The 144,179-nt window shown below is 42.3% G+C and overlaps 2 protein-coding genes and 1 long non-coding RNA gene across 5 annotated transcripts in view; 1 reads left to right on the plus strand and 2 right to left on the minus strand.

Moving 5' to 3' along the window:
• Window positions 1-10,244: 10,244 nt before the first annotated feature.
• Window positions 10,245-89,127, minus strand: LOC139747634 (uncharacterized). 2 transcript variants are annotated; one of them, XM_071660132.1, is made up of 18 exons: window positions 88,988-89,127; window positions 87,719-87,806; window positions 85,651-85,779; window positions 84,402-84,520; window positions 82,114-82,278; window positions 78,239-78,421; window positions 53,600-53,786; window positions 52,650-52,771; window positions 49,409-49,530; window positions 46,338-46,481; window positions 44,540-44,615; window positions 41,915-42,035; window positions 33,872-33,991; window positions 29,197-29,353; window positions 28,056-28,246; window positions 24,215-25,495; window positions 15,228-15,371; window positions 10,245-11,224 (listed from the first exon to the last, which is right to left on the minus strand). In XM_071660132.1, the coding sequence occupies exons 1-18, from the start codon at window positions 89,011-89,013 to the stop codon at window positions 11,147-11,149; spliced, it is 3,453 nt and encodes a 1,150-aa protein (XP_071516233.1). In that variant the 5' UTR covers window positions 89,014-89,127; the 3' UTR covers window positions 10,245-11,146. The 2 variants fall into 2 exon arrangements, with proteins under 2 accessions (XP_071516233.1, XP_071516232.1); XM_071660131.1 differs by having other exon boundaries at window positions 53,600-53,789.
• A 25,652-nt stretch (window positions 89,128-114,779) lies between these two features.
• The window catches only part of LOC139747673 (uncharacterized), a 330,027-nt gene continuing 300,627 nt past the window's right edge, over window positions 114,780-144,179 (minus strand). Inside the window, exon 3 of one of the 2 annotated variants that reach the window (XM_071660249.1) lies at window positions 114,780-116,257. In XM_071660249.1, the coding sequence (XP_071516350.1) occupies window positions 115,209-116,257 (1,049 nt within the window). In that variant the 3' untranslated portion in view covers window positions 114,780-115,208. The remainder of the gene's footprint in view (window positions 116,258-144,179) is intronic. The other variant, XR_011712439.1, reaches the window with a different exon arrangement.
• LOC139747674 (uncharacterized) overlaps window positions 141,003-144,179 on the plus strand; it is a 107,106-nt gene continuing 103,929 nt past the window's right edge. The window contains exon 1 of the long non-coding RNA XR_011712442.1: window positions 141,003-141,136. This is a non-coding gene — a long non-coding RNA (uncharacterized lncRNA). The remainder of the gene's footprint in view (window positions 141,137-144,179) is intronic.

Consider the following 144,179-nt stretch of genomic DNA (forward strand, 5'->3'; position numbering starts at 1 on the left):
CCTACACGTACACATGCCTTACATCCTCGATAAAAACTTTTCACTGCTTCTAACAACTTGCCTCCCACACCATATATTCTTAATACCTTCCACAGAGCATCTCTATCAACTCTATCATATGCCTTCTCCAGATCCATAAATGCTACATACAAATCCATTTGCTTTTCTAAGTATTTCTCACATACATTCTATATATATATATATATTACAGAGGTATAAGTTTGTTGAGTATTCCTGGTAAATTATATGGGAGGGTATTGATTGAGAGGGTGAAGGCATGTACAGAGCATCAGATTGGGGAAGAGCAGTGTGGTTTCAGAAGTGGTAGAGGATGTGGGGATCAGGTGTTTGCTTTGAAGAATGTATGTGAGAAATACTTAGAAAAGCAAATGGATTTGTATGTAGCATTTATGGATCTGGAGAAGGCATATGATAGAGTTGATAGAGATGCTCTGTGGAAGGTATTAAGAATATATGGTGTGGGAGGAAAGTTGTTAGAAGCAGTGAAAAGTTTTTATCAAGGATGTAAGGCATGTGTACGTGTAGGAAGAGAGGAAAGTGATTGGTTCTCAGTGAATGTAGGCTTGCGGCAGGGATGTGTGATGTCTCCATGGTTGTTTAATTTGTTTATGGATGGGGTTGTTAGGGAGGTAAATGCAAGAGTTTTGGAAAGAGGGGCAAGTATGAAGTCTGTTGGGGATGAGAGAGCTTGGGAAGTGAGTCAGTTGTTGTTCGCTGACGACACAGCGCTGGTGGCTGATTCATGTGTGAAACTGCAGAAGCTGGTGACTGAGTTTGGTAAAGTGTGTGGAAGAAGAAAGTTAAGAGTAAATGTGAATAAGAGCAAGGTTATTAGGTACAGTAGGGTTGAGGGTCAAGTCAATTGGGAGGTGAGTTTGAATGGAGAAAAACTGGAGGAAGTGAAGTGTTTTAGATATCTGGGAGTGGATCTGGCAGCGGATGGAACCATGGAAGCGGAAGTGGATCATAGGGTGGGGGAGGGGGCAAAAATTCTGGGGGCCTTGAAGAATGTGTGGAAGTCGAGAACATTATCTCGGAAAGCAAAAATGGGTATGTTTGAAGGAATAGTGGTTCCAACAATGTTGTATGGTTGCGAGGCGTGGGCTATGGATAGAGTTGTGCGCAGGAGGATGGATGTGCTGGAAATGAGATGTTTGAGGACACTGTGTGGTGTGAGGTGGTTTGATCGAGTGAGTAATGTAAGGGTAAGAGAGATGTGTGGAAATAAAAAGAGCGTGGTTGAGAGAGCAGAAGAGGGTGTTTTGAAGTGGTTTGGGCACATGGAGAGAATGAGTGAGGAAAGATTGACCAAGAGGATATATGTGTCGGAGGTGGAGGGAACAAGGAGAAGAGGGAGACCAAATTGGAGGTGGAAAGATGGAGTGAAAAAGATTTTGTGTGATCGGGGCCTGAACATGCAGGAGGGTGAAAGGAGGGCAAGGAACAGAGTGAATTGGAGCGATGTGGTATACCGGGGCTGACGTGCTGTCAGTGGATTGAATCAAGGCATGTGAAGCGTCTGGGGTAAACCATGGAAAGCGGTGTAGGTATGTATATTTACGTGTGTGGACGTATGTGTATGCATGTGTATATACATGTGTATGGGGGGGGTTGGGCCATTTCTTTCGTCTGTTTCCTTGCGCTACCTTGCAAACGCGGGAGACAGCGACAAAGTATAAAAAAAAAAAAAAAAAAATAAATATATATATATATATATATATATATATATATATATATATATATATATATATATATGGATCTGGAGAAGGCATATGATAGAGTTGATAGAGATGCTCTGTGGAAGGTATTAAGAATATACGGTGTGGGAGGAAAGTTGTTAGAAGCAGTGAAAAGTTTTTATCGAGGATGTAAGGCATGTGTACGTGTAGGAAGAGAGGAAAGTGATTGGTTCTCAGTGAATGTAGGTTTGCGGCAGGGGTGTGTGATGTCTCCATGGTTGTTTAATTTGTTTATGGATGGGGTTGTTAGGGAGGTAAATGCAAGAGTTTTGGAAAGAGGGGCAAGTATGAAGTCTGTTGGGGATGAGAGAGCTTGGGAAGTGAGTCAGTTGTTGTTCGCTGATGATACAGCGCTGGTGGCTGATTCATGTGAGAAACTGCAGAAGCTGGTGACTGAGTTTGGTAAAGTTTGTGGAAGAAGAAAGTTAAGAGTAAATGTGAATAAGAGCAAGGTTATTAGGTACAGTAGGGTTGAGGGTCAAGTCAATTGGGAGGTGAGTTTGAATGGAGAAAAACTGGAGGAAGTGAAGTGTTTTAGATATCTGGGAGTGGATCTGGCAGCGGATGGAACCATGGAAGCGGAAGTGGATCATAGGGTGGGGGAGGGGGCGAAAATTCTGGGGGCCTTGAAGAATGTGTGGAAGTCGAGAACATTATCTCGGAAAGCAAAAATGGGTATGTTTGAAGGAATAGTGGTTCCAACAATGTTGTATGGTTGCGAGAGCAGAAGAGGGTGTTTTGAAGTGGTTTGGGCACATGGAGAGAATGAGTGAGGAAAGATTGACCAAGAGGATATATGTGTCGGAGGTGGAGGGAACGAGGAGAAGAGGGAGACCAAATTGGAGGTGGAAAGATGGAGTGAAAAAGATTTTGTGTGATCGGGGCCTGAACATGCAGGAGGGTGAAAGGAGGGCAAGGAATAGAGTGAATTGGAGCGATGTGGTATACCGGGGTTGACGTGCTGTCAGTGGATTGAATCAAGGCATGTGAAGCGTCTGGGGTAAACCATGGAAAGCTGTGTAGGTATGTATATTTGCGTGTGTGGACGTTTGTATATACATGTGTATGGGGGGGAGGGGTTGGGCCATTTCTTTCGTCTGTTTCCTTGCGCTACCTCGCAAACGCGGGAGACAGCGACAAAGTATAAAAAAAAAAAAAAAAAAAATATATATATATATATATATATATATATATATATATATATATATATATATATATATAGATAGATAGATATATATAGATAGATATCTGGGAGTGGATCTGGCAGCGGATGGAACCATGGAAGCGGAAGTGAATCATAGGGTGGGGAAGGGGGCGAAAATCCTGGGAGCCTTGAAGAATGTGTGGAAGTCTAGAACATTATCTCCGAAAGCAAAAATGGCTATGTTTGAAGGAATAGTGGTTCCAACAATGTTGTATGGTTGCGAGGCGTGGGCTATGTAAGTATGGAAGTGCAGAAAGGATTATAGGACAGCACAGTCCTCCTGACCTTGACCTATGTAGCCAAAACATGGATACGTAATGAGTCACAAAGCACAAGAATCTAGGATGCAGAAATGATGTTTGAGAGGAGCATATGGTCTGACTAGATGAGAGTGAAGAAAGAAGTGAGAGGGTTTATGAGAGCTGTATGGCAGGGAATGCAAAAGAAATGAATTTCCAAGTGGACGTAATACTTTGAGGTGGTTTGGGTATGGAAAGAATGCAAGATGGGAATTTATAAGGTGTATGATAATACAATTAAGGTGTAAGGAAGAATATTGGAGAGAATGAAATGGTGGAAAAATACATGGAATGGTGTAAGCGAGGGGGTATGTAAGGATGTGGATGAGTGGAGACTTTCTTTTTGTGGCCACCCCCTTGATGGGAGTTCCAGGAGGGAACAGGCATTATTGATATTGATAGACAGATAGCTGTCACAGTAAATACTAACCCCAAAATGGGAGAGTTCCCTATACCCCTTACACTGGTGGTCTGAATGTTTTTCCATAAATTTTAAAAATGAATGCTGAAAACTTAAAAAAACATTATAACATCATTAGAGATAAGAGACAAGGTAAATTACCTGGAACGGAGTGTAACATACATCTAAACCAGGAAACCCCTAGTACATGACAGAATGTGCATGAAATCTAATGCCACAGTATGGCCAAAAGAGTATAATTTTGTTGGCAGTTTATTCTATAATGCAGGAAACAATGTTTTCAGGTCTAAAATTTTTACTCTTTTCAAAAATGTATATTGTTTGCATCATACAGTAATGAACCCATGCACACAGGTGGCAGGGAACCACTGACAGTAGTGTGTGTGTGTGCACTACTGCTTGGGTATCACATGGATTAGTGTTGGTGGTGCAGTGAGCCTACACTAAAGTGGCTGTCAAGAACTACCTTTACCAAGTTTGTTTTGAATTAGCACCATGGTTTTAGAGAAGATGCTAATGTGATGAAGAAAAAATTATCTTGTTTTCACAGCACAGGCAATGTAACTTTTTCCACAGATATGAATACATTTTTTAAGGTTTACTTATTTCCACATTAGCATCACGAACAGAGGATTGGTTGACAAATGCATACACAAACAGGAGCTGTCTCAGCTTTTCCTGGTATTTGTTCTCCCAGAAGCAGACCTCTGATAATTTCACATTTGGTCAGTGTGAGGGCATTTTCTTTCATATCTGTACTGTAAAGGTTTACTGTAATTGCACATTATGCTGATAGCCTAACCATACTGACCACTGTGGCTTGCTGGTTCAAAATAGGTTAATGTATTTGAAGTATTAATATATACAGAATACAGGCGTGTACAGAGCATCAGATTGGGGAAGAGCAGTGTGGTTTCAGAAGTGGTAGAGGATGTGTGGATCAGGTGTTTGCTTTGAAGAATGTATGGGAGAAATACTTAGAAAAACAAATGGATTTGCATGTAGCATTTATGGATCTGGAGAAGGCATATGATAGAGTTGACAGAGATGCTCTGTGGAAGGTTTTAAGAATATATGGTGTGGGAGGCAAGTTGTTAGAAGCAGTGAAAAGTTTTTATTGAGGATGTAAGGCATGTGTACGTGTAGGAAGAGAGGAAAGTGATTGGTTCTCAGTGAATGTAGGTTTGCGGCAGGGGTGTATGATGTCTCCATGGTTGTTTAATTTGTTTATGGATGGGGTTGTTAGGGAGGTGAATGCAAGAGTTTTGGAAAGAGGGGCAAGTATGCAGTCTGTTGTGGATGGGAGAGCTTGGGAAGTGAGTCAGTTGTTGTTCGCTGATGATACAGCACTGGTGGCTGATTCATGTAAGAAACTGCAGAAGCTGGTGACTGAGTTTGGTAAAGTGTGTGAAAGAATAAAGTTAAGAGTAAATATGAATAAGAGCAAGGTTATTAGGTACAGTAGGGTTGAGGGTCAAATCAATTGGGAGGTAAGTTTGAATGGAGAAAAACTGGAGGAAGTAAAGTGTTTTAGATATCTGGGAGTGGATCTGGCAGCGGATGGAACCATGGAAGCGGAAGTGAATCATAGGGTGGGGGAGGGGGCGAAAATTCTGGGAGTCTTGAAGAATGTTTGGAAGTCGCGAACATTATCTCGGAAAGCAAAACTGGGTATGTTTGAAGGAATAGTGGTTCCAACAATGTTGTATGGTTGCGAGGCATGGGCTATGGATAGAGTTGTGCGCAGGTGGGTGGATGTGCTGGAAATGAGATGTTTGAGGACAATATGTGGTGTGAGGTGGTTTGATCGAGTAAGTAATGTAAGGGTGAGAGAGATGTATTTATTTATTTATTTATTTTGCTTTGTCGCTGTCTCCCACGTTTGTGAGGTAGCGCAAGGAAACAGACGAAAGAAATGGCCCAACCCACCCCCATACACATGTATATACATACACATCCACACATGCAAATATACATACCTATACATCTTAATGTACACATATATATACACACACAGACACATACATATTTACCCATGCACACAATTCACACTGTCTGCCTTTATTCATTCCCATCGCCACCTCGCCACACATGGAATACCATCCCCCTCCTCCCTCATGTGTGCGAGGTAGCGCTAGGAAAAGACAACAAAGGCCCCATTCGTTCACACTCAGTCTTTAGCTGTCATGCAATAATGCCCGAAACCACAGCTCCCTATCCACATCCAGGCCCCACACAACTTTCCATGGTTTACCCCAGACGCTTCACATGCCCTGATTCAATCCACTGACAGCACATCAACCCCGGTATACCACATCGATCCTATTCACTCTATTCCTTGCCCGCCTTTCACCCTCCTGCATGTTCAGGCCCCGATCACTCAAAATCTTTTTCACTCCATCTTTCCACCTCCAATTTGGTCTCTTACTTCTCCTTGTTCCCTCCACCTCCGACAATCTTGGTCAATCTTTCCTCACTCATTCTCTCCATGTGCCCAAACCATTTCAAAACACCCTCTTCTGCTCTCTCAACCACGCTCTTTTTATTTCCACACATCTCTCTTACCCTTACATTACTTACTCGATCAAACCACCTCACACCACACATTGTCCTCAAACATCTCACTTCCAGCACATCCACCTTCCTGCGCACAACTCTATTCATAGCCCACGCCTCGCAACCATACATTGTTGGAACTACTATTCCTTCAAACATACCCATTTTTGCTTTCCGAGATAATGTTCTTGACTTCCACACATTCTTCAAGACTCCCAGGATTTTCGCCCCCTCCCCCACCCTATGATTCACTTCCGCTTCCATGGTTCCATCCGCTGCCAAATCCACTCCCAGATATCTAAAACACTTTACTTCCTCCAGTTTTTCTCCATTCAAACTTACCTCCCAATTGACTTGACCCTCAACCCTACTGTACCTAATAACCTTGCTCTTATTCACATTTACTCTTAACTTTCTTTCACACACTTTGCCAAACTCAGTCACCAGCTTCTGCAGTTTCTCACATGAATCAGCCACCAGCGCTGTATCATCAGCGAACAACAACTGACTCACTTCCCAAGCTCTCTCATCCATAACAGACTTCATACTTGCCCCTCTTCCCAAAACTCTTGCATTCACCTCCCTAACAACACCATCCATAAGCAAATTAAACAACCATGGAGACATCACACACCCCTGCCGCAAACCTACATTCACTGAGAACCAATCACTTTCCTCTCTTCCTACACATACACATGCCTTACATCCTCGATAAAAACTTTTCACTGCTTCTAACAACTTGTCTCCCACACCATATGTTCTTAATACCTTCCACAGAGCATCTCTATCAATTCTATCATATGCCTTCTCCAGATCCATAAATGCTACATACAAATCCATTTGCTTTTCTAAGTATTTCTCACATACATTCTGCAAAGCAAACACCTGATCCACACATCCTCTACCACTTCTGAAACCACACTGCTCTTCCCCAGAGAGACTGAGTACAGAATGGAAAAAGGTGAGAACAATGGAAGTAAGGGGAGTTGGGGAGGCATGGGATGTATTTAGGGAATCAGTGATGGAGTGCGCAAAAGATGCTTGTGGCATGAGAAGCGTGGGAGGTGGGTTGATTAGAAAGGGTAGTGAGTGGTGGGATGAAGAAGTAAGATTATTAGTGAAAGAGAAGAGAGAGGCATTTGGACGATTTTTGCAGGGAAAAAATGCAATTGAGTGGGAGATGTATAAAAGAAAGAGACAGGAGGTCAAGAGAAAGGTGCAAGAGGTGAAAGAGAGGGCAAATGAGAGTTGGGGTGAGAGAGTATCATTAAATTTTAGGGAGAATAAAAAGATGTTCTGGAAGGAGGTAAATAAAGTGTCTAAGACAAGGGAGCAAATGGGAACTTCAGTGAAGGGCGCTAATGGGGAGGTGATAACAAGTAGTGATGTGAAAAGGAGATGGAGTGAGTATTTTGAAGGTTTGTTGAATGTGTTTGACGATAGAGTGGCAGATATAGGGTGTTTTGGTCGAGGTGGTGTGCAAAGTGAGAGGGTTAGGGAAAATGATTTGGTAAACAGAGAAGAGGTAGTAAAAGCTTTGCGGAAGATGAAAGCCGGCAAGGCAGCAGGTGTGGATGGTATTGCAGTGGAATCTATTAAAAAAGGGGGTGACCGTATTGTTTACTGGTTGGTAAGGTTATTTAATGTATGTATGACTCATGGTGAGGTGCCTGAGGATTGGCGGAATGCGTGCATAGTGCCATTGTACAAAGGCAAAGGGGATAAGAGTGAGTGCTCAAATTACAGAGGTATAAGTTTGTTGAGTATTCGTGGTAAATTATATGGGAGGGTATTGATTGAGAGGGTGAAGGCATGTACAGAGAGAGATGTGTGGAAATAAAAAGAGTGTGGTTGAGAGAGCAGAAGAGGGTGTTTTGAAATGGTTTGGTCACATGGAGAGAATGAGTGCGGAAAGATTGACCAAGAGGATATATGTGTCAGAGGTGGAGGGAACGAGAAGTGGGAGACCAAATTGGAGGTGGAAAGATGGAGTGAAAAAGATTTTGAGTGATCGGGGCCTGAACATGCAGGAGGGTGAAAGGCGTGCAAGGAATAGAGTGAATTGGAACGGCGTGGTATACCGGGGTCGACGTGCTGTCAATGGATTGAACCACGGCATGTGAAGCATCTGGGGTAAACCATGGAAAATTGTTTGGGGCCTGGATGTGGAAAGGGAGCTGTGGTTTCGGTGCATTATTACATGACAGCTAGAGACTGAGTGTGAACGAATGGGGCCTTTGGTGTCTTTCCTAGCACTACCTCGCACACATGAGGGGGGAGGGGGTTGTTATTCCATATGTGGCGAGGTGGCAATGGGAACAAATAAAGGCAGACAGTATGAATTATGTACATGTGTATATATATATGTATATGTCCATAGAACATACAAAGCTCCATCAGCCAGGATCGAACCTGGGACCCCTTGTGCAAGAGGCAGGCATGCTAACCGCTAGGCTAAGGGACTGTATAATAGGAAACAACTATTCGAAATACTAAGTACTCGAATACCCTTCGTCTCACAATGGTGAGCAACGGGGTCTATCGGTTGTTTCCGAACAGAACACATAGCCAGCTGATAGCATTTTACCGAACCTGACTGTACAACGCGGAGTTATATGAATACGAATAAAGTGCATATGAACGCGCACCTTCATAGAACATACAAAGCTCCATCAGCCAGGATCGAACCTGGGACCCCTTGTGCAAGAGGCAGGCATGCTAACCGCTAGGTTAAGGAACTGTATAATAGGAAACAACTATTCGAAATACTAAGTACTCGAATACCCTTCGTCTCACAGTGGTGAGCAACGGGGTCTATCGGTTGTTTCCGAACAGAACACATGGCCAGCTGATAGCGTTTTACCGAACCTGACTGTACAACGCGGAGTTATATGAATACGAATAAAGTGTATATGAACGCGCACCTTCATAGAACATACAAAGCTCATCAGCCAGGATCGAACCTGGGACCCCTTGTGCAAGAGGCAGGCATGCTAACCGCTAGGCTAAGGGACTGTATAATAGGAAACAACTTAGCCTTAGCCTAGCAGTTAGCATGCCTGCCTCTTGCACAAGGGGTCCCAGGTTCGATCCTGGCTGATGAAGCTTTGTATGTTCTATGAAGGTGCGCGTTCATATACACTTTATTCGTATTCATATAACTCCGCGTTGTACAGTCAGGTTCGGTAAAACGCTATCAGCTGACTATGTGTTCTGTTCGGAAACAACCGATAGACCCCGTTGCTCACCACTGTGAGACAAAGGGTATTCGAGTACTTAGTATTTCGAATAGTTGTTTCCTATTATACAGTCCCTTAGCCTAGCGGTTAGCATGCCTGCCTCTTGCACAAGGGGTCCCAGGTTCGATCCTGGCTGATGAAGCTTTGTATGTTCTATGAAGGTGCGCATTCATATACACTTTATTCGTATTCATATAACTCCGTGTTGTACAGTCAGGTTCGGTAAAACGCTATCAGCTGGCTATGTGTTCTGTTCGGAAACAACCGATAGACCCCGTTGCTCACCATTGTGAGACGAAGGGTATTCGAGTACTTAGTATTTCGAATAGTTGTTTCCTATTATACAGTCCCTTAGCCTAGCGGTTAGCATGCCTGCCTCTTGCACAAGGGGTCCCAGGTTCGATCCTGGCTGATGGAGCTTTGTATGTTCTATGAAGGTGCGCGTTCGTATACACTTTATTCATATATGTATATGTCTGTGTGTGTATATATATGTGTACATTGAGATATATAGGTATGTATATTTGCGTGTGTGGACGTGTATGTATATACATGTGTATGTGGGCGGGTTGGGGCATTCTTTCGTCTGTTTCCTTGCGCTACCTCGCAAATGCGGGAGACAGCGACAAAGCAAAATAAATAAATAGAACAGTGATTTCCTACAGCTGTTTTAATTTTTTTGGTTAGATTGTGAACTATTCAACCAACAAAATTGATATCACAGACAAAGTTAGGGGATATGTATACCATGTAAAATATTCCGAATTACTTGTGGAAGGTTTATTCACTCAAGTTAGAATGTACAATACAAAACAAAATATAGTATTATGTCTGTATAGAGAATAACTATTAAATGAGGAAACCAATGAATTATATAGTTAAGTACTGTTGCTGCACTCTCATGTACTATTATTACTTGGATGTAATAACTGCATTACGTGCCATCAGAGATCACATCATGATCTAATTCCTGTCTTTACTGATGAAACATATCACATAATTATATTATACACTATAAAGTGACAAAGGCCAAGAAGAACAAAGACCTACAGTCTGTGGCTGATAACTGTCTGATACATATCCTATGTAAGGGCTGGCATTTCAGTGTGTATCCCTACTTTAATGAGGAACTTATAAAGTATTTTTGACACACTTTCAATGATCAGACCATCAGAAATGGCTGTAGCCACAGAAGTTTCGGGAGGGAAAAGTCTCAAGTAAAACAGCTGAGCTACTTTCAGCATGTACTGGACATATGCCAAGTCATCAGCTGCACAGACAACCTAAGCTGGAACCTCAACTGCAGTTGATATTCTTGCTCATAGCACATAGAATCCCAGCTCCAATGAAATGCCATAAAGGAATTTTCCTTGCCAATCTCTTCATAGTTACAATTACAGAGCTCTACGTTTACATACCCCAGCCACCAAGATTATGACAATGCTCTATGACTGCATACCACAGTCAACCCTCAAGTCCTGTCCAGCAGTGAGTGATACAGAGGGCACTGAGCTATGTGCCATATTGGAAGCTCAGCTGTATGTGCCTCTCCCCTCATCATCAGCCACACAACAGGTGGTGATTCTGCTCTGCCATGGACCCGTAGTGGGGTTGCAAGGTGATATCTGTTAATAAGCCTGATTCCAATCTAATGATCCATCATTGCTTCACTTAGGAACGCTGCTGTACTTCTTTTGCTCCAGGAGACGCTCCAAAGGCGATGGGCCTGGACCAGACCAAAGTGACTGTGAAAACAAGAAAATAAATTTATTACATACTGTTGAGATTCAAGGCATACCATCTCCATTTTAACCTAGCTGTCTGTAAATTATTCCCTGATGACATGGATGCTCATGCTTACTTATCATTATAGCTCATATTTAAGAACCATATGATGGGTGGTCAACTTTGCAAAGGTGACGAAGCTTTGCATCATCATATTCAAGAACATGGAAATGTGATGCAGGTTGACTGGTTGGTATGACTATGTGAGGAATTATTGGAACATTGCAAAGGTGGTCTTCGCAAGGGGACCCCCTTGCGATAAACCTTTATAACAGAAAATAACTTAGCAGTTGCATATTTTATCTCTTGAATGATTATTTATGCATTAAACACATTCAAAAATATCATTATCTTTTGCTATAGAGATGGGAATTCAAATAAAAGTTACAGGAAAATATTTTTTTGAGACTGGTGCAAGTCTTACCACTACTTGAGAATATTTATGTTTTGCCAAAAATATTCTCAAGTAGCAGTAAGACTCACACAAGTCTCGAAAAAATATTTTCCTGTAACTTTTATTTGAATTTCCATCTCTTTGGCAAAATGTAATATTTTTAAATGCATTTAATGCATAAATAATAATTCAAGAGATAAAATATGTAATTGTTAACAATTAGTTTCCGTCATGAAGTCTCATCACAAGGGGGTCACCTTTGCAACATTCAAATGATTTATCACAGTCATACCAGCCAGCCTATCAGCATAAACCTGCGTCACATTACCACGTTCTTGAATATGAGGATGTGAAGCTTCGTTGCCTTTGCAAAGTCAACTGCCCATCACGTGGTTCTTGAGTACGGACCTATATGTGACATAACATTATTTCAATTTAATTTCAATGTAATAAATTTCCTGTCAAACAAATATAGTGTTTAGAAATCTTACCAGTTTTCATGAACCAAAGTTAATGAACTGCAATAACATACACTTTCTGCAAATATACTAGTTTGTACTCTCTTTCAAAAGACTAGCCTTATATTCTTAAGTTTTCCAGTTACAATACACAAAAGGGTTTGGGGAAAATCAGGATATAAAATTCAGTATTTGCTAATAAAATATCCTGTATAAACAGAGAACACTGTTACCATGTGGATTAACAAAGCTGCCTTGTAATTCACATTCACCTAACAAATCATTCTATGAAATTTAAGTACAAAAAAAAGTGTTATGAAATCTTACAAGTTTCCTTGAACCCGGAAACTTGAACCCAAGTTGTAAAATTAGTAGTGGGATACGAAGTCATGAGATATGGGAATAAAAAAGGAAATGCAATGTGTATGGATGAGATTAGAAATGATGAGTTGAGTGGAGTGCTTTATGGGATGTGTTAAGAATGTACGGGGTAGGGGTAGAACTTTTGGATGGTGAGACTGCCTTCTTATATATAAAGTAGCAAAAACATGTGTAAAAGCAGATGGAGAATTTAGTGAAAGCTTTGGTATATATGTGGGTGTTAGGCAGGGCTGTGTGATGTCACAGTGACTTTTTAACATATATACAGATGGAGTAATGAGAGGCGAGAGCAAATCTAGGGAAAGAGGATGCAGAGATAGAGTGTGGGGGTGTGATATGGTGGCTAGTGACAAACCTGTTTGCTAATGAAAAAAGTTATTTGCTAAGAGTGAAGAGGAATTGCACAAGGTTGCAAATATGTGTTATAATGTGTATAAGAATTGGTAATTGAAGGTAAATGCAAGTAAAAGTAAAGCAATAGTGTTTGAAGGGAAACAGAGTGACAATAAATTTAACAAAACTCAACAGAATGAAAGAGGAAAGTTTACTAAATTGTGTTATAGATATTGGGGGAGAATTTAAGTACTTAGGAGCTATCTTGGGTAAGTTTGGTGAGATGGAAGGAGAGATAAGGGAGGGAACAGTACAGGGGAGGAGTCATTGGGTCTCTAATGAAGGGAATAAATGTAAGTATGGAAGTGGAGAAAGGATTATGGGATAGCATAGTCCTCCTAACCCTGACCTATGCAGCTGAAACAGGGACTTGGAATGAGTATACGAAGTCAAGAATCCAAGCTGTATAAATGGGCTACTTAAAAAGAGTATGTGTATGACTTGATGGAATGAAGAAAAAATGAGAAGGTTCATGAGAGATGTATGGCAGGGAATGCAAAGGAAATGAACTGTAGAGTGTTAAGAAGGGGTGAAACATAGTGCTTTGAGAGGTTCTGGCATATGGAAAGAGTGCAAGATGGGAAGTTTACATGGAGAGTGCATGATAGTACAATTAAAGGGGTTCATGTGAGAGGGTAAACAGAGTGGAAGAGTAGTGGAGGGAGAGAATGGTGGAAGAATGCATGGACTGGTGTATGTGAAGGATGCATATAAGGATAAGGATGAGCGGAGATCTTTTGCTGTGGCCACCCCTTTGACAAAAGTTCCCAGAGATATAGGATGAGGGTAAAATATTCCACTCCAACATTTGAATAAGAACTTTTGGAAAACATTTGATCTGAAAGATGTTTCTAGCTTTCTGACTCATCAATGGAAATATGATAAGAAAAAATATGAGAAAATATGATGATATAACAGGAAAAGGAAGAAATGAGTCTTTAATCAAGAGATACAGAAGCTGATGCTATGGTTCGTGAATCTTGAAATGACAAGGGAGATTTGAAAAATTTTCTTTATGATAAGTTGATCTAGATAAAAGTTAGTTCTCGTCAATAATGAAAAGTACAAAAAACAAGCTCTTCCGATACAATTTCTACTCAATGGCAATAGGTTTCATTTGTGACATTTGCTCAGCAAAAATACTCCACAAACTTAGAAAATGAACGGGACACAGAGCAACCTTGTGATATGAAGCCCAGCCTGAAATTACCACATTTGACCTTATCCAAGTACTTTCTCAAAACTCTCTACCAAGTCAAAAATTTAAGTCATCATGCCCTCCAGCAACAAAATAAAGCACTGCATGAGGGAGAAGGCAAACTCCCAAAACCTGACAAGATACAACCTGTACTTGATGATGGAACCAAAATAAGTAAGGATGTGAGACAGGGATTTCCTATAATTAAGGACCTTAGGTCTGTTTACAAGCCATATGTGGTAATATTAAAACATGGCTGCTGATGAAAAGTTCTGGAATTCATCAAATAAATTCATGTTAAAAATAGTAAAAATCCAGAAAAAAGCAAGAAAATCTAGGTAACCAAAGATGGACTCCAAGTGCCTTTCTAAAGAAGGCAGGTTTTCCTAAAAGAGCTATAAAAGCAAGCTCTTTCTTGCCAGGACAAGGGATCAAAGATGGTACCAATAATAAGGCAGATGAGTTATAAGGAAAGGCAAGAGGCTTTGAATTTGCCAACCATGGAAGGGAGGAATGAGGGGTGACCTGATAACAACCCTTAAGTTTCTAAAACAATCACTAATGAGGATGTTGGAGCAGAGCAACCATAAGGTATAACATGAAAGTAAAGAAGAAACAAACTTATCAATGTAAAGAAGTATTTCTATGGTATACGAATGGTACATAAATGGAACAGAATGACTGATGTCATGTTTAATGCAAACAGCATATATAATTTAAGATGCTGTATGATAGCAGAAATTGTTGAAAAGTGTATAACTCCCTCCCCATACAGTACGAACAGTTAATTACATATTTTCAACCCAAGTGCAGTGAATTACTGCTAAACATGAACTTCCACTTTTACAATGCAAGATTCTTAATGTTTTACTTTATATATTAAGTTGATTTATCCTGAGCCTCCTTTCATTTTACCACCAGATCATTCAAACTACTGCAACTGCCAGTTCACTCATGAAATCCAGTAAAAGTATGTTCTTTAACAAGCTGAAAAAACTAACAAAGAGGAATGCTTCATAGCGATGCAAATATTCACTATTTTGGTTTTGAAGCAAATATACATCACAAGAGAAAAAAGGCTAAGTTCAATTTTCTAATTCTTCATTATCTCATTATTGAGAGACTTTCACTATCTTTACCTGTTGTCCACTTGGCTGTGAATTACTAGGGTACAGAGGGTGAGGGACTGTGCGATTGGGTCCAGCTCCCATACCTATGCTGCCACCACTCATAGGACTAAAGAGGGAATATGTGTTGCCTGAAGGTCCATCCCCTTCAGGACCCTGAAAAATAGAAATAAACCATGACTGATGAAGCATTTGGGGTAACAATCAGAATAATTAAAACTCATATTTTGCAGAATCAACATAAGTAGTCATCCTACCTTCAGAATGAATTATGCTGCTAACATACATAAGTCATTAGCAACCAGTTATTCATCACTGGAGTGCGTGCCAAACTAGATGCATACTTACTGTCTACAAGATGTGGGTAACTCACAGAAGCAGGTACTTGCAAGAACCATGCAAGAGGGAATTTATTCCACACCTCTCCGTTATTATTACTTTTTCCATGCTTGATCACTATTTCCCATATTAGCGAGGTAGTGCCAGGAACAGACGAAGAAAGGACACGCTTGCACACATCCATTCTAAAGCTGTCATGTATAATGCACCAAAATTACAGTTCCCTATCCACAACCAGTCACTGCAGACCTTTCCATGGTTTCCTCAAGCTACTTCACATGCCCTGGTTCAGTTCACTGACAGCATGTGGACCCCTGTATATGACATCATTCAAATTCACCCTTATCTCGTACACACTTTTCACTCCTGCATGTTAGGGTCCTGTTCACGGAAACTTTTTTCACTCCACCCTTCCATCTTCAATTTGGTCTCCCCCTTCTCCTTGTTTCCTCCACTTGTGACACGTATATCATCTGTGTCAACCTGTTCTATCTCAACTTATCCATATTAATTCATTTATTATACTTTGTTGCTATCTCCCAGGTTAGCAAGGTAGCACAAGGAAACAGACAAAAAAATGGCCTAACCCACCCACAAACACATGTATATACATACACGTCCACACACGCACATACACATACCTATACATTTCAATGTATACATATATATACATACAGACATATACATATATACATATGTACATAATTCATACTTGCTGCCTTTATTCATTCCCATTGCCACCCCACCACATGTGAAATGACACTCCCTCCCCCCGCACACGCGAGGTAGCGCTAGGAAAAGACAACGAAGGCCACATTCGTTCACACTCAGTCTCTAGCTGTCATGTATAATGCACCGAAACCACAGCTCCCTTTCCATATCCAGGCCCCACAAAACTTTCCATGGTTTACCCCAGACACTTCAAATGCCCTAGTTCAATCCATTGACAGCATGTTGACCCCGGTATACCACATCGTTCCAATTCACTCTATTCCTTGCACGCCTTTCACCCTTCTGCATGCTGAGGCCCCGATCGCCCAAAATCTTTTTCACTCCATCCTTCCACCTCCAAAGTTGGTCTCCCACTTCTTCTCATTCCCTCCACCTTTGACACACATATCCTCTTTGTCAATCTTTCCTCACTCATTCTCTCCATGTGGCCAAACCATTTCAATACACCCTCTTCAGCTCTCTCAACCACACTCTTTTCATCCATATGTTCAAATATTTTCAGCATGTAACCTTCAGCTTTCTCAATCATTTTCATTACCACTTTCTTAACTTTTAATTATTTATTCAAACAAACAACCTCACACCACATTCTGTCTTCAAACATATCATTTCCAACACCTCACCCTCCTCCACACATCCCGATAGCTTTGCTGTGCCTAGTATACCTTAAAACATACCCATTTTTGCCCACCCAGATAACAAACTCTCTTCCCACACATTCTTCAATGTGTGGATGGCAGGTAAAAGTGTCAAAGTATAGAAATACATTTATGAATTTAACACTAATTTGTTCAATTGACAGACCTTGAGGGATACATGCTAATTTGAATGAAAGATACCTACGTACATGATGAGGAACATATCTACTCTCTTACTGCTATGAAAACAAGTTGCACTAACTTCTATTCATTCCTGCTTTACTAAGATACAGAAGAACTGTGGATGACAGTACACTATCCATCAGGATAGTATCATGCAACATTCACCTTAGGGTATGGGAAGTAATAATCAACTAAAACATCAGAATATTTAAAACATATAATTTGCTGAATGAATTATGCTGCTAACATACACATGTCATTAGCAACCAATTATCTATTAATGGAGTGTAAGCCAAACTAGATGCATACTTACCGTCTACAGGACGTGGGTAACTCACAGAAGTACCATGCATGAGGCAATTTACTCATCTCTTCTCTGTAATTATCATTTTTTTCCAAGCTTGATCATTATTTCCTATATTAGCAAGAACAGATGAAAAAAGGACACACTTGCACACATCCATTCCCTAGCTGTCATGTGTAATGCACTAAAATCAAAGTTCCCTATCCATAACCAGTCCCCACAGGACTTTTCATGGTTTCCCCAAGCTGTTTCACATGCCCTGGTTCACTCCACTGACAGCATGTGGACCCTTGTACATGACATCATTGAAATTCTCTCTATCTTGTACACACTTTTTGCTCTCCTGCATGTTAAGGCACTGATCGCTCAAAATATTTTTTCACTCAACCTTTCCATCTTCAATTTGGTCTCCCCCTTCTCCTTGTTTCCTCCACTTCTGACACATATATCCTCTTTGTCAACCTCTTCTAAGTCATTCTATCCATAATTTTTTTTTTTTTTTTTTTTTTTTATACTTTGTCGCTGTCTCCCGTGTTTGCGAGGTAGCGCAAGGAAACAGACGAAAGAAATGGCCCAACCCCCCCCCCCATACACATGTATATACATACGTCCACACACGCAAATATACATACCTACACAGCTTTCCATGGTTTACCCCAGACGCTTCACATGCCTTGATTCAATCCACTGACAGCACGTCAACCCCGGTATACCACATCGCTCCAATTCACTCTATTCCTTGCCCTCCTTTCACCCTCCTGCATGTTCAGGCCCCGATCACACAAAATCTTTTTCACTCCATCTTTCCACCTCCAATTTGGTCTCCCTCTTCTCCTCGTTCCCTCCACCTCCGACACATATATCCTCTTGGTCAATCTTTCCTCACTCATTCTCTCCATGTGCCCAAACCACTTCAAAACACCCTCTTCTGCTCTCTCAACCACGCTCTTTTTATTTCCACACATCTCTCTTACCCTTACGTTACTCACTATATCAAACCACCTCACACCACACATTGTCCTCAAACATCTCATTTCCAGCACATCCATCCTCCTGCGCACAACTCTATCCATAGCCCACGCCTCGCAACCATACAACATTGTTGGAACCACTATTCCTTCAAACATACCCATTTTTGCTTTCCGAGATAATGTTCTCGACTTCCACACATTCTTCAAGGCCCCCAGAATTTTCGCCCCCTCCCCCACCCTATGATCCGCTTCCGCTTCCATGGTTCCATCCGCTGCCAGATCCACTCCCAGATATCTAAAACACTTCACTTCCTCCAGTTTTTCTCCATTCAAACTCACCTCCCAATTGACTTGACCCTCAACCCTACTGTACCTAATAACCTTGCTCTTATTCACATTTACTCTTAACTTTCTTCTTCCACACACTTTACCAAACTCAGTCACCAGCTTCTGCAGTTTCTCACATGAATCAGCCACCAGCGCTGTATCATCAGCGAACAACAACTGACTCACTTCCCAAGCTCTCTCATCCCCAACAGACTTCATACTTGCCCCTCTTTCCAAAACTCTTGCATTTACCTCCCTAACAACCCCATCCATAAACAAATTAAACAACCATGGAGACATCACACACCCCTGCCGCAAACCTACATTCACTGAGAACCAATCACTTTCCTCTCTTCCTACACGTACACATGCCTTACATCCTCGATAAAAACTTTTCACTGCTTCTAACAACTTTCCTCCCACACCATATATTCTTAATACCTTCCACAGAGCATCTCTATCAACTCTATCATATGCCTTCTCCAGATCCATAAATGCTACATACAAATCCATTTGCTTTTCTAAGTATTTCTCACATACATTCTTCAAAGCAAACACCTGATCCACACATCCTCTACCACTTCTGAAACCACACTGCTCTTCCCCAATCTGATGCTCTGTACATGCCTTCACCCTCTCAATCAATACCCTCCCATATAATTTACCAGGAATACTCAACAAACTTATACCATATGTCTATATAATTTCAACATGTACTCTTCAGCTCTCTCAATCAAAGTATTTTCATAACTACTATTTCCATCTTTAATTATTCATTCAATCAAACCACCTCTCACCACATTGTCCTCAAACATATCATTTCCTACACCTCACCCTCCTCCACACATCCTGATAGCTTTGCTGGGCCTAGTATACCTTCAAACATACCCATTTTTGCCCACCCAGATAACAAACTCTCTTTCCACACATTCTTAAGTGTGTGGGTGACAGGTAAAAGTGTCAAAGTATAGAAATACTTTCATGAATTTAACACTAATTTTGTTCATTTGATGGACCTTGAGGGATGCATCCCAATTTGAATGGAAGATATCTAAGTGCATGAATAGGGAAATATCTACTCTCTTACTGCTGTGACGACAAATTACATACACTCCTGTTCATTCCTGCTTTACTAATAAGATACAAAAGAACTGTCAATGACAGTACACTACCAGGATAATATCGTGCAACATTCACCTTAGGATATGGGAAGTAATTCTCAACTAATATATATCAGAATATTCAAAACTCATATTTTGCAGAATCAACATGAGCAGTCATCCTATCTTCAGCATGAATTATGTTGCTAACATACATATGTCATCAGCAACCAATTATTCATCACTGGAGTGCGTGCCAAAATGGATGCATACTTAACGTCTACAGGATGTGGGTAACTCACAGAAGCAGGTACTTGCAAGTACCATGCACGAGGCAATTTATTCCACATCTCTTCTCTGTTATTATTATTTTTTCCATACTTGATCACTATTTCACATGTTAGCAAGGTAGTGCCAGGAACAGACAAAGAAAGGACACACTTGCACACATCCATTCTCTAGCTGTCAGGTGTAATGCACCAAAATTACAGTTCCCTATCCACAACCAGTCCCCACAGACCTTTCCATGGTTTCCCCAAGCTGCTTCACATGCCCTGGTTCAGTCCACTGACAGCATGTGGACCCTTGTATATGACATCATTGAAATTCACTATCTTGTACACACTTTTCACTCTCCTGCATGTTGCGGCACTGATCACTCAAAATATTTGTTCACTCCACCTTTCCATCTTCAATTTGGTCTTCCCCTTCTCCTTGTTTCCTCCACTTCTGACACATATATCCTCTTTGTCAACCTCTTCTAACTCATTCTGTCCACCTCTTCTAACTCATTCTGTCCATATGTCCAAATAATTTCAGAATGTACTCTTCAGCTCTCTCAATCAAAGTATTTTCATTGCCACTCTCTTAACCTTTCAATCAAACCATCTCACACCACATATTTCCTTAAACATATCATTTTGAACACCTCACCCTCCTCCACACATCCTGACAACTGTGCTGGACCTAGTATAAGTTCAAACATACCCACTTTTGCTCACCCAGATAACAAACTCCCTTCCCACACATTCTTCAATGTTCTCAGAACCTTTGCCCCCCCTCGTCCACCCTATGACTCATATCCACTACTATAGTTCCATTTGCTGCCATGCCTATCCTAAGATATCTAAAACACTTCATTTCTTCCAATTTTTCTCCATTCAAACTCCCACCCAAACTAACCTGTCTCTCTACCTTGCTTACAATAAATCAAAACTTGTCAATCGACATACCCAAAGTCAGATAAACTTCTGCAACATTCTCATTTTGAATAACCACTATATTATCAGCAAATTCAATATCATTTTCAATCATACTGATATTATCATCCTATCATTCCATGAATTATATTTAATAATTATTATTTAATACCAATTTTCATCACTAGTGCGCCATAATATGCGAAAGTTACAGTTGGAACACAGAAGCAGGACTGCATTGCACGAGGCAATATTCCACATCTCCCTCTTTCTATTTTTCCCATCTTGTCATATTATGTTGAAGTATCAAAAGAAAAGAAAGGAACATTGAAATTTCCTAGCTGCTCCTACACCATTAGTCCCTTCCACAACCAGCCACATACTTCATGTTTCCAAGCTGCTCACATGCCCCAGGCACTGACAGATTGATGTATAAATCATATAAATATATTTTAACATTTACTTCTATGTTTTTTCATTTTTTCACTACTTTCATTTCTTTGTTCCCTTCTCCCTGTTTTCCACTCTGCACAATATACCTTGTCAATCCTCTCAACCCTCCACCATCTTAACTATCTCATAGTCCAAATAAATTCAATACTCTTCAGCTCTCTCAATGGTTTTTCATTGCCACCTTCAACCTTTCAATCAAACCATCTCACACCACATATATCCTTAACAATTTCATTTAACCTCACCTCCTCCACCATCCTGCAATGTTCTGGACCTGATACACACAAACTTTTTCACATCAACTCCTTCCACACTCCAATTTCTCACCTTTGCCCCCTCGTCCACCCTGACTATATATCCACTCTTGTCATTTGCTCCATGCCTATCCAAGATATCTAAAACACCATCTTCTTTCTCCTTAAAACCACCCTACCCTTTTTATTGCAACCTAATAACCTTCTTTTACTCACATATCAAAGCAGTCACCAACTTCTCAAACTTCTCATTTTCCCACATCTGCATCACAAAGAGCGATATCACAATTATCATACTATTATCATAATTATTATTATTATTATTATTATAATACTCATTACCATTATTATCAAGTAAGCAAATGAAGCCATTTCTTCATCTGCTCCTCTTGCTACTTTGCTTATGCAGAAAATGGTGAACATGTATATAAAAAAAAAAAGTATCATAATTGTTATTATATTACTATTCTATAACCCCAGGACTCTATCTCCAGAAGCACCTGCAGCTTCAAGGCTACAATGAGAAGAGGGAAGGATGACCTCCTTCGGCTAAACTGTATTATGGTTTCACATGCAGTGTAACAACAAGCAAGCAGACTGTAGTGATCCATTTTTTTCTATCCACCCAAACAACTGTATAACAAATGAACGACAATGTATCTTGAGTATCATATGAATTCTATGTAAAATAATTTCATACTGAAAATAACCTAGTGTAATCTTTAGATTCACACCCTTTGATTTACATTACACAGTAAATTGCTCTGTCATGGTATCACAAAATAAAAGCTGAGCATCAACTCTTTCTTCTACACAAGACTGTGAGCAACTAATGGCTCATAAAGATAAGTTTTCCACTTAAAAAACTTAAGAAAGTGAGAAAGTCTTTAAACAAACCACATAGTTTCTGATATTTCATATAAATTTTTCCCATAGTTTCTGAAATTTTCATGTAAGTTTTTCCAAGTTCCACTATCTTACAGATATAAAATCAGCATCTAGGAAAAAAAAATGTACTCGTTGTCTAAGATAACTCTTAAGAGAAAAAGGGCATAAAAGTAAAATCCTAAAATGGCAGTAAAAGTAAAGTACCAACCCTCAGTAAGCTCACCAACCTGTCAGAGGGCCATGTCTACAGAAATGGACACCCCCTGGTTAATTCAAGCTGAGATACTAGCTGTAAGCCGGCTAGACCTATCACAGCTGTGGCACTTGCTCTAAACCGAAGCTGGTATCCATTTTTCTATCAGAGGAACAGCTGCATGAGCTGTATGCTGTCTGCCTATGCTTGAGACTGAACCTAGGCTAGAGGATTAGTAGTTAGCAATGCTTACCACAACACCACCGAAGCACACTCCTGAATTATAAACATTGAATATAAATAAGTTTCAAAGCACAGATGTATCTGCAAAGACATGGTCTTAAATACCATTAATATCAAGTGTTATAATAAAAAGCATGTGACTGAAGATGGGCTGAAATGGTCTGGACACATGGAGAAAATGAAGAAGAGTTTCACAAAAAAGAAGATATATGTGTCCGATGGAACGGATGAAGAGAAGGGGAAGATCAAACTGGAGACTGAAGGATGAAGTGAAAAAGAGTGTGAGTGCTCAGGCCCTCAACATGCTGGAGAGTGAAAGGCTTGCATGGGATAGAGTGAATTGGAGTGATGTGGTATGCAGGGTGGCAACAGACTGAACCTAGAAATGTGAAGCAGCCAGGGGAAGCCACACGAAGGTCTGTGGGGTCTGGTTGTGGATGACGGACAATTGTTCTAGTGTATTACACGACAGCAAAAGAATGGATGTGAGTGAATAAGGCCTTTTCTTTATCTGTTCCTTGTGCTACCTCACTAATGTGGTAAATGGTAAACAAGTATGAAAAAATATTAAGTTGATGCTGTTTTAGAGCTGATCTAAATGCTCTGCAACTGAATCATCCTAACTGTCAGACTTTCAAACTAAAGAAATATACTGTGGCTATGCAAAAAAATTCCCATGTACTTCAGTCTAAACCCTATTCTGCATCATAGCTGGATCATCTGAAGTCATTAGTTTTTATTAAGATACACTATGGCTGATACTCTGCAGGCTTTCTTGATCTGTCAACACAAGCACACTATGACAGAATGCACCTGGCCTCAACAAAATTTCTATTATCACATAAGTCAAATTTATTATCTCACAACACACGAAAGATCTTGCCAAACTTTCCTGCATGCAGCATTGTAATGCTCTCTTATTTAATCTACAGTGGATTTTTTGTTTAACCAGTGCTTGAACTACAAGTTCAGTGACTATGATGAGGGGAAATTAATGTGAGTTTAATTTGTCTTTTGGGGCAATTACAGGTAGCTCAGAGGAGATACCTAACAAGGAAAGCTAGGTACTCTCTTTGAGTAGCTAGGCTTTTTGTGTCTGGATCCAGATGCTCTTACTGGAAAAGACTTCCAAGCAAGCAGTTTCAGGCTCAAAAAAAAAAATTGTGATAACTTACCTCATGCATGAATGGCTGCTGTCCTCTGGGAGGTTGGTTGTGGGGTATGGAGCCTGGAGGCTGTGTGGAAGGCATGGATAACATACTTAAATGAACTGCACTAAGTGGGCCTACACCAGGAGGGCTGCGAGGATTTATGGCAGGGTTGTGTACAGTGGGTCCACCAGCTAGCCTTGCTAACCCAGAATTGAGCTGATCTGACCCATGATCCATCGGCATGTTATGCCTCATATCAACTGGAGCATGTTGCTGCAGAAGATTGGCCAGATTAGGAGGAGGATGGTTCATGTGGTAGCTTTTCCCTTCATTCTGCCCAGGACCCCAGCTGATGCCCATGGGTGGTGACAGACCAGGGCCCCTACGTGGTCCTACATCACTCTCTCCAAACATATTCCTTGGACCTGACACTCCTGGACCACTAGATCCACTAATATTCTGCCTTCCATCCATACCATACAGATGGGCATTCATGGCTCCAGGTGAGAGCAATGGATGAGTTATATGGTTAATCTTAGCCTGAGAAGTAATCGTATCCAGTTCCTGCTGTCCCTGATGTGGTCTATAAGGTGCTTGAGTCATGCGAGGGGCACTGTCCAAAGCCTGGCCCTCAGTGCCTGGAGGATGCATTCTACATGGATTTCCTAGTCCCTCAACTGGTCCAAAGGATGGAGGCGTACGTGTCATCCCCATCATCTCCAGCATTCTAGGTGCTGGTTCCCTCATTCTGGTAGATATATCTACCCCTGGTCGGGGTGGAACAGGTCCACTAAGTTGATGGAAGCCCTCTAAAGGTGGTCTGTTGAATACCCCTGCTGTCAACATGTCTGACTGGGTAGGTGCAGATGACTGCAGTTGTTGCAGAACATTTTGTGGAGAATGTCCGTTGCCATTTCTCTGCATATTAAAATTTGGTCCAGAATTCACAGGTTGATTTTGCTGATGTAGAGGCCGACCCACACCATGCTGAGGAGGAATATTTCCAGTCATTCCACTTACTCCTCCCCATGGAGGTTGTCCTCCAAATTGCTGATGTGTTGCCTGATTTGGAAAATTACTTTCAGTACTCTGATTCGGTCGTCCAAATGATGCTCCTTGTCCCTGAGGAGGTGTACCCATTTGGTACATTTGTCCACTGTGATGTGGCATTGGTGAACTTGACATAGGATCCCGTTGGGTGGTGGTAGGCAGGAGTGGTGGGGTGGATAGTTGACTACGATGACTGTCACTGGAAGCTTCAGATGGATTTGGAGAGATGGCTGGAGATGGAGTCTTAAAAGTTACCTGAAGAAAAAAGTGAGATGTGTACATAAAAGTTATAGCATGGTTGTGCTGGGGTTTCGGGGAAACCTATATCTTTGGGCAGAAAGTATGGTATGAAAATGAACATGATAAATGCAAGCTGTGGGATGGCATGGAAGGAGGAGAAGTATGGATGGAAATTAATGAAAATCATCAGGAAAGACAGAAAGAAGGATGTGCAAGTGTGCTATCCCCAAGAGTACTGGAGGGTGTCACAGAGCATGCATGGAATGGAGAAAGAATACTGTGGGTGTGCATATGAACACTGTGTGAGAAAGTATGAAATTAAGCATTTTTGGAGAGGTCAGAATTCAGTTAAAGCAGATTTGAAAAGGAGAGAAAGGTGGTTGTAATGGGTGACATGCAAGCAAAGGTGGGACATGATGAAATAAGCAAGATAGTTGGTGAATGGGGAGTACCTGGAGTAAATGAGAATGAAAGTTATCTTATGAATGTCTATGATATAAAGACCTTTCTTCAGCACATGATGATCCACAGACATATGTGGATGATAAATGAGGGAAGAGAAGAACAAAAGGATCTGATTTGACCATATGCCAGTGGATGAAAGGTTGAGATTCTGATCATTTTGCAGCTCTGTGGAGGTGAAAATCAGGGAAAAACACAGAATGAATGGAAGGAGGGGTATGAAGGAAGGATGACAGAAAGTTTCATTGAAAGTGCAGTACATGTGGGGATGCAGTCATGTGTGAATGAGGTGTTTACAATGTTTACAGAAAGACTGTTAAAGGATGTAGAATTACTAGTTGTATATATGGTTGTGAGATACAAGAATAAAAGGGGTAATGCATGGTGGATGGATGAGACTAGAAATGCTATGGAACAGAGGAAAAAGGCATTTGGCAGAATGCTCAAAAGAAATGTACCAGTAGGAGTTCAGTAAAGGAGGAGAGAAGAATATAAATTGCATTAGCAGAATGTTAAGAAGCTGGTAAAGGAAAGCAAAGAGAAAAGAAAAAGTAGATGAAGATTTTGGATAAAAACTGAATGAAAAGTTTAAAGAAAATAAGAAATTGTCATGGAAGGAGGTGAAAAAGCAGCGATGGATGAAAGAGTGGAAATGATAATGTGTGAAGTAAGGAAAGGGAGTTACTGAATCAAAATGAGGAAGTGAAGGGAAGACTGATAGAGTAATTTGAGGAACTGATGAATGTGGAAGAAGGTGAGGATGGAAGGAAAAGGGTACAAGGGTAGAGGCCGAGAGCAAGAGGGGAGGTAAGAAGGGAGGAAAAATGGATGATGATGAGATTAAAGGTAGGAAAGACACCAGGACTGAAGAGATTGTGGATGATATATTTAAGTATGAAGGAGAAGGTGTGATAGAGTGAATGCATTTGATATGTAATTTAGCATGCTTTCACCTCTCTTATCAGTATATATATGTTAGAAAGCTACGGGGACATCACACAGCCGTACCTCACGCCCACATATATACTGAATCAGTATATATGTGGGTGTGAGGTAGGGCTGTGTGATGTCCCTGTAAGGACAGGGATCAGTGGAGACTTTTGCAGCAGCCAATCCCAAGACGGGAGTTCCCAGAGAGTACAGGCATCAGAGATATAGATAGATTGATAGAGAGTGTATAGAAAACTTTTACAGGATATTATAAGTACACAATATATGCTAAAAATATGCATGAAGATACATGACCACAAAACCTCATACACATAAGCCAATAACACATCCACTTTCCTGGTAAGATTTAAATTGCTAGCTGCTAAAGTGATGGCCTTTCAAGAAAATATTATACTATTCTTAAATGGTTAGGTGGGCAGATTGAACAGGTAATGTGGGAGATACAAGTGATTAAACATAGTACAAAGATACTATGCTGTCCAGGGAGGGAGGGAGTGAGTGACAGTGGTGAGGGAGGGTATTGCATCCAGGAATAAAGTGGTAGTGGTGAGGGAGGGCATGTTGGTCGAGAGGGAGGGTGTGGTGACCGGGACTGGAGAAAGTGGCTGTGGTGTGGGGGAGCAGTATTGAAAAAAAGAGGGCGCAGTGGTGGTGAGGGAGACTGTGGTAGTCAAAAAGGGATCAAGTGGTGAAGGTGAGGGAGGGTATGATGGTGATAAGTACCTACCTTTGTGTACATTTGATGAGATTTAACTATGGAGGCAGAGCTACTGTGTTGCACTCACCCAGTGATGGTGTAGCAGACAGGGATGGGGGAATGGGGATGATGAAAGGTGGGAGGGGGGGAATGGTGGTGAGGAAGGGTGTTGTGGCCACAGTGGGAAGGTGTAAAGATAATGAGGGATGGTGTAGTGGCCCTGTGCAAGAACAAATAGACAAGCCAAAACTTCTAGGAATCTATAATTTGAGATGACTGTTAGCTCCTGCCCTTTCCTAACAGGTCCTAAAAAGTACTGTACAGTCTAAAATGCTGTTGCATTTTCAGCACACCCCAATACACTGGAAAATAAAATAGCTTCAGTAACTCTACCCTGGCTAACTGAGAACAATAATCCTCAAACATCTGTAAAAATTATTACTTTTAAACTGCATCAAAATCTACCTGTTTAGCTTCTTGCATTGCAGAGTTCCTCTTCATTATAGCCTGCAGAGCCACATTGGTGCGGGAACGTGTAGGACGAGCCTGACCTTGACCTTGGTTCTGTTGCTGTGGCTGCTGTTGCACTGGCTGGCTTGAAGGTGGATTTAACTGACTGGAGCCTGACACTGCCTTGATGCCCACACCACCACCACCTGGGAAAACAGGTGATATTGGTTACCATCCAGATACACAAGAGAAGTCAGTTCCCTAAGCCATGCAATTCAAATGAATTACATATAACAATTCAAAAATGTGATCCACTTCTAATGTAAAACTGGGATTTCTACTTTGTATGCAACAGCCTGTGTGAGGTGCATATTTAAAAGAAAAAATAACTTCTCTCTTCACTGATCAATTAAGGTGGTAGTGAACCATAAGATAAGTCTGGCTACTTTCACACAGCATGGTTACCTGGGGATGTGTTAAAACTGTAGAGGAGGACCATTAAAATACAGAGTAGAACACAATTTTCAGCCCTGAGAAGGTGGCTTCTGCATGAACTATGCTAGTTCTCAGACTGATGACAAAAACAACTAGAAGAGTCAGAGATGGACACCTAAAGCTTCAAACATGGACACACACACACACAACAAGATACTACCCCGGAACTAATCAAAATTTGATCAATAGCAAAGAGCTATTTCCTAACTATGCACGTGCCTCACCTTACCTCCAGGCTCCATCTAAATTACAGAATCAGTCATTCAATAAGGGGTCAAGTATGCATAAAAGGGTGAGTGATCAGTTAAAATACCTTGATCAGTCCTGCTTTGTTCAGTATTCTTTCATTATCTTGCTCTCTGTTGTCTTTTCTTTTATCAAATAAAATAAAATACTATCTGCCAAGTGGTTCAAAGGTCCCATACAAAAAGACACATCATTGCCTTTTTTCCTATGAGCTGTACATTCAAACAATGGGAAGAATGTGTGCTAATCAGCACTCGGCCAACCAGCACCTTGGGCTGCCAGCCCAAGGTGCTGCTTGGCTGACAAATAATGGGATGGGGTCAGACTAACTGATATTTTTATAAAAATGAGAGAAGTCAAAATACCGTGGATAAAAGAAAAGCAATGCATTTACTGAATCAGACACATAACAAACCTGGTTCTCTCACATCCTCTCCATCACCAGTGACTCTTAATGATTTCTCTGGATTCTCCAGCTGATCTTGCTGTTGCTCTCGTGACTCTCTTGCTCTCTCTAAGGATCCTTGTGGTTTCAGAATTCCAACTTTGCCCCGCTTACTTGCAGACTTTTCCTAGAATATTACGATAATATGGTAATTTAGTTTGCTTTCCACAGGAGTCAAGGAAATTTGACGTCAATGCTTTCTCTTCCTAATATCCTCAAAATGTAATTCAGCAGCAGCGCTTCTGATATATAATGACACTACCCTTGCCATTCATATACTATCAATGTCATACCCAACCCTTAAATGTTGAATCAAAACAGCCACTGCATAGAAATGGGTGGTAAAGTGTCAAAAAGTGTTAAGCAAAATTTCAAAGGCCAATCTCCAACCCAACCCTAAAAAAAAAGAAAAGGAAAAAGGTGGCAACTGAATACAACAGCATTTGTGGTATAAATATCAATCAACCCTTAAGCAACAGATGACTTGAAAAAGCTGACGTCAAATGGACAAAAACAGGATCTTCGAATTTTCTGTTTTCCATTATATGGGTTGAGTATCCCTTATCTGAAATGCCTGGGACCAGAAGTGTTTCAGATTTTGCTTTTTGGGGGGATTTTGGAACATTTGCATATACATAAAGAGTTACCTTGGGAATGGGACCCGTCTACACACAAAATCCATTTACATTTCATATACACCTTATACACATAGCCTGAAGGTAATTCATACAATATTTTTAATAATTTTGCACATGAAACAAAGTTTGTGTAACACTGAACCATCAAAAAGCTACAGTGTTACAACCTCAGCTGCCCATGTGAACAATCTGTTGTTGTTTGTGATCACCTTCATTCCTGACTCTGAATTCATATGCTACTGATAAGCAATAGTTTTCTTACACTTATTCACACATAAGTAAAAACATGGAATACCATTAAAAATAAATGTGTTTCGGGTAACTAGGCAGCACAGTAGCTTCAACAGTATATATGTATCAGCTGTTAAACAATAACAACAACAAACAACTGCAGGTTTTCAGTTTCCACCTACAATGCTGTTTTAAAAGGTTAAAGAACACTGTATATTGTATTTTATTTTTTAGGTTTTATATGATATAAAAACAAATAAGCATTTAATTTACAATAATTACAGATAGCTGTAAATGTCATGAAAACTAACTGAGAAAAATTTCAATGCAATAATGTTCACGTTAAGCTCAAACATGGCATTTTAGGTGGAGATGAAATTGAGATTTCACATGACAAAAATGTCTTGCACTTACCAAAAGAAAACTTGATCTCTGCTTTCAAAAGAAGATAAATGCAGCAACAAATACTAGAACTACATACGGCCTGAGAAACTTGAGGGGGAAGGTACATCACTGTTGACATCATCGTGAGAAAGAACATCAGAAGTTGAGGGATCAGGAAGTGGGTGCTCTCAAGATAAGGAGGCATTCTACTGGATGACTATTTTAAATGTTTCCTCCAGAGTCATCTGCCTCATTAACAATGGTTTTTGTCTTAGAAGTCTCTTTTTAATTTTGTGAGAATTTTTTTTGTTCTGTTATGAATACATGAATGCATGTCGTCTATAGGCACTTTTTCTGCGGTGTTAACAAAGTCATCTTCATTGTCTTTGTTTCCTTGTTACCCATGGGGTTATCTGCAGGCCTTTTTGAGATTTTCAACAATACCTTTATATTGCAGAGCAGAAAATAAGCAAAAAACACAGAGTAATGTACATAGGTCTGGCAGTGAAGATGGTTTGTAACAAACTGGTGCCAACACAGTGTCTGAACCCAGCATGGGCAAGTGAGGTCAGGTGTGGAATTTTCCACTTGTAACATCACGTCACTGCTCAAAAAGTTTCAGATTTTGGAGCATTTCGGATTTTCGGATTACGGATGCTCAACCAGTATCATGAAAAAAATACATGTAAAAGTAAGGGACATGTAAATACAGTTGGTCATGAAGGTTGAAAGAACTTTTCTCTCCAAAGTAGTGTCCTGTGAACACAGAGAGAACATCTCTTAGTAATTTACTGGCTAAGGCATTTTCAGTCAGTCATTTGGTGAGAAGGCAGCAACCTGGAAGGTAGTGGTTAGAAGGGAGACATCAGACAGGTAAGTATATTACTGGTAATACCCACCTGGGTATTGGGATGGAAACTCTGAAAACTGTTTCTCCTGATGGATGAGTCTCCAGGTACCGACTGACGAAGGTGGAAGAAAGGTAACAAACTCCTTCCAAATCTTCTTCAAAAAACACTCCAGAGAAAGGATACAGTAAAGGCTGTCTTCTCATAACAATGCTCCAGCATATGGACCAGGTCTAGCCAATAAGGGGAGATCAAAATCCACACAAAAAAAAAAAAAAATAGAGAAATGCCCATAATTTGCACGGGACTAACAGGATACTAAACCTCAGAAAAGCAGTTGGTTAAAATCAAATATACTGTGGGAAAGCTAATACTGTCAAGCTTAGGAAAGAGGACACTTTTAACTGCCCTTACTTCTAAAACTGGAAAAAAAATACTGCAAATGGAACACACTGGTTCTGGTGGCACAGATATTCTCAAGTGAAATAGAGGACAGGAAAGCCTTGTGGAAGAAGGTGAAACAGTCCAAGAATTGACAATATCTGAAGAATCGGATAGGCAAATGAAGCAAAAGTTAGGAGATTCACTGTCCATCAGACATGCAATAGGTGAGTTCATGTTACAATAAGGACAAAGCAAAAATGGCCTTAGGAGCTATAGTTAGATCCAGTGGAAAACAAAATCTGACGTTTTTTTCTTTTTTTTTTAAAAAAAATGAGGTTAATGAAGCATGTTCACATAAGAAAAATTGGATTCAGCTACTGCTGGTGATGTGAAGAGTCACTATGTAGCTTGTGTTAAAATGTACATAATCTAGGGAACTCTACTGCATGACCGAGGAATAAGGCAAAACTTACGTGCAATATTTCCACTGTAATGAAATAGAGGGCTTATAAGTAACTGATTTTCTAAGCAGCCTTTAAGGTGAAATTTCCAAAGCTAAGACACATGCAGTTTAATTGATGACCAAATACAGGAGGAATCAAGATGAAATAATGCCATCTACTGGCAGACTTTTACACAATGGTGGAACATCATTGACTTTGTACGTCAATTACTAACTACCAGCATTCATTCATTAGTAGTGGTGGAGATAGTTGATATGACTGAAGGCAAACTTTCCCATGTATTTTCGTCCAATGCCCTTGCATCCTTGTCAGGCTTTGAAAAGAAAAAGCCATCGTAGAACTTTCATGGGTAAGTGATGACAACTGGTTTAACACCACTCAACTTCCTCACATGTAGTATTATTGTCATGCTTTCATCCTGCACTCTTTCTTTATGTCACATTCTCAAATTACTGCTATTCTTCCTTGATCAGCTGTCTGCCACTCAGTTATTTTAGCTTCACTTTTGTTCATTCTATCAAAACCCTTTATCCAGCAGGTAGCCATTTTTTGTCAAGTCCTTTTCCAGGGAGAGGCCTTTCTCTTCGTCTTAAAGCAAGGTAGTCTTTGCAGTAATTTTAAGACCTTTCCAGACTGGATTATCATATAAATCATAAATACTAATTAGATCCTTCTTAAGGTAAATGAAGTTAAAAAGATAAAAGGTATCTGTAGGATTTCTTAAATCATTCAATCAAACACTAAAGATATGGTAACCAAAGATTGTTGCTGGGCCAAAGATATTATCCTTTTCCATCACTTGATGAATTCCTTTCTACACTAATGTACCAAAAGATATCAATAAAAACAATATTGCATCTTTTCTGATCCTCTTAACAACTATTAACACCCCAAGAATAAATAAGGTAAAAAACCTATCCATTCACTCAGACAAGCTGAATTTTACCACTCCACCAATGACCTATGCTGCTTCATTGAATGCTACAAAACTTTTACTATATATCTGTACAATTCAGATAACCCTGATTGAGCCTTCAAGGAGGATGAACTCTCCATACCTGGTTCCTTCTATTGTACCCTCTTTTGGAAACTGTAATAAAAGAAGGGTAGGTTTCCAGCCCCCACCCCTGCCCCCTTTAGCTGCCTTCTACAACATGCATGGAATACTGATGTGGAATTCTTTCTCCCCTACCCCAGGCACAAAGTGAATTGGAATGATGTGCTTTACTGGGGTGGATGTGTTGTCAGTGGCTGAATCACAGCATGTAATACATCGGGAATAAACCACAGAAAGTTTTACACAGCCCGTGGTTTTGGCGCATTATACATGACAGCTAGAGAATAGCTGTGAGTGGATGTGGCCTTTCTTTGTCTGCTCCTAGCACTACCTTGCTAATGTGGAAAACATTGATCATGAATGAAAAAAAATCTGTACAATTACTCCCACACAGTTTCAAAACCTTGTTATCTAACCACTAAAATGACTGACATATATACAGTTCTAAAAGAAAAGATATCAAAAATATGGTATCCCTAGCATTCAACATATCTATTATAATTAATAGCTAGCTTACGAACCTGTAATAAGATTGAGATTTTTTGGTTAGACAGTTTTATTAGTCAAAATTAATAAGACATACAAAGTAAGTCATCACATATTGTATACCTGAGTTTTGAGATGACATATCTGACCTACCTCAGGCTTAGGCTGTAATGAGAGCTGTTCAAGCGCTCGTACTTCATCCACAGGGGGGCTCGAGTGCTTCATTGGCTCAAAAGTCAATCCTCCTGAAGTTTCTTCACTCCCTTCACAAATCTGAAACAAAAGTAATGCAACAGCATTAATATGTAATCTTAAAAAACTAAGCATACCTTTTTTTCTTACACTGGAGGTTCCAATCATGGATCAAAGCCCATATCAAGACCAGGCCTTAATTGGCATATAAAAAGGTTACAGAAAGGGAAAAAGAAGAGACAAGGAAAGGTATTTACAAATGCTGGAGTGAAAGAAAAACCTAGTGAAAAACATGTCTTTAAAAAAAAAAAAAGCCTGGTCACAGTTAATGAGAATGACATGAGAGGGTAGCTTTGAAGTGTGGAGAAAGAAACTGTCATCAAAATGGCCCACCCTCAAGTTGTCTACAACAACAAAGTAATATGATGCAGCAGTTTGCAGAATACTATATGGTCTACCTAATGGTGGAAGCATACAAACAGCCTAATCTCAGAAGCAAAAACCAGTCACACCTATAGAAGAGGGAAAGTGAACCACAATTGCAGCACAGGGTAAGTGATTCAAGTTTTGAAGCTAGCCTGGGAAAGTTAATAAGTTGGAATACTTCCACCTTAATCTGCCAAGTGAAGATGCAGAGCTAGAACCACCCTAGATGTGAGAACAGGACTCCATATATGGACAGATCAATCCTTTGTATATATGAAGCAACTGTTTGGAAGGAATGAAATTCCATCTAAACAGGACTCCCAATTTTTTGGAGACAAACTTGGCTATTTCCATACTGTGGGATTTCCAAGATAATGTGGATGTTACAGTAATACTATGTATGTTCACTGAGTCAAGAGGTGAAATCATAAAACCTTTGAAGGAGAGAGAGGAAAGTTGTCAGGAATTTTCAATAAAGAGATGGATAGAGAAGCAGTCTTGAAGGCATTAAATTTACCCAAAGATTTAGTCTACCTCACAGATAATCCATATCAAGTCTGAGTTCGTTCAGGAAGCTGTGTTGAGATGAGATGCAGATCAAGTGGGAGAAGGAGCAGAACTGAAAGATGTGGAGGAATGCAGTGTTGAGTCATTAGCATGTGAGTGCATTTAGTTATTTGTAGAATAAAAAGGAGAAAAAGTGCAGAAGACAGGGCAGAACTTTGAGGAACACTGATGTTGATAGAGAAAGTGGGGTAGGCTGATCCATCAACAACCAACAGAGTAAGAGACGGAAGCCAAAAGAGGGGAACTTTGGATATATCAACAGCATCTACATAAGATTCCCTAAAATCTTACAAGGATGAAGACCAGACATTGGTAAGATAGGAAAGAATACCACCAATGGATTTTGCCTTACAGAATTCATACTGGTGATCTGAGAGAAGATTGAGAATTTCAAGAGGTCTTAAGAGTATATGATGTGGGAGGTAAGCTACTAGATATAGTGATAAGTTTTTATCAAGGATATAAGGCATGTGTACGAGTAGGAAGAGAGTTGATTGACTGGTACCCAGTGAAGGTTGGTCTGTGGCAGGGGTGTTTGATGTCCTTGAGGTTGTTGATTTGTTTATGGATGAAGTGGTTAGGGAGGTGAATGCAAGAGTTTTGGAGAGAGGGGCAAGTATGCAGTCTGTTGGGGATGAGTAGCCTGGGAAGCAAGTCAGTTGTTGTTCACCGATGATACAGCACTAGTGGCTGATTTGAGTGAGAAACTGCGGAGGTTGGTGACTGAGTTTGCAAAAGTGTGAGAAAGGAAAAAGTTGAGAGTAAATGTGAATAAGAGCAAGGTTATTAGGTTTAGCAGGGTTGAGGGACAAGTAAGTTGGGATGTAAGTTTGAATGGAGAAAAACTGGAGGAAGTGAAGTGTCTTAGATATTTGGGAGTGGACTTAGCAGCGGATGGAACCATGGAAGTGGAAGTGAGTCATAGGGTTGGGGAGCGGGTGAAGGTTCTGAGAACAATGAAGAATGTGTGGAAGGAGAGAATGTTATCTCGAAGAGCAAAAATGGGTATGTTTCAAGAAATAGTAGTTCCAACAATGTTATATGGTTGTGAGGCATGGGCCATGGATAGAGTTGTATAGAGGAGGGTGGTCATGTTGGAAATGAAATGTTTGAGGACCATATGTGGTGTGAGGTGATTTGATCGAGTACGTAATGATAGGGTAAGAGAGACATGTGGCAACAGAAAGAGTGTGGTTGAGAGAGCAGAAGAGGGTGTGTGGAAATGGTTTGGACACATGGAAAGAATAAGAGACGAAAGATTGACAAAGATTATATATGTGTCAGAGGTGGAGGGAAGAAGGAGACAAGGGAGACCAAACTGGAGGTGGAAGGATGGAGTGAAATAGATTCTGAGTGATCGGGGCATGAACAGACAGGAAGGTGAAAGGCGTGCAAGGAATAGCATGAATTGGAACGATGTGGTATACCAGGGTCAATGAGCTGTCAATGGACTGAACCGGGGCATGAGAAGTGTCTGGGGTAAACCATGGAAAGGTCTGTGGTTTTAGTGCATCACACATGACAGCTAGAGACTGAGTGTGAACAAATATGGCCTTTGTTGTCTTTTCCTGGCACTACCTCGCTGAAGGGGGGTGGGGGATACCATTTCCTGTGTAGTGGGGTAGCAACTAGAATGGATGAAGGCAAGCAAGTATGAATATGTACATGTGTATATATGTATATGTCTGTGTACGTATATGTTATGTATATGCATTTATATGTGTGCTATATTGCTGGAGGGGATGCTATCTCATGTGTGGCGGAGTGGCGATGGGAATGGATGAAGTCAGCATGTATGAATATGTACATGAGTATATATGTTTATGTCTGTGCATGCAGATGTATGTATACGTTGAAATGTATATGTATGTATATGTGCATGTATGGGCATTGATGTATATACATGTGTATGTGGGTGGGTTGGGCCAATCCTTGTTTGTTTCCTTGTGCAACCTCGCTAACGTGCGAGACAGCGATTAAGTATAATAAATATATATAAATTTGTGTGTGTATGGGCATTTATGTATGTGTGTGTATATATATATATATATATATATATTTTTTTTTTTCATACTATCCGCCATTTCCCGCGACAGCGAGGTAGCGTTAAGAACAGAGGACTGGGCCTTTGAGGAAATATCCTAGCCTGGCCCTCTTCTCTGTTCCTTCTTTTGGAAAATTAAAAAAAAAACGAGAGGGGAGGATTTCCAGCCCCCCGCTCCCTCCCCTTTTAGTCGCCTTCTACGACACGCAGGAAATACGTGGGAAGTATTCTTAATCCCCTATCCCCAGGGGATAAGTAGGTTTTCTGCTACATAATGGTCTTGTTTTGATCTAGTTAGGCTTAGGAATGGGATAAGGAACCTCTTAATTTTTCCGGAGGAAAGTTCCACTATTTCCTAATATTTTATTTTCTAACCATAAAAGTGATATCAATGTTAAATGAAGGTGAGCTTGGGATGGGGGCGAGTTGCCTAGGCAAGGTGGTAGAATAGGGTCAGTGCAAGGATTACCTTACTTGATGCTAGAAGCTTTATTGGTTACAGTTGTACACACATGATGACACTCAGTATGTCTAGATGGGATGATAAGGGACGTAAATGCAAGTCTTTGAGAGAGGGGTGAGTATGCAGCTTGTGGGGATGAAAGGGCCTGGGAAGCGAGTGTGTTTAATGATGATACAGTACTGGTGGCAGATTCAAGTGAGAAACTGCAGAAGTTGGTGACGAGTTTTGAAAAGTATGTGAAAGGAGAAAGCTGAGTGAATGTTAATAAAAGTAATCCCTACTAGTATGGCATCATAACATAAACCATACTAGTTTGGTTGGGGTCCTTTATAGGTTAAATGAAAATGTAATGCAAATTTGATATGCAGTGCAGACTAACAGGTCTTCCGACAGCAAAAGTGTATGTGCAACCATAGTTTGGGCCATAAAGCTCATTTCTCCAGGAATTGGTAGGTTAGGTGAGGTCATGTGCCTTGACCTGCCACCTAGTCAAGGTGCCGATAGAAGGGTGCCCTGCTATACGCCCCACATCATTCAGTGGCTAATTAGCATGTCTTTGGTGCACTAATTATAATATGAAAGTTAAACTGTTAGCATTGAGAATAGTTCTCTCTCAATAATCAATTGGTGGTGACAGAGAAGGGACAAAGAGTTGGCAAAATTCAACAAACTTGATAGGCAAACTTAGTGCACCAAATTTAAGTGTGTGTACAGCAATAAATATAGACAGTTTGCCCATTTTTCCTTTTTCTATGTATCTTTTCTTGCCACATTCCTTGGGACCACCCAAAATTTCCATGGCTGGGCTACTTAAGAGATAAAAGTGTATTAAAGGGAAAATATTTTTCAGCAGATTTTGGTTGCAATGAATATACTAGGTAAGGGGAAAACAGGATTGAAATATATATATATATATATATATATATATATATATATATATATATATATATATATATATATATATATATATAATCCCTGGGGGTAGGGGAGAGAGAATACTTCCCACGTGTTCCCTGCGTGTCATAGAAGGCGACTAAAAGGGGAGGGAGCGGGGGGCTGGAAATCCTCCCCTCTCATCATTTTTTTTTAATTTTCCAAAAGAAGGAACAGAGAAGGGGGCCAGGTGAGGATATTCCCTCAAAGGCCCAGTCCTCTGTTCTTAACGCTACCTCGCTAATGCGGGAAATGGCAAATAGTTTGAAAGATATATATATATATATATATATATATATATATATATATATATATATAATATTTATTTATTATACTTTGTCGCTGTCTCCCGCGTTTGCGAGGTAGCGCAAGGAAACAGACGAAAGAAATGGCCCCACCCCCCCCCCCATACACATGTATATACATACGTCCACACACGCAAATATACATACCTACACAGCTTTCCATGGTTTACCCCAGACGCTTCACATGCCCTGATTCAATCCACTGACAGCACGTCAACCCCGGTATACCACATCGATCCAATTCACTCTATTCCTTGCCCTCCTTTCACCCTCCTGCATGTTCAGGCCCCGATCACACAAAATCTTTTTCACTCCATCTTTCCACCTCCAATTTGGTCTCCTACTTCCCCTCGTTCCCTCCACCTCCGACACATATATCCTCTTGGTCAATCTTTCCTCACTCATTCTCTCCATGTGCCCGAACCATTTCAAAACACCCTCTTCTGCTCTCTCAACCACGCTCTTTTTATTTCCACACATCTCTCTTACCCTTACGTTACTTACTCGATCAAACCACCTCACACCACACACTGTCCTCAAACATCTCATTTCCAGCACATCCATCCTCCTGCGCACAACTCTATCCATAGCCCACACCTCACAACCATACAACATTGTTGGAACCACTATTCCTTCAAACATACCCATTTTTGCTTTCCGAGATAATGTTCTCGACTTCCACACATTCTTCAAGGCTCCCAGAATTTTCGCCCCCTCCCCCACCCTATGATCCACTTCCGCTTCCATGGTTCCATCCGCTGCAAGATCCACTCCCAGATATCTAAAACACTTTACTTCCTCCACTTTTTCTCCATTCAAACTTACCTCCCAATTGACTTGACCCTCAACCCTACTGTACCTAATAACCTTGCTCTTATTCACATTTACTCTTAACTTTCTTCTTTCACACACTTTACCAAACTCAGTCACCAGCTTCTGCAGTTTCTCACATGAATCAGCCACCAGCGCTGTATTATCAGCGAACAACAACTGACTCACTTCCCAAGCTCTCTCATCCCCAACAGACTTCATACTTGCCCCTCTTTCCAAAACTTTTGCATTCACCTCCCTAACAACCCCATCCATAAACAAATCAAACAACCATGGAGACATCACACACCCCTGCCGCAAACCTACATTCACTGAGAACCAATCACTTTCCTCTCCTCCTACACGCACACATGCCTTACATCCTCGATAAAAACTTTTCACTGCTTCTAACAACTTTCCTCCCACACCATATATTCTTAATACCTTCCACAGAGCATCTCTATCAACTCTATCATATGCCTTCTCCATATCCATAAATGCTACATACAAATCCATTTGCTTTTCTAAGTATTTCTCTCATACATTCTTCAAAGCAAACACCTGATCCACACATCCTCTACCACTTCTGAAACCACACTGCTCTTCCCCAATCTGATGCTCTGTACATGCCTTCACCCTCTCAATCAATACCCTCCCATATAATTTGCCAGGAATACTCAACAAACTTATACCTCTGTAATTTGAGCACTCACTCTTATCCCCTTTGCCTTTGTACAATGGCACTATGCACGCATTCCGCCAATCCTCAGGAACCTCACCACGAGTCATACATACATTAAATAACCTTACCAACCAGTCAATAATACAGTCACCCCCTTTTTTAATAAATTCCACTGCAATACCATCCAAACCTGCTGCCTTGCCGGCTTTCATCTTCCGCAAAGCATTTACTACCTCTTCTCTGTTTACCAAATCATTTTCCCTAACCCTCTCACTTTGCACACCACCTCGACCAAAACACCCTATATCTGCCACTCTATCATCACACACATTCAACAAATCTTCAAAATACTCACTCCATCTCCTTCTCACTTCACTACTCCTTGTTATTACCTCCCCATTTGCCCCTTCACCGATGTTTCCATTTGTTCTCTTGTCTTACGCATTTTATTTACCTCTTTCCCAAACATCTTTTTATTCTCCCTAAAATTTAATGATATGCTCACCTCATCTCTCATTTGCCCTCTTTTTCACCTCTTGCACCTTTCTATTGACCTCTTGCCTCTTTCTTTTATGCATCTCCCAGTCATTTGCACTATTTCCCTGCGAAAAATCGCCCAAATGCCTCTCTCTTCACTTTCCTATATTTATTTAATTTACATTTAGTATTTGTTTAAGGCAAATTTCTAGCAGTCCATGGTATACTTTAGACACATGGGAGATGTATAATTAGTGGGTTAGAGGTGCGTTGATGAATTATTATTACATGACCATGGTTGGTCCGGTATATTGATTAATCCGGCAAGGTTTTGGAACCAAGAGTGCCAGAAAATCAGTGGTGTACATGTAGTTGGAAGGCAGATCTTGAGCCGGAGACATCAAAGTTTCAGAATTCAAGGTCCTCAAGGTATGTCACATGTTTGTTTTGGAATAAGCACAGACACCATTTCTGAACTGGAATCGAGAGTGGAGGTTATGGTTGGACAGAACCAGGGCATGTGAAACATCTGGGGTAAACTATGAAAAGGTCTGTGGGGCTTGGATGTGGATAGGGAGCTGTGGTTTCAGTGTATTATACCTGAGAGCTAGAGACTGAGTGTGAACGAATGTGGCCTCTTTTGTCTGTTTTCCTGGCGCTACCTCGCTAAAGCAGGGGGTAGCAATGCTGGTTCCTGTGGGACAGGGTAGCACCAGGAATGGATGAAGGCAAGCAAGTACGAATATATACATGTGTATATATGTATGTGTCTATTCATGTGTATGTATATGTAAGTATAAGTGTATAGGTTGATATATATATGTATGTATATGTGCGTGTATGGGCGTTTATGTATGTATACGTGTACATGAGTGGATGGGCCATTCTTTCTTCATCTGTTTCCTGGCGCTACCTTGCTGATGTGGGAAACTGCGATCAAGTATAATAATATAAATAATGAGGAAGGGGCTTGTGAGAACATCATTACACAATCAGGTGTAATGATTCTATCATGATAACATTTCAAAATGATTGTGCACACAAGAGATAGCAAGAGGATGTATGTGAAGCAAATAAATCTTGTGACAAGAAAAGGATCACAAATTTGGTAGAAAAAGTGGGTGACTGATACTGGTTTTGGTACTTTATAGGTGGCAACTAAAGACTGGATGTATGTAAGTAAGACCTAAGTTTGTCGGTTCCTAATATGAAACTGTGAAGGTGGGAAAGGCAATCAGGTAAAAAAAAACTATATTTTGTTACTAACGATACTATTTTTGACAATGTACTGCCTTACCTTGATGACAGAATTTCCATCAATGACCTGTTCAGCAAACCATTTAGCAATATCAGTTAGTCGGGAGGCCCTAATACAGTTGTATTCCTCTGGACTTGGTTTTGACAAGCCTTCACGATACCTGAAAAATTGGAGATGAAAGTTTCACCACCTTACACCTGTTGATAGAACAATTCAGGATGTTTCATAAAAAGCAAGTTGTGCACTTGTGAAAAACAAACGTTTGAGCTAAACTCTCAATTGCCCTCCACTGTACAGCTCTCATAACAAAGCCATTCAAGTCAGTAAGTGACGCTGGTGTAAATACAACTTATAATGTCATGGTCATGTTCAACAAAAGCAACCAAGAGAACAACTAATATGTGTCCTGGAAAACTGGATAAGAAAATTCTTTTTTTTTTTTTTTTTCAAACTATTCGCCATTTCCCGCATCAGCAAGGTAGCGTTAAGAACAGAGGACTGGGCCTCTGAGGGAACATCCTCACCTGGCCCCCTTCTCTGTTCCTTTTCTTGGAAAATTAAAAAAAAAAAAAACAAGAGGGGAGGATTTCCAGCCCCCCGCTCCCTCCCCTTTTAGTCGCCTTCTACGACACGCAGGGAATACGTGGGAAGTATTCTTTCTCCCCTATCCCCAGGGATAATATATATATATATATATATATATATATATATATATATATATATATATATATATATATATATATATATATATATATATTTTTTTTTTTGTCGCTGTCTCCCGCGTTTGCGAGGTAGCGCAAGGAAACAGACGAAAGAAATGGCCCAACCCACCCCCATACACATGTATATACATACATCCACACACGCAAATATACATACCTACACAGCTTTCCATGGTTTACCCCAGACGCTTCACATGCCTTGATTCAATCCACTGACAGCACGTCAACCCCGGTATACCACATCGCTCCAATTCACTCTATTCCTTGCCCTCCTTTCACCCTCCTGCATGTTCAGGCCCCGATCACACAAAATCTTTTTCACTCCATCTTTCCACCTCCAATTTGGTCTCCCTCTTCTCCTCGTTCCCTCCACCTTGACACATATATCCTCTTGGTCAATCTTTCCTCACTCATTCTCTCCATGTGCCTGAACCATTTCAAAACACCCTCTTCTGCTCTCTCAACCATGCTCTTTTTATTTCCACACATCTCTCTTACCCTTACGTTACTTACTCGATCAAACCACCTCACACCACATATTGTCCTCAAACATCTCATTTCCAGCACATCCATCCTCCTGCACACAACTCTATCCATAGCCCACGCCTCGCAACCATACAACATTGTTGGAACCACTATTCCTTCAAACATACCCATTTTTGCTTTCCGAGATAATGTTCTTGACTTCCACACATTCTTCAAGGCTCCCAGAATTTTCGCCCCCTCCCCCCCCTATGATCCACTTCCGCTTCCATGGTTCCATCCGCTGCCAGATCCACTCCCAGATATCTAAAACACTTCACTTCCTCCAGTTTTTCTCCATTTAAACTCACCTCCCAATTGAATTGACCCTCAACCCTACTGTACCTAATAACCTTGCTCTTATTCACATTTACTCTTAACTTTCTTCTTTCACGCACTTTACCAAACTCAGTCACCAGCTTCTGCAGTTTCTCACATGAATCAGCCACCAGCGCTGTATCATCAGCGAACAACAACTGACTCACTTCCCAAGCTCTCTCATCCCCAACAGACTTCATACTTGCCCCTCTTTCCAAAACTCTTGCATTTACCTCCCTAACAACCCCATCCATAAACAAATTAAACAACCATGGAGACATCACACACCCCTGCCGCAAACCTACATTCACTGAGAACCAATCACTTTCCTCTCTTCCTACACGTACACATGCCTTACATCCTCGATAAAAACTTTTCACTGCTTCTAACAACTTGCCTCCCACACCATATATTCTTAATACCTTCCTCTTAAAATTATGTAATCAATCTTAGCTGCACCCACCAAGCTGCCCTAACTTATGACTTGCAAATCTGTTTAATAATTTGCTTTTCCTTAACAACAAATTCCTTATTCATATGAAACAATAATGTTTTCATAGCTTTTCTGCACATGAATCAAAAAGTTACAAAATGTTACGTGCATGTAACTTGTATAATTAAGATTGGTGGATCTGGAAGATTTTGTGTTCTTCCTTAACTAGAAATGGTTAAATCTTAGTTCTTAAAAAAATTCTTTATATTTTTTGTGCAACTTCTCAGAAATGAATGAAAAAATATCATACATTTTGTACAATGGAGGGAGGCCAAGAAATCAGTTGTGCTCTGAAAAGGTTAAGTATGCAGTTTACACAAATCACCTATATGATAATTACAGTATGCATATTACATAATATTATACCAGGTTAAGATTTACAAAATAAGGATATTGAGTTAATGGAGTTGAAGAGGCATAGCATCGTAAGAAATATCTATAAGCTCAAAGCAAAGAACTAAGAAAGGAAAAGGCTGACAAAGGTGAAGACGGAGTCTTGAAATGGATTCGAAAAGACAGTTCTCACCAAGATCTCTTACAGTAAAGTGTTTAAGGAAATATTTTATTTCATCTTTTAAGAGACACCAAAGGTAAAAGTAAGATATTTACTTGTATTTACTCAACATTTTCTGAAGTGGCTCAAAACCTTGCAGGTCCCAGTCTTCCACCAATGGCACCTCTGAATCTGAAAATAAACCAAAGATAGTATTTCACTGATCTTGAAGAATTAACACAAAATTCATGAGTGGCTGTTTAAAAAATACATTCCTTGGACATAAATCCAAATGGATAGAAAATTATTGTCAAAGTAGAGAAAAATTATTTCTGCCATAGAATAACACATAAACAGGAAAGATGATTATTTCATGTATTGAATACATGAAAAACTGGAGGGAGTGAAGTGTTTTAGATATCTGGGAGTGGATCTGGCAGCGGATGAAACCATGGAAGCGGAAGTGAATCATGGGGTGGGGAAGGGGGCGAAAGTTCTGGGAGCGTTGAAAAATGTGTGGAAGTCAAGAATATTATCTCGGAAAGCAAAAATGGGTATGTTTGAAGGAATAGTGGTTCCAACAATGTTATATGGTTTCGAGGCGTGGGCTATAGATAGAATTGTGCGGAGGAGGGTGAATGTGCTGGAAATGAGATGTTTGAGGACAATATGTGGTGTGAGGTGGTTTGATCGAGTAAGGAATAAAAGGGTAAGAGAGATGTGTGGTAATAAAAAGAGTGTGGTTGAGAGAGCAGAAGAGGGTGTTTTGAAATGGTTTTGGTCACATGGGGAGAATGAGTGAGGAAAGATTGACCAAGAGGATATATGTGTCAGCGGTGGAGCGAACGAGGAGAAGTGGGAGACCAAATTGGAGGTGGAAAGATGGAGTGAAAAAGATTTTGAGTGATCAGGGCCTGAATATGCAGGAGGGTGAATGGCGTGAAAGGAATAGAGTGATTTGGAACGATGTGGTATACCGGGGTCGACGTGCTGTCAGTGGATTGAACCAGGGCATTCTTTCGTCTGTTTCCTTTCGCTACCTCGCTAACGCGGGAGACAGCGACAAAGCAAAATAAATAAAAATAATAAATATCTTTGATGGAACTCCCTCAAGGGGATGGCCATGGCAATTGAGTCTCCATAGCTAGTAAACTCCAGTGCCACTTCTTAGCTTTAGTTCCTCACCCTTAACAGGCCACTAGCAGAGGGTAACTCTAGTGCAGTGCTTGCAGAAGCTCCTACCTAATGTCCCTATTACTAATTCTACCTAATGCTCCTACCTATATGTTCCTTCCTATTACTTCCATCTATTGCTCCTAACATTCTGCCAAAAAGCAGGGTTAGTTCATAGTGCTAACCACAAGAAAATCTTTGATTTACTATGAATGAGCTGTGGGAGTTCAGTATTGTCAAGTGTTATGTATGACAAGGAGAGATTGTAGTAGTCCACATGTGCATGAGGCAGAAAGAAAAGACAGCTACCTGGGTCAGAGGAGTGCAACTTGATAACCAATGAAATGCTGGCTCACTTCGTGGGTGTCTCTAACCCACCCAATACCCAAGCAGGTAGTACAGGTAATATACCTCCCTGACTGTTGGCTGCCTACCAACCATTGTCTACTTACATGTATTGATTAAATATATCAATTCAAGATTCGAGCACAAAGTATAAACTTTTCTTTACAATAAGGAGCTTTTCTTTACACTACAAAATGTATCAGAATATGAGATATAATTTACAACCCCGTTAAGAGCTTGAAGATTTTACATATCTATATAAATCAAAGTTTCTTCTTGAAATAAATGATGTTAATAACCTCCACACTACCCACTCATGGACATGTAAGAATACTATAATTTCCTTACATTCAATAACACTAAAAGACCCCATAGGCTGTTGCAAGTTATACTTACATTTACTTGCACTAAAAGACCCCAAAGGCTGTTGCAAGTTGTTAACTAATGTGCAAAGTCCTGGCCAGATCTGTTGCTTACTCTTCATTGCCTCTGACATGAGCATACCTCTCTCACATCGAACCCATTCGAACAACAGGCGAACTGAAACAAAATTATTTGATAAAAATAACGATGAAAGAAAGTTATGATAGAGAGAATTTTGTGTACATAATTTTTCCCCTCCCCCCAAAAATATATCTCAGTACATAGGAGATGCAGATTACTGCTCATATACTTCCTGCATATTATATGAATTACTAACAAAAGCAGGATGACGGAATTGGAAATTCTCTTTTAATTCAGGCTGGGGTGACTGAATGTGTGTGTTTGTAGTGAAGATGAAAATATGGTGCTACCTGTTTAATGATAAAACTCAGATGTTCTGGTTCTGAGTCAACCAAAGTTGAAGGGTAAAGGGATGCAATGATTTGGGAATGTTTGAGGGATAAAGTCTGAGGTTAGTAAGAAGTTGAGTGAAAGAAGGGGTAGGTTTGCTGATGAAGAATGATCTGAGGGATCATGTTAATAACCGTAAAAAAGTGAGTTCAAGACTGATTTGCATTAGTATGAAAGTAGACTACACAAGGTTGGTGATTGTTAATGTAAAGCTCCAGTGAGATGTGGAGAAAGAAATGCATTTTGAAAGCAGCAGAGTAAGTGATTGAGCAGTGTCTTCTTTGGTCAAATATCATAGAGAAAACACTGTCCATGAAACTCACAAAGTACTTTACCCAGTCCCTTCTTTATCAAAGGCCCAGCTAACCAGAGAGCAGTCCAAGCAACGATGACCCAGGAACTACTACAGCATTATGAGGAGGTCACCTACCAGCAGTCTCAGTTATCAGCACTACTTCCCAATGGCTTAACCATTTCCCTGGCAAGAGATACACTTTGCCTTAAGGTGACCCAAAACTATGCAGGGTAAGGATAACAGGTGGACTTGTATACCTAGAGAACACTGCAATACTCACTCCTTTTAGCAACATGGCAGACATCAGCTTCCTCTCCCCAGTGGGAACAGCAGCCACAAGTGATATCTTACACCTATTGCATTAATGTTAGCATGACATGATAATCTTTCAACCAGCACAGCAAGCATCAGTTTCCACTCCTAAGAGGAAAAAATACCCATTGCACTAATAAGCTATATTTACTTCACTAATGTAAACATAACACTCTTTCCTTCAATTAACTTGGCAGGATACCTTTACCAGCACAACATAAATCCATGTCCTCCCTATCCCAAATAGCTCCACTAATGTGGTATGTCAATTGTACCAACATACGTAGGCTGAAATCAGTTGGGATTGTGATAATGAACTGTGGTTAAGCAGAGTAGGACTTCCATTCTTTCTAGAAAATACTGGGAGAACAGAGGAAACAGGCTGCCATCTCAACCAAGCCTGCAACCAAACAGCATCTGTTCAAGGAGAGTCTAATCCTTAAACTATACAGTACTACAACTGGCACACATTCCTCACTCCTATTATCTTCCGACATGAAAGGATCCTTGATGCTCAGCATCCCAGGATGCTCTGCATCACATCAGTGCCTGTTAAATGAAATGCCATGCCTGCATGACCATACTGATAATGTCTGGGGACTCCAGCAGTATAATGGCCACAACAGTAAGGATGAAAGTCATTTTCCTGAAGAAGGATGCTCTGAAAGTTAGACTTTACAGACTTCTACTTCTTTGGAGGACTTGAGAAGGGATACCTAATGCTCATCAGTGGTGCCTGTACAGAAGAAGGATGCAGATGGTCTCCCCACCCCCTCATTTTTAATGCATATGCATGAATAATCACCCACCTCTCATAATAATTTTTGCCTAAACCAGCTGAGGGCTCAATTCCTTACACTGAAACAATCCCACAACCCCTTCTCCTACAGTGGCGCTACCCCTTCTTAAGCTCTTGCCCACTCATTGATCCCTGGCTTTAACCCTAAGACATTAACAGCCCATTCTTTCCCCTTTTCCTAGGGCTTTATTTCACTCAGAGTTAAACATCCAAGTTCCTATCTTCAAACATACTACATATCTTTTTGTTTTCCTCAACCTCATTACATCAATGCACATTCAGACATCCTAGCCTGAGGCTTTGAGGAGGATGAGTTTTCCTTGTTAGCACCTTATTCTGTTAAACATTTAGAAACTGAAATATACGGAGGGGAAGATTTCCAGCCTCCTGCTCCTGCCCCTTTTAGTTGCCTTCCATGACACCTGGGAATATGTGGGACCTATTATTTCTTCCCTATCCCAGAGATAAATGAAAAATTACAATAATTAGATAATGGAATGGTTTACAGAATCAACTACTACAAAAGGATGATAATATCAAAAGAAAATACGCATAAAAAAGGTGGCTATTAAAAAAGGGTGTTATACAGCCATTCTGTATACAAGCGCAACAGCAGAAGTTAAACAAGTGCTGTAATTACTGATGTTCACAATGATTGGGATGGTCCATATTTTGTAACTGTATGCAGGAGCAGTATAAGGCTTTGTCACAACAAATTAGTGAACTCATGGCTTACTCTGAATCTCTGAGTAAATTCTGTTAAGCTGTAAAAGAAAGATAATAAGAAACAACTGGATGCATTCTATAAAAGCAGAAAGAAACTATGCCTTGTCACACACCACTACTTGACTGAAAAATCATTCTTAAGTACATGATTTTGTGCCATGATGAAGGGTCTCCAGAGGTAGTTCAGGCAACTAAAGGTAAGAAGTAACTTGGTACCCAAGTCCAGTCACTAGTATTAATTGTTACTGCCATGCACAGGAGGGAGATTTTTCTGTTTTACATCATACTGACAAAACCTAAGAGAGGGGGCTTTAGGATTAGTATATCATTAATTCTCAAATTACTGTGTAGTTCAATAATAAGATTACCTAATTCTATTGGTTTTGAGGTAAGGGGACAACTATGATTATTGAACATCTGAATCTACAAAAACTAACGTATATAACTTCTGTTTGAAGACCCTGGATGTAATGTAACTCACTAAGACAAATATCAACTTACCAGCAGGGAGGGCAGGGTATGTCATGAGTTGATCTGGGTCACGAATGGTATGGACAGGCAGTAGCAGAGCTGCCAGCACACCCACAGTCAGCTCCTCCACCACTTGTAGACAACCATCACATCTAAAATACATTACAGGAGTACATGGGAAGGATAGATAAAAGATCTGATGGTCTGGGACAAGATTACCTGTGATCATAAACTTATCAAATAAAATGATAATGGTGAAGTAGAAGGCACCTCCCCACTTGTTACCCCTTCCAACTAAAAAAAAAAAAAAAATGAAACACATTATACTGCCATGGGATTTTTACAGGGAAGTGTGAGCAGGAAAAAACTTCCTACTCAGTCTATAATTAGCCTTCTCCAGGACTGAATTTTCAGACAGCACATTTACTATACAAAAAGGACTACACTATTGTATACAATAACTTATCAGTAAGTTAGTACCCTCTCACCTGATAGCCCAACCAATCTTGAACCACAAAGGTCACTGGAGGGTGAACTAGATGTTCAATGTGTGAAGGGCATACATTCATTATAGCATAAAGACATGGTTTTACAAGTTAAGATCATACTTTTTAGGTAAACCCCTCACTTACCCTTCAGCCATGTAGTCATATCACAGTAAATTGAAGGGAAGGAAGCTCTACTTAGCAGAAAAAATCAATGCAATGATTTGGCAGGGGGACAAACGTATACTGTTACTTGTTTCCTGCAACTGACTCTCTTGTCAGGATATTAACAAATGTTAGGGTAGAAATGATGATTTTTGCTAGACAGGGGGGGGGGGGGGGTTCAATCTTACTTCTTACATCGGGGGATTGGCTGGAGAATTCACTATAATATTCAGAGCAACTGACTGACAGACATGCAAGAGTAAAAGAATATACATAAAAAAGTAAGACAACCACTCTTGTACTGGCCTGGTGCAAAGCTGAGTAAGACAGAGAAAGAGATGTTGCCAACACATGGTAAAACTGAACAACTACCCTTGTGCTGGCTTGGTGAAGTGCTGAGTTAAGGAGGATAGGGTGTGGAAGACACATCTGATACCTTGAGATGAGAGGGAAAGACAGAGGTCTCATCTCTTTCTTTCTTTTAAACTTAGTATCAAACATTACTCTCATTTTTTGCACATGCACAGCAATGGCAGTGAATAACATAAATAATCTAGTAACACTACACTAGTTACACCAAAAATTAGCGGGAGGAGAGAGTGTGGCTAACATGTCTGGGACAATTCTTCCTCACCTTGAGGTATGAGGGAAAGATGTGGTCCTGATTGTTTGTGTCAAATTTTATTCTTAGTTACTCCTATTTCTTACAGATACATCACTGGTGATGAATAACATGAATATATTTAAGAAAGGGTGTGTCCAGTACATCTCTGTAAATCCTTCCTCACCTCACAATAAGGGGTAAGGATATGGTCATTTACACTGAAAATGAGTGGGAGGAGAGGGTGTGGCCAACATGTCTGGGACAATTATTCCTCACCTTGGGGTATGAGGGAAGGATGTGGAGGTCCTGATTGTTTGTGTCAAACTTTACTCTTAGTTACTCCTATTTCTTACACAGACACATCACTAGTGGTGAATAACATGAATATATTTAGGAAAGGGTGTGTCCGGTACATCTCTGTAAATCCTTCCTCACGAAAAGGGGTAAGGATATGGTAATTTCTTCCATGGGTATAGTACTGGTGAAAAATATGAATATAAGTAGAAATATTACAGTAAATGATACATTAAGCCCTAATCTATAAAAAACACTTTACAGTCAAAATATGTGCTTGGAAATATTCTAGCTCTTTTCTATATGTTGCTACAAAAGTCCTTCATCACCCCAGATTTACCTCCATGAAAATAAGGTGCAGTGTTTATGTAATCTGCTGCTCCATTAGACAGGAGCAAAGTGCTTGGGTGGTTGGGGTTCCATGGTTACATCCCTCCTTAATCCCTCTAAAACTGCACTCCAAGTAACTTACTTCTTCACAATTCAGCTTCAGCTGTCTTTCTATTTCACTTTTTTCACTAACTTATATATATAATTGTAACTCTTCAACACTTATTACATCTAAAAATCTGCATATTTTCTGCAGTCACATGACCTGAAAGGTTGATGCATGTGCACTACCTAAGGTAACCTTCTAACCATCTTTCCATCTTCTTGGTCTTGCTGTTCTCCTTCCTCCCTCTACTTCTGACATGTATATCCTCTTGGTCAATCCTTCTTCACTCATGCACTTCATACATCCAAACCACTTCAGCACAACACTACAACCATGTACATAATAACAATGACAGTGATATCACAATTGGATATAGATCCAACTTCACTAGGAAACACTCATGCTCCTTCCTTCCTATTTACACACATATCTCACTCTTCTATTCTTTCTCCCCTATCCCTGGGGATAGGGGAGAAAGAATACTTCCCACGTATTCCCTGCGTGTCGTAGAAGGCGACTTAAAGGGGAGGGAGCGGGGGGCTGGAAATCCTCCCCTCTCGTTTTTTTTTTAATTTTCCAAAAGATGGAAAAGAGAAGGGGGCCAGGTGAGGATATTCCATCAAAGGTTCAGTCCTCTGTTCTTAACGCTACCTTGCTAACGTGGCAAATGGCAAATAGTTTGAAAAAAAAAAAAAATCTCTTCCTAAAAAAACTCCTCACGACATTTAAGTCACTTTTCATGTACCCCCTATATTCATAGTACTTTCCACGAGGCCTTTCTGTCAACTCTATCACATACTTCCTCCTGATTCATATATGCCATACACAATTCTTTCTCTCTTTTTTGAAGTATTTCTCACAATATTTCTTCAGAACTAACAATTAGTCCCCATATCCCCAACCTCTCCTGAAGCCAAATATTCCTCCTCAATCAGATGTTTTGTGCATGTCACCATCCACTAATCACCACTCTCCCATTCATCTTACCTGGTATACTCAAAAGACTTAGAAGTGTGTAATTCAAGCATTCATTTTTGTCCCATGCCATAATATAAGGGCACTACATATACATTCTGTCAGTTGTAATACACTTCACCATAGCCTGACTAACCAACTGACAGCACTGCCACCCCTTCTTGAGAAACTCAACTGCATTGTCATCCACTCAGCCACTTTGCAATTTTCATCTTATTCAAGGCTTTTGCAATCTCCTCTCTTTCCACCGTCTGTTTATACTGTCTGTAACTATGATGACTAATTTAGTACAGTAGCTGTGTAAAACCTTACTCATTAGGATCCCTTGGTTTTTCCAGCTTCTCCTCTTCTTTCCTACTGCCAGTTTCTTCAGTTGCCTTAATCTTAATACCCCCAGAGAAATAATTTAGGGCAAACAGGTTCACCACAACCATCTGGAAAGAGAAACTCTGCTTATTCATCCTAACACTTCTTGGCAAAACAACTTTCCATTTGTTTTGGTTCTTCTTTCAACTAATCTGGAATGCAAATTGACAACTGGGTCCTTTCAAGGCTGTCTGTATTATTGGAAGGAATAAAATACACAAAGAATGAAATAGAAAAGTAAACAGATGGCCTCAGGAGAAATATCTGAAGTTCATATGTAAATCAGTAGGCACAATTACTGTAAATTGTGGACTTGAAGCAGAGACAAATAATGTAAGTTGTGAACTTGAAGTAAAACATTTTCAAGTCAATTCTTGAATAGTTCATCTACTATAACAGATAAATAATGCCATATACTAATAATACTGCAGAACAAAAAGAACTCAACCTCATCTGAAGTAAAATATTTGCCCACCAGTTTGTATCTATTAACACGTGTGGTATCAGGTAAGTCTAGCATCAAACAGCTACTTAGACTGAGATCATCAAAGCCTTTGATTATACTGAATACCTGTATCAAATCACCTCTTAATCTTTGAAAGCTTTGGATAATCTTGAATATCTGTATCAAAGCTCCTCTTAATGTTCTCTTTTCTAAGCTAATTATGTGTGAGTCATCTAGCTGCTGGAAAGTCTTTGTCTTAGCTAATGTGAAAAAACAAAATTGTATAATGCTGTATTCTGAAGCAAAGGAAAAGTATTCTATCCTTATGGATAATCATATCCTTCAAAGGCTACAGCGAATGATATGGGAAAAACATAGTTTCAGATTTAGATAACAGGTGACAGCATTCAATATGAATTCATGTATTGCTATTCACTGTCATATCATGTACCTGGATGAGACTGGTTCTGGTGAAGGCATTTGTTGCAACCAAAGTGGAAAGGGCAGAGCAAAGGGTTGGGAGGGCTTCACGAGCACTGGTATCATCCCCATGAAGGTACAGCTGAGCATGACATTGAAGGAAAAGATTGGTGTACTCCTCTCCAGTAACACGAGTTGACCCACTCAGTTCACGGCTACTACTGAAAAAAAGAAAACAAAAATAGTATGAATGAAATTCATAGAAAGGAACTTAACTAACTTTCTCCTCTCTCCTATTATTGGTTTTCTTATAATGAACATATCCACATTACAGTTCTGTCTACGCATAATTAATCAACATTCCTGGGTAACACCTTCTACTTACTGCTACCTTTAATTTGTACATAACATCCTGTATCTCTCTATAAATGTATTTGATGCCCATTCCCTTTAGGAATTCCCCCAAGGGGTAGCCATGGCAAAAGAGTTGCCATAACTGTTGATCTCCAGTGGGGTTCAACATCCTATGCAGTATCTATACACTCCTCATCTTACCATCTTTTAGTTATTTCCCATGTTAAATTATACTTTAGCAAGTTTAACATCTTAATTTCATCAGAATTTACAGCAAAACACAAGGTGACTACAGTAACTTTAAATACTAATGTGTACAATCATGTAGTTTAAACAAGTTTTTTACATATCTTTTTCTGTTACCTCTTTTTTTGATGTTACCTCTAAGTCTCATAACTGAAAGTGTAATGTGACAACTTATTTCTATCAAAGATTCATCACATGTATCTTCCTGCTTTTCAAGCTGGAAAAAACAAATGAATACAATAAGAATATGGAGGAGATATAAAAGTATGGCAATGAGTAAGATGAAGTTATGGAAATGGCATGCCAGGGAAAAGAAGTTGAGGTGCCCTTCAGTGAGTCCAATTTCATGGAGTTAACTCTAACCAAACTTCTCTACTTTCAGCCATCTTCTTGTCACAGTAAATTTTCCTGGCTTCAGGTCATTGAGCATAAACTTCCTTTTTCATCTTCATGGTGTTTTGTTCTCATACCTTCCCTCTATGATGTCTTTCAGCAAACTTCATTCTCACAATGTCTGACCTATCCAGCTCTTTGTTTCTGTGCTACTACTTTGAGTAAACTTCTTGCCTCTTTCACTTTAAGTAAAACTTCACTGCTTTAATGTTCTACCTAACTTATTTTCATCGTTCTTCCCAAGATTCACATTTCAAAGCCTTCTAACAGTATCTTATCTTTTAATTTCAAGATCCTTGTTTCTACAACACATAAAGCTATGCTTTATTTTAAGATCTTTATTATCTGTTTCTTCATCTTCTAGTCAAACTTAGCCGTCTGCAGTCTTTTCTCCTTGTTGAAATCTGCTTTGCTCATACAAGTTCTAGTCCTCAAATTACTTGTTACAATCTTCATTGTATGATACAACTCTGCCCACATATGGAGTTTTCCTTCCTCAAATGTTTTATTTTTGTTGAGAATAACATCAGATCCTTATTCTTTCCATGCAATCCTCATCATTTTCATTGAGCAATTGTACCGGCATTATGAAAACTCCTGCTTTCCGAGTTAAACTATTTACCATTCAATGAAGACCTTCCATGCTGCTGATTAACATTTTATCAACAAACCTAGTTACCCTTCAACTTTCATTCCTTCAATGAGGTCTGAAATACTTCTCTCACAACTGCCTCTTCATAAATGCTGAACAATACTGCAGTTGGGGAGCAATTCTGTCAATTCTGTCTGATTTCCTTGACAAACTGCTCTAGGATCTGATTCCCCAACAGTAGTGCAAACTGTAACAGCCTGACCAAGGTATAGCTGATTGTTCAATCTTGGACTCATCCATCAATGTATAAGTGTTTTGCTTAAGTAGGAAATAGCGAACAAGTGTGATAAAAGTATTCCCCTAAGCTTACCCCTCTGAACTCTAACCAGAGCTTTTTCAAAGTTAATAAAACAAAAATACAACCCTAAAACATGATCTCTTACTTCTCTGTGCATTCTCATAATACCAGCTGCTTCTTTTGTTCTGCATCCTGATCTAAATCCAAACAGATCTTCAGAAAGGTAATACTCAGCTCCAGCTGTCAATTTATTTTTCTAACACCCCTTAGCACTATTCAGACGTCTGAATGATTCATGTGTGATATATGTGTAAAAATGTGAGCTTTACTGAATGCAAAATTTCAAGTACCAAAAAAGTAAGAGGCTTGCATAATAAGGCACTTGTTCCTACTCCAGTACAGTTAATAATGTACTAAAGACCTTCACTCGTTAACTCCTCTAAATGGATATTTACGAGTCACACAACTCCTCTAGATGTAAATTTATGCAAGGAGTTTTGTGCCTCTCTTTAAAAGCCATCTGCCAAGCTTAGAAGGTTGCAGAGTTGGCAGTGCATGATAATTTCTGCCCACACTCTGTCAACCTCCAGCCAAGCCAATGATAGTCCATTCTCATGTCTTCTAGGAAGGAAAATGAGTGGGTTTTAGCTAGACTAAGAGGATGAGGCAGATGATTTTGAATCACTTGGCAGTGATGACTAGTTCTTGACTCGTGAGGAAAGTGATTTTATAGACAATGACTCTTCAAGCACTAAAAGCTGACCAAAAATAATGTGCTTCTGGATAAAGTGGATGCAGCTGAACCTGACTGGTGTGTCTGGTAATTTTTCAAGCTTTTATAATTTGGCTGCTATAAAAAAATTATGTAACATAAAACATAATAAAATGTAATTAATGTTTCAGTCTGGGTCAGCTAAACAATAAAACAGGTACAACAGCAAGTCACTTGACACTCCAGCTTCACTACACCACTTTTCAGCACAGTGTGCTAGAACATCTATAAAACTTCTACACAATATCAGAGTTCAAGCAAAGGACAAAATACACTTCTGTAGAGATTCTTTTTTTCACTGTTACGTGAGCATTTTTGAAACAGTATGGTTAACGATAATTTTTCAAAACCAGAAAACTGAGAATAAAAGGGAAGTACATGAGGATTAAAGGGATGAAGTGTCTAAGATTAAAAAACATAAGCTGTAGAAACAGGTGAATTACACAGAACAGTTAGAAAAAGGGAAATATACAGAACAGAGAATGAAAATGTAAATGATAAGGATGTGAAGAAAATAACTAAAAAGATACATGGATGAAGGCCTTTTTAGAGTGGTTGGGAGGATTTATGGTAACACATCTCAAGGTATAAGAAGTAAACAGCAAGAGATGAACATATATAAAGTGAATAGAGGTATTTTAGATGACTACACTGGAGAAATACTTTCTGATTGTAAAATGGAGGTGTTCTGCGTAAGAGAGTGGAAGTGTAAATAGAGATGTCAGTCTTACCTGATGAATCAACTTAGTGTGCTAAGAAAAAAATGAAGAACTTACATTAGTGTGGATGTCTATGTTCAATTTAGCACACTGGAAATAAGTTGAGGGTATGTGTCAATGAAGTGAGAGACTGTATGCAACTAGTCCATTCCCTGTAAATGGGAATGGAGCTACAGATGATAGCCAAAAAAGTCCTGAGGGTAGACACTTCTGATAAATCATTATAGCAAAAAATAATATAACAATATTTATGCAAAATGCAGTAATAATATTATCTTTTAAGACTAACTGCTTCTTCCGCCTTTATGAGATGGCATCAAGAACAAATGAATAATAGCATCATTTGCATACATCCACTCTCTAGCTGTTGTGTATAATGTACTGAAATCAAATCCTATTCTATTATTCAAATACAAGCCCAACAGACTCATCTCTAGTATATCTTGACCGCTAAATTTGCCTTACGCATTGGTACCTCACCCAATATATAATATCCAATATATCCCATCCCAGGCATGTCCCTTTACCTCCTGAATGTTCAGGTCCCATATCTCAAAGCCTCCTTCACTCATCCTTCCATCACCTTCATGGTTTCACCCTCCCCCATGCTCCTTCCATTTTGGATACATATCTCCTCTTAGTCATTCTTTCCTCTCTCTCATACTCCATTTGTTTAAACCACTTCAGAACACCATGGCAGGCCATCTAAGTCAGAATGCACTCTCTTGCACTGTCATTGCCTGAATGATCAATCCTTCTCGCACTACGTACTGTCTTCAGGCATTTCCTTTTCAATATCTCTAACCTCTACTTTTCATTTCTATTCAAGGGTCCAAGATTTATAAGATTCACACCATACAACACATGGGACTATCATACCTTCAAGCATACCTATCTTTGCTCTAAGAATCAATGACCTCTTTCCACATGCTTCTTATTACACCTAGGGTCTTGACCCCTCACCTCCACCCTGATTCACTTCAGCACCCAATGTTCCATCTGCTGCCACACTTCCACATGCCTAAAGCAATTAATGTCCTCTATGAATTCCTCATTCAAACTTACGATCAAACCATTCTGTCTCAACCTAATCTTACATCCCTTCTCTTTCCCTAAGAAATTCTCACAGAGATTCTTCAAAGCAAACACCTGATCTACACATAATAATCTTACTGTAAGAAGGCGATCCTCTCTTCCATCTGCAGATGCGCTGAGGAAGTTGTCAGATGCACGAAGACTAACCCCCATACACAGTTGTCAATAATTCATCCATTTCCTTGGCATGATAGAAATTGCTGGCTGCTGGGGTGATATATTTTCAGGAAACTATTATATGATTTAATATACTATAGAAAGCCAGTTATGTCTTTCTTCAGTCTGTACACATGCCGAGGAAGTTGCTAAATGCTTGACAACTAACAACTACACACTTTGCCATTAATTATTTCCTTGGTAGCATTAAGATTGCCGACAGCTGAGTTGATATACTTCCAGGAAAGTACGTTAATGTTGAGCGGGAAGGTTGTGCTGACAATATGGAAGATGTGAGGAGGAAAAATGAAGGGGGTGTGAATACATTATTGAGAAATTCCATTCTCCATAGGAGTAAGCAGGTTAGGGTCCAGAGGGCCCATATCTCCTAGCAATGATGATGATGATGATGATGATGATGATGATGATGATAATAATGATAATAATAATAATGATAGGGGAGAAAGAATACTTCCCACATATTCCCTGCGTGTCGTAGAAGGCGACTAAAAGGGAAGGGAGCGGGGGGCTGGAAATCCTCCCCTCTCGTTTTTTTTTTTTAATTTTCCAAAAGAAGGAACAGAGAAGAGGGCCAGGTGAGGATATTCCCTCAAAGGCCCAGTCCTCTGTTCTTAACGCTACCTCACTATCACGGGAAATGGCAAATAGTATGAGAGAGAGAATAATAATGATGATTATAATAATAATTGCACAGGACAGCTAGAGACTGAGAGTGAACAAATGTGGCCTTTGTTGTCTTTTCCTAGCGCTACCTTGCATGCGTGCGAGGGGAGGGGGAGCTGCTTCATGTGTGGCGGGGTGGCAACGGGAATGGATGAAGGCATCAAGTATGAATATGTACAGGTGTATATATGTACATGTCTGTGTATGTATATGTATGTATACATCGAAATGCATAGGTATGTATATGTGCGTGTGGGAGCGTTTATGTATATGCATGTGTATGTGGGTGGGATGGGCCATTCTTTCATCTGTTTCCTTGCACTACCTCACTAACGCAGGAGACAGCGACTGAGTATAATGAAAAAAAATAATAATAATAATGTATGGCAAGGTAGCGACGGGAATGAATAAAGACCAAGCATGAATTATGTACTTTTGTATACATGTATATGTCTGTGTATGATCGAGTAAGTAATGAAAGGTAAGGAGAGATGTGTGGTAATAAAAAGAGTGGTTGAGAGAGCAGAAGAGGGTGTACTGAAATGGTTTGGTCACATGGAGAGAATGAGTGAGGAAAGATTGACAAAGAGGATATAAGTGTCAAAGGTGTAGGGAACGAGGAGAAATGGGAGACCAAATAAATAAATATTTATTTCATTTATTCACTTTGCTTTGTCGCTGTCTCCTGCATTAGCGAGGTAGCACAAGGAAACAGACGAAAGAATGGCCCAACCCACCCACATACACATGTATATACATACAGGCCCACACACGCAAATATACATACCTATACATCTCAACGTATACATATATATACACACACAGACATATACATATATACACATGTACATAATTCATACTGTCTGCCTTTATTCATTCCCATCGCCATCCTGCCTCACATGAAATAACAACCCCCTCCCCCTATGTGCATGAGGTAGCGATAGGAAAAGACAACAAAGGCCACATTCATTCACACTCAGTCTCTAGCTGTCAAGTAATAATGCACCGAAACCACAGCTCCCTTTCCACATCCAGGCCCCACAGAACTTTCCATGGTTTACCCAAGACACTTCACATGCCCTGGTTCAATCCACTGATGGCACATCGACCCTAGTATACCACATCATTCCAATTCACTCTATTCCTTGCATGCCTTTCACCCTCCTGCATGTTCAGGCCCCAATCACTCAAAATCTTTTTCACTCCATCTTTCCACCTCCAATTTGGTCTCCCACTTCTCCTCGTTCCCTCCACCTCTGACACATATATCCTCTTGGTCAATCTTTCCTCACTCATTCTCTTCATGTGACCAAACCATTTCAAAACACCCTCTTCTGCTCTCTCAACCACACTTTTTTTATTACCACACATCTCTCTTACCTTTTCATTACTTACTCGATCAAACCATCTCACACCACATATTGTCCTCAAACATCTCATTTCCAGCACATCCACCTTCCTCCACACAACTCTAGCCATAGCCCATGCCTCGCAACCATATAACATTGTTGGAACCACTATTTCTTCAAACACCCATTTTTGCTTTCCGAGATAATGTACTCGACTTACACACATTCTTCAACGCTCTCAGAACTTTCGCCCCATCCCCACCCTATGATTCACTTCCGCTTCCATGGTTCCATCCACTGCCAAATCCATTCCCAGATATCTAAAACACTTCACTTTCTCCAGTTTTTCTCCATTCAAACTTACTTCCCAATTCACTAGTCCCTCAACCCTACTGTACCTAATATTTTTATTACCCTTGCTCTCATTCACATTTACTCTCCGCTTTCTTCTTTCACACACTTTACTAAACTCAGTCACCAGCTCCTGCAGTTTCTCACATGAATCAGCCACCAGTGCTGTATCATCAGCGAACAACAACTGACTCACTTCCCAAGCTCTCTCATCCACAACAGACTGCATACTTGCCCCTCTTTCCAAAACTCTTGCATTCAACTCCCTAACAACCCTATCCATAAACAAATTAAACAACCATGGAGACATCACACAGCCCTGCTGCAAACCTACATTCACTGAGAACCAATCACTTTCCACTCTTCCTACACGTACATATGCCTTACATCCTCGATAAAAACTTTTCACTGCTTCTAACAACTTGCCTCCCACACCATATATTCTCAATACCTTCCACAGAGCATCTCTATCAACTCTATCATATGCCTTCTCCAGATCCATAAATGCTACAGACAAAACCATTTGCTTTTCTAAGTATTTCTCACATACATTCTTCAAAGCAAACACCTGAGCCACACATCCTCTACCACTTCTGAAACTACACTGCTCTTCACCAATCTGATGCCTTCACCCTCTCAATCAATACCCTCCCACATAATTTCCCAAGAATACTCAACAAACTTATACCTCTGTAATTTGAGCACTCACTTTTATCCCCTTTGCCTTTGTCTTCGTACAATGGCACTATGCAAGCATTCCTTCAATCCTCAGGCACCTCACCATGAATCATACATACATTAAATAACCTTACCAACCAGTCAAGAATACAGTCACCCCCTTTTTTAATAAATTCCACCACAATACCATCCAAACCCGCTGCCTTGCCGGCTTTCATCTTTCACAAAGTTTTTCATACCTCTTCTCTGTTTACCAAATCCATCTCCCTAACCCTCTCACTCTGCAAACCACCTCAACCAAAACACCCTATATCTGCCACTCTACCATCAAACACATTCAACAAACCTTCAAAATACTCACTCCATCTTCTTACATCACCACTACTTGTTATCATCTTCCCATTAGCCTCCTTCACTGAAGTTCCCATTTGTTCCCTTGTCTTACGCACTTTATTTACCTCCTTCCAAAACATCTTTTTATCCTCCCTAAGATTCAATGATACTCTCACCCCAACTCTCATTTGCCCTCTTTTGACCTCTTGCACCTTTCTCTTGACCTCCTGCCTCTTTCTTTTATACATCTTCCAGTCATTTGCATTATTTCCCTGCAAAAATCGTCCAAATGCCTCTCTCTTCTCTTTCACTAATAATCTTACCTCTTCATCCCACCACTCACTACCCTTTCTAATCTGCCCACCTCCTACGCTTCTCATGCCACAAGCATCTTTTGCGCAAGCCATCACTGCTTCCCTAAATACATCCCATTCCTCCCCCACTCCCCTTATGTCCTTTGTCCTCACCTTTTTCCATTCTGTACTCAGTCTCTCCAAGTACTTCCTCACACAAGTCTCCTTCCCAAGCTCACTTACTCTCACCACTCTCTTCACCCCAACACTCACTTCTTTTCTGAAAACCTCCACAAATCTTCACCTTTGCCTCCACAAGATAATGATCAGACATTCCTCCAGTTGCACCTCTCAGCACATTAACATCCAAAAGTCTCTCTTTCACGTGCCTATCAATTAACATATTATCCAATAATGCTCTCTGGCCATCTCTCCTACTTACATACGTATACTTATGTACATCTCTCTTTTTAAACCAGGTATTCCCAATCACCAGTCCTTTTTCAGCACATAATCTACAAGCTCTTCACCATTTCCGTTTACAACACTGAACACCCCATGTACACCAATTATTCCCTGAAGTGCCACATTACTCACCTTTGCATTCAAATCATCCATCACTATAACCTGGTCTCGTGCATCAAAACTACTAACACACTCACTCAGCTGCTCCCAAAACACTTGCCTCTCATGATCTTTCTTCTCATGCCCAGGTGCATATGCACCAATAATCACCCATCTCTCTCCATCCACTTTCAGCTTTACCCATATCAATCTAGAGTTTACTTTCTTACACTCTATCTATAAATAATAAATTATTTTTCATACATATCCACCATTTCCCATGTTAGTGAGGTAGCGTTAAGAACAAAGGACTGAGCCTTAGAGGGAATATTCTCACCTGGCCCCCTTCTCTGCTCCTTCTTTTGGAAAATTGAAAATCAGAAGAGAGGAATTCCAGCCCCTGCTCCCTCCCCTTTACGTCATCTTCTATAACTTGCAAGGAATACAGGGGAAGTATTCTTTCTCCCCTGTTCCCTAGGGATAATAACATTAATAATCTTTTTTATCTTTATTATACTTAGTCGCTGTCTCCCGCGTTAGCGAGGTAGTGCAAGGAAACACACGAAAAAATGTCCCAACCCACCCACATACACATGTATATACATAAACGCCCACACATAAACGTATACATACCTATTCATTTTAACGTATACATACATATACATATGCAGACATAAATATATAGACATGTACATATTCATACGTGTTGCCTTCATCCACTCCCATCGCCACCCTGCCACACATGAAATGGCACCCCTGTCACCCCGCACGCGCACGCACACACGAGGTAGCCCTAGGAAAAGATAACAAAGGCCACATTCGTTCACACTCAGTCTATAGCTGTCATGTCTAATGCACTGACCACAAAACTTTCCATGATTTACCCCAGACACTTCACATGCCCTGGTTCAATCCACTGACAGCACAGCAATCCCGGTAAACCACATCATTCCAATTCACTCTATTCCTTGCACGCCTTTCATCCTCCTGTATGTTCAGGCCCCGAGCACTCAAAATCTTTTTCACTTCATCCTTCCACCTCCAATTTGGTCTCCCACTTCTCCTTGTTCCCTCCACCTCTGACACATATCCTCTTTGTCAATCTTTCCTCACTCATTCTCTCCATGTGACCAAACCATTTCAATACACTCTCTTCTGCTCTCTCAACCACACTCTTTTTATTACCACACATCTCTCTCTTACCCTTTCATTACTTAAGCAAACCACAACACACCACATGTCCTCAAACATTTCATTTCCAACACATCCACCCTCCTCCACACAACCCTATCTATAGCCCATGCCTCTCAACCATACAACATTGTTGGAACCACTATTCCTTCAAACATACCTATTTTTGCTCTCAGAGATAACGTTCTTGCCTTCCACACATTCTTCAACTTTCCCAGAAACTTCACCCCCTCCCCCATCCTGTTACTCACTTCCACTTCCATAGTTCCACCCACTGCTAAATCCACTCCCAGATATCTAACTTCACTTCCTGCAGTTCTTATCCATTCAAACATACCTCCCAATTTACTTTATCAATCCTACTGTACTTAAATACCTTGCTCTTATTCACATTTACTCTCAGCTTTCTTCTTTCACACACTTTACCAAACTCAAGTCACCAACCTCTGCAGTTTCTCACCCGAATCAGCCATCAGCGCTGTATTATCAGCGAAAAACAACTGACTCACTTTCCGAGCCCTCTCATCCACGACAGACTGCATACTTGCCTCTCTCTCCAAAACTCTTGCATTCACCTCCCTAACAACCTTATCCATAAACAAATTAAACAACCAGGGGAAACATCAACCCCCTCCCCAAAAACCAAAATTCACTGGAAAACCAATCACTTTCCCTTTTCCCTACACGTACAAGGCCTTACATCCTCATAAAATTTTTCCCTGCTTTAAAAACTTCCCCCCAACACCATATATTCTAATCCCTTCCACAGAGAAATCTCTATAAACTCTATCATTCCCTTTTCCAGACCCCAAAAATGCTCAAAAAAAATTTTTTCCCTTTTCTAAGTATTTCTACTTTACATTCTTCAAAGCAAACCCCTGACCACACATTTTTCTCCACTTCTGAAACCCACACTGCTTTCCCAATCTGATCCCTTTTCCCCACCCCCCCTCAATCAATACCCTCCCAAAAATTTTTCCCGGGGAAACTCAACAAACTTAACCTCTGTAATTTGAGCACTCCCCTTTTTCCCCCTTTGCCTTTTTTTCCGAAAAGGCACTATGCAAGCTTTCCCCCAAAATCCTCAGGCACCTCCCCAAAGAATCATAAAATCCTTTAAAAAAACCTTCCCAAACCATAAAATACAGCCCCCCCCCTTTTTTTAAATAAATTCCACCCAATCCCACCAAACCCGCTGCCTTCCCGGCTTTTCATTTTTCCACAAAGCTTTTATACCTCTTCCTGTTTACCAAACCCTTTTTTCCCAAACCCTCTCACTTTGCAAACCCACCTCCCCAAAAACCCTAATCTGCCACTCTACCATAAAAACCACATTCAACAAACCTTAAAAATACCACCCCCTCTTTTACAAACCACTACTTGTTATCATTTTCCCTTTTTACCCCCTTTCCCACTGAATTTCCCCATTTGTTCCCTTGTTTTAAAGCACTTTATTTCCTCCTTCCAAAACATCTTTTTTTTCCTCCCAAAATTTTTAATGATACTCCCCACCCCAACTCTCATTTCCCCCTTTTTTTTGCCCTCTTGCCCCCTTTCTCTTGACCTCCTGCCTCTTTCTTTTATACATTTTCCCAGTCATTTGTTTATTTCCCTTTCAAAAATCTCCAAAAGCCCCTTTCCTTTTCTTTACTAATAATCTTCCTTTTTCATCCCACCCCTCACTACCCTTTCTAATCTGCCCCCCTCCCACGCTTTTCTTTCCAAAGCATCTTTTGCCAAGCCATTTATGCTTCCCTAAATAATTTCCCCCTTTCCCCCCCCACTCCCCTTAGTCCTTTGTTCCCCACCTTTTTCCTTCTGACTCAGTCTCTCCAAGGGGACTTCCTTTACACAAGGGCTCCTTCCCAAGCTCACTTACTCTCACCACTCTTTTCAACCCCCAAAACTCCTTTTTTCTGAAAAAACCCCCACAAATTTTTCACCTTTCCTCCACAAAATAATTTATCAGACATTCCCTCCAGTTTCACCCTCAGCACATTAACATCCAAAAGTCTCTCTTTCCCGCCTATCAATTAAAAAAAGAAACCAAAAAAACCCCTCGGGGCCCTCTCTCCACTTACAAGGGTTTTCTTTTGTAATCTCTATCAGCGAAAAACAACTGACTCACTTTCCGAGCCCTCTCATCCACGACAGACTGCATACTTGCCTCTCTCTCATCTCTCTCCAAAACTCTTGCATTCACCTCCCTAACAACCTTATCCATAAACAAATTAAACAACCATGGAGACATCATACACCCCTGCCACAAACAAATATTCACTAGGAACCAATCACTTTCCTCTCTTCCTACTCATACACATGCCTTACGTCCTTAGTGCCACATTACTCACCTTTGCATTCAAATCACCCATCACTATAACCTGGTCTCGTGCATCAAAACTACTAACACACTCACTCAGCTGCTCCCAAAACACTTGCCTCTCATGATCTTTCTTCTCATGCCCAGGTGCATATGCACCAATAATCACCCATCTCTCTCCATCCACTTTCAGCTTTACCCATATCAATCTAGAGTTTACTTTCTTACACTCTATCTATAAATAATAAATTATTTTTCATACATATCCACCATTTCCCATGTTAGTGAGGTAGCGTTAAGAACAAAGGACTGAGCCTTAGAGGGAATATTCTCACCTGGCCCCCTTCTCTGCTCCTTCTTTTGGAAAATTGAAAATCAGAAGAGAGGAATTCCAGCCCCTGCTCCCTCCCCTTTACGTCATCTTCTATAACTTGCAAGGAATACAGGGAAGTATTCTTTCTCCCCTGTTCCCTAGGGATAATAACATTAATAATCTTTTTTATCTTTATTATACTTAGTCGCTGTCTCCCGCGTTAGCGAGGTAGTGCAAGGAAACACACGAAAAAATGTCCCAACCCACCCACATACACATGTATATACATACAGGCCCACACACGCAAATATACATACCTATACATTTCAACGTATACATACATACACATACACAGACATACATATATACACATGTACATATTCATACTTGTTGCCTTCATCCACTCCCATCGCCACCCTGCCACACATGAAATGGCACCCCTGTCACCCCGCACGCGCACGCACACACGAGGTAGCCCTAGGAAAAGATAACAAAGGCCACATTCATTCACACTCAGTCTCTAGCTGTCATGTGTAATGCACTGAAACCACAGCTCCCTTTCCACATCCAGGCCCCACAGAACTTTCCATGGTTCACCCTTGACACTTCACATGCCCTGGTTCAATCCACTGACAGCACAGCAATCCCGGTAAACCACATCATTCCAATTCACTCTATTCCTTGCACACCTTTCACCCTCATGTATTTTTAGGTCCCAATCGCTCAAAATCTTTTTCACTCCATCCTTCAACCTTCAATTTGGTCTCCCACTTCTCCTTGTTCCCTCCACCTCTGACACATATATCCTCTTTGTCAATCTTTCCTCACTCATTCTTTCCATGTGACCAAACCATTTCAAAACACCCTCTTCTGCTCTCTCAACCACACTCTTTTTATTACCACACATCTCTCTCTTACCCTTTCATTACTTAATCAAACCACAACACACCACATGTCCTCAAACATTTCATTTCCAACACATCCACCCTCCTCCACACAACTCTAGCCATAGCCCATGCCTCACAACCATATAACATTGTTGGAACCACTATTCCTTCAAACATACCTATTTTTGCTCTAAGAATCAATGACCTCTTTCCACATGCTTCTTATTACACCTAGGGTCTTGACCCCTCACCTCCACCCTGATTCACTTCAGCACCCAATGTTCCATCTGCTGCCACACTTCCACATGCCTAAAGCAATTAATGTCCTCTATGAATTCCTCATTCAAACTTACGATCAAACCATTCTGTCTCAACCTAATCTTACATCCCTTCTCTTTCCCTAAGAAATTCTCACAGAGATTCTTCAAAGCAAACACCTGATCTACACATAATAATCTTACTGTAAGAAGGCGATCCTCTCTTCCATCTGCAGATGCGCTGAGGAAGTTGTCAGATGCACGAAGACTAACCCCCATACACAGTTGTCAATAATTCATCCATTTCCTTGGCATGATAGAAATTGCTGGCTGCTGGGGTGATATATTTTCAGGAAACTATTATATGATTTAATATACTATAGAAAGCCAGTTATGTCTTTCTTCAGTCTGTACACATGCCGAGGAAGTTGCTAAATGCTTGACAACTAACAACTACACACTTTGCCATTAATTATTTCCTTGGTAGCATTAAGATTGCCGACAGCTGAGTTGATATACTTCCAGGAAAGTACGTTAATGTTGAGCGGGAAGGTTGTGCTGACAATATGGAAGATGTGAGGAGGAAAAATGAAGGGGTGTGAATACATTATTGAGAAATTCCATTCTCCATAGGAGTAAGCAGGTTAGGGTCCAGAGGGCCCATATCTCCTAGCAATGATGATGATGATAATAATGATAATAATAATAATGATAGGGGAGAAAGAATACTTCCCACATATTCCCTGCGTGTCGTAGAAGGCGACTAAAAGGGAAGGGAGCGGGGGGCTGGAAATCCTCCCCTCTCGTTTTTTTTTTTTAATTTTCCAAAAGAAGGAACAGAGAAGAGGGCCAGGTGAGGATATTCCCTCAAAGGCCCAGTCCTCTGTTCTTAACGCTACCTCACTATCACGGGAAATGGCAAATAGTATGAGAGAGAGAATAATAATGATGATTATAATAATAATTGCACAGGACAGCTAGAGACTGAGAGTGAACAAATGTGGCCTTTGTTGTCTTTTCCTAGCGCTACCTTGCATGCGTGCGAGGGGAGGGGGAGCTGCTTCATGTGTGGCGGGGTGGCAACGGGAATGGATGAAGGCATCAAGTATGAATATGTACAGGTGTATATATGTACATGTCTGTGTATGTATATGTATGTATACATCGAAATGCATAGGTATGTATATGTGCGTGTGGGAGCGTTTATGTATATGCATGTGTATGTGGGTGGGATGGGCCATTCTTTCATCTGTTTCCTTGCACTACCTCACTAACGCAGGAGACAGCGACTGAGTATAATGAAAAAAAATAATAATAATAATGATAGGGGAGAAAGAATACTTCCCACATATTCCCTGCGTGTCGTAGAAGGCGACTAAAAGGGAAGGGAGCGGGGGGCTGGAAATCCTCCCCTCTCGTTTTTTTTTTTTAATTTTCCAAAAGAAGGAACAGAGAAGAGGGCCAGGTGAGGATATTCCCTCAAAGGCCCAGTCCTCTGTTCTTAACGCTACCTCACTATCACGGGAAATGGCAAATAGTATGAGAGAGAGAATAATAAGGATGGTACAGAGGGGGGGAAAAGAGAGCCATGAAGTTTGGTACCCCAAGAATTTGGTGGAACCCATTGACCACTCAAGCAACTGCTACTTCTGCATGGTGGACCCTTCCAAACGTTGGACTGGCAAGAATGCACCTGCTATCACACATCCAGACCTTCACTGCACATTTAACCAGGCCTTATGAGACAATTTGTCACGACTCTAGATAAGGAGTCTGCAGCCTTCAAGTGCCTTCAAGATTCTTCCCTAAGCTGTCTGAGGCAAACGTCAAAGCTGGTCTTCACTGGACCACAGATAAAGATGATCCTGGAGTGCAAAGAATTTCCCAAGAAGCTCACTAGGAAGGGGCTTCCTAAGCACTGGCAAGGCCAAAAGCTATGTGGAGCTGGCTGAGACTATGGTGAAGAACTATGGCAAAATGGGCAGCAGGATGTCCCTCAAAGTCCATATCCTCCACGCTCAGCTTGATAAATTCAAGAACATGGGAGTGCATTCAGAGGAGCAAGGTAAGCACTTCCACCAGAATATAATGGACTTTGATTGCTGCTACCAAGGAACTTTTGTTTAACATTAGTGTAAATACAGATCACTTTTGTTTAACATTAGTGTAAACACATGTTAATTTTGATTCATATGTTGTTTTTCCGACTTTATGTAAGTAAAAATGTGCAAATTTGCCCAGTGTCCAATTGGAAATAGATAAACTCAAATTTTCACTGTCCTGGTCACAAAAGCAAAGTTTGAAGGGAATAATACACTTTTTCTCTACTTTTTACATATAAACAATTTGGAACAAAAGTTGTAACACAATGTTATGATCATCATCATTATCATGATTATTATTGCTATTATCATTTATCATTTATTCATTATACTTAAACAGTGTCTCCCACATTAGCGAGGTAGCGCAAGGAAATAGTCGAAAGAATGGCCCAACCCACCCACATACACATGTATATACATACTAACCCACACACGCACATATACATACCTATACATTTCAACGTATACATACATACACATACACAGACATACATATATACACATGTACATATTCATACTTGTTGCCTTCATCCATTACCGTTATCACCCCGCCACACATGAAATAGCACACACGCACACACACACACCACGAGACAGCACTAGGAACATACAAACAAAAGAAAGAAAAAAAAAGAAAAGGCCACATTCGTTCATGCTCAGTCTCTAGCTGTCATGTGTAATGCACTGAAACCACAGCTCCCTGTCTACATCCAGGCCCCACAGAACTTTCCATGGTTCACCCTTGACACTTCACATGCCCTGGTTCAATCCATTGTCAGCACAGCATACCCAGTATACCACATCGTTCCAATTCACTCTATTCCTTGCACACCTTTCACCCTCATGTATTTTTAGGTCCCAATCGCTCAAAATCTTTTTCACTCCATCCTTCAACCTTCAATTTGGTCTCCCACTTCTCCTCATTCCCTCCACCTCTGACACATATATCCTCTTTGTCAATCTTTCCTCACTCATTCTTTCCATGTGACCAAACCATTTCAATACACCCTCTTCTGCCCTCTCAACCACACTCGTTTTATTACTGCACATCTCTCTTTCCTTTTTATTACTTACTCTATCAAACCACCTCACACCATGTATTGCCCTCAAACATTTCATTTCCAACACATCCACCCTCCTCCGCAAAACCCTATCTATAGCCCATGCCTTGCAACCATATAACAGTGTTGGAACCACTATTCCTTCAAACATACCCATTTTTCTTTTCAAGATAACGTTCTCGCCTTCCACACATTTTTCAACACTCCAAGAACCTTCACCCACCTCCCCCACCCTGTGACTCACTTCCACTTCCATGGTTCCAACCACTGCTAAATCCACTCCAAGATATCTAAGACACTTTACTTCCTCCAGTTTTTCTCCATTCAAACTTACCTCCCAACTGACTTGTCCCTCAACCCCATTGAACCTAATAACCTTACTCATATTCACATTTACTCTCAGCTTTCTTCTTTCACACACTTTACCAAACTCTGTCACTAACTTCTGCAGTTTCTCCCCCAAATCAGCCACCAGCGCTGTATCATCAGCGAACAACAACTGACTCACTTCCCAAGACCCTCTCATCCACAATAGACTGCATACTTGCCCCTCTCTCTTGCATTCAACTCCATAACCACACCCCATCCATAAAAATTAAACAACCAAGGAGACATCACGCACCCCTGCTGCAAACCAACATTCATTGGGAACCAATCACTTTCCTCTCTTCCTACTCATACGCATGCCTTACATCCTCGATAAAAACTTTTCACAGCTTCTAGCAACTTACCTCCCATAGCATTCACTCTTAATGCCTTCCACAGAGCATCTCTATCATTTCTATCATATGCCTTCTCCAGATTCATAAATGCTACATACAAATCCATCTGTTTTTCTAAGTATTTCTCACATACATTCATTAAAGCAAACACCTGATCCACACATCCTCAACCACTTCTGAAACCACACTGCTCTTCCCAAATCTGATGCTCTTTACATGCCTTACCCTCTCCATCAATACCCTCCCATATAATTTCCCAGAAATACTCAACAAACTTATACCTCTGTAATCTGAACTCTCACCTTTATCCCCTCTGCCTTAGTACAATGGCACTAAGCTAGCATTCCACCAATCCTCACCATGAACCATGAACCATACATACACTGATTATCCTCACCAACCAGTCAACAACACGGTCACCCCTTTTTTTTAATAGATTCCACTGCAATACCATACAAACACGCCACCTTGCCGGCTTTCATCTTCAGCAAAGCTTTCACTACCTCTTCTCTGTTTACCAAACCACTCTCCCTGACCCTCTCACTTTGCACACAACCTTGACCAAAACACCCTATATCTGCCACTCTATCATCAAACACATTCAACAAACCATCAAAATACTCACTCCATTTCCTTCTCACTTCACCACTACTTGTTATTACATCCCCATTAGCCCCCTTCACTTATGTTCACTTCACTTATGAATAAAAACATCTTTTTATTCACCCTAAAATTCAATGATACTCTCTCACCTTAACTCTCATTTGCCCTCTTTTTAACCTCCTGCAACTTTCTCTTGACCTCCTGCCTCTTTATTTTATACATCTCCCAGTCATATGCACTATTTCCCTGCAAAAATCGCCCAAATGCCTCTCTCTTCTCTTTCTCTACCAATCTTACTTCTTCATCCCACCACTCATTACCCTTTCTAATCTGCTCACCTCCCACCTTTCTCATGCCACAGGCATCTTTTGTGCAAGCCATCACTGCTTCCCTAAATACATCCCATTCCTCCCCTACTCCCCTTATGTCACTCGCTCTCACCTTTTTCCATTCTGCACTCAATCTCTCGTGGTACTTCCTCACACAAGTCTCCTTTCCAAGCTCACTTACTCTCACCACTTTCTTCACCCAAACATTCTCTCTTCTTCTCTGATAACCTCTACAAATCCTCACCTTCGCTTCCACAAGATAATGATCAGACATCCCTCCAGCTGCCCCCTCAGCACATTAACATCCAAAAGTCTCTCTTTCACGCACCTACAATCAACACATAATCTAATAACACCCTATGGCCATCTCTCCTACTTACATACATATACTTATGTATATCTCTATTTTCAAACCAGGTATTCCCAATCACCAGTCCTTTTTCAGCACACAAATCTACAAGCTCTTCAATATTTCCATTTATAAACACTCAACACCCCATGTACACCAATTATACCCTCAACTGCCACATTACTCACCTTTGCTTTCAAATCATCCAGCACTATAACCCGGTCTAGTGCATCAAAGCTGCTAACACACTCACTCAGCTGCTCCCAAAACACTTGCCTCTCATGATCTTTCTTCTCATGACCAGGTGCATAGGCACCAATAATCACCAACCTCTCTCCTTCCACTTTCAGTTTTACCCATGTCAATCTAAAAGCTTACTTTCTTACACTCTATCACATACTCCTACAACTCCTGCTTCAGGAGTAGTGCTACTCCTTCCTTTGCTCTTGTCCTCTCACCAACTCCTGATTTGACTCCCAGGACATTCCCAAACCGCTCTTCACCTTTACCCTTGACCTTTGTTTCACTCAGAGCCAAAACATCCAGGTTCCTTTCCTGAGAAATACTATCTATCTCCTTTTTTCTAATCTTGGTTACATCCACACACATTTAGACACCCCAATCTGAGCCTTTGAGGAGGATGAGCTCTCCCCGCATGACTTTCTTCTGTTTCCCCTTTTAGAAAGTTAAAAGACATCAAACTGGGAAGAGCAAAGTGGTCTCAGATGTGGTAGAGGATGTGTGGATCAGGTGTTTGCTTTGAAGAATGTCTGTGAGAAATACTTAAAAAAACAGATGGGTTTGCATGTAGCATTTATGGATCTGGAGATGGCATATGAGAGAGTTGACAGAGATGCTCTGTGGAAGGAATTAGGGGTATATGATGTGGGAGATAAGTTGCTAGAAGCAGTGAAAAGTCTTTATCAAGTATGTAAGGCATGTGTAAGAGTAGGAAGAGACGAAAGTGACTGGTTCCCAGTAAATGTCGGTTTGTGGCAGGGGTGTGTGATGTCTCCATGGTTGTTTAATTTGTTTATGGATGGGGTGGTTAGGGAGGTGAATGCAAGTGCTTTGGAGAGAAGGGTAAGTATATAGTTTGTTGTGGATGATAGGGCTTGGGAATTGAGTCAGTTGTTTGCTGATGATGCAGCGCTGGAGGCTGATTCGGGTGAGAAACTGCAGAAGTTGGTGACTGAGTTTGGTAAAGTGTGTGAAAGAAGAAAGCTGAGAGTAAATGTGAATAAGAGCAAGGTTATTAGGTTCAGTCGGGTGGAGGAACAAGTTAACTGGGAGGCAAGATTGAATAGAGAAAAACTGGAAGAAGTGAAGTGTTTTAGGTATCTGTGAGTGGATTCAGCAGTGGATGGAACCATGGAAATGGAAGTGAGTCACAGGGTGGGGGAGGGGGCAAAGGTTCTGGGAGTGATGAAGAATAGGTGGAAGATGAGAACGTTATCTCAGAGAGCAAAAATGGGTATGTTTGAAGGAATAGTGGTTCCAACAATGTTATATGGTTGTGAGGCATGGGCTATAGATAGGGTTGTGTGGAGGAGGGTGGATGCGTTGGAAATGTGATGTTTGAGGACAATATGTGGTGTGAGGTGGTTTGATTGAGTAAGTAATGAAAAGGTAAGAGAGATGTGCAGTAATAAAAAGAGTATGGTTGAGAGAGCAGAAGAGGGTTTATTGAAATGGTTTGGTTACATGGAGAGAATAAGTGAGGAAAGATTGACAAAGAGGATATATGTGTCAGAGGTGGAGGGAACAAGAAGTGGGAGACCATATTGAAGGTGGAAGGATGGAGTGAAAAAGATTTTGAGCAATCGGGGAATGAACTCATTGGAGGTCAAAAGGCGTGCAAGGAATAGAGTAAATCGGAACGATGTGGTATACCGGGGTCGACGTGCTGTTAATGGATTGAACCAGGGCATGTGAAGCGTCTGGGGTAAACTATGGAAAGTTTCGTGGGGCCTAGATGTGGAAATGGAGCTGTGGTTTTGGTGAGAGGGTTAGGGAGAATGATTTGGTAAACAGAGAAGAGGTAGTAAAAGCTTTGGGGAAGATGAAAGCTGGCAAGGGAGCAGGTTTGGATGGTATTACAGTGGAATTTATCAAAAAAGGGGGTGACTGTGTTGTTGATTGGTTGGTAAGGATATTTAATGTATGTATGACTCATGGTGAGGTGCCTGAGGATTGGCGGAATGCTTGCATAGTGCCAGTGTACAAAGGCAAAGGGGATAAAGGTGAGTGCTCAAATTACAGAGGTATAAGTTTGTTGAGTATTCCTGGGAAATTATATGGAAGGGTATTGATTGAGAAGGTGAAAGCATTTACAGAGCATCAGATTGGGGAAGAGCAGTGTGGTTTCAGAAGTGGTAGAGGATGTGTGGATCAGGTGTTTGCTTTGAAGAATGTATGTGAGAAATACATAGAAAACCAAATGGATTTGAATGTAGCATTTATGGATCTGGAGAAGGAATATGATAAGAGTTGATAGAGATGCTCTGTGGAAGGTATTAAGAATATATGGTGTGGGAGGCATGTTGCTAGAAGCAGTGAAAAGTTTTTATCGAGGATGTATGATATGTGTGCGAGTAGGAAGAGAGGAAAGTGATTGGTTCTCAGTGAATGTCGGTTTGCAGCAGGGGTGTGTGTTGTCTCCATGGTTGTTTAATTTGTTTATGGATGGGGTTGTTAGGGAGGTGAACGCAAGAGTTTTGGAGATAGGGGCAAGTATGCAGTCTGTTGTGGATAAGAGGGCTCGGAAAGTGAGTCAGTTGTTGTTCGCTGATGATAGAGTGCTGGTGGCTGATTCGGGTGAGAAACTGCAGAAGTTGGTGACTGAGTTTGGTAAAGTGTATGAAAGAAGAAAGCTGAGAGTAACTGTGAATAAGAGCAAGGTTATTACGTACAGTAGGGTTGAGGGACAAGTCAATTGGGAGGTAAGTTTGAATGGAGAAAAACCGGAGGATGTGAAGTGTTTTAGATATCTGGGAGTGGATTTGGCAGTGGATGGAACCATGGAAGCGGAAGTGAGTCACACGGTGGGGGAGGGGGCGAAAGTTCTGGAAGCGTTGAAAAATGTGTGGAAGGCGAGAACATTATCTCGGAAAGCAAAAATGGGTATGTTTGAAGGAATAGTGGTTCCAACAATGTTATATGGTTGCAAGGCGTGGGCTACAGATAGAGTTGTGCAGAGGAGGGTGGATGTGTTGGAAATGAGATGTTTGAGGACAATATGTGGTAAGATGTGGTTTGATCGAGTAAGGAATGAAAGGGTGTGTGGTAATAAAAAGAGTGTGGTTGAGAGAGCAGAAGAGGGTGTTTTGAAATGGTTTGGTCACAAGGAGAGAATGAGTGAGGAAAGATTGACCAAGAGGATATATATGTGTCAGAGGTGGAGGGAATGAGGAGAAGTGGGAGACCAAATTGGAGGTGGAAAGATGGAGTGAAAAAGATTTTGAGTGATCGGGGCCTGAACATGCAGGAGGGTGAAAGGTGTGCAAGGAATAGAGTGAATTGGAACGATGTGGTATACTGGGGTCAACATGCTGTCAATGGATTGAACCAATGCATGTGAAACGTCTAGGGTAAACCATGGAAAGTTCTGTGAGGCCTGGATGTGGAAAGGGAGCTGTGGTTTCAGTGCATTATACATGACAGCTAGAGACTGAGTGTGAACGAATGTGGCCTTTGTTGTCTTTTCCTAGCACTACCTCGCACACATGCAGGGGTTGTTATTTCATGTGTGGCGGGGTGGCGATGGGAATGAATAAAGGCAGACAGTATGAATTATATATATGTGTATATATGTATATGTCTGTGTGTGTATATATATATGTATACGTTGAGATTTATAGGTATGTATATTTGGGTGTGTGGACGTGTATGTATATACATGTGTATGTGGGTGGGTTGGGCCATTTTTTCGTCTGTTTCCTTGCGCTACCTCGCTAACGCGGGAGACAGCAACAAAGTAAAATAAGAAAATAAAAATAATAACAATTATCAGTGGAATATGAAAGAAGGAATCTTTCCCAAGTATCTCCTGTCTGTTGTAGAAGGTGATTATAATGGGAGGGAGATGGGGCTAAAAATCCTCCAGGTTTACCAATATTTTTATTTTTTATTTTTCATACTATTCGCCATTTCCCGCGATAGCGAGGTAGCGTTAAGAACAGAGGACTGGGCCTTTTTACCAATATTACCTTCCTTATTTCCTTAATGTCCCCAAACAGATATCTATGCCAGGTGAGTGAAGCCTCTAGATGGATATCTATGCAATGAGTTCCATGCTTCAATTTCAAAGCCATAAACTGAGCCTGGACGGTGGCAGAGTTGGCAGTTCATGATTACCTCTTCCTACACTCAGTCATCCTCCAGCCATGCCACTGACAGCACATTCTTGTGAGTGTTCAAAGAAAGAAACTGAGTAGCTTTTAGGTAGACTAAGAGAGCCAGAGAAATGATTATGAATGATTTCACGATGATGATCTGTCGTCTGGTTGTGAAGAGTGATTTTATGGACAATGACTCTTTCAGCTGACCTAAATGAGGCAGATAATGGTTTTCTAGCAAATGTGAAGGAAGTGCTGCCTGTGCCCACTTAACCTTCACATAACAGGGCCTGACTGGTGGTGCTGCTAATTATACAAACTTTTATAGTTTTGCTGTTATAAAAAAATTATCATTGAATCACACTGATTAAAGGAAGAAAAAATTTATTAATATAAATCTTAAAAACAACCAGCACTCAATATTTTTGTATGGGTAAAATGAATAATGAAGAATGCACAATGGCAACTTAGATTCTTATATTGCACTTTTTTGCATGTTGTGCTGAAAAGTCTGCAAAACTTCTACACATTGTCAAAGCTTAAATAGTGGATGAAAAGCACCTCTAAAGTTATTTCATTATTGTATGAATATATTCAGAATAATAAGAATAAATGCATTCCTTAAACAACCTAAAAAATTTGAATTTTGAGGGCTGGAAAGGATAACTTTGAGGGACATTAAGGTTTAAAGGATCAACAGAAGGAGCTATGCAAGGATTTTTCCAAAGAGGGTTGGTAATCGCTTACTGGCACTGCCACAATGAGGTGGAAAACAGTGAACAACTAAAATAAATAAATAAATAAACAATAACTGTACAAAGCTTAGGTTATTTTGGATTTTTTTTTTGTAATCTTCAAAAACCACTAGATACTGATGACAGAATTTTACACTTCAAAATCAGTTACAAGTTTACAGATAAGTTTTATAATCCTTCTTCACACTAACTAATTTCCTTGATAACTCCTTTTTAAGAGTATACCCTTTTGCCCAGTCACATTTTAGCAAGATACCATCAGGAGCTGAGCCTTAAAAGGAAAATCCTTGCTTGGCTCCTTTTTCTGTTCCTACCTTTAGAATATGATAGTACAAGTGGAGAGGGACTCCACCTCCCTGCTCCAGCCAATCTTTGTTACCTTCTACAATATGTAGGAGATACATAAGTAGAATTCTTTCTTCCCTGTCTCCAAGGGTAATTCTAACAGCTTTCCCCATAGGCAGATTACCCAGCATAAAATTTCTAGGTGATGTCACCAGGACGAAGTAATACAGCAGAGAATATCTCAGTAACCTATACAGCCAAAACCACAATTACTCTACTCACCATGTAGACAACAATTTGGTCAGAGTCTGCGTTAAATTTGCCGGAGCACCTGGAAAGGGACAAGGCACACACATTGCCCGGACGTATAATGCTACTGCTGCCAGACGGTTTCCCCTACCAGCTTCCAGGAGGGCAAGTTGATTGTATGGATGACCACTGGTGGGAGCCACCAAAACTGCATGTCTATAAAAAAAAAATAAAGTTTCAAATAATGAAAATTATAACGAAAATCATTGTTTTCATTATGAACCAGCTGTTGGACAATGTAGTCAGCTCAAGTATCATGTAAAAATATTTTTCCTTAATAATCTGTATCAAACAGATCTTCAATGCAATACAGACAAACTAAGAATACAGTTATTATGTTTACTCTTTTACTTTCTGAGAAAATGATGATGTATTGTCAAATGTCATTTGAAAGGTCATCTGGTCACTTTTAACAATTACTCCCATTTTCAGTGACTCTTCTGAAATGTGAGATAATGAGATAACATGAACTGGTACCACCAATAACATATAACTAATCAATCATTCATAATCACAATAAACAAAAGTTACATAAGCTCTTCACTTATTTACAATGTATCCAAACTAATCAGAGATTCACATTTCACATGCTGTAACCTTGAAAACTATGCCTATTGACATAAAATATATGCATCTCTATTCAAACATGAATTTTCTCCAAAAATCAGCTCAACTGTACAGAATCAGCAGTCAGTCATGATACAATCCACTGATTCACTGATACATCCTTCAACTTTAAAGCTTATGTAATGAATGTGTCTAACTCTCAACTAGTCTATTTTCTCCTTTCAAAAAACATTAACCTACTTAATATTGTTTCCCCACTTGTCAAAAAAAAAAAAATTTAACAAAGAAATACCTAAAAAGAGAAATGAAATTGACAACATAAGGAAATCTGGTTCAGTTTCAAATTACTTTCTATTCATTTATACAGAACTGCCTCTCCCGCCATGGTAAGGCAGCATCAGGATCAGACATACAAAACCACCAGCACATATCCACTCTCTTAACTGACATGTATAAGCATAATGCACCAACACTAAAAGAAAATAGTTTCAAAAATATATTTCTAAAAAACATGTTTGTGAAATTTGCCTTGAACTACCGATCCTGACATTTTCAACTCTGACTTTATCTATTCATTTTCTTTCTGTAATAATGCATAAATCATAAATTTCTACCGACTTTATTATTCACTGAAAAACATAATTATCATACATTTGCCTGCCTCATCCCCTGTCCACTTAACATTATTATTATTTTTTTTTTTTTTTATACTTTGTCGCTGTCTCCCGCGTTTGCGAGGTAGCGCAAGGAAACAGACGAAAGAAATGGCCCAACCCCCCCCCCCCATACACATGTACATACACACATCCACACACGCAAATATACATACCTACACAGCTTTCCATGGTTTACCCCAGACGCTTCACATGCCTTGATTCAATCCACTGACAGCACGTCAAACCCTGTATACCACATCGCTCCAATTCACTCTATTCCTTGCCCTCCTTTCACCCTCCTGCATGTTCAGGCCCCGATCACACAAAATCTTTTTCACTCCATCTTTCCACCTCCAATTTGGTCTCCCTCTTCTCCTCGTTCCCTCCACCTCCGACACATATATCCTCTTGGTCAATCTTTCCTCACTCATTCTCTCCATGTGCCCAAACCATTTCAAAACACCCTCTTCTGCTCTCTCAACCACGCTCTTTTTATTTCCACACATCTCTCTTACCCTTACGTTACTTACTCGATCAAACCACCTCACACCACACATTGTCCTCAAACATCTCATTTCCAGCACATCCATCCTCCTGCGCACAACTCTATCCATAGCCCACGCCTCGCAACCATACAACATTGTTGGAACCACTATTCCTTCAAACATACCCATTTTTGCTTTCCGAGATAATGTTCTCGACTTCCACACATTTTTCAAGGCTCCCAAAATTTTCGCCCCCTCCCCCACCCTATGATCCACTTCCGCTTCCATGGTTCCATCCGCTGACAGATCCACTCCCAGATATCTAAAACACTTCACTTCCTCCAGTTTTTCTCCATTCAAACTCACCTCCCAATTGACTTGACCCTCAACCCTACTGTACCTAATAACCTTGCTCTTATTCACATTTACTCTTAACTTTCTTCTTCCACACACTTTACCAAACTCAGTCACCAGCTTCTGCAGTTTCTCACATGAATCAGCCACCAGCGCTTAACATTATACCGGGACAATAAAGGGGAAAGTATGGTAATCTTTTATATAGTATTTCCTTTATCACAAAACTGAGCATATTCTGAATGGATTTCATTTGTGGCACAATGGGGGAAAGTAATTTCTGAAGAATTATGCAATTCAACAAAGTGGCTCACTCTACTCTCAAAGATTCATCTCATTTAACAAAATCAAGTGAATATATTCTCTAGTATTTCTATGTGGTTTCCATCTTTCCTAAAAGTGATCCCTAATTACAATAGCATCAATCAGTTCAAACTGCTAATTTGATCCTGTTAAGATTTTAGATCTATATGATGAACATAACACTTTCATTGTTTTCTTCCAGGCTGCTGTAACTATTTTACTAGAACGTCCAAATCGAATATGCAACTTGTTCATAAACTGTGGCAGCTTATGGGGCCAATGAAAAAAGTAAAAAAAAAGTTTAGCAGCTATCTTATCCAAGTATTTTCTACTGTAAAGAATTTTTTTTTCTCAATATTACTTATGAGATAATGTGTCTGTAATCTTAGTACTTTGCAACAAATGCAAGTTTTACCACATTTAATGATGATACAACATCCACTTACAAGTAAGCTGTTCAAACAGGGTATATCTTTGTCAGCCAAGATAAGAGATGGCATTACATGACAGTGAAGTAATAATCTATCTCATCATTTTTGATGCCACCACACTAAAGTGGGAAAGACACAGAGGTAAACATTCAAAATTCCTTATCACCGAATTCAAGTCCACTAAGTTTAGAATTGGTTGATTGGTACCCATCTGAATTCTTCCCAGAGATGAGGAATGCTCACAATTCTCCCTTGAGTACTACTAGACATACTATGAAGAACAGTGATTAATTGGTGCAACACCAATTAATGACTCACTACAGTCCTTCCTTCTCACAATATTTTTGTCTCCCTTGATCTCTAATATTCCATACACCCTCAAAATACTGAAGTTCCTTAATATAAGTCCTTATGCCAATCATTTTCAAAATATGTAGGTTTTTAGAAATGGAAATCAGTTTCTTTATTGAAGGTAGAGCCATTATGTACAACAAGCTAGCTACTGCTTGTTCATAGTAACCTACAAGAATTCCCCCTTCAGACACCATAACATACATCAAATTAGGTACAGCTTGTATACAGAGCCCTCATAGGCATGAAGCAGAAGCTGGCACCACTTGGCAACCAATGCACACAACACTAGTGATCCTCAGACCCGTAACTGTAAGGTTTAAAGACACAGTTTTCTTGATAGGTTAGAGAGGAAAGAATAAGAAAAGCAATGGATGGTCTTAGGAACCATCTACTATATAGATGGTTTGTCATGCTTCAATGATTATATTTCTCATCTCCAGACTGAGTCAATAAGCATTACAGAACATAAGCACATCTTTGCCCTCACAAATTGTGACCTCTTTCCACACACTCAATGCATGCTGGGCCCTTGCCCTCTCATCCATCCTATGGTTCTCTTCAGCTCCCATAATACCATCCACTGCCATATCCACCCCTATGCATCTAAAACACCCTCTGTGATCAACTACTCTCTCTAGTGCTCAATCTATAGGTGAATAAAATTAATCCAGTCTTCAATTCGTCAAAGTCTAAATTACCTGTAGTAAGTTTCAGCTTGTTTAGCTTGATGGCGGTACCTTGCCAAGTCTCCTAGATGCACAAGACAGTACTGGCACAGGTAGAGGGCATTTTTTTGACTGCTAACTTTGGACTTGCCTTGAGTTGACCCATTGAGATCTACAGCTCCATATATGCTGTCTTTCCTGTAAAATGTACATTAATGTACCAAAGTATTTACAAAACTATCATGATGGGACATAGTTCACTTATTTCTTTTAGTTATTATGAAGCTACTAATATTCTCTAGGTAAGCTCTACTACAAGGAATTGTTATAACAAAATTACCTGGCAATCATGAAAAAGTATATAGTGATGAAAAATTCAGAAATCAATTAAAAAATATCTGATTCTAAATGGTAAAAATTAAGATCACTAATGTGGCTTTGAGCTGGCTTACATCATATCTTTAAGCCAGGTGCCATGCTTGCCTTTTTTTTCATGACCCACTGAGTTACCATTCACAAGGAAGGATAACACATGACTAAACATGCCACAGTCATGCTTGATACTAGCAAAAAAAACAACTATGATGTGTCATGCGGGGAGTAAAAAAAAATCTGATCAAACAAAATGACATAACTCCTTAGTGTAACTAATGAGAATGTCACACTGCTAAAACTAACTTACTTAGCCAACATATGCCACAGACCTCAAAAGGTTGTCTGCAGGAGACTCAAATTCCAAGAGGGAAGGTGGACTGGGCAATGATGTATGGACAATTAGGGAATAAAGCTTAAATCATGCTTTCATGTGCTCAAGCAAAAATACTTTAAGCACAATGCCCATATTTGTGTAGTACTCCCAAAAGAATCAACAAGGTAGGAATATTAATTCTATCTTTTCATCTATCTCCTCTCCCTACAGATAGGGAACAAAGACTAGCACCTTAGTTATCTCCCATATGTCATAGGTGACTAAAAGGGAAGAAAGCAAAGGGGTCAGAAACCCTTTGCACTTTGATTTCAATTTCAAAAAGGAGAACAGAAAAAGAAGCCAGGTAAGAAGTGCTCATCCTCCTTGAAAGCTCATGCTGGGGTGTGTAAAGTGAGTGGATGAAATTAGGATGAGATCAAGTGAAACTGGCATCAGAGGAAAAGGGTATGAATGGTTTAGGAATGTCTGAGGGGTAGACCCTTCAGTTAGTGTGAGAGTGAGAGCTACAGATAGGGATGGGTAGTACTTCTGATAAAGAAAAAGTTGGGAGAATGTGCTAAAAAGTGAAATGAAGTGTGCCCTAAACTGAAGTAGTTGAAAATGATAGTGATACTTGTGATGTAACCACAACACACAGAGTCCAATAACACCTACATTTAAAATAAATATGTATATGAAGTGTAAGTTTGAACAGAGAGAAGCTGGAGGAGGTGGAGGATTTCAGATCCCTGGGAGTGGACATGGCAGTGGATGGAAATAGGAATTACAGAAATCCACTGGTGGGCATGGGAGATAAGGATCTGGGTGCTTAGAGGAATGTGTGGAAAGAGAGACTGATATATGAAAGGGAAATGATGGTTATGTTTCATTATATAATGGTCCAAACAGTGTTATGTTCACGAGGTGTGAGCGACATACAATAAAGTGTGAAAGAAGGTGGATAAGTTGGAATAGGATTCTTGAGAAGGTTTGATTGAATAAGGAATAATAAAGTAAGTGAAAGGTAAGGGAGGAAGAAGAGTGTGTATAAGAGACATGAAGAGGGAGCACTGATATGCTTTGAACATATGGAGAGGATGAGTAAAGGATACAAGGATAAATGCATCAGAAGTGAAAAAGTGGTCAGAAAAGCATGGAAATGTCTGTGGGGCTTGATTGTGGATAGCGGGACTTTGGTTTTGGTTCATTACACATGACAGCTAAAGAGTGGAAGTAAGCAAATGATGCCATTCTTTATCTGTTTCTGACACGTAATTTGTTATGCAGAAAAATTATCAAGATTCCTTTAAATCTTCCTGATACCTGAATAAATTCTATAACCCTGAATGAATGCAGTGTTTATAGGAGATAAGAAGAGATTCTTTTTGTGTCTGAAACTGGTGCCTGAAAGAGTTCTGAGGGTATCTGATTTGCTTATGGCCTTTGTACTGAAGTCTGTGGAGATGAAAAGGAAAGCATTCACTAGATGTTTGATGAGATAATGGAAACACTGCCCCTGGAGGTAAGACGTAAATGTTTTTTATATGACAGAAAATACCTATATGACACACACAAAAAATTTTTTTCCAATTTTCAAAAGTTATGCTGTCAAAGGAAAAAAAAAATCACCAACCTTCGAAATGGCAAGTCAAGGCTATACTCTGAGCAGATTTGATTGAAAAGTTGCAAGTAGAAGCCACTAGCTGAGTTGAGAAACCAGCTAAGCATGTCACGTGCTTCGCTGGAACCTCCCTGGAAATACAGAGTTAAAAAAATTCAAAGTTTGCCTTTTCTTTCCCAGCAAGTACTAAGGTGTTCAATATAGACATGGATACCACATGCTGGGGCATCATTCTTTTCCACACAATAAATATATTACACCACAAAGAACAAAAAATACCATCCATGAATAAATGCTGAGGCATGTAAGTAATCCAGTATTGAACATACACCTGTTTAAAAATCTTTTACCGCAAACACATGATAAATGTATACAACCTTTTTTCAAAGCAGCATTGCATGGTCAAAAATATGCCCTAATCATGGCCATTTCACATGAAAGGAAAAACGAAGCAGAGAAAGTTAATAAAGAAATTAATTAGGGCTCTATATGCGTCTGTGGACCTGACTTTTAAAGATGAATAGGTCATAAGAGAAGAAAAAAAAAACATAAGGATGAGAATTCTACAGCTTTGCTGTTTCAGGAAATAAGGATCCATCATAATGGTCATTCCTCATGTAGGTGGTCTTCACAGAGAAACTAAAGGAAACAGCAGCAGTCAATTGCATGTAATAAGTCTAAGTCTTTGTGGCTTGGAAACACAGATTTCTCACATGAGCTTTGGGCAAATAATACCTGTATAACACAGCTGCATTAATGCTTATGGAAATGTATGACTTACGGGGGGGTATTGCATGATACTTAATAAGTTAAGAGGCTTTTCTCTAGATATAAAATTTAGAATTTTAATCTAAAAAGCTACAGTTTATGAAATGAAATCTAAGCATACAGTATTCAAAACAATAAGTAGTTCTGGTTACACCACTGGCAACTATGCTATATAATATCCAGAGACTAACATAACACAGAAACCTTGTAAGAACTATTCTAATGGTGACACTTATAAATGAATTAGGTAATGCTGGAAGAGCACAAAAGTCTACTGATTTATCTACATAATGCTTGCACCAAATGGGATTCAAACATTCACAATGATGACACATAAGCTACACAGGCTTGCCTAACTCTTCAATCATGCTCATAATCCAAGGATTATAAGGTACATTGAGCTGTAACTCAAAGTTCTTAGACTTCTAAAATAGCCATGATCTTAACTGTACACAAAGCTAAAAGTATGAACCATTAGAAGTGTTTTCAGAACCTGTTTATCTTTTGTCTGTGCTTGAAGTTGGGTTATGGTGTTCCTAAAACCCAGGTTCCACAAATCACGCTCCACCCCATGGTCCAAGGCCGCCTCAATCCAGTGGACCAAAAGTTGCCCACACACCACCTGAAATCCAGATTACAAATCCTACATATGAGAAATGCATTCAGTAATACATTGATAATTCTGCTGTTTCAAACAAATGGATTCATAATAAACTATGAAATGACCAGAGAAAAGTCCTCATCAAAGCCAGGCCTTAAAAGGGGACAAAAAGGAAAGAAGACATAGTCTCTAATAACATTTAAAAAATGTGTACAAAAAAAAAGTTAGAAGTATAGCATATGTAGGGAAAAGATAAGTCTGGCCTAACAGTCTAATTATGATATAACAGAGTTAAACCAACAATCCTCACATGGAGTGGGATGATTCCAGCAATCAGTTCTAAAATGGTGTGGAGGGATCCTGATTCCACACAGGCTAAGGGAGAGGTGGATGAAGAGCAACCAAGATATGCAAGCAGCACTCTATACCAGGGCAAATCTGGCTCTGTAGATATGGAACAGAAGTTCGTGAAACCTATACAACACCCTGGGGTTTTAAAAAGCAGCCTTTGCAAAGTATGCTATGTAGGTTTCCAAGAGAGAGGAGAACATGGTAATTCTTAATATGTTTATGTTACTCAGGGTTGAATTGTGATGTTTTGAAAATGAATTGTTGGGAAATCAGGGGGATTTAAAAAGGTATTAGTAAAAACTGCATTTTGGCAAAAATCACTTCAACCAGGTTACTGATTATTCATTCAGTGATGTTGCATAGGTCTGAATTACAAGGTAAAATATATTCAGAGCAAGAAGAAGAACGAGTACCAAAGTAAGGAGGAGAAGTGACTTAAAACATGCAAAAAGGAACTGTTAGAGAAAGAGGAATACTGGAGGGAGAGAAACTGAGCAAGAATGCATGGAATGGCAGATTCAAGGGAGGCATGTAAGGACAGGGATAAGCGGAGACTCTTTGCCGCGGCCATCCCTTGATGGGAGTTCCAGGAGGGACCTGGCATCAGAGATATAGACAGATAAATAGATAGATATTCCCTCAGAGGCCCAGTCCTCTGTTCTTAACGCTACCTTGCTAATGCGGGAAATGGCGAATAGTTTGAAAGAAAAAAGAAAAAAGACAGATAGATAGATACACAACAAGGGACACCTCTACTGACAGAGTAGGGGGCAACATCAAAAATCACTGCAACAGAACAGGATCTGAAAGGAAACCATGCGACAAAAACACTGAGAAAAAGAAAATCAAGAGACACTTAATGAGTGACGATGAGGTACACCCTGAATTTTAGGGGACTGACACACACTAAACCTATGTTGAGATGCTGTATGAATGTTCACTTCATTCTGCATTTGTAGGGGACTGACACACACTAAACCTATGTTGAGATGCTGTATGAATGTTCACTTCATTCTGCATTTGTTTCCTGTGGCTGCATACCCTAAGTCAATTCTTCATTTCCAAAATACTTCTGGATGCTGTAATGGGTTTTATTTAAAACATATCAATGTTACTTCTGGATGCTGTAATGGGTTTTATCTAAAACATATCGATGTTCTTTTGGCTGATTTTGCTCCATTCTCAACAAAAAATAACATTTCTCATTCCCTATCTCTTAAATTCCCAGTGCAATATAAAAAAGTAAAATAAATTATGGAAATGTACTTTAAAAATCTTAAAGACTGATTTTTCTTAATAGCACAGTTAAATATAAATAATAATACTTCTCTAAAGAAATGAAATTCTGTTTACAAGAAAACACAAGATATGAGTTTAAAAAAGGAAAAAGAGGCTAAATTTCCCAGTTTGTAAGGCCTAGCCCTATTCCCTTTGAGAAAAAACTGCATAAACACAGTACTGGAAATTCACAGGTAATGTTTCCATCAAAAATTAGTTGCATAACAAATAAATGACAACATGTAAATTTCTTAGCTGCATTTATCATAAGTGATGACCTTAGTACAACACTAACAGATAAATGCAATATGCAAGAGTTATAATGACAAACCTGAAGTTGGTGTTGGACAGCCCAAGCCTCATTGTTACCCACTAAAGGGGTGCAATTATTCAGACGACTCTTCAGACCCTCAGCCTCCCTATATAAAACAACAAGCACGATATTAAAACATCAATGAGCATAATTCACATTTGAATAAAGAGCAGCATTAATGAACCTAATAGGCAATATGAAATCCTCACATGCTTATAAAAGATATCATGAGACTGGATTATAAAGAATATACATATAAATTTCAGTTTTACTTCTCTATACAATCAATTAAATCAGCAAGGAATGCTATCAAACAAAGCATTATGAATAGCAATTTCAGTTTCCATTACCTCTGTAAGACATCTGAAGTTCTTAAAAAAAAGGTTCTTCCTAATTAACTCAATGCAAACACCATAACATTGACATATTCTTCAAATGGCACAAGGAAATGTAAATTTAGGTTGCTAAGCTAAGTCAAATGAGGTTTTCATACGTTCTGTTGACTTCCAGAAGTGTTTTATTAATTTCTACCAAACATCTTCCCTGATCATCATAGCCCTCCCCACTATCACATTATCAGCATAGAACAGGATAAAAAATAAAGCTCTAAATCACATTCCCCTGGCCTAACTCACTTCTACTATATACATAACATCCTAAGTTATGTATTTCTTCCAAAGCCATGTTACTTCTAGGGTGCTGCTAAACTGGACTTTAACCCATATGTCCTTCAAGAAAATGAAGAATGTCTACTTGTGCCCGTTTTGGTAAGCGTTCTAAGACTTTTCAATACTCCTGGAGCTTTTTAAATCAGTTTCAATGTTGTGAGCTGCATGAACATTATCTTTTCCTTATCTAATTCGATTGACTGATAAGTATTGCCTTTCGTTGAAAGTCATATTCTTGAATGTCAAGTGACCAGTTTGTACAGTCTATGCTGCACAGTCGCCATTCAAGCCTTATGGACCCTTCAGTATATGCTGCCTATACCTATACTATGATACGTGCACAACTCTAAGTCTTGCTAAAGACGTGGTTACAACTAATTCATAGTAAAATTCATACGGCCACACCATAACAATCATTTCAACCTCTTATTCTTTACGGATCTTAGAAAGAGTGTTAGGGTAGGAGATTGTGCATACTGCAGGATGAAGACTGGCTGAGGTGGCAGCCTGTGCTAACCTCAAGCCTTGGCAAGACTGCCTTCGCTTTCCTGGCCATTTCTTTCTCACAACTTTCCTCACGACCTTCCTTACAACAGGAGCACAGCTGTACGAAACCCACCTTAGGAGCTGACTAGCAGTTTTCATCTCATGTAAAAGGTTAAACGTTGGCTTAGTTGTTCTTTTTCATTGCATTGTGCAAACTTCGTCTGCCATGTTTACATGTTATTTCCACGGTTGGGGGCTGATTGTCTCCGATGGACAAACTTGCATATGTTCTTTTAACTTGCAGATTAAAAAAGTACCATAATTATTTTGTTATAAATAAATATAAACATTATGGACTAGAAATATTCATAGATGAATGAATATGAGTAAATGTTGGTTATTTGCACCACGAAGGCCATTCCGGTTCTCCCTTCGAAGAACGTCAGACGGGAATACCTGACTGGGAGACTGGATATAACGTTTCTAAGATGACCAGATATGTACAGGAGTAAAACCAAACTACAGTTCTATTCTTTTTATGGTCCGCAGGCCTATATATCTCATGTTGGAAAGAAAATCCTATGTCTATATATTATTTATTAAAGAAGTCATTTTCGAAATATTTCGTGTCTCATGCTTAATAAAACGATCCTTTTTTGGACAAATGTTCACTAAAGTTAACAAAATATGCAGTGAAAGAGCACAAAAATTAACATGAACACACACAATATTGTAGGTCGCCACAATTACGCTTAAGTGGAAATGGCAAGATTCTCGAAATTAAAGATGACTGTGTGTATTTTTGAAATCGACGATCCTTTATTCCTTATATATTGTTCAGTTTCTTTTTCTCATCTTGGACGGTGGGCTCTTTTTGGTAAATTATGTAAATACTTATTTGTGCGGTAGGGGGTGCAAGTTTTACACGCGTGGGGTCCTCCATATCTTGAATCATCTCAAAGATCCTACGGTTTAAAAGTCTGTATGACATTCCCCCCATTTTACTACGTCCTCATCTTTATTCTATTCGTTCACTAACCTCATAGTGTAACTCATTTACACCCTTTCTTCTTCAGTCTTATGTAATATAATCTTTAGTTGTACCATTCCTGTATTTCTCAACTTGTTGAATAACTTTTTGCGTTGATCAGGTCATCTGCTCACTCATCTCACTTACATGGCGGTCAGAGTTTAAGGCCTCCAGCCTTATTCCTGTAAATCATCTTTCTTTATTCCAGGTACCATCTTTGTTGCCCTTCCTCTATCTCTGGTTCGTTGAAGTGCGGTGATCGAACTTGAGAGAAGGATATCAACCAGGGTATGGATTATTCAGGCAATTTATTTTGAAGGAAACGGACAAAATCGACTCAGCATTTTCAGGTGGTCTCTCTCTCTCTCTCTCTCTCTCTCTCTCTCTCTCTCTCTCTCTCTCATAAAAAAAGGATTAGAAGAACCTGAACAGTCCTTGAATGAAGAAAACCTAGAAAAAATCAGATTGACGAACTAAATAATCGAGTTCAACCATGGAATAGGGTGGAAAAGTTTTAGCTTGGGACTTCAACTGTAGTGAAATAGACAGGGAAAACTGGAATCCACCCTGGAGTGAAGATTTCTTAAAGATAACAAGAATATACACGCAACACTCCAACACTGGATATACCATAACAGCATCAGTCATGGTAAATGTACTGAGAACAGAATGTTTTTACTTAAAAAAAAAGGGAAACTATGAGCTTAACAATTTTAGTAACACAAGAATAGGAGGATGAATTCCAAAGACTGGGAACAGATCATTATTACAACAAATTTTATGAAGGAATAGTGAAGCTGATACATGCGTATAGGTTGTATGGGTGGGAAATGGGAGATCAAAGCAAATGGAACGGTTCGCCAGATGTCAATGAAGGGGGGTAAAAGCAAAGCTTCGGTACACCACGAGACGCCAATAAAGGAAGATCAAAGTAAAGAAATGGTTTACCAGGAGACTTCAATAAAGGGTAATCAAAGCAAAGGAACGGTTCACTATGAGACGTCAATGAGGGGAGATCAAAGCGAAGGAACAGTTCACTATGAGACATCAATGAAGGAAGATCAAAGCAAAGGAATGGTTCACCATGAGACACCAATTGAGGAAGATCAAAGCAAAGGAACACTTCACTGAGACGTCAATGAAGGGAGATCAAAGCAAAGGAACGGCTCACCCTGAGACGTCAATGGAGATCAAAGCAAAGGAACAGTTCACCAAGTGACGCCAATGAAGGGAGATCAAAGCAAAGGAACGGTTCACCATGAGACATCACTGAAGGGAGATCAAAGCAAAGGAACGGTTCACCATGAGACATCACTGAAGGGAGATCAAAGGAAAGGAACTGTTCACCATGAGACGTAAATTAAGGAAAATCAAAGCAAAGGAATGTTTCACAAGGAGAAGTCAATTAAGGGAGATCAAATTGAAAGAATGGTTCATCAGTAGACATCAATAAACAACGAAGAATTCAGTCTATATTGGACTAGGCAATCCTGTTGAACTTTACCGTGCTATCAGAATGGGGCTTGAAGAGGATCTTTCCAGTCTTCCTGACACCCAGTAGCTGGCAATACTCCCACAAGACATGTACCTGAAGTTCTGGTTCTGATCTGAGAGTAACTCACTCGGCATTCCAAATGTAGAGAACATCTGGAAATTTTCGCTATGTATTTTATAGTGATTATTTGTAGTCCTACTGTCCTAAGAAACTCTCTCCATGGGCACACCAGCCATGAAAAGTTGAGAAGCCTAGCAATGGTTTCCCTTCTTGATACATATTCCACCTAACCGATAGCACTCTTCAAGTGTTGTAAAGCATGCTGAGTTAGAAATATGAAGCATCCTCTTCACGAGAGACCAGCTGTCGAAAGAACTTTTGTGCATCTCCCTCACGATGGCGGCTGGCATCTTCTTAGCACACCTGTCTAACCAGGACTTACTGACACCTCCAGTAATCTTCCTTTGGTGCTGCAAGATATCATCCTCCAGCTGCAGAACATCCCAGCACCCAATTCTTTGTGAAGGGACCAATGACCACAACCTTTATCTTACTGGACTTCATTGAGGGGCATCAGATCCTGGTCTTCCTGATGTCTTACCCAGCACTGATACCCTTAGGAGCGGGCTTGAAGACATTTCTCATTCAGTGATTACAAATGGAATGGAATGGATAATGACAGACTTTCCAAGCACCCTTCTAAGACGATGCAAAGTCTAAAAGTCATATTGATCTAACATAATCCAGTTTGCTGGCTAAGTACCTTTGGATTATTGAGGCTCCTCACCTAACATGTAGGTAATGTATTTGCGCCAAAGAAATAATGGATGACCAACAGCTCATTTTACAGTATTTTCACTCCATTTGGCTCAGACATTTGATGTCTCTCAAGCCACCTAGACATCTAAGTTCTGCAATAGTACTGATGTACAGCACTGCCAGTGCTAAAGAACTTCAGCTTCTGGAAGGCATTTTGTCACTCCAGGACCCACTTGCTGTTGCTGTATCAGGATGTTTGACATCTGCAGCTGTTGCTGGGTCAGGATTTTAGATATCAGCTGCTGTTGTTAGGCCAGGTTATGAGACATCTGTTGCTGTTAGTGTGTCAGATTGTCAGACACCTGCTCTTGCTGGATAAGGATGTCAGAAATCTGCTCTTGCTAGATCAGGATGTTAGACATATGCTTTGGCTGGATCAGCTTTCAGATCTCTTTATCTGGGAGTCTTCTACATGTTTCCATCTTTTAATTACTTTTTAGGTTCAGCCCTGTGCCTCGGTATCCCTCGCTATCTGGTTCAGACTCCTTGTATATATTCCATCTTGAGGTTCAGACATCTTGGCTTCCAATGTTGCCCTCCTGACACCAGTTGCTTTGTTGTTCTTCCTTACTGAGGGCTGTGGGTTCTTGTTTATGAAGTATGCATGTGTGGAAATCCATGTCAACATTCCGAGTCTGAATGGTCCTACACTAAATGATCTTCAGCGAGAATGACTTGCCCTCCTCTGTTCTGACTCACATTCATAACTTGCTCTCCTGATAAAGACTCACTGCATTTGATAATTTTCCATTTACCCCATATATCTGTAAGATCTTCCTCAAGACATCTCTTTCAACTCTATCATATACTTTCTCCAGATCCATAAAAGCCACAAACAATTTGCTATCCTTCTCAAATTCATTACATCTCATGCAAGCCGCTTACCTTCTTGAACCATTTCAGCACATCCTGGTCAACACTCTCAGACTATGCCTACAACCATACCTCTCTTATAGCATCATTCCCTGCACAATCATTCCTCTTACTTCACGTATCAACTTCAAATATTTAATTTCCACGTCCATCCCTTTCCTTTATTTTGTATATTCAAGACCAAAGGCTTAGATCCGTACAATACAGTCAGGACTGCTACATCATCATACATACCCATCTTTGTCATATTAGACAACGACATTTCCTTACACACACTGATTAATGTAGCCAGGACCTCAGCCTCTTTCCATCCCTGTGATTCACATCAGCTGCCCTAGTTCCATCCACTCCTAAGTACTTAAAGCACTCCATTTCCTCTCCATTCAAACCAAATCTCAAACCATCAAGTTTTTTTCCCTTCCTGTACCTCAATACTTTGATATTGTTCATTTCTACTCTTTTCACATACCTTCCCAAAATATGTCCCCAGCTAGAATTTGCCACCAGAGAATGTCACCTGCAAACAACATTTAATTCACCTCCCATTATCTCCAACCTCACTTAACTGAAGATCTGCCTCTTGCCCTAAAACTCTTGCATTAACTTACCTCATCATTGTGTCCATGAACAGATTAAACAGCCTTGGTGATATCACACATCCTTGGTACAGACCCACCTTCACCACAAACCACTCACCCTCCTTCCTTCCTTCCTGCTTTTGCACATGCCTGACTCTACTAATAACAACTCCTCCCTACAAATTATCAACTTTCCATTTACCCCATACATTCACACACATATGAAAAGACCTCTCAGATGCTTTCTCGAAAGATAAATATCATATTCATGTCACTCTCTGCCTCCATGCATTTCTTACTCATATTCTTCAAAGCAAACACCTGGTCTACATTACTTCTACTCTCCTTTAGCAACAGTGCCATTCCCCTTTCTGATATTCTGTGCATGCCACCACCCTTTTGATCATTCTCCCTCAGCCCTTACTGGATATACTCAAGATGCATATAACTCTGCAATACCAGCAATCACTTTTATCCCTTAATCTTACATAAGGATACTACATCACTATTTCTAGCAGTTTTTCTCTCTCATCATATATCTATAACACCTTTGTCAGCCCTCTCATATTCTTTCTCCAAGTCCGTAAATGCAACATATGAATTCCTCTTTTTCTAAAGCTATTTTTCAAATCTTTTCACCTTGTCCACATATCCTCTACAACTCCTGAAGCTACAGGGCTCCAGCCAGTTTCATGCTTTGAGCATGTCACCACCTTTTCAATCACCGCACTTCCATACACTTTACCAGTTAAGCTCAACAAACTTATGCTTCTAATTCAAGCATTAACTCTTGTCTTCCTCGCCTTATAAAATGGCACTTTCTATATATTTATTTATTTATTTTGCTTTGTCGCTGTCTCCCGCGTTAGCGAGGTAGCACAAGGAAACAGACGAAAGAATGTCCCAACCCACCCACATACACATGTATATACATACACATCCACACATGCAAATATACATACCTATACATCTCAATGTACACATATATATACACACACAGACATATACATATATACACATGTACATAATTCATACTGTCTGCCTTTATTTATTCCCATCGCCACCTCGCCACACATGGAATAACAATCCCCTCCCCCCTCGTGTGCGAGGTAGCGCTGGGAAAAGACAACAAAGGCCCCATTCGTTCACACTCAGTCTCTAGCTGTCATGTAATAATGCACCGAAGGCCCCACAGAACTTTCCATGGTTTACCCTATATGCTTCACATGCCCTGGTTCAAGCCATTGACAGCACATCGACCCCGGTATACCACATTGTTCTAATTCACTCTATTCCTTGCAGGCCTTTCACCCTCATGCATGTTCAGGCCCCGATCACTCAAAATCTTTTTCACTCCATCTTTGCATCTCCAATTTGGTCTCCCACTTCTCCTCGTTCCCTCCACCTCCGACACATATATCCTCTTGTGTCAATCTTTCCTTACTCATTCTCTCCATGTGACCAAAACATTTCAAAACACCCTCTTCTGCTCTCTCAACCACACTCTTTTTATTTCCACACATCTGTCTTACCCTTACATTACTTACTCGATCAAACCACCTCACACCACATATTGTCCTCAAACATCTCATTTCCAGCACATCCACCCTCCTGCGCACAACTCTATCCATAGCCCATGCCTCGCAACCATACAACATTATTGGAGCTACTATTCCCTCAAACATACCCATTTTTTGCTTTCCGAGATAATGTTCTCGACTTCCAAACATTCTTCAAGGCTCCCAGAATTTTCGCCCCCTCCCCACCCTATGATTCACTTCCACTTCCATGGTTCCATCCGCTGCCAGATCCACTCCCAGATATCTAAAACACCTTACTTCGTCCAGTTTTTCTCCATTCAAACTTACCTCCCAGTTGCCTTGACCCTTAACCCTACTGTACCTAATAACCTTGCTCTTTTTCACATTTACTCTTAACTTTCTTCTTTCACACACTTTACCAAACTCAGTCACCAGCTTCTGCAGTTTCTCATATGAATCAGCCACCAGCGCTGTATCATCAGCGAACACTGAATCACTGTTTCCCGCATCAGCAAGGTAGTACCAAGAAAGAGATGAAGAATGACCCATCCATTCTTATACACATATACATACATACATGCCCATACACACACATATACATATACATATCACCGTATACATATACATACAAAGACCCATACTTATACACATGTACATATTCATACTTGCTTGCCTTCATTCATTCCTGACGCTATCCTGCCCCACAAGGAACAACATCGCTACCCCCTGCTTCAGAGAAGTAGCACCGAGAAAACAGACAAAAAAAGGCTACATTTGTTCACACTCAGTCTCTAGCTGTCATGGTGTAATGCACTGAAACCACAGCTTTCTATCCACATCCAAGCTCCACAGACCTTTCCATGGTTTACCCAGGCGTTGCACATGCCCAGGTTCAGTCCACTGACAGCACGTCGACCCCGGTATACCACATTGTTCCAATTCACTCTATTCCTTGCATGCCTCTCACCCTCCTTGTATGTTCAGGCCCTGATCACTCAAAATCATTTTCACTCCATCCTTCCACCTTCAATTTGGTCTCTTGCTTCTCCTTGTTCCCTTCACCTCTGACACATATATCTTCTTTGTCAAACTTTCCTCGCTCATTTTCTCCATATGTCCAACCATTTCTACACACCCTTTTCTGCTCTCTCAACCACACTCATTTCACTTCCACACATCTCTCATACCCTTTCATTACTTACTCGATCAAACCACCTCACACCACATATTGTCCTTAAACATTTCATTTATTGTACTTGATCGCTGTTTTCCTGTGTCAGCAGGGTAGCACCAAGAAAAAGACAAAGAATGGCCCATTCACTTAAATACACATATAATACATAAACACCCATAACGTACATATACATATCAAAATATACATACACATGCACAGACGTCCATATAGATACACGTACATATTCATATTTGCTTGCCTTCATCCACTCCTGGCACTAACCCTGCCCTACAGGAAACAGCATCACTACCCCCGTTTCAGCAAGATAACACCAAGAAAACACAAAAAAGGCCACATTCATTCAAACTCAGTCTTTAGCTGTCGTGTGTAATGCATCAAAATTGGTACTGAGGTAATTCTAAGTAATGAAAGGGTAAGAGAGATGTGTGGTAATAAAAAGAGTGTGGTTTAGAGAGAAGAGGGTGTATTGAAATGGTTTAGTCACAGGGAGAGATTGAGTGAGGAAAGATTGACCAAGAGGATATATGTGTCAGAGGTGGAGGGAACGAGAAGTGGGAGACCAAATTGGAGGTGGAAGGATGTAGTGAAAAAGATTTTGGGTGATCAGGGCCTGAACATGCAGGAGGATGAAAGGCATGCAAGGAATAGAGTTAATTGGAATGATGAGGTATACCGGGGTCGACGTGCTGTCAGTGGACTGAACCAGGGCATGTGAAGCGTCTGGGGTAAACCATGGAAAGTTTTGTGGGGCATGGATGTGGAAAGGGGGCTGTGGTTTTGGTGCATTATACATGACAGCTAGAGACTGAGTGTGAACGAATGTGGCCTTTGTTGTCTTTTCCTAGCACTACCTCACACATGTGTGGGGGGATGGGGGTGTCATTTCATGTGTGGCAAGGTGGCAACGGGAATGAGTAAAGGCAGCAAGTATGAATTATGTACATGTATATATATGTATATGTCTGTGTATGGATATATATGTATACATTGAAATGTATAGGTATGTATATGTGCGTGTGTGGAAGTGTATCTATATACATGTGTATGTGTGTGAGTTGGGCCATTCTTTCATCTGTTTCCTTGCGCTGCCTTGCTCACATGGGAGACAGCAACAAAGTATATTAAATAAATATAAATATTTCATTTATTTATTTATTATATATATCATACATATTATATATATATATATATATATATATGATCAGACATCCCTCCAGTTGCACCTCTCAGCACATTAACATCCAAAAGTCTCTCTTTCGCACGCCTGTCAATTAACACGTAATCCAATAACGCTCTCTGGCCATCTCTCCTACTTACATAAGTATACTTATGTATATCTCGCTTTTTAAACCAGGTATTCCCAATCATCAGTCCTTTTTCAGCACATAAATCTACAAGCTCTTCACCATTTCCATTTACAACACTGAACACCCCATGCATACCAATTATTCCCTCAACTGCCACATTACTCACCTTTGCATTCAAATCACCCATCACTATAACCCGGTCTCGTGCATCAAAACCGCTAACACACTCATTCAGCTGCTCCCAAAACACTTGCCTCTCATGATCTTTCTTCTCATGCCCAGGTGCATATGCACCAATAATCACCCACCTCTCTCCATCAACTTTCAATTTTACCCATATTAATCGAGAATTTACTTTCTTACATTCTATCACATACTCCCACAACTCCTGTTTCATTATCTTGTGGAGGCTAAGGTGAAGATTAGTATGGGTTTTCAGAAAAGAGGAGTGAATGTTGGGGTGAAGAAGGTGGTGAGAGTAAGTGAGCTTGGGAAGGAGACCTGTGTGGGGAAGTACCAGGAGAGACTGTGTACAGAATGGAAAAAGGTGAGAACAATGGAAGTAAGGGGAGTGGGGGAGGAATGGGATGTATTTAGGGAATCAGTGATGGATTGCGCAAAAGATGCTTGTGGCATGAGAAGAGTGGGAGGTGGGCTGTTTAGAAAGGGTAGTGAGTGGTGGGATGAAGAAGTAAGAGTATTAGTGAAAGAGAAGAGAGAGGCATTTGGACGATTTTTGCAGGGAAAAAATGCAATTGAGTGCGAGAAGTATAAAAGAAAGAGACAGGAGGTCAAGAGAAAGGTGCAAGAGGAAAAAAAGGGCAAATGAGAGTTGGGGTGAGAGACTATCAGTAAATTTTAGGGAGAATAAAAAGATGTTCTGGAAGGAGGTAAATAGGGTGCGTAAGACAAGGGAGCAAATGGGAACTTCAGTGAAGGGCGTAAATGGGGAGGTGATAACAAGTAGCAGTGATGTGAGAAGGAGATGGAATGAGTATTTTGAAGGTTTGTTGAATGTGTCTGATGACAGAGTGGCAGATATAGGGTGTTTTGGTCGAGGTGGTGTGCAAAGTGAGAGGGTTAGGGAAAATGATTTGGTAAACAGAGAAGAGGTAGTAAAAGCTTTGCGGAAGATGAAAGCCGGCAAGGCAGCAGGTTTGGATGGTATTGCAGTGGAATTTATTAAAAAAGGGGGTGACTGTATTGTTGACTGGTTGGTAAGGTTATTTAATGTATGTATGACTCATGGTGAGGTGCCTGAGGATTGGCGGAATGCGTGCATAGTGCCATTGTACAAAGGCAAAGGGGATAAGAGTGAGTGCTCAAATTACAGAGGTATAAGTTTGTTGAGTATTCCTGGTAAGTTATATGGGAGGGTATTGATTGAGAGGGTGAAGGCATGTACAGAGCATCAGATTGGGGAAGAGCAGTGCGGTTTCAGAAGTGGTAGAGGATGTGTGGATCAGGTGTTTGCTTTGAAGAATGTATGTGAGAAATACTTAGAAAAGCAAATGGATTTGTATGTAGCATTTATGGATCTGGAGAAGGCATATGATAGAGTTGATAGAGATGCTCTGTGGAAGGTATTAAGAATATATGGTGTGGGAGGCAAGTTGTTAGAAGCAGTGAAAAGTTTTTATCGAGGATGTAAGGCATGTGTACGTGTAGGAAGAGAGGAAAGTGATTGGTTCTCAGTGAATGTAGGTTTGCGGCAGGGGTGTGTGATGTCTCCATGGTTGTTTAATTTGTTTATGGATGGGGTTGTTAGGGAGGTAAATGCAAGAGTCCTGGAAAGAGGGGCAAGTATGAAGTCTGTTGGGGATGAGAGAGCTTGGGAAGTGAGTCAGTTGTTGTTCGCTGATGATACAGCGCTGGTGGCTGATTCATGTGAGAAACTGCAGAAGCTGGTGACTGAGTTTGGTAAAGTGTGTGGAAGAAGAAAGTTAAGAGTAAATGTGAATAAGAGCAAGGTTATTAAGTACAGTAGGGGTGAGGGTCAAGTTAATTGGGAGGTGAGTTTGAATGGAGAAAAACTGGAGGAAGTGAAGTGTTTTAGATATCTGGGAGTGGATCTGTCAGTGGATGGAACCATGGAAGCGGAAGTGGATCATAGGGTGGGGGAGGGGGCGAAAATTTTGGGAGCCTTGAAAAATGTGTGGAAGTCGAGAAAATTATCTCGGAAAGCAAAAATGGGTATGTTTGAAGGAATAGTGGTTCCAACAATGTTGTATGGTTGCGAGGCGTGGGCTATGGATAGAGATGTGCACAGGAGGATGGATGTGCTGGAAATGAGATGTTTGAGGAAAATGTGTGGTGTGAGGTGGTTTGATCGAGTAAGTAACGTAAGGGTAAGAGAGATGTGTGGAAATAAAAAGAGCGTGGTTGAGAGAGCAGAAGAGGGTGTTTTGAAATGGTTTGGGCACATGGAGAGAATGAGTGAGGAAAGATTGACCAAGAGGATATATGTGTCGGAGGTGGAGGGAACGAGGAGAAGAGGGAGACCAAATTGGAGGTGGAAAGATGGAGTGAAAAAGATTTTGTGTGATCGGGGCCTGAACATGCAGGAGGGTGAAAGGAGGGCAAGGAATAGAGTGAATTGGAGCGATGTGGTATACAGGGGTTGATGTGCTGTCAGTGGATTGAATCAAGGCATGTGAAGCGTCTGGGGTAAACCATGGAAAGCTGTGTAGGTATGTATATTTGCGTGTGTGGACGTGTGTATGTACATGTGTATGGGGGGGGGTTGGGCCATTTCTTTCGTCTGTTTCCTTGCGCTACCTCGCAAACGCGGGAGACAGCGACAAAGTATAAAAAAAAAAAAAAAAAAAAAAATATATATATATATATATATATATATATATATATATATATATATATATATATATATATATATATATATATATTATATTATTTTTTATTATACTTTGTTGCTGTCTCCCGCGTTTGCGAGGTAGCGCAAGGAAACAGACGAAAGAAATGGCCCAACCCCCCCCATACACATGTATATACATACGTCCACACACACAAATATACATACCTACACAGCTTTCCATGGTTTACCCCAGACGCTTCACATGCCTTGATTCAATCCACTGACAGCATGTCAACCCCGGTATACCACATCGCTCCAATTCACTCTATTCCTTGCCTTCCTTTCACCCTCCTGCATGTTCAGGCCCCGATCACACAAAATCTTTTTCACTCCATCTTTCCACCTCCAATTTGGTCTCCCTCTTCTCCTCGTTCCCTCCACCTCCGACACATATATCCTCTTGGTCAATCTTTCCTCACTCATTCTCTCCATGTGCCCAAACCACTTCAAAACACCCTCTTCTGCTCTCTCAACCACGCTCTTTTTATTTCCACACATCTCTCTTACCCTTACGTTACTCACTCGATCAAACCACCTCACACCACACATTGTCCTCAAACATCTCATTTCCAGCACATCCATCCTCCTGCGCACAACTCTATCCATAGCCCAAGCCTCGCAACCATACAACATTGTTGGAACCACTATTCCCTCAAACATACCCATTTTTGCTTTCCGAGATAATGTTCTCGACTTCCACACATTCTTCAAGGCCCCCAGAATTTTCGCCCCCTCCCTCACCCTATGATCCACTTCCGCTTCCATGGTTCCATCTGCTGCCAGATCCACTCCCAGATATCTAAAACACTTCACTTCCTCCAGTTTTTCTCCATTCAAACTCACCTCCCAATTGACTTGACCCTCAACCCTACTGTACCTAATAACCTTGCTCTTATTCACATTTACTCTTAACATTCTTCTTCCACACACTTTACCAAACTCAGTCACCAGCTTCTGCAGTTTCTCACATGAATCAGCCACCAGCGCTGTATCATCAGCGAACAACAACTGACTCACTTCCCAAGCTCTCTCATCCCCAACAGACTTCATACTTGCCCCTCTTATATATATATATATATATATATATATATATATATATATATATATATATATATATATATATATATATATATATATTTTATTCATTTATTTTATTTTGCTTTGTTGCTGCCTCCCGCGTTTGCGAGGTAGCGCAAGGAAACAGACGAAAGAAATGGCCCAACCCACCCCCATATACATGTATATACATACACGTCCACACACGCAAATATACATGCCTATACATCTCAATGTACACATATATATACACACACAGACATATACATATATATACACATGTACATAATTCATACTGTCTGCCTTTATTTATTCCCATCGCCACCTCGCCACACATGGAATAACATCCCCCTCCCCCCTCTTGTGTGTGAGGTAGCGCTAGGAAAAGACAACAAAGGCCCCATTCGTTCACACTCAGTCTCTAGCTGTCATGTAATAATGCCCAAAACCACAGCTCCCTTTCTACATCCAGGCCCCACAGACGAAAGAATTGCCCAACCCACCCACATACACATGTATATACATACACGTCCACACACGCAAATATACATACCTATACATCTCAAAGTATATATATATATACTCAAAACCTTTTTCACTCCATCTTTCCACCTCCAATCTGGTCTCCCACTTCTCGTTCCCTCCACCTCTGACACAGATAACCTCTTGGTCAATCTTTCCTCACTCATTCTCTCCATGTGACTAAACCGTTTCAAAACACCCTCTTCTGCTCTCTCAAACACACTCTTTTTATTACCAAACATCTCTTACCCTATTATCCACATATTGTCCTCAAACATCTCATTTCCAGCACATCCACCCTCCTCCGCACAACTCTATCTATAGCCCATGCCTCGCAACCATACAACATTGTTGGAACCACTATTCCTTCAAACATACCCATTTTTGCTTTCTGAGAAATGTTCTTGACTTCCACACATTCTTCAAGGCTCCCAGAACTTTCGCCCCCTCCCCCACCCTATGATCCACTTCCGCTTCCATGGTTCCATCCGCCGCCAAATCCACTCCCAGATATCTAAAACACTTCACTTCCTCCAGTTTTTCTCCATTCAAACTTACCTCCCAATTGACTTGTCCCTCAACCCTACTGTACCTAATAACCTTACTCTTATTCACATTTACTCTCAGCTTTCTTCTTTCACACACTTTACCAAACTTGGTCACCAGCTTCTGCAGTTTCTCACACGAATCAGCCATCAGCGTTGTATCATCAGCGAACAACAACTGACTCACTTCCCAAGCTCTCCCATCCACAACAGACTGCATACTTGCCCCTCTTTCCAAAACTCTTGCATTCACCTCCCTAACAACCCCATCCATAAACAAATTAAACAACCATGGAGACATCACACACCCTTGCTGCAAACCAACATTCACTGAAAACCAATCACTTACGTCTCTTCCTTTATGTACACATGCCTTACATCCTTGATAAAAACTTTTCACTGCTTCTAATAACTTGCCTCCCACACCATATATTCTTAATACCTCCCACAGAGCATCTCTATCAACTCTATCATATGCCTTCTCCAGATCCATAAATGCTACATACAAATCCATTTGCTTTTCCAAGTATTTCCTACATACATTCTTCAGCGCAAACACCTGATCCACACATCCTCTACCACTTCTGAAACCACACTGCTCTTCCCCAATCTGATGCTCTGTACATGCCTTCACCCTCTCAATCAATACCCTTCCATATAATTTCCCAGGAATGCTCGACAAACTTATACCTATGTAATTTGAGCACCCTTTTATCCATGTTGCGTTTGTACAATGGCACTACGCAAGCATTCTACCAATCCTCAGGCACCTCACCATGAATCATACATACATTAAATAACCTTACCAACCAATCAACAATACAGTCACCCCTTTTTTTAATAAATTCCACTGCAATACCATCCAAACCCGTTGCCTTGCCGGCTTTCGTCTTCCGCAAAGCTTTTACTACCTCTTCTCCGTTTACCAAATCATTCTTCCTAACCCTCTCACTTTGCACACCACCTCGACCAAAACACCCTATATCTGCTACTCTATCATCAAACACATTCAACAAACCTTCAAAATACTTATTCCATCTCCTTCTCATATCACCACTACTTGTTATCACCTCCCCATTAGCCCCCTTCACTGAAGTTCCCATTTGTTCCCTTGTCTTATGCATTTTTATTTACCTCCTTCCAAAACATCTTTTTTTTTTTTTTTTTTTTTTTTTTTATACTTTGTCGCTGTCTCCCGCGTTTGCGAGGTAGCGCAAGGAAACAGACGAAAGAAATGGCCCAACCCCCCCCCCATACACATGTACATACGTCCACACACGCAAAATATACATACCTACACAGCTTTCCATGGTTTACCCCAGACGCTTCACATGCCTTGATTCAATCCACTGACATCACGTCAACCCCTGTATACCACATCGCTCCAATTCACTCTATTCCTTGCCCTCCTTTCACCCTCCTGCATGTTCAGGCCCCGATCACACAAAATCTTTTTCACTCCATCTTTCCACCTCCAATTTGGTCTCCCTCTTCTCCTCGTTCCCTCCACCTCCGACACATATATCCTCTTAGTCAATCTTTCCTCACTCATTCTCTCCATGTGCCCAAACCATTTCAAAACACCCTCTTCTGCTCTCTCAACCACGCTCTTTTTATTTCCACACATCTCTCTTACCCTTACGTTACTCACTCGCTCAAACCACCTCACACCACACATTGTCCTCAAACATCTCATTTCCAGCACATCCATCCTCCTGCGCACATCTCTATCCATAGCCCACGCCTCGCAACCATACAACATTGTTGGAACCACTATTCCTTCAAACATACCCATTTTTGCTTTCCGAGATAATGTTCTCGACTTCCACACATTTTTCAAGGCTCCCAAAATTTTCGCCCCCTCCCCCACCCTATGATCCACTTCCGCTTCCATGGTTCCATCCGCTGACAGATCCACTCCCAGATATCTAAAACACTTCACTTCCTCCAGTTTTTCTCCATTCAAACTCACCTCCCAATTGACTTGACCCTCACCCCTACTGTACCTAATAACCTTGCTCTTATTCACATTTACTCTTAACTTTCTTCTTCCACACACTTTACCAAACTCAGTCACCAGCTTCTGCAGTTTCTCACATGAATCAGCCACCAGCGCTGTATCATCAGCGAACAACAACTGACTCACTTCCCAAGCTCTCTCATCCCCAACAGACTTCATACTTGCCCCTCTTTCCAGGACTCTTGCATTTACCTCCCTAACAACCCCATCCATAAACAAATTAAACAACCATGGAGACATCACACACCCCTGCCGCAAACCTACATTCACTGAGAACCAATCACTTTCCTCTCTTCCTACACGTACACATGCCTTACATCCTCGATAAAAACTTTTCACTGCTTCTAACAACTTGCCTCCCACACCATATATTCTTAATACCTTCCACAGAGCATCTCTATCAACTCTATCATATGCCTTCTCCAGATCCATAAATGCTACATACAAATCCATTACATTAAATAACATCTTTTTATTCTCCCTAAAATTTTATGATACTCTCTCACCCCAACTCTCATTTGCCCTCTTTTTCACCTTTTGCACCTTTCTTTTGACCTCCTGCCTCTGTCTTTTATACATCTCCCACTCAATTTCATTTTTTCCCTGCAAAAATCGTCCAAATGCCTCTCTCTTCTCTTTCACTAATAATCTGACTTCTTCATCCCACCACTCACTACCCTTTCTAATCTGCCCACCTCCCACGCTTCTCATGCCACAAGCATCTTTAGCGCAAGATATCATTGCTTCCCTAAGTACATCCCATTCCTCCCCCATTCCCCTTATGTCCTTTGTTCTTACCTTTTTCCATTCTGTACTCAGTCACTCCTGGTACTTCCTCACACAAGTCTCCTTCCCAAGCTCACTTACTCTCACCACTGTCTTCACCCTAACATTCTCTCTTCTTTTCTGAAAACCTCTACAAATCTTCACCTTCGCCTCCACAAGATAATGATCAGACATCCCTCCAGTTGCACCTCTCAGCACATTAATATCCAAAAGTCTCTCTTTCGCACGCCTATCAATTAACACATAATCCAATAATGCTCTCTGGCCATCTCTCCTACTTACATATGTATACTTACATATATCTCTCTTTTTAAACCAGGTATTCCCAATCACTAGTCCTTTTTCAGCACATAAATCTACAAGCCCTTCACCATTTCCATTTACAACACTGAACACTCCATGTACACCAATTATTCCCTCAACTGCCACATTACTCACCTTTGCATTCAAATCACCCATCACTATAACCCGGTCTCGTGCATCAAAACTACTAACACACTCACTCAGCTGCTCCCACAACATTTGCCTCTCATCTTTCTTCTCATGCCCAGGTGCATATGCACCAATAATCACCCATCTCTCTCCATCTACTTTCAGTTTTACCCATATCAATCTAGAGTTTACTTTCTTACACTCTATCACATACTCCCACAACTCCGGTTTCAGGAGTAGTGCTACTCCTTCCCTTGCTCTTGTCCTCTCACTAACCCGACTTTACTCCCAAGACATTCCTAAACCACTCTTACCTTTACCCTTGAGCTTTGTTTCACTCAGAGCCAAAACATCCAGTTTCCTCTCCTCGAACATTCTACCTATCTCTCCTTTTTCCTCATCTTGGTTACATCCACACACATTTAGACACCCCAATCTGAGCCTTCGAGGAGGATGAGCACTCCCCGCGTGACTCCTTCTTCTGTTTCCCCTTTTAGAAAGTTAAAATACAAGGAGGGGAGGGTTTGCAGCCCCCGCTCCTGTCCCCTTTAGTCACCTTCTACAACACGTGAGGAATGCGTGGGAAGTATTCTTTCTCCTCTATCCCCTATATACATAAATGCCCATACCTATACATATACTTATCAACATATACACACAGACTTATATACATATACTTCTACATATTCATACTTGCTTGCCGTCATCCATTTCTGTCATTACCCTCCCCACAGGAAACAGCATCGCTACCCTCTCCTTCAGCGAGGTAGCACCAGGAAAACAGATAAAAAAAGGCCACATTCGTTCACATTCAGTCTCTAGTTGTTATGTGTAATGCACCGAAACCACAGTTCCCTATCCTCATCCAGGCCCCACAGACCTTTCGATGGTTTACCCCAGAAGCTTCACATGCCCTGGTTCATATATTGGTTTATGCAGGGGTATGTTCTGCAAAAACTTCACACAAGGAGAAAACGAATATAGTGAACCAATGAACAATACAGATTTATGCACTTTCTACTGCAGACACCCACGTAGTAGCATATTTCAACCTGACAGAAGAGGGACTAGTGGAAGTAGCTTCCTCGCAGATCAGCAAATTTGCATATAGTGATCCCACATATACTTAAATAAATGAAGGTGAGATCGGAATTCAGTAGTTATTTAATTCTATTTAACGTAATTTTTCCATACATGTAGCATGTATAGATAAATTATATGAATTCCTACTTAACTGCAATTTCACCTTCTTAACTATCATCACGGACTAGTGTGATCAAGATATCAATATACATATAAAGGTGAGTGTTGAAACTACAGAGGCATAAGTTTGTTGAGTATTCCTGGGGAATTATATGGAGGGTATTGATTAGGAGGGTGAAGGCTTGTATTGAGCATCAGACTGAGCAAGAGCAGTGTGGTTTCAGAAGTGGTAGAGGATGTGTGGATCAGGTGTTTGCTTTGAAGAATGTATTTGAGAAATACTTATATGAAAAACATATGGATTTGTATTAGCATTTATGGATCTGGAGAGGCATTTATTAGGTTGATGCTTTGTGGAAGGTCTTAAGAGTATATGGTGTGGGAGGTAAGTTGCTAGAAGCAGTGAAAAGTTTTACCAAGGATGTAAGACATGTGTAAGAGTAGGAAGAGTGGAGAGTGACTGGATCCCAGTGAAGGTCGGTCTCTGGTAGGGGTGTGTAATGTCCCCATGGTTGTTTAATTTCTTTATGGATAGGATTGTTTTGAGAGGTAAATGCAAGAGTTTTGGAGAGAGGCGCAAGTATGCAGTCTGTTGTGGATGAGAGGGCTTGGGAAGTGAGTCAGTTGTTCGCTGATGATACAGCGCTGGTGGCTGATTCGGGTGAGAAACTGCAGAAGTTGGTGACTGAGTTTGGTATAGTGTGTGAAAGAAGAAATCTGAGAGTAAATATGAATAAGAGCAAGGCTCAGCAGGGTTGAGGAACAAGTCAGTTGGGAGGTAAGTTTGAATGGAGAAAAACTGTAGGAAGTGAAGTGTTTTAGATATCTGGGAGTGGATTTGGCAGCAGATGGAACCATGGAAGCAGAAGTGTGTCACAGGATGGGGGAGGGGGCAGTCCTGGGACCATTGAAGAATGCGTGGAAGGTGAGAACGTTATCTCGGGGAGCAAAAATGGGTATGTTTGAAGGAATAGTGGTTCCAACAATGCTGTATGGTTGCGAGGCATGGGCTATAGATAGGGTTGTGTGGAGGAAGGTGGATGTGTTGGAAATGAAATTTTTGATTACAATATGTGGTGTGATGTGGATTGATCAAGTAAGTAATGAAAGGGTAAGAGAGATGTGTGGAAATAAAAAGAGTGTGGTTGAGAGAGCAGAAGAGGGTTTGTTGAAATGGTTTGGTCGCATGGAGAGAATGAGTGAGGAAAGATTGACAAAGAGGATATATGTGTCATAGGTGGAGGGAACAAGGATGAGTGGGAGACCAAATTGGAAGTGGAAGGTGGATTGAAAAAGATTTTGAACAATTGGGGCCTGAATATACAGGAGGGTGAAAGGCATGCACGGAATAGAGTGAATTGGAATGATGTGGTATACCAGGGTCGACATGCTGTCAATGGATTGCACTAGTGCATGTGATGTGTCTGGGGTAAACTATGGAAATTTTTGTGGGGCCTGGATGTGGAAAGGGAGCTGTGGTCTTGGTGCATTGCACATGACAGCTAGAGACTGTTAATGAATGTGGCCTTTTTTTTTTTTGTCTTTTCCTAGCGCTACCTGGGAAGGGGGGTACTATTTTATGTGTGGTGGGGTGGCAATGGCAATGGATGAAAGCAGCAAGTATGAACATGTACATGTTTATATATGTATATGCCAGTGTATGTCTATGTATCTAAACATTGGAATGTATAGGTATTTATATGTGTGTGTGTGTGTGTGTGTGTGTGCATTTATGTATATACATGTGTATATTGATATGTAATGTATATAAATGTGTGTGTATGGGCATTTATGTGTACATTTGTGTATATGAGTGGATGGGCCATTCTTTGTCTGTTTCCTGGTGCTAACTTGCTGACGCAGGAGGTAGCGATTAAGTACAATAATAATAATAATAATAATAATAATAATAATAATAATAATAATGTTGTATGGTTGCGAGGCATGGGCTATGGATAGAGTTGTGCGCAGGAGGGTGGATGTGCTGGAAATTAGATGTTTGAGGACATCTGGTGTGAGGTGGTTTGATCGAGTAAGTAATGTAAGGGTAAGAGAGATGTGTGGTAATAAGAAGAGTGTGGCTGAGAGAGCAGAAGAGGGTGCTTTAAAATGGTTTGGTCACATGGAGAGAATGAGTGAGGAGAGATTGACCAAGAGGATATATGTGTCAGAGGTGGAGGGAACGAGGAGAAGTGGGAGACCAAATTGGAGGTGGAAGATGGAGTGAAAAAGATTTTGAGTGATCGGGGCCTGAACATGCAGGAGGGTGAAAGGCATGCAAGGAATAGAGTGGAATGTTCTGTGAGGCCTGGATGTGGAAAGGGAGCTGTGGTTTCGGTGCATTATTACATGACAGCTAGAGATTGAGTGTGAATGAATGGGGCCTTCTGTTGTCTTTTCCTAGCGCTACCTCGCACAAATGAGTGGGGAGGGGGTTGTTATTCCATGTGTGGCGAGGCGGCGATGGGAATAAATAAAGGCAGACAGTATGAATTATGTACATGTGTATATATGTATATGTCTGTGTGTGTATATATATGTATACATTGAAATGTATAGGTATGTATATTTGCATGTGTGGACGTGTATATATATATATACATGTGTATATACATGTGATGTGGGTGGGTTGGGCCATTCTTTCGTCTGTTTCCTTGCGCTACCTCGCTAACGCAGGGAGACAGCGACAAAGCAAAATAAATAAATAAATAATAATAACAATAATAATAATAATAACAAAGGCCACATTCGCTCACACTCATTCTCTAGCAGTCATGTGTAATGCACCAAAACCACAGCTCCCTTTCCACATCCAGGCCCCACAAAACTTTCCATGGTTTATCCCAGATGTTTCACATGCACTAGTTCAATCCATTGACAGCATGTCGACCCTGGTATACCACGTCGTTCTAATTCACTCTATTCCTTGCACGCCTTTCACCCTCCTGTATGTTCAGGCCCCAATTGTTCAAAATCTTTTTCACTCCACCTTCCGCCTCCACTTTGGTCTACCACTCTCCTCGTTCCCTTCGCCTCTGACACATATATCTTCTTTGTCAATCTTTCCTCACTCATTCTCTCCATGTGGCCAAACCATTTCAATACACCCACTTCTGCTCTCTAAACTACACTCTTTTTACTACCACACATCTCTCTCACCCTTTCATTACTTATTTGCTCAAACCACCTCTCGCCACACATTGTTCTTAAACATTCCATTTCCAACACATCCACCCTCCTCCGCACGATCCTATCTATAGCCCACGCCTCGCAACCATATAATATTGTTGGAACCACTATTCCTTCAAACATACTCATTTTTGCTCTTCAAGATAACGTTCTCACTTTCCACACATTCTTTAACGCTCCCAGAACCTTTGCCCCCTCTTCCACCCTGTGACTCACTTCCATTTAAATGGTTCTATCCACTGGCTAAATCCACTCCCAGATATCTAAGACTTCACTTCCTCCAGTTTTTCTCCATTCAAATTTACATCCAAATTATCTTGTCCCTCAATTCTACTGAACCTAATAACCTTGCTCTTATTCACATTTACTCTCAGCTTTTCACACACTTTACCAAACTCAGTCAGTAGCTTTTGCAATTTTTCATCCGAATCAGCCACCAGCACTGTTTCATCAGCGAACAACAACTGACTCACTTCCCAAGCCCTCTCATCTACAACAGACTGCATACCTTCCCCTCCCTCCAAAACTCTTGCATTCACCTCCCTAACAACCCCATCCATAAACAAATTAAACAACTATGGAGACATCATGCACCCCTGCTGCAAACCGACATTCACTGGGAACCAATCACTTTCCTCTCTTCCAACTCGTACACATGCCTTACATCCTCAGTAAAAACTTTTCACTGCTTCTAGGAACTTACCTCCCACACCATATACTCTTAAAACCTTCCACAAAGCATCTCTATCCACCCTATTATATGCCTTCTCCAGATCCATAAATGCTACATAAAAATCCATCTCTTTTTCTAACTTGTTTCTCACATACATTCTTCAAAGCAAACACCTGCTCCACACATCCTCTACCACTTCTGAAACCACACTGCTCTTCCCGAATCTGATGCTCTGTACATGCCTTTACCCTCTCAATCAATACCCTTCCATATAATATTCCAGAAATACTCAATAAACTTATGCCTCTATAACTTGAACACTCACCTTTACCCCCTTTGCCTTTGAACAATGGTACTATGCAAGCATTCTGCCAATTCTCATGCACTTCACCATGATTCGTACATACATTGAATATCCTTAACAAACAATCAACAACACAGTCACCCCCTCTTTTAATGAATTCCGCTGCAATACCATCCAAACCTGCCGCTTTGTCAGCTTTCATCTTTCGTAAAGCTATCACTACCTCTTCTCTGTTTACCAAACCATTCTCCCTGACAGTCTCACTTCACACACCACCCCGACCAAAACACCCTATATCTGCCACTCTATCATCAAACATGTTCAACAAGCCTTCAAAATACTCACCCTATCTCCTTCTCACTTCATCACTACTTGTTATTACCTCTCCATTTGCCCCCTTCACCTGATGTTCCCATTTGTTCTCTTGTCTTATGCACTTATTTACCTCCTTCCACAATATCTTTTTATTCCCCCTAAAATTCAATATATATGTATTAATTATACTTAACCGCTGTCTCCTGCACTAGCAAGGTAGCACAAGGAAACAGACGAGGAATGGCACAACCCACCCACATACATATACATCCATACACACACATTTACATCCCTATACATTTCAATGTATACATACATATACATACACAGACATACACGTATACACATGCACATATCCATACTTGCTGCCTTCATCCATTCCCGTCGCCACCCCACCACACATGAAATAGCATTCCCCTCCACCAGCGAGGCAGTGCCAGGAACATACATAAAAGGCCACATTCGTTCAGATTCAGTCTCTAGCTGTCATGTGTAATGCACTGAAAACATAGCTCCCTTTCCAAATCCAGGCTCCAGAGACCTTTCCATGGTTTACCCCAGAAGCTTCACATGCCCTGGTTCAATCCAATAACAGCATGTTGACCCCGGTATACCACATCGTTCCAATTCTCTCTATTCCTTTTACGTCTTTTACCCTCCTGTATGTGCAGGCCCCGATCGCTCAAAATCTTTTTCACTCCATCCTTCCACCTCCAATTTGGTCTCCTGCTTTTCCTTCTTCCCTCCACCTCTGATACATATATCCTCTTGTCAATCTTTCCTCACTCATTCTCTCCATGTGTCAAAACCATTTCAACACACCCTCTTCTGCTCTCTGGACCACACTTTTTTTACCATCACACATCTCTCTTACCCTTTCATCACTTACTTGATCAAACCACCTCACATCACATATTGTAATCAAACATTTAATTTCTAACACATTCACCCTCCTTCGCACAACCCTATCTATAGCCCATGCCTCGCAACCATATAATGTTGGAACCACTTTTCCTGCAAACATACCCATTTTTGCTCTGTAAGATAATGTTTTTGCCTTCAACACAGTCTTCAATGCTCCCAGAACCTTAGTTCCCCCCTCCACCCTGTGACTCACTTCTGCTTCCATGGTTCCATCTGCTGCTAAGTCCACTCCCAGATATCTAAAACACTTCACTTCCTCCAGTTTTTTTTCCATTCAAACTTACCTCCCAATTTACTTGTCCCTCAACCCTACTGAACCTAATAACCTTGCTCTCATCACAATTACTCTCAACTTTCTTCTTTCACTTTACCAATCTCAGTCACCACCTTCTGCAGTTTCTCACCCAAATCAGCCACCAGTGCTGTATCATCAGCGAACACTTGACTCATTTCCCAAGCCCTCTCATCTACAACGGACTGCATACTTGCCCCTATCTCCAAAACTCTTGCATTCACCTCCCTAACCACCTCATCCATAAAGAAATTAAACAACCATGGAGAACTCATGCACCCCTGCCGCAAACCAACATTCACTGGGAACCAATCACTTTCCTCTCTTCCTACACGTACACATGCCTTACATCATTGGTAAAAACTTTTCACTGCTTCTAGTAACTTGTCTCCCACACCATATACTCTTAAAACCTTCCACAAAGCATCTCTATCCACCCTATCATATGCCTTCTCCAGATCCATAAATGTTACATAAAAATCCATCTGTTTTTCTAAGTATTTCTTATATACATTCTCAAAGCAAAATTCATCCACACATCCTCTACCACTTCTGAAACCATTCTGCTCTTCCTGTCTCATGCTCTGTACATGCCTTTACTCTCTCAATCAATACCCTCCCATATAATTTCCCAGGAATACTCAATAGACTTATGCCTCTATAATTTGAACTCACCTTTATCCCCTTTGCCTTTGTAAAATAGCACTATACATGCATTCTGCCAATCCTCAGGCACTTTACCATTATCCATACATACACTGAATATCCTTACCGACCAATCAACAACACAGTCACCCCCTTATTATATAAATTCCACTGCGATACCATCCAAACCTGCCGCCTTTGCTGGCTTTCATCTCCCGCGAAGCTTTCACTGCCTCTTCTCTATTCACGAAACTTTTTTTTTCATATTTGTTCACTGTTTCCTATATTAATGAGGTAGCTCCAAGGACAAGGAAAGAAGAGACCTCATTCACTCACATCCATTATCTAGATGTCATGTGTTAAGCATCACAAACAGCTCCCCATCTACAACCAGACCACACCAACCCATCCCAGGTTTCCCCTGGCAGCTTCATATGCCCTATTCCAGTACTCTGACAGCATGTTAACTGCTGCTGACCCTTCTGGTCATAGAAGAGCAGCCTTGATACTGCAGGAGTCCATAGAAAAGGGGTCCTTCGTTAACACGAGCCCATAGAAAAGGGGTCCTAGGTTAACATGAGCCCATAGAAAAGGGGTCCTTGGTTAAAATGAGCCCATAGAAAAGGGGTCCTTGGTTAACATGAGCCCATAGAAAAGAGGTCCTTGGTTAACACCAGGATCCTTTCTGAAAGTAGTCCCTAGGTAATAAATGATAAATTGATGCTATTACTGACTTCTGCCTGCAGGTGGTTACACTATGAATGAAGTCACAACTGGTGAGGTTGTATCATCATCAATGGATGAGAAGGAGTAAGTCTTATTAGGGAACTTACCACTCTACAGGAGTCCAACATTTGTCTGCTCTTGATTGGAATGCAGCAACAAAGCTACAGACGACTTGTAAAAGGGGGTCCTGTTGTTGTATGAATAAATCATGTAAATAAAAGTATATAATGTGATTAAACTACAACTTAAGCTGATTTCTACTCTATTATCTATTTTCATAAAATTGTTGTGCTCATAACACATTTACCAAAATTTATTGTCATAGGCTTTCTTGACTTCATATCTTAAGTAAATTGTTCTGATTAAAATCAAGTCATAGGCCTTTAATCTGTTTATTAACCCTATATATCTTTCAAATTTCTTAATTTTACTCCAATCTTGAAATATAACATTCTGGCATATCTTAATTTCATCCTAAGCCTCTAAAAATCATATACAAATATATGCTTATCAAATAAAATTATATGCAGTGCATATTCTTGCAACAGAGGTGGTAATGGTCTTTGCAGGAGAAAGTACACCAAACAATCACATACTTTATTCATGAAATGAAAGAATATAGTCTTATAACTTCCCAATTGTTATAAGGCTTTAAAACATACATTTTTCACAATTAGTAGCCCATATATGTTTGATGTTGACTGACACATCACACATGTCTAATACAAGTTATGAATATTACCTACTGCAACCTGTTGTCAACAGTGGTAACACACGAAGTACTGGTAACAATACTGAAAAATGACAATATCATAGCATTGTACTGTAGTGAAAAAACCTGAACATAATACTTTATGATGTCACTTCGAACATCTTAATTTACCTTAAAAAAAGATCATTTTGCTTGCCTTTGCGACAACTTATGAAATATCAATTTCACTGTAAAAACTTTATCATTCTGATAAATATTCAATATCATTCTACTACAAAAGACTGGGTACGATGCTATTTCTCAATAAAATGAACTCATGGCAAGGGTCGAAATGCATCCACCTCCAACCCTGACTGGTCTCCAATATATCCAGTTGAAGAACAAAGCATGAGTAGCATCCAATGTAACTGTCACTGAATTACAAGTACCCTGACAGTGAGGAGATGGTAATAAAGACAGAGTACTTTTCCCTTGCCCTTGTATCAGTACAACATTGGCAAATTCTGTCAGAGGTAATGGATATGAATCAGATTCAGGACCATCTATAAACACAAAGCGATGGAGAGCCACCTCAGTTTCTTTCGGAATAAAATACAATCGTGGAAATACTTGTCGAACAATGTGCAATGTTTCTAATCTATCTATTTTCCACTCAATATGAGTATCATTAAGTAATCTACCCTTAACAACCTGATCTACTGCACTAGCAAAACCTTCTAACTTTGAAAAATATTTCCAAGCACCCACTTCAACTTCTCTGTGGATGTCCAGATTCTTAGTTAAGTCAGTCCAGGACATCTTCTGTTGCAGAGAATCAGTAACAATCACGGTTTTCCCATTATTATAATACATATCATTGAAATGATCTAAACTTGACGTTTTAATAGGTTCAGAATTTTCACTACAAGGTGCACAGTCAATATGTGGTTGGTCAAAATACATATTTCTCACTAAACATTCTTCAGAGTACCAATGACTCAAGTGTGGGAATCGTGTTAGGAGTGGCAGGGTGAATATCCGTAATGTGGACATCACGGGATATATCATATCCTGGATATTACGCGTCACGAGTTTTCTTGTTGGATTGTGTAAAGATATAATAACAAATACAATGACACACACTATAATAACGGACATAACGAACTTGACCATGTTTTTCAGATAACACATGAACTTGTATATCACTCCACCCCTTTCTTCTTCGAAGCTCTCATTTCCATTGCTGTCCGTCTTGATGGCATCCTTTTCTTTACTTTCTGTGAAGACGGAGTTAAATACATTGTGGATGGCCGCGTCAGGTAACCCCAGCTCCCGTCCCGTCCTCCATATCTCGTCAATGCGATCCTCAGCTGAAAATTCGTTTGAAGTCATCATAAATTAAGAATGTACACTTTAATGATATTCTCTTCTGGTGGTTATACGATGATAAATTTCCATGTTAAATTAACTTGTCAAGAGGTAAATTGAACAGGAAGGGTTAACCCTGAAGGGCCCTTTGTTATTGTAATTAAATACGTATTAAGAAAACTAATTGAAATATAAATCAAAGTCACAGAATTGAGAGAAATAACTCCTAATAATGTAGATCTTATAGAGAAATAGTTTTACTGAAAAAGTAATGATAACTACATTATGATTAAGAATTTTAATACTTTTTATTTATATGTGACCCTGAACTACACCTCGCGAACATATAGGTAAATAAATAAAGTTGTTATCGAATTAGTGTATTAAATGCAAGTGTAGGATTTTGTAAGAGTGTAAAATCAAAAGAATGATAGTCTACCATGAAAAATAGTCTATGGGTAAGTATTACCAGCTTAGCAACTTGGTGTAAGTGTACACCAAACATGTGTAATGTTGTGAGTGTGGATGATATAACCAGAGGACTGAAAGTGCGACGGTAATGCGTATATGTTAAGAACTAGAAACTATAACACTAGCAACTGTAGCTGCATGGAGTAATTCTGTGGTAGAAATAGTATCTTTACGTTGTGAAAGACAAATGCGCAGTTGTCACGGTCTCTGTGTGCGAGTCGTAGGCAAAATGAAATCATAATGCACCCAGAATATGAAATTCATTTACTTTTACTTCCTGTGATTGATTCTGTCCCTCTTCACACAAATGGTCATCATACATAAAGTCATAGCTAATGTCCATCAGTGTGTTAACTGAAAAAAAAGCCTTGTGATCAATAGTGCTTTTTTTCTCTTACATTTTTACGGTGCTGTAACTACGCACTAAATTGATTCGTCGTGTCTTCATTCAGTACAAAACAACATAAATAGCGAGATATTATTTATTCTAAAATGTCAACTCATATTTATGTTTGATTTCTGTCTGATCTTGAAACTCAGTCCTGTAGGAAGTTTCTACGTTAATGCAACTGGTTTCTCAGTCTATAGTGGTGTCTCACTGACTAATGCTGTCCAAAATACGTGATTAATTGTGTTATCTGCTATCCTCACGTTAACTACTCATAAATGATAAGGTTATTATCAAATAATCAGTGACACTTATTTGTTGTCTAAGTGACCATTACATCTGAATGTAAATTACCATCTTTATATTTGCAATGCAGCTGGACATTTGCGATGAAAATATATTATTCCTATTTGCGATGATATAATGTATTTCGCCAAACATTATTTCATATTACATATACCAAGTAATCTTTGTCGTATTAGTAATTGATTTAGATAAGATCACACGTAAGTCTTATCTTGAGGACTTGGATAACAAAACCTTTGGTAACAAGCTGTGTTTTTTTTTTGTTACATGGACTTCAAAACTCTAATCTTACTATATCGACATGTTAGCTATTTTTCCTATAGTCCTATCAACTCCCGGAGTCATTAACGGTATCAAATTGATTATAACGACCAATTGAAAAGACTTGAACTCATGAGTTTTCATCAGATGTTCAAGATGATTATTAAGATATTGCATTCTCACTAAACATTGTGGAATCTGTGAAATACCAATTTACACTGAAAACCTTAGCTAAAGGATTGAAAAGCGAAGTATGTAAAATACCTACAAAGTTTTCCCACATGTTGTTCTATTGCATCCTGTAAGAAAGTATCTCATTTATTAAAAAGTTTATCATCATATCGTTTAAATTATCTAAAATGAAAATTAATGTGAAATAATCATGCCGTATACGAAAAAAAATTAATTGCAAAGCTGTGAAATATCATAGAAATATAAGGAAAAGTAGATAAAGATAGGCTTCCTTGAAAATACTAAAGAAAATGAATTTGCAAATCGGAAAAGAAAACGGATACGATATGGATAACATTGTCATTTTATAATCGTCAGTTTCCATGCACCTAGAACTGTGCAGTTGATTACGTATAGTTGTACGCCGTTAGCAATGAAATGCCATCTTTAACATCAGCTAGGGACTGGAATTATGTAGGTAAAGTGCATGGTATTGCTGCAGAACGTTATGTGAAATTTATGATGAGGTTAGGTAGGTGCACAGGTATCATTAGCATAGAGCAAAGGAAAGAGACTTGAAAACAGAGATGATGCATGATGAAAGGTGTCTAAAAGGTAGAGGGCGTAAAGTTGCAATAAGAAGGAAATATATGCGACAAGCAGCTAGTTAACACCCGAAAGGCATAAGAGAACGTAAAAGGGGCTTACCTGGATAAGGAGGGTAGAAAGAGGAAATTTCTAAAAGAAAAAAATGGTTAATGAGTCAAATGTAACTCTAAATTTGCTCCATAAATTCATCAGGAGGTAAATGATCAGTCAGAGTAGAGTTGATTAGTCAGAGGTATTGACAGAGAAGGGTTACTGAAGACGGGAAAATATACAAGTAACGGAATGATTTATTCCAAAGTTTATGACGAGCAAACCTCCATCGTGAATGACACGGGACGGGGAGAAGGTCGTGGAAAGCGCTGGGATCTTTATCACAAGAGGTGAGAGGATTTGAGGAAGTCTGTCAAAGAGTGTGTGGAAATGGTCGACAGACCGCTTGGGATGTTGCTAACAAACCTTTGGAAGAGGGTGCAGTGCCAAAAGGAATTGACAGGGAGCAGATGTCCCTCTCGCTCCTTAAGGAGGGAGAGAGGAACATTTGCAGTGAACTACATACCAGTGTCTCTGACGACTGTGGTCTGCAAGACGCTAAGTAAGGGAATCAGATGGTAAGTGGATAAGGAGTTGCAACATTACATGGGATCACTGCAAAGTTCTTATACGTAAAATCAAGCACATCCTCATTAAAAGGATATTGTGCTAATTTGACTTCTACTGGTAAATCTGCTCGGTCTTTAACTAAACACGTCTCCAATGACTTGTGCTGTAAGTTGAACTAAACACGTCTCCAATGACTTGTGCTGTGAGTCAACCTGTCTTCGTCTCTACCTGTCTTCGTCTCTACCTGTCTTCCTCTCTGTCTGTCTTCCTTTCTACCTGTCTTCCTCTCTGCCTGTCTTCATCTCTACCTGTCTTCCTCTCTATCTGTCTTCCTCTCTACCTGTCTTCTTCTCTACCTGTCTTCGTCTCTACCTGTCTTCCTCTCTATCTGTCTTCCTTTCTACCTGTCTTCCTCTCTATCTGTCTTCCTTTCTACCTGTCTTCCTCTCTATCTGTCTTCCTTTCTACCTGTCTTCCTCTCTGCCTGTCTTCCTCTCTATCTGTCTTCCTCTCTACTCGTCTTCCTCTCTATCGACCTGCACAGTTCTCTAGCTGATGAAGTCTCCTTCGGGGTACCTTATTCTCCCCTGATTCTGTTTGAGATGATTTTCCCAACCAGTCCTCCTCCTACTGAAGCTATAACCTCTTCTATATTTTTTCCCACCAGTGGATGGGTATCCGAGTGCTTTCCCAGCTTCAGATGGGCAAAATTATATATATCCCAGATGGTATAACTCCTCGCGTCGCAGAGGGGGGTATGCCTTTGAGTTAGCTTCAAAACTTGCTCGCCTATTTCGCGTTTGTCTAAAATTCAAAGCTTTTTTTTCTTCTTCCTTTCTAACCCCTCCATCTATCATCTTATTGCTCTCACTTCAGCTGTCTGTAAAAGTCTTTTCAAAGTTCCTTTAAAGACTCGCTTCTTCAAATGCCTCAAATCCCATTCCTTCCTTTTGGTCACATTGCGACCCTTGCTGTGCAAGATAAGGTGGTCATTTCAGTGTGACACCACGCCTCTTCTGGTCCTCTCCCAGGGCATTCGATGACCATTGTGTCGTGGCATAAAACATTTCCAAGGCAATTGACCGAGTGTGGTCTATGATATTCTCTCTCTCTCTCTCTCTCTCTCTCTCTCTCTCTCTCTCTCTCTCTCTCTCTCTCTCTCTCTCTCTCTCTCTCTCTCTCTCCCCTTTGACTGAGACTCTGTCTATACTCATCGCTGAAACTGTCGACCCTCTTCCTGGCCACTGCCCTAGAATCAAAGTCTTTACCGCCAACGTAGCGCTCCTGCTGTCGATCCCGGGCCATTGGTCTGTCAACAAATGTTTCTAAACTATACATACACGGGCCCCACCTTACTCTCGGACCTTAATTAGGACCATGTCTTCTCAGCACAGCACAAACGGACCTCCTCTGCTGTGCTCGGGACTCAGGCTCAAGCCTATGCAGCCTTACAGGTAAAGTCTCCCCGCTCATTTGGACGGGTACACAAAGAAATACAAAGGAATACGAAGGAATCCAAACAGCTACAGACCACCGGGTCCTTTCGAGGCTGTTTGTGATAGTGGAAGATGTCAGAAACTCGGAGAATAGTGTGGTAAAAGCTGGAAGGCATACAGATAATCCAAAGAGAACAGTGTGGTTAAAAGCTAGAAGGCATACAGGTAATTCAAAGAGAGTAGCCTGCGAAAATGGTGTGTTTTCTTTTGGAATTCGCCTACGTCCCACACAAGAGCCTGGCAAAGAAGCAGCTCCATCGGACATGAATGAGGTGGGATGCTCCTCTGATGGATCTCATGAGAGTTATGTCTGTGTAAGGCGAACACAGAGGACGCATTTCGCCAGTATCTTTCCCCGAATGAGATGGGGCTATCCAGAGAAGTTCCACGGGGCTCGATCTGAGAGCCACTGTAAATTTCTATTTGGTTAATGACACATTCAAGAGGACTGGACTCAGATACGTTTGGAGGTGATGTTGAGCGTCTTAAGGAAGTAAGGAGCGATAAGGACTGCAACAGGATACGGAAGGGGATTGATGCAAACTTTACGAGATGATCCGATACATGGTTGAGGAAGTGGAGCCGAAGCTAATGCCAAGTGATGACGCAGGAACACAGGAAAAAGAACCCCTAAGTATGATTTAATCTGACAGGTAACACACTAAAGGAATCTGTGTTTGAAAAGATCTTAGGAGCTGCTTATTCGACCCAACTTACGAGTGTGTATCTTATGTCTGGTCACCACAATTTAAGAAGTTTACATAGATAGTAGAGATGGTTCAGAGGTGGGCAATAAAACTGGTACCTGATATAAGAGAGCTGAGTTACACGGATGGCGTAGGGGCTATATGTCTGCCCTTGGTGGAAAAGTAGGAAGGAGGAATTAATTGCAGCTCTCGAAGATGCTCATTCAATTGACGATATTGGCAGTGATTAACCTCTGAAAGATGCAAAAGAATGAGCAGCCAGAAATGTCAAGGTATACACATTATTTATATAGTGGTACACTTGCGGATGAACGTAATAAGCTAAGGTATGAAACTGTGTAGAGAAGACTAAAAAAAGAAGTTGTATGATTGTAAAGAAAGTTTTGATAAGATAGGAGCCCTGAACGCAGACTTCCCTCCCCGTATTGTACATATAGGTAATCACACACACTCACGCGTACCTGGCCTAAGCTGGGATGTGTGCGTGTGTGCAGACATACACAGGAGTAAAGACATGGTACATATACAAGGTTAAGAAATGGGGCAACACGAGTGTAAAACTCTGTCCCCGTAACACACAAATGATAATCAAACAAGTGGCGTTAGCTATGATCTCGGCAAGGATATATCTTGGCGACACTGAGAGGTTCATAATGATTGACTTATGGTAAGGTTAAATGATGATTGAGCTTGTAGGATACGTAGTATGGTTATGAACACAGCAGCAATAGCCTAATATTTGTATGTGTCGTTCAGTTCCTCTCACGATAGATAAATAACAGATGGTGCAACAGAGAGAATACTGAATTAATGTCGCTGGGTTTAACGTAGTGTTAGATAAAACGAAGCCTTATGTCCCTCGAGCGACATGCTTCATATTCCTCAAACAACGTTTCGAATACCGAGATGAAGCCTCGAACGCCTCATCCATCCATCTGGACCAGATGTCACACCCCCAGAACTCACTCGTGTCATCCCCTCCTCATCTTCCCTTCCCGCCACCCTCTCCGTGGCCAATGAGCGGCATTTGCAAGTAACGAATAAAAGAGTAAATAGTGTAGTTGCCCACCAGCGACCCCCTCCAGAAGGTAAATATCAACATGTGCCTCTCGCCTGGACGCACAGACCACGCGTGAAAATTCCCTCTCGCCCCCCGTCCCTCTCTCTATCTCCCGCGGCCGCTAGTCAATAGGCTGGCGTAGCCACCCCTCCGACGCTGCTCACCCGACGCGTGAAAACACTCCCTGTTTTGCAGGAGGCCGGAAGGGCTAAGGGGGGGATTGGTAGCGCCCCCTCCCTCAGGGGCGGACTGAATGCACACCCCGAGTCACCGTGAGGACCCTAGATGAATTCAGGATAAATGGCCGCTCCATGAATCGCAGGGCGCCAGCCAGTCAAGTGCTGCTCAATATTTAATGTTTATTTTTTCTTCCTCTTCTTTTTTTTGTGTACTTTCTTCTACGGGCAGGTCTTTTGCGCTTGCCTTCGGGGCTGGCGACGGAGGGGCTATTGACGCGCTTCCCTGCCTGCCACGACCCCCGCGACCATTCAACACTCACTGTTTGCCCTCTCACACCGACTCACCCTTTACTCAGCGCTCAGCACAATCCACGGCAGAGCCCCGTCGCTGAAGGAGATACTTCAAAGGTGCATTGAGCACACAGTTACACTTTGTCGCCAGATTATTTCAAACACCCGCAGGCGGCGTGTACGGGCAGGGCAGGCAAGGACGGGCGGCGCGCCCGCCTCATCAATAGAGAAGCAGCTGTATTGACACCGCGCCACACCACTGACTACGTTCCTTTGATCATTTTCTGTTGCACACTGTGGACCAAGAGGAAGTCTGGCGACCTCTGGTAGAGGCTTCCTCCTCTCCAACGCCATGCGACTCGGCATGGACGAGAGCTCGCAAACCCTGACCTTCAGACGATCTCTGAAACATCAGAGTTTCTTTATCGCTGTAGAATCTCTCTCGAAACGAACTATAGATCGTGTAGAAGTTGTTGCAAAGGACATCAACAGTGTCCCAACCCTTCACCACACTTTTCCCCCCTGGGAGGCGAGAGAAAACTGCCATAGGCATCACAGATCGTAATCATTAGAGTCCCATGAGCACTTCTGCATGACCCACACCAACTGTATGTATAGCTCGCGGCTCCTCCGTCACCACGCCAGCCACTGCCGACAGAGTGGTCGTGGCCGGGTGTGCCTTCATCAAGTCTGATGAATGTCCTTTGACTCGAATGATTGCCACCGGTCCTCATCGACAGCTGATGGGACGATGAGTGTTTTTATCACGGCATTTCAAGAGCTGTTTGCCCTCTACCAGTGTCTACACATACCGCATAAGGACGTGGGGGTCTCGTTTATTTTTTTGAACGTGTAATCCTTAGTGGACCAGAACCTTCAATAGGGTATAATTCGTCCTCATTTGCCTTTAGGGACGACAAACTAACTCTTTGAGCACGAAGATTTAGCCCTTGGATTCCGATGACTTAGTACAAGGGTTAAGTTCATCGTACTCATGGAGATAAATCGTCGTACTCAAGAGACGAAGTTATTGTACTTAGGTTTTCAGTCGTCATGCTCAAGCGGGAAAAGTCGTCGAAGTTAGGGGTTTTGAGACGTCATATTCAAGGGGTTGAGTCGACCTATTCAAGGAGGCAAGACGTCGTACTTAAAAGGGGTTAAATCGTCTTATTCAGAGAGACAAGACATTGTGCTTAATGAGTTCAATCGTCCTCTTTAAGGGATCAGAGTTAACTTGATGGCATTTATGGTAGTTAACCGGTTGGCTGGTTGCTTAACGACCCATTCCAGCTGTAGAGGTCAGGCACCCGAAAATAGAGGGCAGCACTGGGATTGGAGTAGACCCAGTACAAGGCACCTGGCAGAGTGATAAGGGTCGTAGTGTCATTAGAACGTGCTTGATATTTGCTTCCATATTTACCAAAGAGATGATGAATCCAAGGCATGATATCATACGTTCCTATACAGTGGATTTCTAATGGATTCATCACGTTCTGTTAGGTTATAGTGTAGGTCTTCTGAAATCCACCAAGCTAAGATAACGAATGAATGTTTATCTGTATAAGTTTGTCGCCAAGTTAGACTAGCGACCACGGATGTTTTCCTGGGAGAATGCGTGGGAGCTCTCGGCTCACCATCCACATTAGCCGACCATGGGAGATGCATGGGATCCTCCAGGTCCACCGTCCGTGTAATACCACCCTAGGCCGACCCTGGGAGACGTATGGGATCTTCCTGGCCCCCACCGCCCATGCAATACCACACCCTAGGCCGACCCTGGGAGATGTATGGGAACATCTGGCCCCCACAGCCCATGCAACACTACACCCTAGGCCGACCCTGGGAGATGTATGGGATCTTCCTGGCCCCCACCGCCCATGCAATACCACACCCTAGGCCGACCCTGGGAGATGTATGGGATCTTCCTGGCCCCCACCGCCCATGCAATACCACACCCTAGGCCGACCCTGGGAGATGTATGGGATCTTCCTGGCCCCCACCGCCCATGCAATACCACACCCTAGGCCGACCCTGGGAGATGTATGGGATCTTCCTGGCCCCCACCGCCCATGCAATACCACACCCTAGGCCGACCCTGGGAGATGTATGGGATCTTCCTGGCCCCCACCGCCCATGCAATACCACACCCTAGGCCGACCCTGGGAGATGTATGGGATCTTCCTGGCCCCCACCGCCCATGCAATACCACACCCTAGGCCGACCCTGGGAGATGTATGGGATCTTCCTGGCCCCCACCGCCCATGCAATACCACACCCTAGGCCGACCCTGGGAGATGTATGGGATCTTCCTGGCCCCCACCGCCCATGCAATACCACACCCTAGGCCGACCCTGGGAGATGTATGGGATCTTCCTGGCCCCCACCGCCCATGCAATACCACACCCTAGGCCGACCCTGGGAGATGTATGGGATCTTCCTGGCCCCCACCGCCCATGCAATACCACACCCTAGGCCGACCCTGGGAGATGTATGGGATCTTCCTGGCCCCCACCGCCCATGCAATACCACACCCTAGGCCGACCCTGGGAGATGTATGGGATCTTCCTGGCCCCCACCGCCCATGCAATACCACACCCTAGGCCGACCCTGGGAGATGTATGGGATCTTCCTGGCCCCCACCGCCCATGCAATACCACACCCTAGGCCGACCCTGGGAGATGTATGGGATCTTCCTGGCCCCCACCGCCCATGCAATACCACACCCTAGGCCGACCCTGGGAGATGTATGGGATCTTCCTGGCCCCCACCGCCCATGCAATACCACACCCTAGGCCGACCCTGGGAGATGTATGGGATCTTCCTGGCCCCCACCGCCCATGCAATACCACACCCTAGGCCGACCCTGGGAGATGTATGGGATCTTCCTGGCCCCCACCGCCCATGCAATACCACACCCTAGGCCGACCCTGGGAGATGTATGGGATCTTCCTGGCCCCCACCGCCCATGCAATACCACACCCTAGGCCGACCCTGGGAGATGTATGGGATCTTCCTGGCCCCCACCGCCCATGCAATACCACACCCTAGGCCGACCCTGGGAGATGTATGGGATCTTCCTGGCCCCCACCGCCCATGCAATACCACACCCTAGGCCGACCCTGGGAGATGTATGGGATCTTCCTGGCCCCCACCGCCCATGCAATACCACACCCTAGGCCGACCCTGGGAGATGTATGGGATCTTCCTGGCCCCCACCGCCCATGCAATACCACACCCTAGGCCGACCCTGGGAGATGTATGGGATCTTCCTGGCCCCCACCGCCCATGCAATACCACACCCTAGGCCGACCCTGGGAGATGTATGGGATCTTCCTGGCCCCCACCGCCCATGCAATACCACACCCTAGGCCGACCCTGGGAGATGTATGGGATCTTCCTGGCCCCCACCGCCCATGCAATACCACACCCTAGGCCGACCCTGGGAGATGTATGGGATCTTCCTGGCCCCCACCGCCCATGCAATACCACACCCTAGGCCGACCCTGGGAGATGTATGGGATCTTCCTGGCCCCCACCGCCCATGCAATACCACACCCTAGGCCGACCCTGGGAGATGTATGGGATCTTCCTGGCCCCCACCGCCCATGCAATACCACACCCTAGGCCGACCCTGGGAGATGTATGGGATCTTCCTGGCCCCCACCGCCCATGCAATACCACACCCTAGGCCGACCCTGGGAGATGTATGGGATCTTCCTGGCCCCCACCGCCCATGCAATACCACACCCTAGGCCGACCCTGGGAGATGTATGGGATCTTCCTGGCCCCCACCGCCCATGCAATACCACACCCTAGGCCGACCCTGGGAGATGTATGGGATCTTCCTGGCCCCCACCGCCCATGCAATACCACACCCTAGGCCGACCCTGGGAGATGTATGGGATCTTCCTGGCCCCCACCGCCCATGCAATACCACACCCTAGGCCGACCCTGGGAGATGTATGGGATCTTCCTGGCCCCCACCGCCCATGCAATACCACACCCTAGGCCGACCCTGGGAGATGTATGGGATCTTCCTGGCCCCCACCGCCCATGCAATACCACACCCTAGGCCGACCCTGGGAGATGTATGGGATCTTCCTGGCCCCCACCGCCCATGCAATACCACACCCTAGGCCGACCCTGGGAGATGTATGGGATCTTCCTGGCCCCCACCGCCCATGCAATACCACACCCTAGGCCGACCCTGGGAGATGTATGGGATCTTCCTGGCCCCCACCGCCCATGCAATACCACACCCTAGGCCGACCCTGGGAGATGTATGGGATCTTCCTGGCCCCCACCGCCCATGCAATACCACACCCTAGGCCGACCCTGGGAGATGTATGGGATCTTCCTGGCCCCCACCGCCCATGCAATACCACACCCTAGGCCGACCCTGGGAGATGTATGGGATCTTCCTGGCCCCCACCGCCCATGCAATACCACACCCTAGGCCGACCCTGGGAGATGTATGGGATCTTCCTGGCCCCCACCGCCCATGCAATACCACACCCTAGGCCGACCCTGGGAGATGTATGGGATCTTCCTGGCCCCCACCGCCCATGCAATACCACACCCTAGGCCGACCCTGGGAGATGTATGGGATCTTCCTGGCCCCCACCGCCCATGCAATACCACACCCTAGGCCGACCCTGGGAGATGTATGGGATCTTCCTGGCCCCCACCGCCCATGCAATACCACACCCTAGGCCGACCCTGGGAGATGTATGGGATCTTCCTGGCCCCCACCGCCCATGCAATACCACACCCTAGGCCGACCCTGGGAGATGTATGGGATCTTCCTGGCCCCCACCGCCCATGCAATACCACACCCTAGGCCGACCCTGGGAGATGTATGGGATCTTCCTGGCCCCCACCGCCCATGCAATACCACACCCTAGGCCGACCCTGGGAGATGTATGGGATCTTCCTGGCCCCCACCGCCCATGCAATACCACACCCTAGGCCGACCCTGGGAGATGTATGGGATCTTCCTGGCCCCCACCGCCCATGCAATACCACACCCTAGGCCGACCCTGGGAGATGTATGGGATCTTCCTGGCCCCCACCGCCCATGCAATACCACACCCTAGGCCGACCCTGGGAGATGTATGGGATCTTCCTGGCCCCCACCGCCCATGCAATACCACACCCTAGGCCGACCCTGGGAGATGTATGGGATCTTCCTGGCCCCCACCGCCCATGCAATACCACACCCTAGGCCGACCCTGGGAGATGTATGGGATCTTCCTGGCCCCCACCGCCCATGCAATACCACACCCTAGGCCGACCCTGGGAGATGTATGGGATCTTCCTGGCCCCCACCGCCCATGCAATACCACACCCTAGGCCGACCCTGGGAGATGTATGGGATCTTCCTGGCCCCCACCGCCCATGCAATACCACACCCTAGGCCGACCCTGGGAGATGTATGGGATCTTCCTGGCCCCCACCGCCCATGCAATACCACACCCTAGGCCGACCCTGGGAGATGTATGGGATCTTCCTGGCCCCCACCGCCCATGCAATACCACACCCTAGGCCGACCCTGGGAGATGTATGGGATCTTCCTGGCCCCCACCGCCCATGCAATACCACACCCTAGGCCGACCCTGGGAGATGTATGGGATCTTCCTGGCCCCCACCGCCCATGCAATACCACACCCTAGGCCGACCCTGGGAGATGTATGGGATCTTCCTGGCCCCCACCGCCCATGCAATACCACACCCTAGGCCGACCCTGGGAGATGTATGGGATCTTCCTGGCCCCCACCGCCCATGCAATACCACACCCTAGGCCGACCCTGGGAGATGTATGGGATCTTCCTGGCCCCCACCGCCCATGCAATACCACACCCTAGGCCGACCCTGGGAGATGTATGGGATCTTCCTGGCCCCCACCGCCCATGCAATACCACACCCTAGGCCGACCCTGGGAGATGTATGGGATCTTCCTGGCCCCCACCGCCCATGCAATACCACACCCTAGGCCGACCCTGGGAGATGTATGGGATCTTCCTGGCCCCCACCGCCCATGCAATACCACACCCTAGGCCGACCCTGGGAGATGTATGGGATCTTCCTGGCCCCCACCGCCCATGCAATACCACACCCTAGGCCGACCCTGGGAGATGTATGGGATCTTCCTGGCCCCCACCGCCCATGCAATACCACACCCTAGGCCGACCCTGGGAGATGTATGGGATCTTCCTGGCCCCCACCGCCCATGCAATACCACACCCTAGGCCGACCCTGGGAGATGTATGGGATCTTCCTGGCCCCCACCGCCCATGCAATACCACACCCTAGGCCGACCCTGGGAGATGTATGGGATCTTCCTGGCCCCCACCGCCCATGCAATACCACACCCTAGGCCGACCCTGGGAGATGTATGGGATCTTCCTGGCCCCCACCGCCCATGCAATACCACACCCTAGGCCGACCCTGGGAGATGTATGGGATCTTCCTGGCCCCCACCGCCCATGCAATACCACACCCTAGGCCGACCCTGGGAGATGTATGGGATCTTCCTGGCCCCCACCGCCCATGCAATACCACACCCTAGGCCGACCCTGGGAGATGTATGGGATCTTCCTGGCCCCCACCGCCCATGCAATACCACACCCTAGGCCGACCCTGGGAGATGTATGGGATCTTCCTGGCCCCCACCGCCCATGCAATACCACACCCTAGGCCGACCCTGGGAGATGTATGGGATCTTCCTGGCCCCCACCGCCCATGCAATACCACACCCTAGGCCGACCCTGGGAGATGTATGGGATCTTCCTGGCCCCCACCGCCCATGCAATACCACACCCTAGGCCGACCCTGGGAGATGTATGGGATCTTCCTGGCCCCCACCGCCCATGCAATACCACACCCTAGGCCGACCCTGGGAGATGTATGGGATCTTCCTGGCCCCCACCGCCCATGCAATACCACACCCTAGGCCGACCCTGGGAGATGTATGGGATCTTCCTGGCCCCCACCGCCCATGCAATACCACACCCTAGGCCGACCCTGGGAGATGTATGGGATCTTCCTGGCCCCCACCGCCCATGCAATACCACACCCTAGGCCGACCCTGGGAGATGTATGGGATCTTCCTGGCCCCCACCGCCCATGCAATACCACACCCTAGGCCGACCCTGGGAGATGTATGGGATCTTCCTGGCCCCCACCGCCCATGCAATACCACACCCTAGGCCGACCCTGGGAGATGTATGGGATCTTCCTGGCCCCCACCGCCCATGCAATACCACACCCTAGGCCGACCCTGGGAGATGTATGGGATCTTCCTGGCCCCCACCGCCCATGCAATACCACACCCTAGGCCGACCCTGGGAGATGTATGGGATCTTCCTGGCCCCCACCGCCCATGCAATACCACACCCTAGGCCGACCCTGGGAGATGTATGGGATCTTCCTGGCCCCCACCGCCCATGCAATACCACACCCTAGGCCGACCCTGGGAGATGTATGGGATCTTCCTGGCCCCCACCGCCCATGCAATACCACACCCTAGGCCGACCCTGGGAGATGTATGGGATCTTCCTGGCCCCCACCGCCCATGCAATACCACACCCTAGGCCGACCCTGGGAGATGTATGGGATCTTCCTGGCCCCCACCGCCCATGCAATACCACACCCTAGGCCGACCCTGGGAGATGTATGGGATCTTCCTGGCCCCCACCGCCCATGCAATACCACACCCTAGGCCGACCCTGGGAGATGTATGGGATCTTCCTGGCCCCCACCGCCCATGCAATACCACACCCTAGGCCGACCCTGGGAGATGTATGGGATCTTCCTGGCCCCCACCGCCCATGCAATACCACACCCTAGGCCGACCCTGGGAGATGTATGGGATCTTCCTGGCCCCCACCGCCCATGCAATACCACACCCTAGGCCGACCCTGGGAGATGTATGGGATCTTCCTGGCCCCCACCGCCCATGCAATACCACACCCTAGGCCGACCCTGGGAGATGTATGGGATCTTCCTGGCCCCCACCGCCCATGCAATACCACACCCTAGGCCGACCCTGGGAGATGTATGGGATCTTCCTGGCCCCCACCGCCCATGCAATACCACACCCTAGGCCGACCCTGGGAGATGTATGGGATCTTCCTGGCCCCCACCGCCCATGCAATACCACACCCTAGGCCGACCCTGGGAGATGTATGGGATCTTCCTGGCCCCCACCGCCCATGCAATACCACACCCTAGGCCGACCCTGGGAGATGTATGGGATCTTCCTGGCCCCCACCGCCCATGCAATACCACACCCTAGGCCGACCCTGGGAGATGTATGGGATCTTCCTGGCCCCCACCGCCCATGCAATACCACACCCTAGGCCGACCCTGGGAGATGTATGGGATCTTCCTGGCCCCCACCGCCCATGCAATACCACACCCTAGGCCGACCCTGGGAGATGTATGGGATCTTCCTGGCCCCCACCGCCCATGCAATACCACACCCTAGGCCGACCCTGGGAGATGTATGGGATCTTCCTGGCCCCCACCGCCCATGCAATACCACACCCTAGGCCGACCCTGGGAGATGTATGGGATCTTCCTGGCCCCCACCGCCCATGCAATACCACACCCTAGGCCGACCCTGGGAGATGTATGGGATCTTCCTGGCCCCCACCGCCCATGCAATACCACACCCTAGGCCGACCCTGGGAGATGTATGGGATCTTCCTGGCCCCCACCGCCCATGCAATACCACACCCTAGGCCGACCCTGGGAGATGTATGGGATCTTCCTGGCCCCCACCGCCCATGCAATACCACACCCTAGGCCGACCCTGGGAGATGTATGGGATCTTCCTGGCCCCCACCGCCCATGCAATACCACACCCTAGGCCGACCCTGGGAGATGTATGGGATCTTCCTGGCCCCCACCGCCCATGCAATACCACACCCTAGGCCGACCCTGGGAGATGTATGGGATCTTCCTGGCCCCCACCGCCCATGCAATACCACACCCTAGGCCGACCCTGGGAGATGTATGGGATCTTCCTGGCCCCCACCGCCCATGCAATACCACACCCTAGGCCGACCCTGGGAGATGTATGGGATCTTCCTGGCCCCCACCGCCCATGCAATACCACACCCTAGGCCGACCCTGGGAGATGTATGGGATCTTCCTGGCCCCCACCGCCCATGCAATACCACACCCTAGGCCGACCCTGGGAGATGTATGGGATCTTCCTGGCCCCCACCGCCCATGCAATACCACACCCTAGGCCGACCCTGGGAGATGTATGGGATCTTCCTGGCCCCCACCGCCCATGCAATACCACACCCTAGGCCGACCCTGGGAGATGTATGGGATCTTCCTGGCCCCCACCGCCCATGCAATACCACACCCTAGGCCGACCCTGGGAGATGTATGGGATCTTCCTGGCCCCCACCGCCCATGCAATACCACACCCTAGGCCGACCCTGGGAGATGTATGGGATCTTCCTGGCCCCCACCGCCCATGCAATACCACACCCTAGGCCGACCCTGGGAGATGTATGGGATCTTCCTGGAATATATATATATATATATCCTATTAGTCCACGGGGAAAATGAAACACGATAAGTTCCCAAGTGCACTTTCGTGTAATAATCACATCATCAGGGGAGATACAAGAAAGAAATATAACATTCAGTTGATATACAGCGATGAGACGTAGCTAGGACGCCAATTGGTAAACAAATAGATGGAGGTCAGGGAGGAAGAGAAGCAGATAAAGGATTTAGAAACAGAAGAGAGTGGATAAAGTTAGGAGAGAGCTGCACAAAAACAAGGATGGAAATAGAGAAGTCAGAGTGAGGATTGAGGAGTGAGGACGTTTGGTAAGGCGATGTAAGGAAGAGCAGAGGGAGGGAAGGACTAGGGGAGTGGGTCTGTCAAGGGGACCAGAATATATTGATCAAAACGAGGCTTAGAATACGAAACAAAGTGGGAAAACGAGGCAGGTATCATAACTAGCTTGATAATGGGTTACAGCAGTGTGACACAGGGTCACAGGACAGGGTCTTCTGGGGGTGAGAGGTCACGCTAGATCCCTCCTGGTGGAGAGGAGGCGAGGAGGGTCGTTGTGGCTGCTGACGACGTTCTGGCCGTCGAGGAAGTGCCTTGCTTGTCAACAATGCTCGGGACACTTCCATGATTTTTGCACGCCTACAGATGCACAGATGCGTTTCCACTGAGGGCATCTGTGTACAGATGTGTTCAACAGATGCGTTTCCACTGAGGGCATCTGTGTACAGATGTGTTCAACAGATGCGTTTCCACTGAGGGCATCTGTGTACAGGTGTGTTCAACATGTGTGCACAACCCGATCGCAAGCAGACATTCAATTTGGAAGTTTATTCCTTGCTTCTGAAACGAGGCTAGAGATGATAGCTTTATCTCCTGTTAATTTGGATTACATGTCTCCATACCGTGGCATAAGGTCATTAGTGTTCGAGTTTGATGAAGAACTATATGTGATCCCAGATGAGAAGAGTCTGCCTTATTCAATGAATGCTGGTGGAGCTATGGTCCCAGACCAATGTGCTTAATCAAAACTGACAGTGGCTGTAATACAAAGCACGTACACTTGAAGTATTATTCCGTGCCTAAGCTGTGACATACCATTAGGAAGGAATTAAGGAACAATCGTGGCTAAATTTGATGTTTTCTTCAACTCTTGAAAAAAAAGTTTATCTGTCTGGACACAGTGGCGAAGAAATACAAGGAAATTGGCGAAGAAATCTAACAGGGGTTAGTTAATGGTAGGAAATTGGCGAAGAAATCTAACAGGGGTTAGTTAATGGTAGGAAATTGGCGAAGAAATCTAACAGGGGTTAGTTAATGGTAGGAAATTGGCGAAGAAATCTAACAGGGGTTAGTTAATGGTAGGAAATTGGCGAAGAAATCTAACAGGGGTTAGTTAATGGCAGGAAATTGGAGAAGAAATCTAGCATGGGTTAGTTAATGACAGAAAATTTGAGAAGAAATCTAGCAGGGGTTAGTTAATGACAGAAAATTGGAGAAGAAATCTAACAGGGAGTAGTTAATGGTACGAAATTAAGTGAAAGTTCAAATATTCTCGAGCGAAATGTCAGGAAGATCTGAATATTTTTGTGCTAGAATATCGTTATCGAGGTTTTAATACTAGTCGGCAACTAAGGTCAGTTAGCTGTATCTTCTTACCGAAAGATGTCGCTGAGATTGGCGTTTAGGTAAACTGTTAATGAAATTAGTGATATGAACTCGTTGCGAGACCTGAATCTAAGATGGAGGAGTTACCCCTAGCTCCGGGCTCTGTATAGCAGTAGAAAATGGCTCGCAGATGTACGTTCCAACGATAGAAGATAGCGAAGTGTGAGGTATTGTTTTGTAGATGAGCTCTGGAGAAGCAGGAGGGTGGAAAGAAAGCAGTGAAGGAGACGAAGGAAGGAGAGACTGAGTGAGAGTAGGAAGGAGACCTGTACCTGGGGGAGATGGATGGACACCCTGTGACCTGAATGAAGTGTGTGTGTGTGTGTGTTTCAAGGAGAGAGAGAGAGAGAGAGAGAGAGAGAGAGAGAGAGAGAGAGAGAGAGAGAGAGAGAGAGAGAGAGAGAGAGAGAGAGAGCCAGCCTCCTCCCCTCCTCCCTCTCAACTGACGACAGCCCTAACCTAACCATAACCAGGACGCCCACACGACGACCTTAGGAACCGCCTCCTACCACGGGGCTGGAGGGATGGATGGTGCTGGGGGCATCTACCCCGCCCGGTAGATCCCTCGGGGGAAATTTACCCTGGAGCAATAATCGTCACACGACGGAGTAATGATCTTACTACCCTACTTCCCTCTGTCTGAGGAGGAGGAGGAGGAGGAGGGAATGGCACTCGGGGAAGGAGGAGGAGGAGGAGGAGGAGGGACTGGCACCGTCGCGAGGGGGAAGAAGAGGAGGAGGGAATGGCACTCTCGCAAGGGGAAGGAGGAGGAGGAGGAGGGAATGGCACTCTCGCAAGGGGGAGGAGGAGGAAGAGGAGGCAATGGCACTCTCGCAAGGGGGAGGAGGAGGAGGGAATGGCACCGTCGCGAGGGGAAGGAGGAGGAGCAGGGAATGGCACTGTCGCAAGGGGAAGGAGGAGGAGGGAATGGCACTCTCGCTAGGGGAAGGAGGAGGAGGAGGAGGAGGAGGAGGGACTGGCACCGTCGCGAGGGGGAAGAAGAGGAGGAGGGAATGGCACTCTCGCAAGGGGAAGGAGGAGGAGGAGGAGGGAATGGCACTCTCGCAAAGGGAAGGAGGAAGAGGAGGAGGAGGAGGAAGAGGGAATGGCACCGTCGCGAGGGGGAAGAAGAGGAGGAGGGAATGGCACTCTCGCAAGGGGGAGGAGGAGGAGGGAATGGCACCGTCGCAAGGGGAAGAAGAGGAGGAGGAGGAGGGAATGGCACCGTCGCAAGGGGAAGAAGAGGAGGAGGAGGAGGGAATGGCACTCTCGCAAGGGGAAGGAGGAGGAGGAGAAGGAAGAGGAGGAGGCCTATGGTAGGGAGGGTTGAGGAGGGAGGTACGGGTGAATGTCTGGGTGACAGAGGGGGAAAGAGGAAAAGTGGATGGAGGTCAGAGAGAGAGAGAGAGAGAGAGAGAGAGAGAGAGAGAGAGAGAGAGAGAGAGAGAGAGAGAGAGAGGTGACGGAAGCGACAGTGGTGGTGGAGAGAGGGGGCTAGAGGGCTGTGGCGACGGTGAGGGGGGGCGTGTGTGGGTGGTAGGTATAGAGAGGGAGGGAGAGGACGGTGGGTGTAAGGCCCCTTCTCCCTCTCCCCTCCGGGCAGCCTTCGCGACAAGATGGATCCCTTGCTGGATCAACTGGGCGTGAGCAGCCATCAATCACAGCCCGGGAGTAGCCCAGACTCAGCCTCCTAGACGCCAATACCTAGGCTCCTCCTCCTCCTCCTCCTTCCCCACCTCCCGAGAGGCGCCATAAACCCCCACCCAGATGCCAACGCTGTATACCCACTGCTCCCCGTGTTTATCGCCCAGCCCGCTCTCAGCCTTCATCTAGACTCAGCACCTAGCTCCGGAGTCTCAGCTCTTCCGGGGTCACAGCACCCGCCTTCCAGATGATAGCATCCGTCATCCACATGATAGCATACGTCATCCACATGATAGCATACGTCATCCACATGATAGCATACGTCATCTACATGATAGCATCCGTCATCTACATGATAGCATTCGTCATCCACATGATAGCATTCGTCATCCACATGATAGCATTCGTTATCCACATGATAGCATTCGTCATCTACATGATAGCATCCATCATCCACATGATAGCATCCATCATCCACATGATAGCATCCATCATCCACATGATAGCATCCATCATCCACATGATAGCATCCGTCATCCACATGATAGTATCCATCATCCACATGATATCACCCATCAGCCAGGATACCCATGGAAATGCTATCGATGGTTTATCCTAGGGCTCGGACACTGACTGACTGCAGACCCCTCCAGGTCCCAGACACTGACTGACTGCAGACCCTTCCAGGTCTCAGACACTGACTGACTGCAGACCCTTCCAGGTCCCAGACACTGACTACAGACCCTTCCAGGTCCCAGACACTGACTGACTGCAGACCCTTCCAGGTCCCGGACACTGACTGACTGCAGACCCTTCCAGGTCCCGGACACTGACTACAGACCCTTCCAGGTCCCAGACACTGACTGACTGCAGACCCTTCCAGGTCCCAGACACTGACTGACTGCAGACCCTTCCAGGTCCCGGACACTGACTACAGACCCTTCCAGGTCCCAGACACTGAATGACTGCAGACCCTTCCAGGTGCCAGACACTGACTGACTGCAGACCCTTCCAGGTCCCGGACACTGACTGACTATAGACCCTCCCTGGCCAGCCACACAGGCTGCAGACCCACCATCCTGGCCCGCTACGAAAAGCTATAACCCCCGCCACCTCCCCCTCCCTGAGCATTCTAAGCGATGGCTCTTCTCTGCACTTGGTAGACGTATGCACTTAACACCTCAAAATCTGTGTCTTCAGGCCTCATTGGGCTGAGGTATTGGAGGCCTTTGTGAACGATAACACTGAAGCTCTTCAAGATATCCTCTTGCTATACCCACAAAGTTGGCTATGCCCAGTAACCTGGGTCATGCCACTTGTCTCGTGGAGCCGTCAGTATTGCTATGGATCAAATGTTAAATCATATACACCTTGAACATGAATGTGCCATGAGCACCACCCTCCCATTATGTTGCCAATGGCAGTATGGCTGAATGCAATATAAGAACGTATCTGGATGAGAGGTTAACACCCTTTCATAGGAAGAAATCCTTCATTAATGGGCTTCACATACAACTCCACACCACCTGCTGCTGGTGTGGAGTCTATGATTGCCCCTAGCGGTAGCGCTCCTGCCTGTTGCACAGGGGTCCCGGTTTCGATCCCGGCTGTTGAAGGTTTGCATGATATATATATATATATATATAAAATGCCTGTGCCATGTACCCATTTTATCGACCAACCCCTGAGGATGGATGAACAGCTGGGTTGAGTGTGGACCAACTGCCGTAACCAGGATTCGAACCTTTGCTCTCGACCGTGGGCGGCCCGTGAACGCGTCACGTTCAAAAACACCGCTAACCGCTGTGTGTTCTTCGTACGTGGGGTTGCCATATGCTTTGCTATATCCCATAAAGACACAGATGCGCTACCTGGTTATCTACAGTTGCCTAGTAACTAGGTAGCGATCCAGGAGTACAAGTCAACAGTTGCTGTCGATGAAAATAGGATGATTATACAAGGAAGATCTTCATATGTGGTGAAGGCTTTCACATATATACAACTTCCTGTTTCGGAATGATGACACAGAACGTACCAGGAATGATTATACGCTCCCTGGTAACCTGGTGAACGGCTCAGTTGACAAGGGAATTATTCATGTGTGGTGAAATTATTCACAAAACACATTCCTGTTTCTGAATGATGACACAGAACGTACCAGGAATGATTATACGCTCCTTGGTAACCTGGTGAACGGCTCAATTGACAAGGGAATTATTCATGTGTGGTGAAATGATTCACGTACAGGTACATTCCTGTTTTTCGAATGATGTCACAAGGTATACCAGGCATTTTTGTGCCTTCCCTAGTAACCTGGTGGTGAGTGGACAGCTCGGGGTACCTGCAGGTGGCGAGGCTAAGTGGGCCCACCTTGTCACACGCTTGAGAAGGGGAGGGCTAGGGGCTAGGTAGGCCTACCATTTCCAAGCTGCCACACACAACCCTCTCCCCTCCATATCCCCTTTCTAACCCACTGTGCCTCATTCTGTTACTCTCCTCTTGTTCTCTTCGCCCATGTTTATCTCTCTCCTCCTAATTCATCTTCTTCCCTCGCTCACGGTCTATCCTTCTCTCGCCTTTCGTCTTCTCTCTCTCTCTCTCTCTCTCTCTCTCTCTCTCTCTCTCTCTCTCTCTCTCTCTCTCTCTCTCTCTCTCTCCTCCCTCTATTCTTCCATCCTCTTACTTCGTACCCTATTCCCCAGGTCCCTCTTCCACCGATGGGAAGGGGGCAAAAGACGTCTAAGTAGACACCAAAATTACAATATTCACCTCTGTGAAGTCAGATGTAGGTCAGGGCGACCTGCTTTTCGTGGGATGCTGAAGCGTCCATAAACATCCACCTGCGTATGGAATTACATGACCCCTCCATTGGATAGTCACTGAGAACTGAATTCGGATGTATAACGGTGTGGACGCGCATGCGCACACAGACGTGGACGCAGAGGGTAGTAGTAGTAGTAGTTGAATAGTTATCCCAGATCTTCGTACTGACGAACTAAGAAAAAAATATATGTTTATAAAAACATGACCAGCATCTTTTTTTTTTTTCCCAGGGTAAGTCTCCCAGTGACAAAAAAATAGTCTAAAAAGACTGGTCAGGTGTTGTGGGAAAGGTGGGAAAAAGGGTTTCCGTCCCTTCCCGTCTAGTTCCGCCCAGCGCGGAAGGGTTCTCTTTCCCTCTACAGTACGAGAGGGTTCCCGTTCTGTCCGTTTCAAGGAAGGTTCCTGTCCCATCCATTTAAGGAAGGGTCCTGTCCCATCCAGTTAGGGAAGGTTCGCTTCCCGTCAATTTAAGGAAGGTTCCTGTCCCGTTGTGTCCGTTTTAAGGAAGGTTCCTGTCCCGTCCAGTAAGGGAAGGTTTCTGTCCCGTCCAGTTAGGGAAGGTTCCCTTCCCGTCAATTTAAGGAAGGTTCCTGTCCCGTCCTGTCCGTTTAAGGAAGGTTCCTGTTCCGTCCAGTTAGGGAAGCTTCCTGTCCCGTTCCGTTCTGTAAGGGAACGTTCCCGTCCCGTCCAGTTAGGGAAGGTTCTCTTCCCGTCCAGTAAGGGAAGGTTCCTGTCCCGTTCCTCCAGTAAGGGAAGGTTCCTGTTCCGTCCAGTTAGGGAAGCTTCCTGTCCCGTTCCGTTCTGTAAGGGAACGTTCCCGTCCCGTCCAGTTAGGGAAGGTTCTCTTCCCGTCCATTTAAGGAAGGTTCCTGTACCGTCCTCTCTAATATGGGAAGGTTCCTGTCCCGTCTAACTAGGGAAGGTTCCTGTCCCGTTCCGTTCTGTAAGGGAACGTTCCCGTCCCGTCCAGTTAGGGAAGGTTCCCTTCCCGTCCATTTAAGGAAGGTTCCTTTCTCGTTCCGTTCTGTAAGGGATGATTCTCGTCCCGTCCATTTCTTGTCGTGATGTGTATGTTAACATCAGTATCCCTTCCCAGTCCCCTTCTCTATCCTTTCCTCCCTGTCTCCTCCATCCCTTATCTCTCGAGCTTCTTCTCTCTCCATCCTTTCTCCTCTTCCACAAACTTCATCCTCTATCCCACCCACTTGTCCATCCCGCCTCTCCCTTCCCACAGGATGACCCTGGAGTATCTGGTAAGGCAAAAATGGCGGGGAAAAAAATCTTATATTTCATAGGCGCAAAAAAAAAATCTGTTTTACTTCCGTGCTTCAGATGTGCGCGTATGCCAAGTGTATTTGTCCTGGGAGACGTTTATCCAGTACACTAAGAGAACCAGTACACTAAGAGAACCACAACCTTTCAGTCAGTGTTCATGTCCTGGTCCAGCAGGTGGCTGAAATCGGCCAGTAAATCGGATGTGGCCAATTCAGTTTGACGATCAGGCTGAAATCTGGATCCACCGTTTTCGTTGATAAAAGTAACTTATTTCAAAGAATTTGGTTTTGGGTCTTAGTCCTCTCATTTCAATCACTTTCGTTGATACAAGTAACGTATTGTATACAAGTAACTTATTGTACTCTCATTCCAATCACTTTCGTTGATACAAGTAACTTATTGTATACAAGTAACTTATTGTACTCTCGTTTCAATCACTTTCGTTGATACAAGTAACTTATTGTATACAAGTAACTTATTGTACTCTCATTTCAATCACGTTCGTTGATACAAGTAACTTATTGTATACAAGTAACTTATTGTACTCTCGTTTCAATCACTTTCGTTGATACAAGTAACTTATTGTATACAAGTAACTTATTGTACTCTCATTTCAATCACTTTCGTTGATACAAGTAACTTATTTTATACAAGTAACTTATTGTACTCTCATTTCAATCATTTTCGTTGATACAAGTAACTTATTGTACTCTCGTTTCAATCACTTTCGTTGATACAAGTAACTTATTCTATACAAGTAACTTATTGTACTCTCGTTTTCTCATTTCAATCACTTTCGTTGGTTTTCCTACAGCGTGTGGGTTGATATTACTTAGGATGTTACAATTCATAATAGGCATTTCATTACGTACATTACATTGTTTCATATGGTCATGTTTACGGACTAGATGCCAAAAGAAGTAGATACAAACCCTTTTTGAGATGTTCATGTATCCTCCAAAAGAGCATTGACTCCAAAACCCTTCAAACCCCTGAAACTCATACCTTTATCTCCCATCTCATGTCGCAGTTAAAATCTCTAACCTGAGCAGTAAGGTACATTAATCAGAACATCACGATTCACAGTTCCAGTATCATATGGCAAGTCTTTCATATTTCGAAATTAAACGTGTTGGAATGGAAATATTGACTTTTTAAGATTTTTGAGTTCGACTCCATTCGAGATGGGCATGTGGCGAGCGTTGGCAGCCCCCGGGCATGGAAGGGGTTGGAGCCTTGGGCACGCGGCAGACCGTCCCCAGCCACCGCCTGGGCATCATATCCGCCGAGCCCAGGGTCAGTCTTGACCGCCGGGGGGGGGACATCCACGCCTCCTCCGCCACCACCGTTGATACAAGCATCTCCTTCACCGCGTCTGTTACCCTCAACAGGTTGGTTGAAACGGTCGAGCTAATTCCCTGTTATTCTTAAACTTGTCATATTATATTACATTAGGCTCTTGCTCCCTGACGTTCTTAGATTGTTGTGTTATTTACTTTAAGCTCGTGGGTGCACGGCGGTGCGATCCATGTGCACGATGATACGATCTTTGGGTGTGATAGTCCGGCCTTTGACCTGACCTGAGAGGGCCAGGCCAAAGGGTATAGGTCGTCGTACCGAAGGGTCGTATCGTTGTGGTTCAAGGGATATACCGTCGTGCTCAAGGAAGGTACGACGACGTATTTTCGCTTAGGGGTCGTGCACAAGGGTCATGTGTCGTGCTCAAGGGTTCGTTCCGTCGTGCCTAAGGGCTGTGCCGCTGTGCTCAAGGGGTCGTCATAGCGTCCCCAACGGTTGTACGTGTGTCCTCAGGGGATGGGGTGGTCTTAGAGTCGTGATCAAGGGTCGTACTTCCTTGTTCGTCGGTCGTACTGTCTGCTTCGCGTCGTACTATCTTGTTCGTGGGTCGTAAGGTCTTGTTCGTCGGTCGTACTGTCTGCTTCACATCGTACCGTCTTGTTCGTGGTCGTACTACCTGCTTCACATCGTACCGTCTTGTTCGTGGGTCGTAAACTGTCTGCTTCACATCGTACCGTCTTGTTCGTGTGTCGTACTGTCTGTTTCACGTCGTACCGTCTTGTTCGTGGGTCGTGTTGTCTGCTTCACATCGTACCGTCTTGTTCGTGGGTCGTATACTGTCTGTTTTACGTCGTACCGTCTTGTTCGTGTGTCGTATACTGTCTGTTTCACGTCGTACCGTCTTGTTCGTGGGTCGTACCGCCGGGCATCAAGGGAAATAATTCGTCAGATTATCTCATCGAAGGAATTATATCACAGGTCTATGTCTTCAAGGTGGGTCAGGAATGGGGTTATTTACGAATTCGTCAGTATGGCTAAAAATGTCACATAATTGCGTATTTTGGTTTTCTATACGTTTTCTATTCACCAGAAGCTTCCACACACACTTATAACACCATAATTAAATGTTTTCATTCATTTGATTTTCATATTCATCAGTTAATACTTTCAAACAAATCGAATTACTCTGATTTCTGAGACTGTGTGATTGGAAAATTTTCAGCACTGTGTCACTTCGGGAATAAAAGTGGGAATGGTAGTAAAATGGACCAAAATGATGGCTGAATGGTTTCAAAATACAAGACAGTTTGAGGTAAATTGAGATAATTGGGATAAAAAGATAAGTAGATACCAAATTGTGGGGTGAGTAAATACAGATACTCGGGGAAAAAAAGGTTAGGAAAATATATATAAATTCAGACAGACCATAGGTTGGAGATGGTGTAAAAACCCTGTAGCAACAATTAGTTAATGAAAGTGTGGAATATTTTTTTTTTTCACTCAATCTCATCCAAATAATGGGAAGTTAAAGACTGGAAATAATTGTCTTTTTCCTTAATGAACGAATCTGTTGTTTCGACATATGTAAGCAGGTAGTGAATTCAGATTTCTAATCTTATAAAAACAGTGGTATGCTGTATCTATAATTGTCATGAAGAGAATTGTTTATAGAATAGTCTATTTGATCAGAATTTAACAAAACGTATGGAGTGCAGGGATGTGTCACCCAGATGATGCCCATCTTAACTTTATTTATTTTGTGTGCTTGCGTATCACACAGATATCCGAAAAACGTCGTAAAATCTAAAAAGAAAGTAGAATAAAGGAAGAATGTAACGAAATGGATTAAAAAAATTTTTCGTACGTTTATGTTGCATTAGAGATTCTTTTTACTGAAATCATTTGGCTCTCATCATTGCCTTTGGTCATATAACTACATTCTAAGTTCTTGTAACTTCTGGAAATTGTTGGATGTCTGCAATTCTTCTCCGTGTGAATGTTATCTTATTGTATTAATGGATTATTGGGGATTCCGAATGTTGAATTTTGTGTTAGCTTTTATGTTATTTATGAGAAATAATGAAGTTCGATGGAGCATTATGAATTCTGGTGAGTTTTGATAACTTTAGACACACACATACACACACACACTAACAGGAGGGAGAACCCCACGAGTGTACAGAATTTCCCATATATATATATATATATATATATATATATATATATATATATATATATCCATCTAAACAAGCGTAGATATATGGAATTTTCTTCCATTCTTTGATAAAAACAATTGCCCATGCCCAGGCTGTAACACGAAAGACAATTCTCCTTGGCTTAAAACGGAATTAATGACATAATGAGTAAACAGCGCGAGCGGCCAGCAGTGACTCTCATCCAGGTAGCGGCGCCTGGCTACCCCGTCCACGGCCGCTGTGTCCTCCTCATTACCAGCCTCGTCTGGCGCCAGTCTGCCATCTGCGCACCCTCCAAACCTCCCGTCCAGAGCTATCTGGCAACCCCACAACACCACTCGCCCTAAAATATCCTCAAACAACTTGCAAATTAATTCCTTGCCGATACGTACAAGTTAGGAAATGAGTATTCAAGCTGACTGGTTCTTCATGCGAAGAAGAAAAGGGTATAATGGAGGGATAGAAATGATAACATATTTCAATCCATGTGGCAACAAGCATTCAGCAACCCCGCGCTTCGCATATTTCAAAATGGCCGAAGCTCCTCCCGTCCTTCAACAAGTCAGGTACGTTATTTTGTCGATTTCCTGGTTCGTTGCCGTGATGGAGGATGCTGTTAGCCATGAAATATGCAATGACGCCAGGGATGATTAGGAAACATGGGAAATATACTCAGTCAGCCGAGGAATATTGGAACATGATGGGGGGAAAAGGATTTTTTAGGGCATAGTACTGTTTGTTTACGTCCTCTTCAGTGTTTTGGTTGAAGTAATATTTGCACGTTGAGTTTTTGATGAATATCTAATTCTTTATTGTCTGAACGTATACTTCGCGTTTCTCTATCTATTAAAATGCGATTCCTTTTCTTTCGCATTTATCTCAAATTATGAATTATGTTTATCAACGTTGATATCACTTTCCAATCCCATGCTATGGCAAC

Source organism: Panulirus ornatus, chromosome 69, assembly GCF_036320965.1.
Source record: "Panulirus ornatus isolate Po-2019 chromosome 69, ASM3632096v1, whole genome shotgun sequence".
Taxonomy (NCBI): domain Eukaryota; kingdom Metazoa; phylum Arthropoda; class Malacostraca; order Decapoda; family Palinuridae; genus Panulirus; species Panulirus ornatus.

Excerpts from the sequence above, each read along its gene's own strand:
- LOC139747634 (XM_071660131.1), bottom strand. The coding sequence starts at position 89,013 with ATGAAAACTGCTAGTCAGCTCCTAAG. Across the intron at positions 78,422-82,113 it reads CAAGCTGAAACTTACTACAG|ACATGCAGTTTTGGTGGCTC; the intron begins GTAATTTAGACT and ends TTTTTTTTATAG. Across the intron at positions 25,496-28,055 it reads CAATGCAAGAAGCTAAACAG|GTAACTTTTAAGACTCCATC; the intron begins GTAGATTTTGAT and ends TTTTTTCTTCAG.